Source organism: Nyctereutes procyonoides, unplaced genomic scaffold, assembly GCF_905146905.1.
Source record: "Nyctereutes procyonoides isolate TBG_1078 unplaced genomic scaffold, NYPRO_anot_genome, whole genome shotgun sequence".
In the NCBI taxonomy this organism is placed as follows: domain Eukaryota; kingdom Metazoa; phylum Chordata; class Mammalia; order Carnivora; family Canidae; genus Nyctereutes; species Nyctereutes procyonoides.
In genome coordinates, this window is record NW_026575043.1 from 27674763 (window position 1) to 27797853 (window position 123091).

The following is a 123091-nucleotide window of genomic DNA, read 5'->3' on the forward strand; positions in this document are numbered from 1 at the left end:
GTGACTATCATAAATAAATAAACATTTAAAAAATAAAGAAAAAAAACTCTTTTTTTTAAACTCTCAATTCTACTATAAAAAAATAAAAAAAAAACAAAAAAGAAATTCTCAATTTTAGTCTGTTGATCTGCATGTCCCAGGATTTGTTTTTTGTTTTTATAAAATCTTTATTTATTTATCCATGAGAGACACACACACACAGAGAGAGGCAGAGACACAGGCAGAGGGAGAAGCAGGCTCCATGCAGGGAGCCCGATGCGGGACTCGATCCCGGGCCTCCAGGATCACGCCCTGGGTTGAAGGCGGCACTAAACAACTGAGCCATCCGGGGTGCCCCCCCCCCATATTTGGTTTTTAATGTATATCACAGCTGAAAAGATAGCTCACAGAAATTCTTAGATCAAATGGAAAAAAAATGCATCACTGGCTCCATTTACTGCACATTTCCTAGCACATCCACCAATTATACAAACCTCTGGTTAAAGATCTGACTACTGAGTTTCCATCTTTTCCGACATCTGTGAATTGATCTTGCAAACCAATAGTACAGTGTTGCTTTTTTTTTTTCCTTTTTAACACATAGACACAACACTAACTAATACTCTTCATTTTAGAGCTATGTTGATCCATAAGCTATTTACTAGTGTGGTTTTAAAATTCCCAATATATGGGAGGGGAAGAGTCTTTATTTTTTGTGTTCATGCAAAACTTCCAATTGTCTTCTCTTATAGGGTCAGGACACATTAGCCCCCTGGCAGTGATTTGTGGCCGTGTGCACAGAGTACAGCCAAACACAGAAGTTCACCTGGGACTCAGTAGTCCAGGATTTCACTGGGCCTTCATTACGTACGCAAGACTGACTGCTTGACGGATGGCCCAATGGCTGAAGCCAGTCTCCTACACCGTGTGACCCAAAGCCTCCGCTCGACATCACATGGTTGGTCTTTCTGGCATGACTAGCCCCTCACCCAAGACCAGGGGGTGCGGCCAGCCACGTCTACCCCAGACAAAGACCCCTCCATGACGTATGACACAGGCTACCCCTCAGAAGTCAGGGAGGAAAACCAGACCTCTCTTTGGCAAGGTCAAATTCTTTATTGCACGGTGCTCCTGCATTTGAGAAAACTGCATTTCCTCCAGGTGCTGAGTCAAAGGTTCCGCATATGTCTAGTAGGCAGAGCTTGCTGATGGTGCTGGGCAGTCCTTCCATCGCCTTAGACGTTTCCATCTGATCTTAGCAACTGTTGAGAAGAGTAGGTATTAAGATTTCTCACAATAATGGTAGATATAGCTACTCCTCCTTTTAATTTTGCTTTTACCTCATATACTTTGAAGCGATATTTATGTTATTAGGTACAATACACTTAGAATTATTATATTCTTCCGGTGAATAAGGCTTTTATCATTCAGTAATGACTTCCTGGCAACATTTTAAAATTCTAGAGGCACCTGGGTGGCTCAGTTGGTTAAGTGTCTGCCTTTGGCTCAGGTCATGACCCTGGGGTCCTGGGATCGAGCCCTACATTGGGCTCCCTGCTCAGCAGGGAGTCTGCCGCTCCGTCTCCCACTATCCCTTCCCAATTGCTTGTGCTCTCACTTTAGCAAATAAATAACTAAAATCTTTAAAAAAAATGTTTTAAAATTCTAGCCTGTTTTGACTGTGATGTCATGGCTATATCAGCTTTCTCTTGGCTAGTATTTACCTGGTTGGCTTTGGTTTTCATTTTACATTTTTATTTAAGTTCCATGACCGTATGTAGTTAACATACAGTGTAATGTTAGTGTCAGGTGTACAATATAGTGATGCCTACATCACCGCACGCTCATCCCAACAGTGCACTCTGGAATCCCCATCACCTGTTTAATTCATCTCCCTCCCATTTCCTTTCTTTACCTGCTTATTTTTTATCCAGTCTTTTACTTTCTACCTTCCTTATTCTGCTGTTTCTGTTACGTCTTTTGAAAACAACACATATCTAGATTTAATCTTTTATACAGCCTAACAGTCCATGACATTTAACTGAAAAGTTCACACCATTGACCTTTTTTTATAATTACTGATTTATTCGGATTTATTTTTGCCCTCTTCTTATTTGCGTTTATTATATGGCTTTCTGCTTGTATTGCTTTTTTATTTTTCCTATTGTCCTTTTCTTGTCTTCTTTTGGATTGATGAAAGTGTTTTTCTTGTTCCATTTTTCTGTCCTTTATCAGTTTGGGGCACACTCATTCAATTTCTATTATTTGGGTGATTACTCCTAGAATTTAACCTACATACTTAGAGTAAATGTAATCAATGTATCTCTCTTTAAAAAGTGCCTTAGGATCCCTGACTCAAAAGAGCCACCTCCAGCTATCTAAAGTCTCCGCGGGGTTGCTTCCGTTGTTCCTGCTGCCTCTCATTCCCCGGTGGCTTATTTTCTTGAACATTCTTTGTGGGTTTTTGTTTTTGTTTTTGTATTGAGCCCAAATTTGTTGTGCTCTCTGTTGAGAATTGTGAGAGGCCTGACTTTGAGGGCACATTCCCTAGGAAATCCTTTGCATTTGCTTCTCCTGGGGACCAGGGAGCACTCCATCCAAAGTTACCCTTGCGTCTTCTCAGCCCTTGATAGTGATGTTCCTGCCTAGAAATACCTGAGGCCCTCAGCAGGACCATGTTTACTCACAGCGAGCCCTACAAAAGTCTTCCCCCATCACCACTGGGGCCAAAGGTATGTATGGCCAGACTGGCCCTGTGGTCCTTTATCGGGAGCCTTCCATGAAGGCGCACACACGGGTCGAATCTTTCTACAATGTCAGCTTTATTCAATCATAAAGCAAAATTAAATCACAATTATTAAGCAGGTTCTGGATTCTGAACTCAAATGACATTTCACTGATTACCCTTGGCTTCTCACATGGCACGCGGAGTGGGACAGAAGACAAACTGCACAACAAACAAGATAACAGGAGGATGTAGGAAGGAATGAACCAATGCGAAGTCCGTCTGTGGGTGTGGGGTAAGATAAGGCTTCGGCGGGTCCGAGTCAGCTCTTGGCACTCGCCGGTTCCTAGGTTCAAGCAGGGAAGGATCTCGGTTCTGTTCAGAGATCGATCGGGCAAAGCCTTTGGTGGCAGTTGCCTTTTTTATGTGGTCAGACACAGAGAGGTCAGGTCTGAAGAGTCCGATCTTTTCCTGCCAAAATCCTCCCCTTTCCACAGGGATTTAGTTGGTTCGGGGCCCCCGCAGACCTTCTCTGGTTCTGCTCATTGTCGGTATTCGGGTGTCAGCAGATCCTGGTCCCGGCGACCTCTCCTAGCTGCAGGCCTGGAGCTGCTCACACCATTGTTCAAGCAGGCCCCTGCTGGACATGAGAGACTCCATCTTGCTCTCTACGCTCTTACTGCGATTGGAGGACACAGCTCAGCAAAACCATCAAGGAACCCCGAAGAACAGGATTTATTACTCACAGGGCTTGAGGGGTGCATGGCATGAATACTCAGAGGCCATGCAGCAAGGTCACAGATTCAGAAAGAGGAAGGGATCATACACCTGGAGCTGTTTTTGTTTTTTGTTTTTTAAGATTTTATTTATGTATTTAAGACAGAGAGAGAGAGCATGAGAGAGAGAGCATGAGCATGAGTGGGTTGTGGAAAGGAGCAGAGGGAGAAGCAGACTCCAAACTCAGTGTGGACCCTGACATGGGGCTCAATCCCAGGACCTGAGGCAGATGTGTAACCAACTGAGCCACCCAAGTCCCCTACCTGGGGTTCTTTTTAACAGGATTTGAGAATGAGATGAGTAAAACTTCCCAAGGTCACCCTCTTGGCTAATTTCAAGCAGAAGAGCAGAAATTAGGGTGCAGGAAGGGAGAAGTGGGTCACTCAGGTGGCCAGCTAGCTAGGTGCCCAGGGACATCCTAAAAGGGGAATTTCATGGGTGGGGTGATATGCTTCCTTATCTAAGTGTTTGACTCGCAGCTGCATCTTACTGCTTGCCGTGGATTCCTTTGAAATAAATGCCTTTCCAATAAAAAGCTTAAAGTCAGGCGCTTACAGTACAGAAGTTCTTGGGTGTTTTTCTATCCACTCTGGGGCACCAGCAGCCATCTCCCTTTAGAGAACACTGTATGCAAGTGAATTCCCATGTCACTGTCATCATGCAAATTTAAGAATCAAACATATTAGTAATAATGATATGTTCAGACTGAATATGTAGTCAGACACTATTTAATCAGTGCATCCTAAATTCCTAAACAGGGGGCACCTGGGTGGCTCAGTCGGTTGGGCGTCTGACTCTTGTTTGCAGCTCAGGTCATGCTCTCATGGGTCGTGGGATCGAGCCCCGCATGGAGCCTGGTGCAGGGATTCTGTTTAATTAAAGATTCTGTCTCTGCCCCTCCCCTGGCTCTTGCTCTCTTTCTTTCTCTAAAATGGATAGATACATCTTTAAACATAAATAAATAAATTCCTAAACAAGAAGTAAAAAACCACTACCCCTTAGTATCTCTAAGTAGTAATTATAAGGAAAGTATGTTTTTAATAAACAGAACTTAGTGTCCCCTTCTGTCAAATGGAAAGCAGGTTTAAATGAGTCTTTACATGAGTCTATATTTTTTTCTAGCTATGTTTTTAAAAAGAGACATGGATTGGGGTGTGTGGGTGGCTCAGTCAGTCGGGCATCTGCCTTCAGCTCGGATCATGATCCCGGGGTCCTGGGATGGAGCCTCACATCTGGCTCCCTGCTCAGCAGGGAGTCTGCTTCTCCCTGTCCCTCTGCCTCTCCCCTGTTCATGCTCTCTCTCTTTCTATCTAACAATCAAAATCTTTCAAAAAAAGACATGGATTGCAGAAACTATGATTGAGCCTCAAGAATGTGCACAATCCATTGGCTGCCTCTACATTGTAAACTGTGTCACACACTTAAAGATAATCTCCCTGTGGTATTTTTGAGCCTAAATTCTTCCTTTAAATTCTTTTTAAATTTCTTTCATTCTTTCTTTCTTTTTTTAAGATTTTATTTTTAAGTAATGTCTACACTCAACCTGGGGCTTGAACTCGCAGCCCTGAGCTCAAGAGTCCCATGCTCCACTGACTGAGTCAGCCAGGTGCCCCAAGCCTAAATTCTTATGGAAACACCAGCGATTGGGTCTAGATGAAATCCGTACCCAATGTGTCTTTACTTGCTCCTGCCAGTCTTCTGTATTTCAAAGCTCCAGTCCACTCAAGACGGTAGTTACTACTCTGTGTTGGGCTGTACCGGGGATAGAAAGGTGAACAAGGTAGAAACCCACAGTCTAGTAAGGAGTAAATAATCAGTAATCACGAGGAGAAACAGTCTGTAATAAGTGCTCTCACCCAGCAGCTAAGTTTTATGAAACAGAAAGGGAGGAGGGACTCAATCAAATGGAGGGTCAGGGAATGGGCTGCAGGAGAAGCTCGCTGAGAAGAACTAGACAGGAATTGGCTTTCCTGACAAAGATCCAGTTCCCTTATTGATCAGGCCCACGAAAGAGAGTGCTGCCCTCCAATCGAGAGTAGTTAAGAATTCAGGAGACCTTTTACCCACTGGGGAAAATGGGACCCGAGCCAGGGAAACTTTGGCTGGATTCAGTTGGCTAAACAGAGGTTTTCAGAAATGAGAAAATTGCAAGACTTAACTCCTGAGCTTTACTCCTGCCGTTTCACGGAACCCGTAGAATGGGGGCTTTGGGCCACAGGGGATCTGTCCAGCTGAGTATCGCCTTTAACCAGGTGGGCAATTATCTATCAATCAATCATGTTCCCACAGAGGAGCCTCAGTAAGAATTCTGAACAATTACAAAGTCCAACTCATTCCTTTGGCTGATTTTAATCTGTCTCCTTCCCTTGTAAAAAAACCAAAACAAAACCAAAAACAAACAAACAAACAAAATCCATAACCATAGAGCTTTCAGTAGGTTCTGGAAGTCCTTCTGGCAAATCAGTAACCTGAGGCTGGTTTGGGGGACCCCATGAAGGCATAGTTGGTGTCAGAAATGAGGGCGAATTTGGAGACTATTCCTTTTTTTTTTTTTTGAGACTATTCCTTTTAATGTCATAGTTGGCTGACACTCGTTATATAATTCCTGGTGTCAGACGTTTGTTTGGCTAACTCTGCACAAACATTCACAAAACTCCAAGTACCAAGCTATAGAATCTGTGTCAGTGAAGTTCAAGAATCAGTAGTGTGCAGGGCCGCCCGGGTGGCTCAGTTGGTGGAGCATCTGCCTTCGGCTCAGGCCGTGATCTCAGGGTCCTGCTCAGTGGGGAGCCTGCTTCTCTCTCTGCCGCTCCTGCTCCCCTGGCTCATGTGCCCTCTCTCTCTTTCAAATAAATAAATAAAATCTTAGAAAAAAAAAAAAGAATCAGCAGTATGCAGATCACTTTTTCTGACAACAATGCAACTGACTAAAAAAAATCAACTGAAAAAAAAGGAAGGCCCTCCAATATATGGCAATTTTAAAATCACAATAAATAGCTTACAGATCAAAACAGGAATCACATGGATATTTGAAAATATTTGAAGACAAATGGTAGTAAAAATAATACCCAAACATAGAGGTGCAGCTAACGCAGCTCTTAGAAGCAAATTTAAACACATTAGGGGAAAAAAAGCTAAAAAACGAACATCATCCAACTTAGGAGTAGAAAGAAAGGTAGAAGAAGTAACAAGTGACATAAAAAAAAATCAACAGATTATATTATTAAGTCTTAATTAACATACTCTGCCAATATGGATGTGTAGCTTACAAATATTTGCTGCAAAGAAACATATGTAGGTAGAAGAGGATACTAGTAATGTAATCACAAGTGAATAACAATAGAATCAAAGAGCTGACTTGTCTCACACTTCCTAGTACAGCTTTTAAGAAAGAAATTAAATCCTCCTTAACCAAGGAAACAAACATGAGCTATGGAAAGATCATTTTGTAAACAAATCTTTCAAAATGTTTTTATTATTCTGCAGTTTTTGTTGCTAAAATTACAAGAGTGCAATAGTACCTTCTAAAAATCCTCATCTTTGCACTTTTGAACACATGGAACAAAAATTTGCTAACCTGTTTTAAAAATATTCCGAATTAAGAGTTTTAATGAGTTTTGTATCTATGTGTTAAAAGGAGAAAAACCCGCAATACCTCACTATTGGTTTGCAAAATCATTTCACAGACATTGGAAAAAATGGAAGCTCACCAGCCGGATCTTTAACCAAACACTTGGGTAATTGGTGGATGTGATAGGAAATGCTTAGTAAAAGGAGCCAGTGATGCTTTTTTTTTTTTCCATTTGATCTAAGAATCTCTGTGAGCTATCTTTTTAGCTGTGAAATACATTAAAAACCAAGCACTGGGGGGCACCTCAGTGGCTCATTCCATTAAGAGTCCAATTATTGATTCTGACTCAGGTCATGATCTCAGGGGCATGAGATCGAGCCCTACAGTGGGCTCCGTGCTGGGTGTGGAGCCTGTTTGGGATTCTCTCTCCCTCTGCCCCTTCCCCCACCTTGCGCTTTCTCTCTCTCTCTCTCTCTCTCTCTTTCTCTCTCTCTCTCTCTCTCAAAACAAAAACAAAGTACTGGATGTATAGATCCAGAACAGAACAGAACTGAGAAAGTACCATCATAATTCTACAGGGACAAGAATATTTCCCACAAATATGCTAGAATAATGCACTGTCCACATGAAAGAATGAAGTTGAACCCCTATAACAGGCCATGTACAAAAGTTAACACAAAATGGATCAAAGACTGAAACATAAGAACTAAAATTACAAAACTCTTTGAAGAAAACACAGATGTAAAGCTTCATGACCTTGGCTTAGGCAGTGGTTGTTTAGATATGACACCTAAAGTACAAGCAACCTGCAAAAAATAATAGATAAATTGACTTCCTCAAAATAATACCTTTTGTGTTTCAGAGACCACTATCAGAAAGTGGAAAGGATAACCCACAGGATGAAAAAAATTTTTTTTCTGTAAATCATATATCTGATAAGGGTCTAGTATTCAGAATATATGAAGAATACTTATTACTCAGCAATAAAAAGATAAATAACTCATTGTAAACAGGGACAAATAATTTGAAGGATGTTTCCCCAAAGAAGATATGCAAAAGACCAGCAAGACCATGAAGAGAGGGACACCTGGGTGGCTCAGGGGTTGAGTGTCTGCCTTTGGCCCAGGCCGTGGCCCCGGGGTCCTGGGATCGAGTCCCACGTCGGGCTTCCTGCAGGGAGCCTGCTTCTTCGTCTGCCTGTGTCTCTGCCTTTCTCTCTGTGTCTCTCAGGAATAAATAAATAAAATCTTTAAAAAAAACATGAAAGAACATGAAAAGATGGTCAACAACATTAGCAATCAGGGAAATGTAAGTCAAAACTACAGTGAGATACCGTTCACACCCACTGAGAGGGCTATAATAAAAGATGGACAGTGGCCAGTGTTGTTGGGGCTACAGAGAAATGGGAACCCCTGTAACATGCTGGCAGGATTGTAAAATGGTGCAGCCACTTCCGAAAACAGTCTTTGAATGATTAAACACAAGGTCAGCGTATGACTCAGCAGTCCCCAGGTTAGGCGTATGCTGTACAGGACAAGTGAAAACAAATCTCCTAGGACATTGTCCGTGACACCCAAGTAGTGGCAACAACTCAAAAGGCCAGTGACTAAAGAAGAGATAAAGAAAAGATAGGATATCCATGCAATAGAGTATTATTTGGGCATGAAAAAGAACATGGTACTGATAACGTGATACGACATGGACGGACCTTGAAAACACTGTGCCAAGTGGAAGAAGCCAGGCGCAAAAAGCCACATGTCGCATGATTCCATTTGCATGAAATATCCAGAACAGGCAAATCCATTGAGATGGAAAAATAGATTAGTGGTTGCCAGGGGCTGGGGAAGGAGGGTCTGGGGAGTGACTGCTAATAAGTGTGAGGTTTTTCAGAAGCACCAAAAATAACCTCAGATTACTTGGCGCTGATGGTTGCCTCACTTTGTGAATATCCTAAAAACAACAAAACTGTATACTTTTAAGTGGGGCAAATATTTACAGCACATAAATTACACCTCTCTCTCTCTCTCTTTTTAAAGATTTTATTTATTTATTCACTAGAGATACCCAGAGAGAGGCAGAGACACAGGCAGAAGGAGAAGCAAGCTCCCTGCCGGGGGAGGGGACTCGATCCCGGGATCCTGGGATCATGCCCTCAGCAGAAGGCGGATGCTCCATGGCTGAGCCCCCCAGGCGCCCCTGAATTATATCTCAATGGAAAGAATGGTTAGAAGAAGACAAGTGTGGGGCCACTTGGCTGGGAAAAAAAAAAAAAGACAAGTGTCATAATAAACTGAACTAGCCCCAAATTCCATACTATAAGATCATAGTCACAAGCCCTGTTCTCTTAAAGAGAAAGAAGTCTATTTAAATAACCATATTGTTGTCTCTAGCAAAAGCAACGGTTTTCATACTTTTACTAAATAGAACACAATTTAAAAGTGCTCTTAAAATAGTTTAATCTGGGAGCTCCTTTCCGCTTGCTAGATGGGGTGCTGCCCCATTCACGAGTCATTGCATAAAGCCAGTGAGATCTTCAAATTCTCATGGTTGAATTTGTTTTTTAGCACATCTGGCGGTATTGGGATCCGAAGCGAGCTCCCGACGGCACGCGGGGCCGAGGAGAGACACAGGCCCGGGCCGGGACCCCGTCTTGGAGTGCTCTATCTTCCTCCGTGTTTCTGTGGGTCCAGGACAGGCCTCCCTGCACTCTTCTCTCTGCCCGGAGCTCCTGCTGTAATGGCTTTCCAGCGAAGGGCAGGGCAGGCTGTCGCAATCAGCTGTAATCCAGGCCCAGCTGAGCCCCTAGGTGGCTTGGCCCAGAGCCACGCCCCCTCGCCTTGCAGACCACAATTCCCAGGTGTTGGAAAACCCCCAAGCCCGTAATCCTGCCCGAAGATCCACCCTTGCGGAACTGTGGGTGGCAGTGCCCAGTTCCTGACCATCAGCAGGGAGTCCTCAGTCTGCAATCCCAGTTGTCGATGTCAGCTGCTTCAGTCCTTTCCCCAGGCCAAGGCGAAGGGGAACTTTGGTTGCAGGCTCTACGCAAAACAAACAAACAACAACAATAATAATAATAATAAAAAAAACCCAGGACACATGGCAAGAACGGGACAAAACTGCCTGTGTGGTCTACGGACTTTGCATATTTTACTGGCCTCCGTGGCATCACTTTTCCAGTCTTGAGCTATAGAGTCACTTGGGAATTAGCAAGAGGCGTTCACCATTCAGGATTCACTCCCTACCTCCCTGATTAGGACTAAGTGTGAAATAATCAGGGACCTCTCCTTGACATCTCTTAAAAATACCACAGAATCTGTTGCTAAAACAATAGTTGCTCAACAAAAATCCTTAGGCTCTCTGGCCGAAGTCGTTCCTGATAATAAGATAGCAGTTATCTTTAGGTCGAGCAAGGAGGTGTCAATGCTGTGTCCAACCACTTGCTACGCCTGGACAAACCCTCCTGGGGGTGCTGGAAGTCAATCAGCTAAGATCCCTGAGCAAGCTATTTGGCTTAAAAGGATGATTCCTTCGGTGGGGTCTTCGACTTGTTTAATTTTGACTGGTTTATGTCTGGGGGATGGTGGTCCCAAGGGACACTCTGGACATTGGGAATTATCCTGTTTATTTTATTATTTTTTAAAGATTTTATTTATTTATTCATGAGAGACACAGAGAGGCAGAGACACAGGCAGAGGGAGAAGCAGGCCCCATGCAGGGAGCCCGATGTGGGACTTGATCCCGGGTCTCCAGGATCATGCCCTGGGCCAAAGGCAGGCGCTAAACTGCTGAGCCACCCAGGGATCCCCCTCAAAAACCTTAAATACACATTTGCAGCCACTAAGCACCACGCAGATGATCTCCCTAAGGCCGCGATGCCACAGGAGGACCAAAGAGCACGACTGGTTTAGGGCTGGGAATCTGAAGTCGGGGCCTGTGTCTAGCACAGAGATCAAGCACAAAGTGTCATGACCTGAGCAAAGAGGCTGAGAGAACCGCAGGGCGGTGGCGGAGAGTGGCGCTAGGGAGGACAGGCCCAAAGTGGAGCCCTTCTTGGCAAGCCCACAGGGGCAAAGCAGGCCTTACTACCTAATGCGATGACCCTTTCAGTGAGGTCCCGGGACAGTGACTCGTAAGGAGCCAGCCCAGAGCTCTCTGATCCCTGCTAGCCAGGTGGTCTGCAGGGTGGACCCTGCCTTGCCCCCTTTGTTAAGAGGCCCCCTTTCCTGCCCCCTTCTTCCCAGGAAACTCTGCACTTTGTATAGCCCCCTGAGCTCTCTCTACTGGCTAGTGGGACGTGAATTCGGAAAAAAGCCAATTAGGTCTTCAAATTAAGAAAAAAATGTTAATCTTTATTTTATCCTTTCAAATTTAATTCTGGCCTATTTTATATTGTGTAGAAAATATTAGTGCAGTAGTAAAGGGATAGAATTCCTAAATATGTAAATATACGTATCCTGGAGATTGGTGCACCAGGTGTGTGTGTGACGACAGGCAGAAATCAACAGAGGTCGGCCCCGACGTCTTGTTAGATGGACAGTCAGGGGCAAAAAGAAAAAACCCCACAGGGAAAACTCATGTAAGGAAACCAGAAAGACCAACGGACAGACCGAAGCTTGGCTCATTTTAAACCCCCCTCATCATCCGTGGGTCTGATTAGAATAAAAACAAATGTGAGGGGCTCTGCTGGAAAATTCTCTCAAGTCATAGACCCAATTTATGCGTTTTGAACTCCCCTTCAGTTCTTCTCCAGGCGGGGGCAACTTGGCGTTGAGCAGGCTTCCGTTCCGTGTCGTCCGCAGAGGCGGGTCGCATCTTGGGGCCCGAGTCCTGGTGATGTGTCCTTGCACAGCACCGGCCTTCCAGGCGTCCCCTGGGCTGCGTCCCCGCGAGCCTGGCACTGGGCTGCTCGGCCGCTGTCCCCAGGACAGTCCACCCGCGCTGAGCCGCCAGGCAGGATGCGCCCTCGGAGGGGACAGGGCCACGCGGGATGCCATGTCCAGGTCGACCTGGGGCCAGCGCGGGGACAGCCAGCCTGCTGGGGCCAGAGGGCCGCGGGGCCCGCCGGGCCTGTTGTCGGGGCTGGCGCTGCCAACAACAGCAATCCGCCTTGGGAACATCGCCCGAGGGTCAGGTCCTTGGTGGCAGCACGGGGACAGCCGCTGCGGGTGGTGGCCGCGGGCCTGAAGTCAGGGGACAGCAGAAAACAGCCCAAGCTTGGGCCAGCGGGCACCTGTCCAGGGGAGGGGGACCAGAGCCTGCCGCTCGGCCCTCGGCCTCAGCTGCAGGCAGTTCCAGGGAAACTCTGGGAAGAGGCTGAAACAGACGACTGCTTAGAGCCCATGCATGACAAGGGGCTCTGCTAGATTCAGGGACAACTAGGTTTGGGGGCACTCGGGGGGCTCCGCGGTGGGGCGTCTGCAGTCAGCCCAGGCTGTGACCCCGGGGTCCCGAGATGGAGTCCCACGTTGAGTCCCTGCAGGGAGCCTGCTGCTCCCTCTGCCTGGGTCTCTGCCTCGCTCTGTGTGTCTCTCATGAATAAATACATAAAATCTTAAAAAATAAATAAATAAAATAAAGATTTAAAAATCAGTATGCGAGATAAAATAAAGATTTAAAAATCAGTATGCTGAGTGAAAGGAGCCAGACACGAAACAGTATAAAATAAATAAAATCTTTAAAGAAAGAAATAGAAACAACTAGTTTTTAATGAAGCAATTCATTTCACAGAGTAGAAGCAGAGATTTGGGGAATGAGTAGATCTGAGGTTCTCAGGTTTCAAGGTAAGTTTTTGAAAAGCTGTGCTCTAACCTGGTATGTAAAAGTTTTGTGCGGCACAATGGTTCACTTAAATAGATGAGAAGTATATATGTATTTAACATAGGCCTGTCATTTTTACTGTCATTTTGGAATAGCATTAACAACTTTACTTTGTGGGGCTAACAAGATCTAGAAAACGTTTTTGTTGATTCATTTGGCCACTAAAGGTTTCACCAGCACACAATGAAAATCTACTTGTAAAACAGGTTTTCCAGTGAACAGATTTTGAACATGATTCTGCTTATGACACAAAGGAAGCTCTGGGTTTCCTGATAAGTTTATTTGCACCATGACATCTTGATAGAACAATTCCTCCAGAGGACACACACGAAAACAAACTACCTAAGACTTATTTATTGCCTGCCAATTGATTGTTAGCAAGACGCATGACTCCTTAAAGTGCTGCGGGAGGGAAGCTCCTCAAACGGTATGTAAACTGTGAGACTCTAAGCACAAGGAACAGGTTGGTGGCTTTGCATTCGCTCCGTGGGATTATCGAGTTGCCAAAGTTCCAATTTATCAATGATCATTTCAGAACATCTGCTTCTGAAAGAAGGAACAAATCAAACCCTAAGAAAAACAAACTTTACAGGGTAAAATATCATTTGGGGGCATACAGAGAAATGGAAAAATACAATCAGCAATGATGAAATTATCAAAGCAACAGTTTGTCTTATTTTTTTGTGAAATTGGCCCATAATGGGATGCGTCCAAGGTAGTAGGCCTAAATGTCCGCCCTACCTCAGAACCAGCAGTTTCTTTTTTAATTTTTTTTTTATTTATGATAGTCACACACACACACACACACACACAGAGAGAGAGAGAGAGGCAGAGACACAGGCAGAGGGAGAAGCAGGCTCCATGCACCGGGAGCCCGACGTGGGATTCGATCCCGGGTCTCCAGGACCACGCCCTGGGCCAAAGGCAGGCGCCAAACCGCTGCGCCACCCAGGGATCCCAGAACCAGCAGTTTCATATTTAGTTTTGTTCCATACTGAACAACAATCAAGCAAAACTCAAGGCTTCTCCGTGTGGCCTAAAGAAACTCAAATTATTCATCCTCAGCCCTCCCAGCAAAGCTCAGGTTTCAGACTAGAATTATTAAGAGGGAGAGAAAAGCTCCATTTCCTCTAAATCCAAATGACAACTTTAACCCAATTCACATTGAAATCTCAGATTTCAAAAGTTGAAGACAGAGTTTACTCTCATTTCTTGTTACTGGTTTGTGCCACTGTTTAATTAAGCTTCAGATCGTTTGCCTGCAGATGCCAAGAGTCCTGGCCACTGTGATTCTGTAGGTATATAGTCTGGGTCTGCCTTGTGAAAAGATTTCTCCATGAACCTTTCATCAAGACCAACAGTTCATGGTTGATGCACCCTCTGGGCTTTCTACACTAAAGCTTGAAGAGGAGGAAAAAGGGAAGTGACTTCCCAGCACCTCTCTAGAGGAATACACTTTCTTGTAACTATTTCTGAGTGTGTAAAATGCACTTTAGAAACCTCTCCATTTCCTTCCCATATACCGTCCTTTGAGAAGATGGAAAGTAGAGAGAGGAGTGTTCTTGGTTCTCCTTCCCTGAGAAGCTTCTAGCTCTTAGGACATTTATTTCAGTTTGATCCATTCATACACAAATGCTTATTGTTCACTACCTATGAGTGCTGGGGTGGAGAGTAAACTCCCCAAGGATGGATGATATTCTCAAACTCCTCAAGGAAATAAATATTTTTAAAAGATTTTATTTATTTATTTATTTATTTATTTATTTATTTATTTATTATTTATTTATTATTTATTTATTTATTTATTTATTTATTTATTTATTTATTTATTTATTCATGAGACACACAGAGAGAGGCAGAGACACAGGCAGAGGGAGAAGCAGGCTCCATGTAGGGATCCCAACATGGGACTTGATCCCAGGACCCCAGGGTCATGCCCTGAGCCAAAGGCAGACACTCAACCACTGAGCCACCCAGGCATTCCAAGGAAATAAATTTAAGTGAAAATTTAAAAAGCCATAAGATGTGAAAGTTTGAAACAAGAACATGCTACAATTAGAATCAACTAGAAACATTAAAATGAAAGACACAGTTGTGGAAAGGAAGTATCCAATAGATGAGCTTCCCTGCAGGCTCTTCCCTGCTAAAGAGTGAAGGGTGAACCAAAAGGTCAAAGTTTATCTACCGGAATGCAGCTCAAGGGGATAAAGAGAGTGAAACTATTAAGGAAAAGTTCAAGGAGAACAGGACAACACATCCAGACCCTTCAATATATATTTAAGAAGAGTGTCAGAAGCAGAGTAGAAGGAAGAGTGAAGAGATGGTGTCAAAGAGAGACATACGAGTGAGAACATCCCAACCCTGAACAGAATAAAATGAGTCCTCGAATGGAATATTTCCATGAAGTGTGTAGCAGAATAAATAAAGAACACATTCTTGAATATATCACATAAAATTCCAGACGATTAGAGATAAGGTGAACATTCTAAAAGCTATCAGAGGGAAAAGACATAACATCTAGAGGAAGTGAGAATGAGATTATCAGCAAGACTGAAGGCCAGGACCCAAAGTAATTTGGGACTCAAAGTCTCTATCTAGTCAAATTATCATCCATGGGCAAAGGCAAAATAAAGACATTTGCAGATCCACAAATACCTAAAAAGTTTACTATCCAAAGATTGTCTCTGAAAGAACTACACGAGGGTGTACTCCTGCAAGAAAAAAAGTGAATCTAAAGGAAGGATGCAAAAAGTCACTGCAGACAAATAAATCATTAAAAATATTGGTGAAAATCAAAATTAACTATAACTTTTTTAAATTCTGTGTTTAAAAACAAAGTGGAACCGAAATTTTATTTTATTTTTATTTTTTAATTTTTTTAAAAGATCTATTTATTTATTTATTCATGATAGACAAAGAGAGAGAGACAGAGGCAGAGACACAGGCAGATGGAGAAGCAGGCTGCATGCCGGGAACCTGACGTGGGACTTGATCCCGGGACTCCAGGATCGCACCCTGGTCCAAAGGCAGGCGCTAAACTGCCAAGCCACCCAGGGATCCCCAAAATTTTATTTTATTTTTTAAGATTTTATTTATTTATTCATGAGAGACACGGAGAGAGAGGCAGAGACACAGGCAGAGGAAGAAGCAGGCTCCCTGCGGGGACCCTGGTGTGGGACTTGATCCTGGAACTCCAGGATCATACCCTGAGCCGAAGACAGACACTCAACCGCTGAGCCCCCCAGGTGTCCCTGGAACCATTTTTTAGAGAGTAGTAACATGCAAGTTGGGAGAAGTGTGGAGAAAAGTAAAAGAAGCTAAGTGTCTTATTCTTTTTGTTTGGAGATACACTAGTTATATTTAGACTTTCAACAATTCTGCATAATATGCTGCATAACACGACTCCAAATGTTAGCAACTTAAAATTTAAAAAAAAAAAAACACCTTTTACTTTCTCATTACTTCCCGTGCATCATGAATGCCTCTGGCTCAGGCTGCTGTCACGGTGTCTGATAGAGCTGTGTGCCTGCTGGGAGTACTATTTCTCAGCTCACTCATGTGCTTGATGGCAAGCCTCAGTCCTATTGGCTGTTGGCCAGAGATATTGCTGTGGGCCTCTCTACAAGGCCACATGCCACATGGAAGCTGGCTTTCCCCAGGGTGAGAAATCCAAGAGAGAGAGAGAGAAAGAGAGAGTGTGCCCAAGACTGAAGTCATGGTCTTTCTATAACCTGATCTCAGGTGTAACACCCCATTATTTCCACCATATTCTTTTTGGAGGTAAGTCACTAGGTCTGGAGCACACTCCAAGGGAAGACATGAAAAGCAGCACGTTGGGCCATGCTCCGACAAGCCTACTTATTACTGAAGAGTGATTGAGTAAACTGGTGCCATCTTAGGGGCCACCTAACAGGCCAGGCAAACCTAAACATGTCTGGATCCCAGCGATGGGCACAGTGTAGCGACCCCTGCTACAGGCTGGTTGTAGATTAAATAAGGAAACACCTGTGCACCTCCCTACTTTTAAGTCTTTGCTGATACCCTTCCCTATACTTGGAGCACTAACCTTGTATCCTCTCATCCAAAACCAATTTATCTTACCCTTTCAAAGTCTTCCTTTTCCATGAAGCTTTTTTTTAACAGACTTTTAAAAAAGATTTTATTTATTTATTCACAAGAGACACACAGAGAGAGAGAGAGAGAGAGAGAGAGAGAGAGGCAGAGACAAGGCAGAGGGAGAAGCAGGCTCCATGCAGGGAGCCCGACGTGGGACTTCCCGGGTCTCCAGGATCAGGCCCTGGGCTGAAGGCGGCGCTAAACTGCTGAGCCACCCAGGCTGCCCAAAACAGATTTTATTTTTTAAGTAATCTCCACACCTGATGTGGGGCTCGAACTCACAACCCTGAGATCAATAGTCACATGCTCGACTGACTGAGCCAGGCAGGCACCCCTTCCATGAAGCCTTTTGTAAACCCTTTAACCATATGTAAGTATTTCCTTGTACTTGTGTCATGTTCATAGTATTAATCATTTTCTGTCTTGTGCTTTACTTTCTGAATATTTGTTTCTCATTCATAACCTGAATTCCATTTAGAACACTGCCTAACACATTGACGCTCAGTGCCTTCATTTTAATTAGGAGCCAAATCCTATGGGTAACAAAGCAGAGTATGCAGGACTCCTCCCTTCTCTGTTCCTCAGGATATCTGGGAAGATGTACAGAAAGAAAGACCAAATGGTCTTTTGGTAGCAAAAGGACTCCCCCTAACCCTTATATCCCCCCAACAGTAATAAGCAGAACAGTACAGGGGCACCAAGGAATGAAAATACATGCCCTTACCTTAGAGGTAAGTACTAAAGTTCCAACCTGATGAAATGAGTGAGCTCAGCGACCAGCAGAGAAAGGAGATGTTCAAGGGAGCTGCCCTGCAGGCAGATCAACCGCAGACTTTTCAGTCATATAGAACTACTAATGGAAGAGAACTAAGAGGGTGCCAGGAAGACTCAGGGCTGGATGCTTCCGTAGCATGACAAGAGTATTCAGAGCTCCCCTTTATTGAGTTCCTACTACATGCCAGGTACACTAAATGCTTTCTTTATATTATCTCACTGAATCGTTACAAGGCGAAGAAACTGCAGTTCATTCAGACAGACTAGCTACCTCCTCCCAGGTCTGCAGCTGGTAAGTGGCTGATCTGAGATTCTAGCACAGGTCTGTTGCTCTGGGAAGGGTGATACTTATTTCGGGTATGCATGCATTCATCTACCTCCCACCGTTTGTTTCCATTTTATTCCCATGATCTCTTCCTTGCATTTTTCTTCGTTCTCAATTACAACTTCCTCTTTCCATGTAAGAACTGGAGATGTGGGGATCCCTGGGTGGCGCAGCGGTTTGGCGCTTGCCTTTGGCCCAGGGTGCGATCCTGGAGACCCGGGATCGAATCCCACGTCAGGCTCCCGGTGCATGGAGCCTGCTTCTCCCTCTGCCTGTGTCTCTGCCTCTCTCTCTCTCTCTCTCTCTCTCTCTCTCTGTGACTATCATAAATAAATAATATATATATATATATATGTATATATATATATATATATATATATATAAAGAACTGGAGATGTTACAGACCTACGCTGGGTGTAGAAATTGCTTAAAAAATAATAATAAAACCTTAAAAAAAGAACTGAAGATATTGCTCATAAAACAGGCTACATTATCAAGAGAGTGAAAAGACGGCCCATGGAACGGGAGAAAATATTTGCAGGTCACATATCTGATAAAGATTTAATATCTAGAATTCAACAAAGACAAACGATCCAATTAAAAAATGGACAAAGGACGCAAATAGGCATTTTTCGAAAGAAAACAAACAAATGATCCAAGTCGCATGAAAAGATGCCCCATCATTTGTCATTAGTGAAATGCACATTGAAGTCACAATGAGAAAACATTTCCAACAACTGGGATATAATCCAAACATGGAAAATAACAAGAGTTGGTGAGGATGTGGAGAGACGGAAGCCCTTACACGTGGCTGGTCGGAATGTGAAATTGGGGCAGCCATTGCAGAAAACAGGTAGTTCTTCCAAGAGCTGAACACAAAATTGCCATATAATCCATCAATTCCACTCCTAGGTATATACCCCAAAGAACTGAAAACACTTGCATGCCAATGTTCACAGGAGCCTTATTTACAATAGTCAAAAGTTGGAAGCAACCCAAGTGTCCATCGACAGATAAATGGAAAAACAAAATGCAGCATATACATGCAATGGGGTGTTGTCAAGCCATAAAAGGGAAGAAACTTCTCATACATGCTACAACACGAATGGACCTTGACAGCATTATGCAAAGTGAAACAAGGCACAAAAGGAAAGATATTGTATGACACCACTTACATGAAATATCTAGAATAGACACATTCATAGAGAGAGAAGGTAGATTAGAGGTGACCAAGGTGCTGTCGGGAGAAGGGAATGAGGAATTATCACTTAATGGTACAGAGTTTCTGCTTGAGTCAATAAACAATTTTGGAACAATTAATGGTGACGGGTGCATGCATCATGAATGTAATTAATGTCACCGAATTGCACACTTACAAATGACTACAATGGCAAATCTTACATTTTGTATGTATTTTACCTAAAACATAGCTTACAAAATCCCCAGAGACGATATTGCTGCACAACGAAGACCGGATTAAAAGAATACTAACAAAACAGACTTGAGGGTATCAGAGAAGACAGTCTGGTCTCATTGGTTCGGTCTCTGGAGGACGTAAGGGGGCTGCCTCCTTCCCTCCTGGTGGTTGCTACAGGGTCCTGGCGATGTCAGATCCTCTGGCCTCTCCCACTTCCTGGGGGATGAGAACCAGCGGACAGGAGGGCCCCCGGCTTCTCTCAACGACTCGAGCACACGGTATGCGCATTCTGACTAGTGGCCTTCTCCATCCTGTGATGGCGTCACTCGTGTTATAACACGAAGATGGGACCTCAGGCTGGATTGGAGGCCTCTTGCTCATCTTTAGAAGAGGCTTCAAGATGTAAGATGGAACTTGCAGTTGGCTGAAGTTGGCCCAGAAGACTAACAATCTGACCTCAAATCAACTTCACTTGTTTGATCATTCGACCATGATCTGGGATGGGGTCCCCTAAACATCCAGTTGATTTGAATCCTCTACATTAACATGACTCAATATTATAAAGCAACTTTTCCAGAAGAAAAAAGTAGTACAGATCTAGGCTGGTGACGGATGTGCTTGAGGCTTCATATTTGGAGAGGAAGACTCACAATTGCGTTGACCTCTGAGCAGCCGCCTCTCCCCACATCCACACAGTAAGATTACACAGAAGCCCCACTAATTCCCCACCACTAAATAACTCAGGAGTCTCTGAGAATAAACTGGAGTCCGATTTAACTGCTCTGTACCACGCGAGTGTGAAATCCTGTGTCCTCTCTCGTCTTTCACGGGAGCGAGAGGAAATTCTCTGACATTTGACTCGGAGGGCACAAAACTAAAGCAGAAGTGAAGCCTGCAGTGTGCTGTCTATACAGTGTTTTCACACCCGGTTTGATCCGAGATGACAGCTTGAGGACAACTAAGTAGCTACCACATGGAGAGCATCGGAACATACCGCATCGGAGAGCCTATGTTCCCGTCTAACGTCCGTGGTATCTCCATGCAGGGAACTTCCAGATCTGTTGTGTTTGCGGAGGAGAAGCACTTCCAGGGCTGTTTTCTTCTGTGGCACTCGGCGGCCAGGACTGTCTCCCCGGCATCTGGACCCTAGAACGCGTTCCCTACACGAGTCGCTCTTTCTCTGTCTGGGGGAAACCTAGAGACTGTGAAACATTCCGCGCCAGCACCTGCCTCGTGGAGCTGCTGGTCTCCCCTCTATTAGATGCCTGGCCCTTGGGGCCGGAGGCCGTATCCTGGCGCTATTTCAGTCCCATGCTCAGCTCAGGACCCGGCCTCGGGGTGGCTCAGTGAACATGTGACGCGTGGATGAACTGGGCCACATGCGTTTCCCCAAATCTGCCCCAACGTGTCCACTTCCTCATGCGGCCCTTCCTTTAGCACCTCTTCCGGCCCCTCACGGTCCTCCTCGCTCTCGGTGTCTATCTACTCTTTCTTCGAGGCCATTTCCACCCTCACGTTTTTCAGGAAGGCTTCCCTAACTGTCCCACCCCTGGGTGAACCGGCACCCTTCTGCTTCAGTGTGTGTCGCCTCTTGTCTATCTACAGATTTTCTCTATCGAGGGCTGTCACTAGGCTCCTTTGTGCAGATTAGAGAAAGGTGTCCTTCTGGACAGAAGCACTGGGGTACATGGATTTGGGGACAAAGAACAGACAGGTTTCCGCCCTGTTTCAGCCCCTAGCCCTGGGCCTTGGTGGGTGAACCATGTGCCCAGTGGGCGAGGATGCTCTGCCACAGAGGCTCCTTCCAGAACCAGACCACTGCTGGAGCAGCACTGCGTTGAACACCCCCTCCCACCTTATAAATCTTTTTTGTCTTGTTTTGAACCCCTTTTTATATGGCCAGACTTTTGCTCACCACAGCCTCCACTCTCTGTGATGAGCGTTGTTATAGCTGCCGGTAGTCGGTACATTAATTTGTTGAGTCTCATTAGGTACTATGTTTCTGACTCGATAGGACAGTTAAATGAAATGCTGACAGTATCTGAAAAACAGAGACAAAATTATGTGAACCAGTACACCTCAGTACCTTCTACAACAGCTTTATTGAGACATAATTTGCATCGCATAAAACTCATACCCTTTTATTTTTTTTTAAATTTATTTGAGAGAGAGAGAGAGAGAGAGAGAGAGAGAGAGAGAGAGAAAGCAGGGCAGAGAGGGAGAGAGAGAATCCTAAAGCAGACTCAGTACTGAGCACAGGGCCTGATGTGGGACTCGATCGCATGACCCTAGATCATGACCTGAGTCCAAACCAAGAGTCAGATGCTTAAGTGACTACACCACCCAGATACCCCAAAATTCACCCTTTGAAAGTATATAATTCAGTGATTTTTTTTTTTTAGCAAATTCATAGTTATGGAAGCATTTCCACCATATAGCTTCAGAATAAGAGTTGTATTTAAAAGAAGAAACCCCATATCCATTAATATCCAGTCTCCTTTCCCCTCTCCTTCCAGCCCTGAAAACCACTAATCTTCTTTCTGGATCTTTCTCTATGGATTTGTCTATTCTGGACACTTCATACACATGAAATCACATGAAATGTGATCTTTTGTGCCTGGGTCCTTTTCATCCAGCACAATGATCTCAAGGTCAATAAATACTGTACCACGTCTAAGTACTTCATTTCTTCTAAGGCTGAATAATAGTCCATTGTATGAATCTACCACATTTTATTTGTCCATTTACCAGTTGACAGATATTTGGGTTGTTTCCATTTTGGGGCTGTCATGAATAATGCTGCTATGAATAGTCAAGTACAAGTTTTGTGTGGACAGGTGTTTCTAATTTTCTTGGGTATATACCTAGGAGTGGAATTGCTGGGTCATATGGTAACTCCATGTTTGACTTTTTCAGCAACTTCCAAACTTTTTTCCGAAGTGGCTGCCACATTTTGCAAACCCACCAGCAATGAGGGTTTTTATTTCAGCACACGTTCCCCTATCCTTGCTATTGTCTATCTTTTTAATTATAACTTTATCGGTGTTCGCAAAGTGGTTTTGATTTGTAGTTCCCTACAAATGCTGTTGGTCTTCATAAATACTCAGTACGAGGAGCGAGGCCTCAGAAACGACTAGACTCAGGGTCGCAGATGCGGCCAACACTCCCTCTCCCTCCTACCACTTGCTCTGCTTCCCTCTGCGGGTGAGCAAAGCAGACCACCTACTTGCACACGGCTGCTTCCAGCTCCTGCCACCAGAGAAGGCTTGTCCCTGTCCTCAGGAAGCTCTAACTCATCTGCCTTGGGTCAGGCGCTCAGGATCAGATGAAGAGTGAACAGGAAATCCACGTAAGAGGAAAACGCAGCAGCTCCCAGTGGAACCACATTTCTGGAATGGGGAAGAGGGAGACCAGTTCCCAAGAACAGGGAGGTATTCCCAGTAGAAAGAGGAGTCACTAATAAAAAGCAGTATGTGTCCATGTCACTATTAACTTTGAAGAGCAAATGGTATTAGATCTTTGACCTCTTAACCTTATATAACGGCCTTTGGGTCAAAAGTCTTAGAGTTCTTTACTGACCTGGATTATTGCCAAATATAAAGGACGGTATAGTTATCATCTTAATAATGCACATTAGTGATAGCGCTGGGGTTGGCTACTTCAATAATAATATCTTGGTGCAATTTAAGGTGATAACAGTTTTTCAAGGAAGCACTGTTATACTAAACTACAGCATCATTCTGTTTGTACGTTAATTCTCATTAACTTTACTGAAAAGGATTCTGAGGAAGGACTTAACTCAGGAGTCACACTGGCAGCTCATAGGTCTGATGTCATCTTGATAACATTTATTCTTTGACCTACAGAGTGTTGTTGTTTTCTTATTAAGTTTGAGTTAGTTTCCGATACTGAAAAATCTGGAAATTTCACATAGAAGTCTAGTTTTCTAGCCTCTCACAAAAATCGCACAGTCTGGCGGCATTGGGCCCAAATCCCGCACAGAGATGGTGAGGAGCTGATGGTAGGAGAGATGACTACCTTAATCCAGAGCGTGCACATCCCAGCTCACGGGCACTGCCATTCCGCTCCTGCTCCTCTGCAGGCCCGGGAGGTCGTAACCCCCATTGGAGTTACTGCCTCACTAGGCACTAATGGGCTCTGAGGGACAGGACACACGCGAGGGATTCGCTTCACACTTGAATGAGACAGAAATCTCCTCTATAGGCCCTTAAACTTTGTGATCATTCTACTTTCAAGCTCTTGGGTAACATGTAGGGAGACACCAGAGTCACATAAATTCTCTGTGAGGATCCAGGAATCTCTGCATTAATTCTCCTTGCCACCTCTCAGAGCAGGCAAAACTTGGAACTTAGCAGAACTCAGTAGTTCTGACCTCTTAGCCCTGGACGATTGTAGGCATGTAATGCCAATCTCTGTTTCCTCGCCGGTTGCCAACGATGGCTAATAATATAAATACAGTTCCGATAATAGAAATGTGGTTAATAATACCACACCGCATATGTGAAAATTGCTAAGAGAGTAGATCTTTAAAGTCCTCATCACAAGGAAAACAACTTCTTTTTTGGTAGCTGTGTAAGGCGATGCGTGTTAACTAGAAGTACTGTGGTGATCATCTCACAGTGCACTCGAATCCGGCATCACGATGATGTACTCCTGACGCTCACATGTTATATGTCAGCGTCAGTTATATCTTAATAAAAAATAAATTTAAAAAACATGTTTTTAGCTTGAAGAACTCTACGTGATCTAAGGCCATCTGGTTATTATCTTTCTCTAATCGACTGCAAGAAGTTTATAATCTCTCCCTTATAGCCGAGTCAACCCAATGAAGCTGGCACTCTGTATATTCCAACATAGTTCCTTAAAATTTGAGAGGTCAAAGTCCTGGGCTGTAGTGTCCAAGGACTGCCCGGGGTAGACACTGCTATTCCCCCCAGATTCGCCTTCAGGAATGAAGGATTTGCTCCCACAGAGGCTGGAGTGCTGCTGGGACAGGTCTTCACCATCAGCCCTAATCAAACTGCCTTACCCAAGGTCATGCCTCCTTCCAGGGCAGCCCACATCCAAAGTATGATCCGTGGCCCCCTTATCCCAACACGGGATATCTAAAGGGCCACCCCAGCCCAGGGCTCCTTGCGGAGTTGTCTGAGGCCCTTGTTGGGACTGTGTCTCAAGTCCCCTTCCGCTTCCTCTTGCTGCCCTGCGACCCTTGCACAGGGGTGGATGGCGGTCTCTCCCTCTCGACGTCCTGTGCCTTACCGCTGTCTCAGCGTCAGCTGTGCGGGAGCCCAGCCTGTGGAGCTACTCTGGAAATGGTGGCCTTGGAGTGCCACTGCTGCTTCAGAAAGGAGGGAAAGAAGCCAGGAGAGCCGTAGCCCGGGTTTGTATTTGGGAGTACGCAAATCGGAAAGCGCAGAAGGTTTCTGAAAGCCCAGCGGAGAAATCTCCACGGATTCTTTTTTTTTTTTTACAGGTCCCCCTGTAGTTTTCTTTTTCTTTTTTTATTTATTTATGATAGTCACAGAGAGAGAGAGAGAGAGAGAGAGAGAGGCGCAGAGACACAGGCAGAGGGAGAAGCAGGCTCCATGCACCGGGAGCCCGATGTGGGATTCGATCCCGGGCCTCCAGGACCGCACCCCGGGCCAAAGGCAGGCGCTAAACCGCTGCGCCACCCAGGGATCCCCTCTCCACGGATTCTTGACCACAACTTCCAGGGAGCAGAAGCCAGGCAACCCTGATTACCCTTCTCCTACATCCTATTAAAATACTCATGAAGCAAAGAGAGCAGATAAAGACGCTGCAGTGGCCTTCGAAACGGGAAGTGCCGCGGGGTTGTGTGCCAGACGCCCATGTACCAAAGCCTGGAGTGAGGCTCCAGAGAACAGAGGGGCTGCAAGTGGGGGAAGGCGGGCAGGGCATGTGTGGGCAGAACTTCTCCTCTGGGTGGTGGGGAGGATCAATGGTGAAGGCCAGGAGCTCTCTCTCTGGGAAGGGCCCAGGGTCTATCCCTTAAAGCGGATAGATTCGGAATAAAAAGAAATCACAAGCTCACAGAAAGAGGGACTAGGAGGTGTCAGTATCCACTCTCCGGTCTAAGATGCAAATGGAAGGATTCTGACGCTGACCATTTCCCCATGGTTACAGGCATTGGCCTGAGCTGACTACAGCTCTCCTTTTTCAAGGATAATATTGAAAAAGGGATGAGGGGGGATCCCTGGGTGGCGCAGCGGTTTAGCGCCCACCTTTGGCTCAGGGCGCAATCCTGGAGACCCGGGATCGAATCCCACGTCGGGCTCCCGGTGCATGGAGCCTGCTTCTCCCTCTGCCTTTGTCTCTGCCTCTTCTCTCTCTCTCTCTGTGTGACTATCGTAAATTAAAAAAAAATTAAAAAAAAAAGAAAGAAAAGAAAAAGTGATGAGGGAAACCGAGGAGTCATTACCTAACGTACAGAAGAGAGGCTGAGGCACTTGAGGTTTTCAGAATGACACGTGTTTGAAGAATATTTCTACAGGAAACCGAATTAATTTTGGGAAACACCAGGATCGAATTTTCCATAAGGTTTAGGAAGACGTGGATCTTATGAAATGGAAGATCAAATTCGGATAAGACAACAAACAGATGAAAAAGGAGCCGGTTGAGAGAGAATCAGAAATCAAAAGCTGTATGTGATAATGGGACCATGGGGGGAAAAAAAGTTAGAAATACTGTCACACCATTAGCCACACATCGACAGGAAACGGAACTGGGGAAGCAATTTGGAGAAGGAGTTGAGAAGGGGAAAGCATAACAAAAAAGATGACCTATTTTCTTGCAAACAGTGTGTTTTTCCTCTGCTTGTTTTGTTGTTGTTGGCAGCCTCAACTCTCCTACACGCGCTCACCCGTCAAGCTTCCCCGGGGCTTTGGCTTTCCTGCCCAGGTGCAAGCGTGAACCTTGTGCTGCTGCCTTTGGGATGACCCAGCTGTCCCCTGGAATATCTGTTCTCCTCAATCTGTGGCCCTGGGGACCGGGGGACAGTGTACCCAACGAGGCTGACTCACAGGAGAGAAAGAAGGGAAAAAGTGAGAGGTGGAACTGTGAGAAACCCTAGGGCAGGGCCTGGCGATCCAGGACGGAGATAACAGCGCTCCCTGAGATACAAGCCAGGATTCGCTGGAAGCAGGGGATTAACGAGAGGGGACAACTTTGCTGGCAACAGGGGATAGAAAGAAAGTGTAGTACGTGGACTCCAAGAGCTCAGCCTATCACCGCAAATGAAAAAAAAAAAAAGAAAAGAAAAGAAAAAGAAAAAGAAAAAATTAACACCTAGACATAACCTGTTTGATTTTTTCTTTTTTAGTTTCAATTTTTTTTCTTTTTTCTTTTCTTTTCTTTTCTTTTTTTAGAGGTGTTCTACGTGCGGGAGCATCGACTGATACATGAAGGGGAAGCGCAGCCCCGGGGAGAGAAGTGTGCTGCTTACGTCTCCCACGGACATGGAGGCGCTGAGAGCAAGGAGGCCTCTGGAGGGAAGACCGGGTCGAGCTGGAGGCACTGCGAGGCCTCCTTGCCAAAGCACGTCCCGGCGCTGGGGCTCAGGCTACGGCTGGTGTCCTTCCAGAACTTCTTAGATTCCTTTGACCTGTTCAGCACCCCCTCAGGGCTCTGCGAGCAAGGCCTCCCACCAGGGCCGCTGTTAGCTCGGGCGCCCGCCGCCCGCATGTCGGAGGGTCAGTCTGGGCCCGACATGGGCACATGCATCTGCTATTGCTGCTACGACGTGTAAGCTCACACTTGGGGGCGTGTAACAACTCCGATTTATTATCTTACAGGCCTGGAGGCCCAAAGTCTGAACCAGGTCTCACCGGGCTGCAGGCAAGGTGTGCGGTGGCACCGTCTCCCAGGGGCCCAAGGCGGGGACCTGGTCCCCTTCCCTCGGCACCCCGAGGCCTGCACTTGGCCCCCACCTACCTGCCAAGCTGGCTGAGCCCCGCCACAGCACATCACCCCACCTTCCCCTCTGGGTGCCCGTCCTGGACAGAGGGCACTGCGGTGCCTGCCATCGGGCCTACCCTGGGCCCTGGGAGGCAGCCGATGGGCCTCCACTCAGCCCGCCACCTGCGCTGCCCCTCACCGTCCAGCCCGCAGCTTTGTGACCAGAACCAGGGGGCCTGCGGCTCACGGATACGTGTCAGCAGCAGACCTCGGGGGTGGCGCTTGGGGCCACCTTGAGCCCTCCCTGGTCCCTCGGGGAGGGGGGCTAAACCCGAAAAGCTGACATGCCTTCAAAACTGGCAACAGTTCGACGACGGAAGGCAATCAGCCAAAATAGAGACCTGGGGTTACAGGAGTGCTGATTACATCAGGTAAGGGGGGCGCCTGGGGTTCCCCGCTGGTGGAGCACCTGCCTTGGCCCAGGGCATGACCCTGGGTCCCGGGATCGAGTCCCACACCGGGCTCCTGCAGGGAGCCTGCTTCTCCCTTGGCCTGGGTCTCTGCCTGTCTCTCTCTCTCTCTCTCTCTCTCTCTCTCTCTCTCTGTCTCATAAATAAATAAATAAAATCTTAAAACAAAATAAGATAAATCTCTCTCACACACTCTCTCTCTCAAATAAATACATCTTAAAAAAAGAAATCCCCCAAACCGGCAGTTCAGGTGTGTGTGGCAACTCCACAGAGAAGTCTGTACAAGGCAAGGCAAATTTTAATTCTTTCCTTTTAATGACCAATTTTCAAAGTAAGGTGTTACTGTGTGGGCTGCGCTCGGTGGTGAATGGTTTGGGTCGTACTCTTCTTTTTTAAAGTGTCGTGATGCACTCCGTTTTCTATATTCGATATGTTTGGATCGATGCCAGCCGTTGTGTCTGATGCTCCCATGGTCTCCTCTCTGGCCAGTGAGGCGCTTCTTCAGGTGGCTCTGGTCCTGTTGGCAGGACCCCGTCAGGCTGAGATGCCTGAGACCTGTCCAGGGGCGCCTGGGGACCCAGTCGGAGAAGTGCCCGCCTTGGGCTCAGGCCAGGATCTCAGGGTCCTGGGATCGAGCCCCACGTCGGGCTCCCTGCTCAGTGCGGAGCTTGCTTCTCCCTCACCCTCTGCCCCCTGTGCATGCTCTCTCTCAAATAAATAATAAAATCTTTAAAAAAGAAAGAGAGAGAGAGAGAGAGAGAAAGGCAAAAAAATATCCCAGGCTGGTCTTGCACGTTCCTCCCCAGACCAGGACTGAGCCACTTCTCTGACTTCTCTGACATGCCCAGTCCCAGTTCCTTCCAGGGGGAAGTGGCACTTGGAGAACACAGCCTGGTCCTGGCTACTCTGCGGCTGTTGTTCTTACGCCTCACTACACAGAGCTATTAACTTGTGTGTTTTTGAGAAAAGTAGATCAAGGTCACACAGTAATTTCAGTTCAAATCTAAGATTGCAAAGATTTTACTTAACATCTTTTATATATATATATCTGCGGCTTTCTTAGGCTATAAGATTTGATTCCTAACAACATGATAAATCATATAAATAAATAATAATATCAAACATTTAAAAAACCAACATAACCATTAACAATAAGACTACTGGCTATGTGTTAAGTTTCTTTAAAGTTATTTTTGCCCTTAGAATATTTCCTGGGGTGACTGGGTAATGTGCATTAAGGAGACATGTGATGCGATGAGCACTGGGTGTTATATGCACCTGATGAATTATTGGAAACCACATCTGAAACTAATGATGTATTTATGTTGGCTAATTGAATTTGAATTTTAAAAATTTTTAAAAAGAATATTTCCTAAGATATTGTGGGATTTTTTTCTGTTCTTTTCTCTTTTTTTTTAATGTAAGCTCTACACTCAACATGGGGCTTGAACTCACGACCTGAGATCGAGAGTCACACACTCCACAGACTGAGCCAGCCAGGTGCCCCAAAACACTGTGTTCTAAATTAGTGTGAAATAATTCTGCTCAGTGTAAATATGTCACCGCCTTAATACCCAATTAGGTTTTCTTGTGTGTTTGCTTTTAAATTTTAGAGATCACATATTTTTCTTTTTGACTTAATTTACCTCATCACAAATGAAGTTTTAAATGAGGTATATTTAGAAAAGGCTACTTTCCTTTCCTCATAGCTAATTATTTTTATAAGTTTTAGGTTTATCTTTCCATTCTTTCTTTTTTTTTTTTTAAAGATTTTATGTATTCATTCATCCCTCCCCACGCACAAGGTGAGGAGGAGGGGCAGAGAAAGAGACGTAGACTCCCCATTGAGTAGGGAGCCAGATGTAGGGCACCATCCTAGGATCCTGAGATCACGACTTGAGCCAGAGTCAGATGCTTAACCCACGGAGCCACCCAGGTACCTCTATGTTTCCATTATTTTAGAAAACATGAACAGATGCCTATAGACAGTCATATTTCCCTCCCCTTGTCACACAGAAAATATCACACTATAAAGATCTGCACTGTGATTTTTTTCACTTAAAATAATATCCTGGCGATTACTGCATACCAGTACATAGACGGCTTCCCCACTTTTTTTTTAATGGTTGCATAGATGGTCGTTGAGTACAACCAACCCCCTACTGCCAGATATTGGTGTTAGTCCTTCTCCTTTGCTATTATAAATGATGCTGCAATGAAAATCTTAAGTGTGTGTCATTATATTTTACCAGTGGACCTTTGGGACAGATTCCTGGAACTGGCATGCGGGGACAAACAGTACGCGCAGACACAATACTGCAGACGCTGACAGCTGCCCTCTAAGTTAGTTTGCGTCCCACCAGGAATATATCAGAGGGGCTGCCCCCCTGTCGCCTTGCCACTAAAATGCACTGTCAAACTTTTGCATTTTTGCCATCTGACGGATGAGAAGTGATACCAGTAGTTACCATTTCAACGTCTCTTACTGGCTGAGCATCTCTTCGTGTTTAGAGGTCATGGAAAATGCATTTTAATTCAAATCTATCTGTTGCTTATGGTGGTATTTTCTCACTTTGACTGCTGGAAAGAACAAGAGCAAAGGAAAAAGACCGAGAGAGGGAAACCAAGAAACAGTCTTAAGTACAGAGAACACGCTGATGGTCGCCAGGGGGAGGTGGAGGCGGGGGAAACTTGGGACGGGGATGAAGAGAACATTAGCATGGGGAGCACTGAGTCAGGTACGGAATTGCTGAATCACTCTGCTGTGCACCCGCACCAACCAAAACACTGTATGTTAACTAGACTGGAATTAAAATGAAGTTGGAGAGAACATGATGGGTGATTAGAAACACCTAATAGAAACAAGTTTATACTGAGCAAAGGCCCTGGTCATCGTGTTTCTTAGAGAAGGTTCTAGAAAGCTTTATTTGAAAGACTGCACAGAGGAGATTTCATCTGGGAGATCTTAGCACGATGGGTCCACCTCCATTCCTTACAGGGACATGCCCTCTATGACATCCTCATCGTTGGCTATGCAGTAGATTCATATACAGAATTTTTTTTAAAAAAAAGAAAAACATGTGTGGGCTCACCACTGGATGTTTGGATCTGGGAGCTCTGGGGCAAGACCTTGTCAGCTATGTTTTTTTTTTGTTTTTAGGTGTTTTTTGTTGTTGTTTGGTTGGGGTTTTTGGTTTTTTTGGCTGAGGAGATAATTCTGTGCAGACAGTATTTCCTGAGTGTCTCTACTAAGTGCCAGGGAATGAGCTGGCTGGTGGGTGCTGGGAGCACAGCAGTGATATCCCTGCCCTCATGAATTGTAGAGGACAGACCAAAAATAATGAATAAATTCACATTCAGTTGTCATAAAAGCTATGAAGGAAGAGGGGGCTGAGAGAGAGACTAACAAGAAGGAATGCTTTCTGATAGGACGGTCAGGGAAGGTCTCTATGCACGAGAAAAATGGACTTTTGGGCCGTATGGACCTAAGCTTTTAAGGGCACTGCAAACGTCTGAGCAGAGTTTACATAAACTACTTTGCTCAGTGCCTGGTGCACAGTACATGGCAGCTGCAGCGATGGTGACGAAGACAATCCCGGCTCAGCAAGATCTTCTAGGGGCCCATTTCAGACTCAACTACTATTCCCTAAGACCGTCCTTGGTGAGTCTGGCCCACACCAACTCATTTACCCACCAAACGGTTATGAGGCCTCCAGTTTGTCCGGGACCGGCTAGGCTCTGAGGATACTGAGGCCGACGTGGTCTGCACACCACCGATGTCACAGCAAGTGACTCAATTTAACAATGATCTTTCTTTCCTTTTCCAGACTCAAGAGCATCATCATAAACCCTTTCCCTTCTTGAACTCTTAGAGTTCCTGGCACAAGTGAAGTCTTCTGTAAAGTGCTAGACTCTGATCTTGCCCCTGGCCTGACGACCACCGTCCTCTCATTAGCCAAGGACACCATGACCCGGCCATGCGATTAGGAGAGGAGGGCGGCAGACGTAGAGTCTGACTTAGTAAAGGCCAAGAGCTATCTTTATGGCTTGAAAACAGGTCAACAGCGATAGCATTCCAGTTTCTGAAGAAGTTTGAAGTTACAAAGTGCAGGGAGGCAACCCTGTTGACGTAGACTCTAAACTGGACTTTTGACTGGATTTCAGACTTTAAACAGTTCTGTTGAACTTGTCGATTTTGTTGTTGTTGTTTTGTCTTCTTAAATATTTTATTTATTTATTCACGAGAGACCCAGAGAGAGAGAGACAGAGACAGAGACACAGGCAGACAGAGAAGCAGGCTCCACGTGAGGAACCCGATGTGGGACTCAATCCCAGGACCCCGGGGTCATGCCCTGAGCCGAAGGCAGATGCTCCACCGTTGAGCCACCCAGGCGTCCCTGTTGCTGTTGTTAACCAACATGAAAAAGAATTCTTAGTATATTCATAAATCCCGGAGAAGCTTTTGAATTCCTTACATTAACTAATAGTTTTCCCACCCCTGTGTACTTCGTACATCCACATCCACATATTATGTAGAGTCCATACTTCCACTTCAAAACTCTTGCTTATTCCAGGTCAGTACTTCCTGGGATTAAAAAAGTACTCATTATGCCAATACGTTTTTTTTTTAATGATTTTATATATTTATTCATGAGAGACAGAGAGAGAGAGAGAGAGAGAGAGAGAGGCAGAGACACAGGCAGAGGGAGAAGCAGGCTCCATGCAGGGAGCCTGACGTGGGACTCGATCCCAGGACTCCAGGATCATGCCCTGGGCCGAAGGCAGGCACTAAACCGCTGAGCCACCAGGGATCCCTTATGCCAATAAGTTAACTGAGTTATAGCTCATTTATAATCAGAGATCATATTAGATGAAACAACACAGGATGCCCAGTTAAGTCTGAATTTCAGATAAACAACAAATAATTGTTGAGCATCAGTACATCCCATGCTGTATTTGGGATATACATACGTTCAACAATTATTTGTTGTTTTATGAAATTCTAATTTAACTGGGCATCCTGTATTTTTATCTGCCAAACCCTACTCGCCATAGGTCTGTACATATGCCATCTCTTGTAACCCCCAAAAAACCTGCTCCCAAAGCATGCTAATCTTACAAATAAGGAAACTGAGGCTCAGACAGAGACAGTATACAGGAACCTCTGGATTGTAGTGGGTACATGACAGTATCAGGATGTGAAGCTAGATCTGCGTAAACCCAAAGGTTCTGCCTTCGTGCTTCTTGAGAAAGCCAATAATTGCTACAACTGTTTTGTTCAGACTTACATCCAGAGTAGCAGAGTTTTATGACTGTGATGTGCTCTCAGTTCCCTAAAGGTAGCTCTCCGCCACGCTGAGCCCCACCACCTGCCCCTCCTCACCAGGTGGGTGCTAATGGCCCTCACAGCTCAGCGCAGAGGTCACCCCCTTGAGGGAGCTTCTCCGGCCATCCCGGCGAGAGCTGCGCACTCTGTGCCTCCGTCTCAGCACTTGTACAACAAGGACCTTCTGCAGAGTCTGTCTCCCTCAGAAGACCAGGAGGTCTTGAGACAGGGGCTGTGCCATTTTTCCAGTGCCCGGCATGGGGGTAGAGCCTCAGGAAAGGCTCAGGAAGTGCCTAGCTTCCAGGCATCACTTTTTTTTTAAAAGATTTATTTATTTGAGAGAGAGAGAGAGAGCAAGAGAGAGGAGGGGCAGAGAGAGACGGAGAGAGAATCTCAAGCAGACTCCCCGTTGAGCATGGGGCCAGATGTGGGCTTCATCTCATGCCCTTGAGATCACGACTGTAGCTGAAACCAAGAGTTGGACACTCAATCAGCTGAGCCACCCAGGCACCCCTGGGCATCCGATTTAGACGACCTCTGCTAAAACATGTCTAGGATTACCGGCTGGGGATCAGTGGGTGTCCTGGCTCTCCTTGAAAAGCGTGATCAGAGAACGACACTGGCAACTACAGCAAGAAAGCCATAATCTCTTACCACTGAACTTGGGAACAACTCTACTCATTAATTTCTTTTCATGATCCCATTTTACTATGACCTTTGACACTCATGTGACTTGTTACTGCACAACTACCTTGAAGAATGAATCAGCGTTAGTTAATGTCCATAAATCTATAGAAGGGAGGGAGGGAGAAGAAGGTGTGAGCCTCACCTTTCTAGCTCGGCAAAGTCCAAGCCAGTGATTTTAAAAGGTGGATTTTTTCCTAGAGGGGAACACAGGCAACACCCTTTTTGAACTTGGCCACAGTAACTTCTTGCAAGAGAAACAAAAGCAAAAATGAACTATTGGAACTTCATCAAGATAAAAAGCTTCTGCACAGCAAAAGATACAGTCAACAAAACTTAAAGACAACCTACAGAATGGGAGAAGAGATTTGCAAATGACGTATCAGATAAAGGGCTAGTATCCAAGATCTATAAAGGACTTATTAAACTCAACAGCAAAGAAACAAACAATCCCATCATGAAATGGGCAAAAGACATGAAGAGAAATCTCACAGAGGAAGACATAGACATGGCCAACATGCACATGAGAAAATGCTCTGCATCACTTGCCATCAGGGAAATACACATCAAAACCACAATGAGATATCACCTCACACCAGTGAGAATGGGGAACATTAACAAGGCAGGAAACCACAAATGTTGGAGAGGATGTGGAGAAAGGGGAACCCTCCTGCACTGTTGGTGGGACTGTGAACTGGTGCAGCCACTCTGGAAAACTGTGTGGAGGTTCCTCAAAGAGTTAAAAACAGACCTGCCCTACGACCCAGCAATTGCACTGCTGGGGATTTACCCCAAAGATACAGATGCAGTGAAATGCCGGGACACTTGCGTTTCATTGCATCTTGTATCTTTGGGGTACAGATACGATGCATGGGGTACATGCTGCGATGTTTCTAGCAGCAATGTCCACAATAGCCACGCTGTGGAAGGAGCCTCGGTGTCCATGACAAATGATGGATAAAGAAGCTGTGGTCTATGTATACAATGGAGTATTACTGAGCCATTAGAAAAGACAAATACCCACCATTGGCTTCGACGTGAATGGACCTGGAGGGTATTATGCTGAGTGAAGTAAGTCAATCGGAGAAGGACAAACATTGTATGGTCTCATTCATTTGGGGAATATAATAAATAGTGAAAGGGAATAAAGGGGAAAGGAGAAAAAAATAAGTGGGAAATATCAGAAAGGGAGACAGAACATGAAGACTCCTAACTCTGGGAAACAAACTAGAGGTGGTGGAAGGGGAGGAGGGCGGGGGGTGGGTGTGACTGGGTGACGGGCACTGAGGGGGGCACTTGGCGGGATGAGCACTGGGTGTTATTCTATATGTTGACAAACTGAACACCAATAAAAAATAAATTTATTTTAAAAAAAGGTGGATTTTTTTGTGAAAAATGAAGTGATTTTATATGCTAAAGATACATGCACTTGGCATAGAAGGATGTTATTCCTAGAGGTAGCTCCTTGAATACATTCCAAAGACCTTTTTGTTTTTTTTAATCATCTAAAAGTGGATGGTAATTCTCGCGAATACAGGGCTTCTCTATGTCTTTCCTCCTCTGTGCACAGGCCTGGTGGTTTCCGAGGGCACCCAATTAGATTAGTGAAAAGAAATATGGTCCTCTTGTACCTTGGCTGACCTGCTCGCCATCCTGAACTGACTTCACTTTTAGTGCCAAAAAGCATTATTTCCCTGAGAGCAGAAATACCCCATTCCCTCTGGCCTTCTGTCGTCCTACCACATCCAGGTCCTGTAGCTCTTTTGCTCAAATATTCCCGATAAGAATAATTATGGGCCAATGTCCTTTCCAAAAATGGCATGGAAATGCTACAAAAAGGAGCTTTTTACACTACTCAGTGCCTTAGGGAATGATCGGCAAAGTCAGATTTTGATAGTTTCTCTTTATTGTATTTTATTTATTTATTTGAGAGACAGAGAGAGAGCAGGAGCAGGGCGGGAGGACCCGAGGGAGGAGCAGACTCCCCGCTGAGCAGGGGGCCCGACGCAGGCCTCGATCCCAGGACCCCAGGGCCGCGACCTGAGCCGAAGGCAGATGCTCGGCCAGCCAAGCCCCCAGGCACCCCAGATTTTGATGACTTCTATGAAGACGAATAGACCTACATGGCAACTCTTCTTTGGCAGGAGCACGAATGTATGAATGAGCCGCTCAGAAACACAGCGAATTCATTCTTTTGTTCTGGGGAGACGATGACCGATGTGGTGTGGTGTGTCACCCGTGTCCTGCACAAAGCTGCAGGCCACAGGAAGGCTGTCGGGTGGACAGTGTGCTGGGACCCCGGCGCCAGGCCTTGCTGGTGGCCGCCTGCTGCTGGCACCCCGCTGTGCTGAGGGGGGCACCGGGGGCAGAGCACGGGCTCCCTGTCCCGACCTTGGGCCGGGCCCCTCGCCCCGAGCTCACTGTCCTCATCCGTAAGGTACAGACGACAGCGGCGCCCAGCTCGCGGTTACCCGCGGGTCGGTGACTCGGGTGAGCGAATGCCCAGGGCCGCGCAGCACACGCTCGGCCAGTAGCTCCCCAGCTCCTGTCCGCCACTGCCGCTTGCCTGGAAGTGGGGCCCGGGAAGCCGGCCTGCGGGGGCACGACGCGTCGGCTTCATAGCACAGCTTCCTCCAGACACAGTCTCATGAACAATGGAGGTCATATTAAGAGGCGCAGGATGGGGGCACCTGGGGGGCTCAGGGGGGAGCGTCTGCCTTCGGCCCAGGCCGTGACCCCAGGGTCCCGGGATCAAGTCCCCTGTTGGGTCCCCGCGGGGAGCCTGCTTCTCCCTCTGCCTGGGTCTCTGCCTCTCTGTGTGTCTCATGAATAAATAAATAAAATCTTATAAATAAATACATACATACATACATACAAGCAAGATTTACAGAGGGGGAGATGAAGGGACTCGGGATTTCAGATGCTTCTCTCCTTCCCCTTCATCCTTGGCCTCCTTCCCACCTTAGCTTCTGGAGGGAAACAGAAACCAAACACAACAAACAGGGCCAGGCAAATGCATGTGCTGGGACTCCCCCCCCCCGCCCGGAGGCTGCGGTGAGCGGGGCTGGTCCTGGGCGAGATCCCGTCCTCGTGGCCTCGGAGCAGAGGTTCCGCATCCCTTCCTCTCCCAAAGTCCAAAGTCGGGGTTCCCCGGACCTGAGCACGGTACCAGCACAGAAGCATCACATGTGCCCCCCACCGCTGGCGCTCGGCGCCCCAGGCTGCCTCCTTTCCGGGGTGAGTGTGGGCCCCGGGACTGCGGTCTGCACACGCCCTGAGAGGAGGAGGAAGGCCAGCAGAGTCCAGAGCAACCACCTCCCTGCTCAGACTAACTCGCTCGCTTCACTCAACATGTGCTTTACCGAGTCCCTGTGAGGCAGGGACCTTGGAGGATGCTGAAGTGCCCCCCCACCCCTCCCCGCCCCATTTATAAGTCATTTGGTTAGGGAGACACGGAGGGCACATGCAAGACCTTGACCTCATGCTCATGCACTGCAAACCTGCCCTCCCCTCTCAGAGCCTCCCTCCCCCCTGGCCTATGGCTTTGCCCTTTACCCTGGGCTCCCTGAGCACACGGTGTGACAGAGTGGAGGAGCAGGAGGAGGAAGAGGGGCAGGAGGAGGAGGAGAAGGAAGAGGAGGAGGAGGGGCAGGAGGAGGAGGAGGAAGAGGAAGACGGGAAGGAAGAGGAGGAGGAGAAAGAGAGGCAGGAGGAGGAGGAGGCAGGGCAGGAGGCGGCTTAAGCCCCAGGGGAGGTGGCAGGAGGCAGCCACGCCAGCGTTGGGGCGCGGAGGTCGGCTGTCCCAGGGCCCCCCAAGCCGGGGCGACCGCACCAAGCCCAGCATCTGGAGCCTCAGGCCCGCCTCGAGCCACCGCGGCCTCTGCAGCTTGGCCTCGACTCGATTCCCACATGCTCACTGTTACCGTCGTGGAAAGTCCCAGCCACTTCTAGGGACGCCTCCTTGGAGTTGTCACCCAGGGTTTTGAAATGAACGAACTGAACTGATCGGGCCCCTGTGCTTAAGGAGCACAAACCAGAACCGCCGAGAAAGGACCGAAGTGGCCGGGGGAGGGGCCCCTGAGCTGGGCCGACGTGGCCCGGGCTGAGGAGCGGTCTCCCGAGCCCCCGAGCCCCCGAGCCCCTGAGCCCCTCCTCTCCAGAGAACGGTGGGCGGCTGAGGCAGCCGTGGGGCTCAGGCTGCTCGGGGCTGCGGGCATCACCTGGGGCCCCAGGGCTCAGCTTCAGGCCAGGCGCGGTCTTGTCCCCAGACGTGGCCACCAGCAGCCGTGGGCCGTGGCGGAGCCGGAGAGCCTGCAGTTCCCTAACTGGCTGAAAGACGTCATCAGTGTCTGGAAGTGTGACGTTTGGGGGCTTTTCCATCCATCTGGGGGTCCAGTAGGTGCTGGTGGCAGGCCCCAGGCACTCTGTCCCTGAGGTGTGGGGACCGGCGGGCGTCAAGGCCTGGCCACGCCCTGTCACCTGTCCCTGGGCCCCCCACATCCTCCCAGCCACCCCGGAAAGCCTCTTCCTCAGTTGCTACCCTTGGCTCCTGGCAGGAAAATCACGCTGCCCATCAGGAAGGTCCTGCCCGGGGAAGCTGATCTGGTTGCTGGGGCTGCGACAGCGGCAGTGGCGGCTGAGGGCACAGGCCAGGCCCCCTGCACCCTTGCCCAGCGGCCCAAGGTAGCGCCAAGTAGGCGACCTGGAAGCAGAAGAGACTGTATGGGCCTCGGCCCGAAGCCTGGTCTTGCAGAGGCGCCACCCGAGCTCCAGAGGCCTTGGCAAGTCCTCTCCACATTTGCAAATAGGCACCGAGATCAACAATCTACACGGTAATAGGATTTCTGGTCAGGACGGTGAGTAGGTCCTACTTTCACATACTCCTTCTGCCCAAAGGATACGGCGTAAAAAACCCCAGGACCGGGAGGCCTCACCCACTGGCTACGTAGCCTGGGAACCCGAGCAGACGAGCCACGGGATCAGTGAGGGGGCTGCTGCTGGACCAGGAAGCGGCCCAGGCAATGGGCCCGTAACTTCCCAAATGTAACGGGAACTAAAAAGGTCCCAACTGAGATGAGAGATGAATGATTTGCTGCCTGAAACCAGGGTCTGGGGTTTGAAAAGATAAACTAAACTGCTGCACACCCACTCCCAGGAGACGTGTAGGCTCGGGCAACACGGGGTCGGGGCAATGCCCCTTGGGAAGCAGGAGGACAAGGCCGAGGACCAAGAGAGCTCGGTGACACAGCATCCCCCCCCCCAGCATGGTCATAAGACGTGGTGGTCTGAGACAGGGAATTTCCATTGCAGCAACCCGAGGTGAGGGCAGAAAGCTTGAAAGAGGAGGAGAAAATGCAGGCATAAACACACACAACATCTATGCCAAACAGGGGTGCCAGACACACTTCCAAAACAAAATCGGATGCTAGGACAAGGAAAATAAACAAAATCAACAATGCAACCATGAATCCATTCGGGATAAAAGGAAAACTGATTTTACACTATAGGCTGACAAAGACTTAATCAATGTCCAGAATGACCAAGGAGATAAACTGAAGATTAACCTTCACTTTAAGAAAACAAAACAAAAAAGATAAAACCAAAGAAATCAAACAGGTGAATATGAAAAAGAACCAATTCAAAGTATTGGAAATTATGTTTAAGTAATCACTGAAGTTTTTATTTTTATTTATTTTTATTTTTTAAAGATTTATTTATTCATTCATTCATTCATTCATGAGAGACAGAGAGAGGCAGAGACACAGGCAGAGGGAGAAGCAGGCTCCATGCGGGGAGCCCAACATGGGACTCGAGCCCAGGTCTCCAGGATCAGGCCCTGGCCCCAAGGCAGGCGCTAAACTGCTGAGCCACCCAGGGATCCCATGACTGAAGTCTTTAAAGAGTAGACATGAATAAAAAAAAGAAGAAAGAAAGAAAGAAAGAAAGAAAGAAGAAAGAAAGAAAGAAAGAAAGAAAGAAAGAAAGAAAGAAAGAAAGAAAGAAAGAAAGAAAGAAAGAAAGAAAAGAAACCCACCTTCCCGGATTGGAATAGTAAGAATATTACTCAGAAAGCAGCACTGAGAGGGGCACCTGGATGGCTCAGTCGGGTAAGCATCAGGCTCTTGATTTCAGCTCAGGTCATGAACTCAGAGTTGTGAGACCGAGCTCTGCTGGGCGTGGTGCCTGCTTAAAGTTCTCCCTCTCCCCCTCCCAGAGCCCCTTCCCATGTTTCCCTCTCTAAAAGATTAAATGAATAATTTTTAAAAAGGAGTATTAAGAGATAAAGGGTTAAAAAAGCATAGAAAGCACTGAGGAAGCTTGTGGGATCAACTGACAGGTGAAGAGATGGAAAGATCCCACCTACAACTAACAGGAGTTCCAGTAGACGGAAACAGAAGAAATGGCAGAGAGATAATAACAGAAAGAAAAATCAAGATGTTTCCAGAACTGGGAAAAGACATGAGTTTTGAAGTCTTTCATGTCATACGACACAAAGACAATTCCACACTTATGCTTCAGAATATCAAGGATAAAGAGAAAAATCCTAAATCCTCTGCCAGAGCCTACAGATCAACACAAAAAAAAGGGCGGACAATCCAATAGAAAAGGGGGGGGGAAAACTCAAACATGCATGTTATGAAAGAAGCTGTGTGACGGCCATCCGACAAGGCGCTCAATTTCACTAATTATCTGAGAAATTAAAAATTAAAACCACAATGAGGTAACACACTACGAAAATGGTTAAAGTGAAAAAGAAAGATAAAAGATAAAACCCAACCCCCCCCCCAAAAAAAAAAACAAAAAAAAAAAGATAAAACCAAGTAGAATGTTGGCCAGACAGCACTTCCATATACTGTCATGGAGAGTGTGAATTGGTACGATTTCTTTGGGAAAAGGTTTAGCAGTAAGTAGCAAAGCTGAACATGTGCCTACCCTATGCCCAGCAATTCCGCTCCTAATGGAATTGTATACAGATCTGCTAGAAATGCACAGGTATGTTTATCAAAATCATGAGAATGGGGCAGCCCGGGTGGCTCAGTGGTTTAGTGCCGCCTTCGGCCCAGGGTGTGACCCTGGAGACCCAGGATCGAGTCTCACGTCGGGCTCCCTGCAGGGAGTCTGCTTCTCCCTCTGCCTCTCTCTCTCTCTCTCTGTGTGTCTCATGAATAAATAAATAAAATCTTTTTAAAAAAGAAAAAGGCACGAGAATGCTAATAACAGCACCATGCTATAGCCAGAAACCTGAAGGTGCCCTAATGTCCATCAAGAGATGAGTGGGTAAGGTATGGTTTATTCATAAATAATAGACAGTGAGAGTGACTGAACTTCATGAAACACCAGTGAATCTCACCACTTACTGTTGACAGAAAGAAGCCACAGACTGGAAGAAAATATTTGCAAAACATTCATCTGGTAAAGAATCTATATCCGGAATGTGTCAAGGACCCTTACACATCTCAGTAAACGGAAGACAATCCACTTTGGGCAAAGTATGCGAATGAGTACCTCAGAAAATAAGAGCTAGGAATGGTGGTGACCCTCCAAGGGACTTGGAAAGAATCTGGGAAGGTGGCAAATGACGGCACAATTCTTTAACTGTCTCTGACCCATCGCCTCCCATAAAAACAGAGCAGCAAAAATTTTAAGACCGACATCCCACAGACAACATCTACAACACAAGCTCAAGTATCCCCAAGACTTCCCCAAAGTGGCAAGTAGGACAAGCCACCCATGGCCCGTCGCACGTAAGCGTCACCTCTATGGGAAGCAACGGGGTGGCTGACGGGCTCGGCCACGGCCCCTCACGGGAAAGCAGCAGCGACTGTGGCCGGGTTATCTTCTGCTCTGCAAGGCGCTGCGCGGGGCCCTGGGAGCCCTCGGACCTCTGTTGCTGACGCTCCCTGCTGGGGCTGGCCTACTTCGAGGAGAATCTCCTGGGAATAAAAATCCGTACAATTCTTCTATTTCAGGCATATCCTAAATGAGAATAATAGCACCAGAATAATAACACAATCTCTAGTATCAGCAAAAGATGGACCATACTTACCCTCCATCTTGAAATACTATCAAGATGATTATATGGTCCTATCTTAAAATAAAATTAAATAACTCCTATAAAACTTTCATAGTCTAGAAGTTTGTGAATCAAAAATTATTTAATTAGTGTTCAGACACCGAGTAAATTTAAGGTCTTTTGAGATAACCCCCTTGAAAGAACTAGGTCCATTCAATTTTGTACACCTATAGTCTTAGTCTAGTGTTTGTACATAAAAAGTACTCAACAAGTATTGATGAACTGACAATATTAATTTGCGACAAATAATCTGGATCAAGAAAAGTCTTGAAAAAGAACACAGCAATTAAAAATAAATCCCTCATTCAAGAATGGTATGACATTCAAGAATGGTATTTTATAGAAAATTTTAAAATCCCCACAACAATACTGTAAGTTTCCAGTGTTGAGCATGCAACGAACGGTGAATACCGAGTTTTCTGTTGTTGGTTATCTCTAGGCGGGGAACACAAAAAAGCTCTCCAAGTTCTTACCTGGATCTAAGCTACAAGTTACAATGTTATTTTGGTGAAACAGGGTGATGGCCATAAATGTTTGTTATATTATTCTCTTCTTCTCTGCCCAGTTACAAATTAAAAAGAAAAAGAAAAAGGTAACAGCAGCCCATTGCAGGAACAACCAGCAGTATATAGTGTATCAGCCATGTGCACCAGCTAATCCCGTTTTATGGACATAATTCATTTGAAGATCATGATCAACAGATTACCTATGCATCTTCTTTTATAATTTCAATATGTAGTTGTGATATTTCTTATTTAGATTTTTAAAGAAAATATATTTCCATTTTTCTTAAAGAAGTGGAAATTTACTTGAGGAAATTTCTATTAGAAGAAAATTGCCTTATGTTGCCTGATTTAGTCAAAGCTGCTTGAAGTGTCAACCTTTTACCATCAATTACTGATTGTATATCAACACAACAGAAAAGACCTGGTAGTGAGGTCACACAAGAATTCTGTTTATTATGATAGCAAACACTTTCATGGCATTTGACAAAACTCAGAAGTATCCCTGTGAGATGGTTTCAGATCTATGAAACTAACCCAGCCAGGATGAAATTTTTACTTAGGGAAAAAAAAGAAAGAAAGAAAGAACGGAAAAGTAATAAACAACCAAAAGATACACTTCACATAATAGCAAAATATAAAAACAGAAGCAAAATGACAGAATGAAAAACACCGCAAAGCAATGGATTTAAGAAACTCTGATTCACCTCCCCCATTGAGAATGGTCCTCTTTGTCCTCTCATAGTTGTAAATGTAAAACAGGTGGGAAAATAATTAAAGAAAGGCCTTGCAAGACTTCTAGGAGGTTAAAAGGAATTACTGAAAAAGTGTTCAAATACTTTATAAATAGTATTAACAAAAATATCTACTTTATTAGACTTTTTGTCTTCCTTCAGTGAAGGTGTCCTTTGAAAATCACACTGATTCTTAATACTGTTCCAGATTCTTAGCTAGAGAGATGTTAGCTTTCCTCCAGAGCAACAGTCCTGGGGCACCCGATAACTCTGCTGAAGAAGGATGACATCAGAACTGTGCCACATGATGGAGACACGGAGAAGGGAGGGTGTCACAACTGTCAAGGTTCTACACTTGGTCCCATCAAGTTACAGATCACCCGAATGACGTATTTTGTGAGTACAGCACTTTCAAGTATCACTGTGAAATCATATTCTCAGTGTGAGATTTCTCATACAAATAGGAAGAATCTAATTTCTGTAAATGTCTGCAGGCCCAGCTATTTCTTTAAATAGATTTCTTTTCCCCTTAAGAGAGCTGCTCCAGTGAAGAATAGTTGCTCAAAGGTCCATGTCCAGATTCAAAAAGAAACTAAACATTTTTCTGTGAAAAGACAGAAATACTCAAGTACTGTGAAAGCTTTCTGTAACCGCGGATTGCCCACCTATTCCAAGCGCGTAATCAATCACTCCCTATGAATCACTCCCTGATGAATGAAACGTGTTCTGCAGCTACTCATAGCTCATCAGACGTGTTGTTCACCTTTGCTAACTCACACTCCTTGCTGGAATGACAGTTCTGAAGGATGTCCTTGTAGTGGGCCTTTAGATCCTCGTATAAGGAGGCGGTTTCTTGTGAGTGAGCCAATGGCAAGACCTTCTCATTCAACAGCATCTGCACTCGGAATTCCTCCTTCGGAGTCTTGGCATTTTTACAGTGGTAAAGCACGAATATCAGGTTGGAGGCGTAGGGCACAATGTGGCCGCTTCGGAACTTGCGATGTAATTGTTCCTTGTAATTGTGAGCCGTGAGGGGCTCCTTGTCTTTGAAGTAGCCCATGAGAGCGAGCAGTGGAAGAAGGGTCTCTGCATGACCAAACTGAAGGATGACCGGAGAGGAAACTGGCTGAGACCTTAAAGAACAAATGGAGAAAAAATATGTACATATGTTCATGTCATATAAGATAACATCCACAGTAGTGAGAAGAAGCAGTGTACAATGTTCTCATCCTATGTAGTCTTTACATACACAACTCAAGAATATGGCGAAAAATTCTGTGTGGCCGAGAACTGAACTGTTTACGCTCAAAGCTAAGTCCAAATTCAGGATCACTGTGGTATTGCAGATCCATCTAAAACACTGTGCACACTTGCTAATCTTTCAGTTCCCAGAGAGAAGACAGTCTTCATTAGGAGATCAACGAACTTGGGCAAATACGTATTTCAAAATTGTACTGCCTTTCCATGAATGAAACTACACAAACTGGCCCTTAGGATCAGTTACTCCAGGGAGGGCTTTTAATTGAACTTCAAATGCTGTTTTATCTGTATCTAGGAAATAAGGACAAGCTGTATTCAGTAAAGTTCCGGGTGAGAATCAAGACTGAACAGTGAATGCTAATTCATGTGATCCTTCAGGGTTTTATGAGACCTGATCTGGGCACTGAATTTGGAAGAGAGCCACAAAAGGGTAGAGATGCAATCCATTCTAGCTGATTTACTGTGTTTGTGGAGTGGGAGTGGAATTTACACAAGCCAGAAATACAACGGCTTTCAACACCGTAAGCTAAGTCACCTTTCTTTAATTGCAAGTTTCCTATGTCTCTACGGAGGGAGGGTAAAGGCTTCTTTTTTTTTTTTTTTTTTTAAATCAGCAGCAGATGACTGTTTAGTTTTTCCCTAACTTTAATAGAAAGAATATGAGCTGGTTCTAACACATAATTTGTAAATCTATTCAAAACAAGTTAGCATCTGATTTCTTGCTGCCACCCCACACATGAGATTACAAACTTCATGCACCTGGGTTTTGTGGGAGGCCAGCACAATCTGCAGCAGATTCCCCATAAGGAAACAGATGCAACTAGAGAGCAGGTCCAAAACCCAAGGGAAACATTTATGAATAACCATCTGGAAAAGTTTTCTCATGGAATCACCAATAGCCTCGAGACCTGAATATATGATCAGTGTCCGTGTGGAACGTGCAGAGGGAAGCCACAGAGCATGCCAAGACCTAGGATTTGATGAGTGTAAGAGAGGTCCACCACAGGCCCCTCCGGAGCTGCAGAAATCTCGCCCCTCCAAGGGTCCGTTCCAGACAGAGGCCACAAATGCTAGAAACTCCTGGGAGCAGGGGAAGACTGAGCGGACGGGGACAGCAAAGACAAAGTCAGGCAACGGGACCAAAGCCAGGAAAGCTCAGAAAGGAACCCACCAGGTTTCTGACCAGCACACATACCACACCAGAAAAGGGAACTCCATGAGGTTAGAAAAGCAATCTGACAGGAGCCTTCTTCTAAATGTTCAGGGAAACCAAAGTCACATTAAAATGAGCAACCAAAAAGTAAATAGAAGAATACTGGACAGAAAAATATCCCTACAAAAAATAAAAGGATACAGTACTAGAAATACATACTCAAAAAATACAGAGAAACTATAACATACTGTTACACAATCATCTGCTATTCTGAGATTAATGTTCTCTAAAAAAGGAAATTTTAAAGCCATTCATCAACAGGTGACTATAAGCTCCTCTTTTTAACTGATATATTCTGATTAGGTCATTTAATGTACCTAAAACCTGTATTTATTTCTAAGAAGCGTCCCCATGGGCCAAAGTTACAAAGCAGTATCATTCAGAACACAATTATATTTGGTTTGACTTGCATAACTATTTTTAAATTTTGCATTACTTGTCAGTATATAAAGATAGAGTGATTTCAGATTCTTAAAAATCCAGATTTTTTGCTCCTCTTGAAAACCTGAAAGACCTGACAACATATACGCCCTTAAGGGAATAATGAGCTGAACAGGAATAAGGGTCACTCCGGAGAGGACATATACCCACTGCCCAGGACATATGTCACTGCACATTGTCTAACCAAGGACGGATCCATTCATTACTTGCCTGGTGCCTTTATGCATTGAGTACACGCAAGTCAAAGCTGACAACATTGTCATAATGTGAATATAATGGAATTTAATAGTAATTCAAGAAAGTATGTAAAATACAGTTGACCCTTGAACAATGCTGGTGTTAGGGGCGCCTGGGTGGCTCAGTGGTTGAGCGTCGGCCTTTGGCTCAGGTCATGATCCTGGGGTCCTAGGGCTAAGTCCTGCATCAGGCTCCCAAAGGGAGCCTGCTTCTCCCTCTGCCTAGGTCTCTCTTTCTATGTGTCTCTGAAGAATAAATAAATAAATCTTAAAAAAAAAAATTGTTAAGAGAAAGAAAATACATTCACAGTACTGTGAATTTATTTTTTTTTAAAGCAAACAACAACAACAAAAAAAACCCAAAACAACCCTAAAAAAAATGCACATGTAAGTGAACCCGCAGTTAAAAGCTGGTTGTTCGAGGATCAACTATACTGGTTTACATTTTAAGTCAAGCCAGGAACAACCCTCGCCAATTACTTCCGTCTACAAGATCCACCAGGATGGGCAAGAGGTAGGGAAGGACAGCGCAGCACCCCATGGTCTCACAGAAAGACCTGACTGTCAGCAACATTCCTCTTTTCTGGACAGAGGAATCCCAACAAGCTGAGAACAGGATGTAAGACAATATACAATACAGAATTTTCTAGTTTCAACAAATTACATCAAAATTATTAATGAACTACTTTACATTCATTTTTTTCTAACGAGTCTTCAAAATGCAGTGTTTACACTTCCAACACATCTCCATTCAGACCAACCACATTTTCAAGTGCTGAATAAACCACATGTGGCTGGTAGCCACTGTGCTGATAGTACAGGATACACAGCGGTGCAGAGAGCCGTACATACTGAGATTCAATAGTCAATCAAATAAAAAGAGAAAAAAAGATACAAGACAAATAACATACATATTTTTAAAATATACACTGGAAAAGAGAAGAAATCTACAAGCCTATGTATGTCTTATGTATCATAAGACTCCAAAGTTCTAGTAATCACATCCAAGCTACAGAATAAATTAAATTTAGGTTGTGACCCGGTGAGGGTTGCTGGAGGGGAGGGGGGGGGTGGGGAGACAGGGTAACTGGGTGACAGGCATGAAGGAGGGCACATGGTGTGATGAGCATTGGGTGTTCTGTAAGACTGATAAATCACTGACCTCAACCTCTGACACCAATAATACATTATGTTAATAAACTGAATGTAAATACATTTTTAAAAAAGAAATGTAATTAACAACAAAAAAGTTTAGGTTGTGATCCACATTTAAGTTTTAAACCTGAAGATTGTTCAGGTTTATATATAAAAAGCAATAAACTTCATTTTCTCTTTTGACTTGCTTTACTATTAAAATCAGCTATTTTCAAGAAGGAAGTTGAGGAAAACTATGCTTTAAAAATGCATAATAGGGATCCCTGGGTGGCGCAGCGGTTTGGCGCCTGCCTTTGGCCCAGGGCGCAATCCTGGAGACCCGGGATCGAATCCCACATCGGGCTCCCGGTGCATGGAGCCTGCTTCTCCCTCTGCCTGTGTCTCTGCCTCTCTCTCTCTCTATCGTAAATAAATGAAAATTTAAAAAAATAAATAAAAAAAATAAAAATGCATAATAAGAATTTTATGGGAAATCAAATAAGTTTATATATTAGATTCACATAGAGAGCTGTATCAACACAAATAAGTGTCTCTCTGCCATTTGATACATTTAAATTTTTTTTATTTTACATTTATCACAGCATTATTTACAAAAGCCAAGAGATGGAAGCAGCCCAGTGTCCATCCATAGATGAATGGATAAAAGTGTGTTATACACACATGATGTATACATAAAATGGAATATTATTTAGCCATTAGAAAAGGACAAGATCTTGCCATTTGTGACAATATGAATGGGCCTAGAGGGTATTATGCTCAGTGAAATAAACCAGACAAAGACAGACCATATGATTTCACTCATATGTGAAATTTAAGAAACAAATGAACAAACAGAAAAAAAAAAAAGATAAAAAACCAGACTCTTGAATACAGAGAACTGGTGTTTGCCAGGGGGGAAGTAACTGGGGGAATAGGTATGATAGATAAAGCAGATTAGGAGGTACAGACTTCCAGTTACAAAATAAATAAGCCACGGAGATGAAAAGTACAATGGAATACAGTCAATGAAATATAGGAATTTACAAAGGAATATAGTCAATGAAACAGTAATAATGTTGTTTGGTGATAGTGACTACACTTATCATAGTGAGCACCAAATAATGTACAGAAATGTTGAATTAGTATGCTGTACATACTAACGTGTAACACTGCACGTTAATTATACTTCAATAAAAAATTTTCATTTTAGAATTCCAGGCAAATAGTAGGAAAAAGTCCAATTTTAAAATATATGCCATAACTACTATCTTCCTATAACAGATCAATCTTTATTACAGAAGCTAGCAACACACACAAAAAAAATTGTATTTCTAAAGTTCTGGTTAAATTCACCAATAATAATAAGACAAGGATAAACTACAGATTACAGGGTGAAATCTAGTATCTGTCTTCCCCAAAACAGTCTTAAAAACTAAAAACACTAATTTGCTTAAAAATCCAAAAGTGCCTGCAGGAAATAAGGAACTTAAAATTATTTGTAGGTTGGATTTTCTACAATAACTACATAAAAATATTTTAAGTTGATGAGATAATACCAAATACAAAGGAGAAATGAGCACAATTTCACTTGTGATCATTTTTGTCTACATTTCCCTCTGTGCCTTAGAGTGCCTTGCACACAGAGCAGGCGCTGTTACAACTCCAGAGAAAGAAGCGGGCTGGCATTGCCTGTGTTCACACAGAAAGGCCCTGCACAAAACAGCTGTACCCAATTCTCCAAAACATAACAAAGAGGAGACTTTTTCAAAGTCCACTTGGTTCTCTTGCTTAGATGCCACAGGTTGAATCATTCCCTCCCATGTGCCAGGTACCATGCTGGTTTGTTTTGTTTTTAGAAGGAAGGGAGGAAAAATAAGAAAGGTGATAAGAACAAAGAAACCAAATAGAACTTATTCTTGGCTCTTGCAGACTAGCACCTGGGTAACTGTTAGGGGAACCCAGAGAGGAGAGCAAGCCCTTCTGTCCGGGGAGGACCTGGCTGCACTCTGCTGAGGAGGTGGGGTCTGAGCTGGGTGATGAATGCATTCCCAGAATAGTCTTACTGCAGAAACACTGCCCACCGTGGCCTCAGGGAAGTGTAACAGCTGCTTAACTCAAGGATCTGGACATTCCCAACTCCTGGTCACAGATGAAAACACTGGGGTTAACTTACCTGAGCTAGCTAGCTCTGAACTACTGATGAAAGTCACTACAAAAATAACCATTCATTGATTTGCTTCATCCACACCCGAAAAAAAGGATCACTTCATGGACTGTATGTAAATAAATCATAAATGTGTGTGTACAAATCTTATCGAGTATACAGTAAGGAGACACTGAATGGTTTGGCTTATGGCTTTTCAAAAGTGTCAAGAAAGCAGACTATTAAAAATCTGGCTGAGAGAAATTTTATTTCATAAAAAGCTTATAAAATAGAAAAGAATGCCTCACTATATTTTATAAAATATTCTATCAATATGACCATAAAATTGAAACCTTAAAGTTGTCTTTAAAAACTAAGCACTTTCATATTCTTTAGAGTTTTAAAAATCTTTCTTCTTGATTTCTGCATTTCAGAAAGAAAATTCAGGGCATACTAAATGTCTAGGTTGCAGTAAGGGCAAAAAAGAATTTAGCACACTCTTAAATAAGTTAAGAAATTTAAAAGAATGTTCAGTATTTTTTGCACTAACTCACAAGTATTTCCATTAAATTATAGGTCAGAATATAAATCCCTTCAGTCTCAAACATAACTGTTTTATTATTTCATTTTTTCTAGCCAAACTCAACTTAGTAATCCTTAATGGTTCTGGTGTTAAAACTGAATAAAGCAATCTTCTACAAGGCTCCCCAATAAAGTAGAAGTAAAAAATCTAACTCATAATTACGAAGTATAAAAGTGAAAAGCACTTAGCCCATAATTTTTCAGCCTTTTTACACTCTAGTTCAACACAGAGATCCACTTAGAGCTACGAATATTAAAATGCTTTTCTCATAAATAATGACTAAACGATATGTAAACTGATTTTTACTTTAATGTTGGAAACTCAACTGCCAAAATATCAAAATCTGGATATCTATATATGTTAAAAAAAAAAAAAAAAACAAAACCACCCCAACTAGAACTTTACTGTTTCCACTCAGCGAGGAGCTTAGAAACTACCACTCCACAGTAACAAAGATCTGAACAAACTGAAAAATCCACAGGTCTTCTTAGGTATATCAGAGAAGCTCATAAGGCATTCTCTCCCCCACAAAAGAATCACGATGTACAAGAGCAGAAAATTCCGTGGAAGCCAGGGTGGGCCAGGAAAACCTCAACTGTAACTGACAAATTGCTAAAGGTTTGGTGTGGACAAGTCGGGGTTAAACACTCTGGGGGACCCCAGGCAGTACCCACACTTAGTGAGTTTTACCCAGAGGAACCATTCTGAAAGAAGCCAAAGCCTTCTGTCCCTCCTAACAAGGCCAGCCCTCAGGGGGCCAGAGGTTAGGTTAGGTTTTCCTAGAGCCTAACCTGCCTCATGGCAGGGCAACACCCAGCTCCAGCCACCTCCAGCTATCCTGTGCCATCTGAGGTTGGAAGATCCAGAAGCACTGGTGCAGTTCACAGCCTGGGCCATAGGCTCAGCAGGAGGCTGAGGCCTCATCACAGGACTCTAGTCTGGGCCCCTCAGCGCCCACATCACTGAAGCCTGTCTGCAATAGTTCCTTTCTCCCAGTACATCACGTCTACTGTAGACAAAACACTGACACGGCACACTAAAGGGCACTGAAAAGGATCAGAGCCAGGATCAGATAGGGCAGATGTGGGGGAATGATCAGGCCAGGAATTTTTTTTTAAAATATGATTAGTATGTAAGGGCTTTAAAAGAACAGCTAAATAACATGCAAAAATAGATGGATAGTGTAAGTAGAAAGGTGGAAATTCTAAGAAAGAATTTAAAAAGCACTAGATATTAAAAACATGGTACAGAAGTGAGGACTACATCTGTAAGCTGGACAGGGCTCGGGAAACAATCTCTGAGCTTGAGCACAGAACAATGGAAACTTCCCGAACTGAAAAGCAGAGAATGACTGAAAAAAGCAGAATGGAATATCCAAGAACTGGGGACAACTGCCAAAGGTCTGATTGACATGTGTAATGGGAAGACCAGAAGGAGAAGGCAGAGACAGAAAACAATGCAATCTTTAAAGCAATAATGACTGAGCTCTTCCCCCAAATTAATATTAGAATCCAAACCACTGATCCAGAAAGCTTAAACACCAAGCAAATGAATTAAAACAAGAATACTTAGGCATACCATATTCAAACTTCATAAAATCAAAGACAAAGAAAAAAATCTTGAAAGAGGCCATGCATGCAAGACGGTGAAGTGAAATATTTATGTGTTGAGAGAAAAAAGCTGACCAACCTAGTATTTTGTATCATGCAAAATTATCCCTCAGAAGTGACAAACAGAAACAGGGAGTCTGTTGCCAGTGGACAGGCCTCACAAGAAATGTTAAAAGAAGTTCTTTCAGAGAGAAGGAAAATGCTGTAGGTCAGAAACTCAGAGCTACATAAAGAACAGTGGAGATGAGTAAGTGAAGGTAAAATAAAAACGTTTACATTTTTAATTCTTAACTGACCTAACAGATAAAAATTTGTTCAAAATAATAGCAATAATGCACTTGATTATGTATGCGTATACATGTGTGTGTACACACACTTGTATGTTTAATGTGCAAGTAAAATGAATGACGGCAATGATAAACAAGGGACAGGAAGGATTAGAAATATTTTGTTATTATGAGGTACTTGCACTACCCATGAAGTGTTATGGTGTTATCTGAAAGTAGACTTAGGTTAGTTGTAAAGACATACTGCAAATTCTAGGGCAATCACCAAAAAAAGAGAAATGTATCTGATATCCTAAGAAACGACAGGAAATGGGAAGATATAAAATGCTCAAGTGAAAACACAAAAGGCAAGAGTTTTTCAAGTGTGGAAGACAAAAACAGGCATAAAGATCAAGGCAACAAATAGATAATAGTAACAAACATGGCAGAAATTAATCCAATCATATCAATAAACACTATCAGAGTCAATGGACAAACTATACCAATTAAAAGATAGAGATTGTCAGAGTGGATCAAATCTAAGATGCAATGATATGTTGCCTATAAGAAGCCCCTTTCAACGTAAAGATGTGCCCCAATTAAAAGTAAAGTAACGGAGAAAGAACATCCTAATTAACACTAATCACAAGAAAGCAGGACTAGCTTATAAATTTCAGACATGACCAACTGCAGAGCAAGGTAAGTTATTAGGGATAAAGGGGTCAATACCCAAGAAGAAATAATACTCCTTAATGTATATTTTCTTTCAGAAATGGTCAGATCCAGCAGGCAAAAAATCAGTAAGGATACAGTTAAACTCAACAAGACCATTAATCAACTGGATATAATTGACATCTATTGACTTCACAATAGCAGATTACACATTCTTTTCAAGCTCATATGGAACATTCACCAAGAGACCACATTCTGTGACATAAATCACATCTCAAAAAATTTAAAAGAATAGAAATCATGCAACATCTGCTCAGTTGATAAATCAGTAACAGAAAGATAACTGGAAAATCCCCAAATACTTGGAGATTACGCAACATACTTCTAAATAACACATGGGTCAAAGAAGAAATCTCAAAAGAAAAACATTTTGAACTAAATGAAAATGAAAACACAACTTATCAAAAATTTGTGGGATGCAGTGATAGCAGTGCTTATAGGAAATTTCATAGCACCTAATGTATATATTAGAAAAGAGGAAAGACCTAAAATCAACTATCTAAGCTTCCATTTTAGGAATGTAGAAAAAGAAAAGCAGATCAAACCCAAAGTAAGCAGAAGAAAATAAATTTAATAAAAGCAGAAAACCATGAAATTTAAAACAAAAAAGCAACAGAGAAAAATCAATAATATCAAAAACCAGTTCTTTGAAAAGATCAATAAAATCAATAAGCCTCTAGCCAGGTTAAGAAAAAGGAGAGAAGGCACAAATTACTCGTATCAGAAAAGAGATCACCACAGATTCTATGAACATTAAAAAGATAATAAAGGAATATTACGAACAACTCTGTGCCCACACGTTTGATAACCTAGATGAAATGGACCAATTCCTTGAAAGACACAATTGCCAAAACTAACACTAAAATGGATGATCTAAATAAGCCAGTATCTATTAAGAAATTGAATCAGTAGGGCAGCCCTGGTGGCGCAGCGGTTTAGCACCACCTGCAGCCCAGGGCGTGATCCTGGAGACCCTGGATCGAGTCCCACGTCAGGCTCTCTGTATGGTGCCTGCTTCTCCCTCTGCCTGTGTCTCTACCTCTCTCTCTGTCTCTATGAATAAATAAATAAAATCTTTAAAAAAAAAAAAGAAATTGAATCAGTAATTAATAACCTTCCAAAATAGCACTGGCTGAGAAGGATTCACCAGTGAACCCTACCAATTCCAAGGAAGAAATGCTACCAGTTTTCTACAAACTCTTCCAGAAAACAGAAGCAAAGGGAATACTTTTAACTAATTCTATGAGACCAATATTATCCTAATACAAAAGCCAAGCAAAGACACTACTAAAAAACTATATATACACAACCAATATACATGAAGATAGATGCACACAAAAATTCTAAGCAAAATATTAACAAATGGAATTCAACAGTGTATAAGAAGAATTATACACCCCAACCAAGTAGGATTTATCTCAGGTGTCAAGGCTGGCTCAACATTCAAACATCAATTAATGTAAACAATCACATCAACAGGCTTTAAGAAAAATTGTATTATCAATAGATTCAGAAAAAGCACCAGACAAAATTCAACATTTATTCATGATAAAATTCTCAGCAAACTAGGAATAGAGGAACTTCTTCCACTGGATAAAGGACATATACAAAAAGCTATAGCTGGGGCACATGGGGGGCTCAGTGGTTGTGTATCTGCCTTCGGCCCAGGGCATGAACCCGGGGGGCCTGGGATCGAGTCCTACATCGGGCTCCCCGCAGGAAGCATGCTTCTCCCTCTGCCTGTGTCTCTGCCTCTCTCTGTGTCTCCATGAATAAATAAATAAAATCTTTAAAAAATCAAAAAAGCTATAGTTAATGACATCATACTTAGTGGTAAAAAATGCAAAGCTTTCCTGCTGAGATCAGGTACAAGGTAAGGATGTCTCCTCTCACCACTGAAAGTCCTAGGTAACACAATGAGACCCCTCCCAAAAAAGGTATACTTATTGGGAAGGAAGAAATAAAACTTTGGCTTTGCTGATGACATGTTTGTCTATGTAGAAAATCTAAATAATCAACAACAACAACAAAAAACTCTCCTGGAACAAATAAGTACATATAGCCAAGTGCAGGATACAAGGTTCATATATAAAAGTCAATTGCTTTTCTATATACCAACAATAAACAACTAGAAATCTGAAATTAAAAACATATTTTTTATTAGTCCCTCCAAAATTAAATACTTAGGTATAAAATAACAAAATATGTACAAGATCTATATGAGAAAACTACACAACTCTTACGGAAGAAATCAAAGAACTGAATTAATGGAGAGATATTCCATGTTTATGGATAGGAGGGCTCATACTGTCCAAGTGTCAGTTCTTCCCACCTTGATCTATGGATTCAATACAATCAAAAAAAAAAAAAATCCCAGTAAGTGATTCTGTAGATTTCAACAAATGGACTTCTAAAGTTTATATGGAGAAGCAAGAGACCCATATAAGCCAACACAATATTGAAAGAGAAGAACATAGCTGAAGGACTATCACTTTTCAAAACCTACTGCAAAGTTACAGTGATCAAGATACTGTGGTCTTGGTGAAAATACAGATAGGCAGACCAACAGAACAGAAAAGAGAGCCCAGAATAGACCCCCATATATATATAGAGTCAACTAATGTCTGACAAAGCAAAGATGATACAATAGAGCAAAAACAATCCTTTCAATACATGGTGCTAGAGCACGGGACATCCACATGGAAAAAAAAAAAAAGCATCTAGACACAGACTTTACACCCTTCACAAAAAAGGATCATAGACCCAAATGTAAACCTTAAACTATATAAAACTCCTCGGAGATAACCTGGGGGAAAACCTTGGTGACTGACTCCGGCTATGGCAAGGACTGTTTAGATGCAACACCAAAGGCATGACCAAGGAAAGATAAAATTAATAAGCTGGACTTCATTAAAATTAAAAACTTCTGCTCTACTAAAGACAATGTCTAGAGAATAAAAAGACAAGTCAGAGGCTGTGAGAAAAGTATTTGCAAAAGACGTATCTTAGGGATCCCTGGGTGGCGCAGCAGTTTGGTGCCTGCCTTTGGCCCAGGGAGACCCAGGATCGAATCCCACGTCGGGCTCCTGGTGCATGGAGCCTGCTTCTCCCTCTGCCTGTGTCTCTGCCTCTCTTTCTCTCTCTCTCTCTCTCTCTCTCTCTCTCTCTCTGTGTGTGTGTGTGTGACTATCATAACTAAATAAAAAAAAATTTTAAAAAAGACGTATCTTATAAAGGACTGTTATCTAAAATATACAAAGAACTTTTATGGGTCAACAATAGGAAAACATCCAACCCTAAATTAAAAAGTGAGTAAAAGGCCTGAACACACACCTCACCAAAAAAGACAAACGGATGTTAAGTATATGAAAGGTATTCAACATCATACATCATTATGTATTGCAAATTAAAACGAGACACCACTACACTCCTATTAGAAGAGTGAAAAATCCAGAACATTGACAATACCAAATGCTGTCAACAGAAACTCTCATTCACTGCTGGTGGGAAAGCAAAATGATACAGCCACTGTGGAAGTCAGTTTGGAAGTTTCTTACAAAACTAAACATATTTTTACCATATAACATTTCTGCTTCTTGGTATTTATGCAAATGAATTAAAAACAATGAAAAAATTTATGTTCACACAAAACCTAAACATGGATGTTAACAGCAGCTCTATTCCTAACTGTCAGAACTTGAAACCAACCAAGATCCCCTTTAATAGGTAAAAATGGGGAAATAAACTATGGCATATCCAGACAATGAAGTATCAGTGCTAAACTATCAGACCATCAGAAGACGTGGAGGAAACTTAAATGCATATTACGAAGTAAAGGAAGCTAATCTGAAAAGGCTACATGTTATAGGATTCCAATACATGGCATTCTGGGAAAGACAAAACTCTAAAGACAGTATAATGTGTCCAAACCCAGAGAATGTGCAACACCAAGAGTGAACCCTAACGTCAAGCGCAGACTCTGGTGATGATGCTGTGTCAGTGTAAGTCTTTAGTTATAATAAAGGTACCACTGTGGTGTGGGGTGGCAACAGTAAGAAAGGTTGCGCTGGGGCAGCAGAGGGAGTTTATGGGAACTCTGCTTTCTGCTCAGTTTTGCTGTGAACCTAACACTGCTCCAAAAAATAAAGTTCATTACAAAGAAACAAACTATGCTGCCATGGGAATATACGTGACCAGAAAGAGTACACTCTCCCTCCTAAGAGTTAATATAATCCCTCTTAAGCAGCTGTTCAAGCTTATACCTGTTTGTCCTCTTTTAAGACTCACTCACATTTCAATTTTCTTTGACGGAGTTAAGTAGCATTAGATTAAGTGGAAAAACATATTGTATTTCTGTCCTACCTCACATCTGCATGCTAAGAGTGGGGACTTGGAGATCTTCAATTAGAGGAGGCTAAGGAGTTGTGGAGTGTGTGTGTATACACATAAAAAAGGCTTTTTGTCTGTTTTTCTAACTCTAACGATGTCAAAGCAAATACATAAGGAGGATTTATTTATGGTCCATATTTCATCAGAAGCCATTAAAGGTATGTGCCAGGTTCTATACAGTCAACCAGTAGTTTCTCTGAAGTAAGCTGGTTTTATTTCAAAAACACACTGCCCTTTGCTCTATCTTGTAACAATAAATCTTACAAGTGTCCTAGGCCATCTGCTAGGAAGTGATTTACTCTAATCAGTACAGGCCCAATTGATATTTGAAACAATCAAATCAGCTTCTCCTTGAACATACCTTAAGTCCTATGGGTGGCGTAAGAACGTTTCTGGGTTTCATTCCCAAGCTTCAAAGCAAAGCTGCTCTATGATTAAGCCCAAAATACTGGCAACAGAACACAGGTAGGAACGTGTGTGTGTCTGACTGAGGAAGGGAGCGTGTGTGTTGGCGTAGAGGGCCAGAATAACAGAGAATATAATGTATGGGAGGATAAAAGGAGAAAGAATGTGGAAAAAAAAAAATCACTCCTCAGTTTATTCAACTCCTAATGTAAGATCACTGCACATAATTTTTTTTCAGAAGATTGCTGAAAGCATAAAGATGGCCACATTCCACTCTATGACCCCATCCCTGTAGCTCTCTCTATAAACAAAGTCGGGAAGTCCGGAATGTCAGGACAGAAAGAACCAAGTTTTTATCTTTAACAAAAGAATGCTTTTGACGGAAAGATGTAAACGTTTTTTAGGAGGAGCTGCCAAGACAACCAGAGGTGAGCAGGTTCAAGACCTACCACACCGGGCAGCCCCTGTGGCACAGCGGTTTAGCGCCGCCTGCAGCCTGGGGTGTGATCCTGGAGACCCGGGATTGAGTCCCATGTCGGGCTTCCTGCATGGAGCCTGCTTCTCCCTCTGCCTGGGTCTCTGCCTCTCTCTTCGCTCTCTCTGAATGAATGAATAAATAAATCTTTAAACAACAACAACAAAAAAAAGACCTACCACACCTGTAGCTTTTAACTTTTGGGGACATAAAACCCTTGAGACTCTGCCTAAAGGAATGGGACTTCTCCCCAGAGAAATGCACGTGCCCATAAAAATACGAACACAGCTGTGGGAGTTCAGACTCTAGCATCCCCAGGATCTCTGTGCACCGTATCACAGCCTGCTGTCCTGGGAACAGCCGGCGAAACTTCCATCCCACATCTGTATCTCCTGCAAATCCCATGCACGGAAGTCTAATAATTTTACCCCTATATTTAAAATGTCTAAACAAATAGATGTTTAATATTTACATACTTAATTTCAAGTTAATAATTCAGATGTTTTTAAATTTGCTTTGAACTTACCTATTTTCCTGCATTCTGACTGTATATTCTGATCCATCAGCGAACACAGATTTCTAACAGTCACATTGCTCAAATTCACTCATATCCCCAGACTTGTAAGGACAATTTTTTCTTTAGAACTCTTAGCAGAACAGTCTCCCAAAGAACAAGGAATACAAGGACATGAAATAGGACACTTTTAACTCTGCTCTCTCCTTCTGATAAAATGCATTAAACTTGGAATGTCACATTTTCCAAATGTGACAAAACCACTTTAAGAGATAGGCACATTAGCTTTAAAAAAAAAAACCTGGAAAATGTAAACCATTAATACAAATATAAGAACACAAATGAGTAATCTGTGCTAATATATTTCAGAAATACACAATTGGGACCCTAACGTTTGAGGGTTGAGATGTGGTCAAGCCCTCTCATTTTAAAAATTAGAAAAAGACATGTGTGTTACTGAAAGCTATCTAGCAGGATAGGAATGTAGGTCTCCAAACAGCCCCTTTTGCTTATGTAAGTCGTTAAGAAGATTTTATCAAATCTTCAATAAAAAACGAAATTTGATTTGAAGTCTACAATTATGTTGTTAAATGAGGACTGATGACTATGTATGTGTTCCATTTAGGTAAAATATCTTAAGAAGGTACTTAGAGTCATTCAAAAAGCTCACCCAGAAAAACAACTAATAATTGCATGTTTTTGCTCTAAATGTACTCAGCTTAGATCTTTCTATGCTCTTAATTCACATTTCACATTTAACTAATATTACACAAAGTGTGTTTTTAAACACGATCCAGGAATATCAAATCAAACTTTAGACGACTCAGACAATTCCCATACTTAACGTAACAAATAAATGTGAAGTGAGAGAGACAGGAGATGCTCTGGGAAGAAAATTACCAGGAAAAAAAATATATTTCTTAAGTTTTCTTACACATCTGACTGAAGCATCAGCTCCAATGAGGAATTCGGAGAAGCATCAGTTGGACAGCTTAGGACAAATGTAGAACTACAATGTCTTAAGCATAAAGTTTTTTCTCCAGCAAAAATATAATACAAATAACTTCTTCCAGCCACAGGGACTGGGTTTACCTTCCTGCCTTCAATTCCTCTAAAGCCAGAAAGAACAAAGGAGGCAGCAGTTCTGAGGGAGGGAAGGTAAACCCTAAGGACTCTCGCAGCTCATCACCTAGCTTCCAGGCAGCAGCACAGCGGAGGGGAGCCCGGACGAACAGAGCCTGATGTCCTTCCTGAGCAGAGACGGGACTGAGAACCTAGAGAGGCCACACTGGCCGGAGTTCACAGGGCAGAGTTCCAGAGAAGAGAGATGTTCAGAGACTCCCCTCGACTTTCGGCTGGTTCCGATCCACACATGCTTGGGAGAAACTATCCAAATCCAGGGAAAACACCAGAAGAGGACAGGTGAGAAAACTTCCCAAAGTTAACACAGGGCCAGGAAGAGTCTACATCCCATAAGTCAGACCAGGAAAACCTCAAACTGTACGGGGTATCAAACAGATGTTCAGGAGAAACTGCCTCCATTGGGGGGGGTGGGGCAAAATCGGCCCCCAAAAGACACGATCACAGAAACAAAAAGGTGAACCCAAACTAGAAGAATATATTTGTAAGGCATAAGCCTGAAAAGGACTTGTACCTAGAATATATACAAAGAAGTCTTCCAAAAATAAAAGATGATAACCCGATTACAAAATGGCAAAAGATGGGAACAGACCCTTCACCCAAGGAAACACAGGGACGGTAAATGAGTTCACGGAAACCTGCCCAACATCAGGAATGTTTAGGGAAATGCAAACTAAAACTACAGTGAGGAGCTACTATACACCCACCAGAACTGCGCAAGCCAAAAAGCCCTCCCCTATCAAGTGTGGCCAGGACGGAGAATAACTGAACTCTCGCATGTGGATGTGTCTTAAGAATGTGAACAGTCACCTACACATGACGCAGCTGGCCTACCTCCAGGTGCTACCCAAGAGAAACGAAAGCAGAGGTCCCACCAAGACAACCAAAAGTCACCGCAGCCTCATGTGTAACAGCCTTAAACTGCAACCAACCTAAATGTCTATCGCAAGCAGAATGGATGAACCAACTGTGGTGTATCTGTATTGTGGAAGACTATTCGGCTTTTTAAAAAAATTTTTAAAGGTTTATTTATTTATTAATGGGGGTGGGGGCAGAGACACAGGCAAAGAGAAAAGCAGGCTCCACGGAGGGAGCCCGACATGGGACTCGATCCCAGGACTCCAGGATCACGCCCCGGGCTGAAGGCAGCACTAAACCGCTGAGCCACCTGGGCTGCCCACTATTCGGCTTTAAAAAGGAGTGACTATGGACACCCACAACAACGTGGATCAATCTCATAACCATTACGCTGAGTGAAAGAAGCCAAACCAAGAACTGTACACAGCATACGGTCCCATATTCTGTAAGAGCCCAGGAAGAATCATCTGTAGGGAGAGGAAGCAGATCAGGACTGTGTTCCAGGGAGCAGGAGCCACAAAGAAATCTTCACACGTGATGCATAGTCTGTTATCTTGCGATAGCTTCGTGCATACATATACACGCAAAAACTCAGCAAACTGCACACTTGAAATGGTGCCATTTACTTTACATCAATGCTACGTCAGTAAAACTGCTTTTAAGAAACTGAAACAAGAGTGGACATGCTAAGGTTAGTGAAAGTCTTCTGTGACCAACCTCAAGGATTCCTCCCATCAAGCCTTTACCAAACTCCACAGTTCAAATTAATTTTCTCCTTTAGTACTTTTTTTTTTTAACAACCATGTTTTAGTGCTATCACATAAATATATCCTCCAAACTAGGACATGGGATCCTTGAGACAGTAATTAAATGTTTACCCTCAACTGCCTGCCTAAGACACTGGAGTAGAGTCTGAGTACACAGATCAGGGAAGCACACAGGAGGCAGTTGTTGCAATCCAGGACGAAGGTATTAGCCTGAATCCTGTTCCCTGCAGTTGGGGGTGGAGGGGGGTAAAGAAAAGTGGAAGGACCAGACAGAAAACTGGAAGCAAAAGCAAACCAGAACACACGGGGTGACGGGATGTAGGTGACGGAGGCAGAGTCCAGCACGATACAGCTTGTGGGAGGACGATGGTAGCGAGGGCGAGCACAGGGACACGGGAGAACAGGGAGCAGTTCAGATGTTCCTTTAATGCTTCCCGACCACCAACTGCAGTTCTCAGCACCGCCGGTGCTCAGCACCGAGGAGGGAACGCTGAAAGACAGTACCAGGCATCACAGGCCTGAGGTCCCCTGACAGTCAGAAAGTCTTTCCAGAAGTCAGCTGGACATTTCAAGCTGGACTCAGAGCACAGCCAGGTAGCCCCAGTTTTAACCTTTACTTAGACTGTTTCTTCTGACAGGCAGCACCAGCAGAGCTCTCCAGGATACCTCCTGAGGCTCCGTGGAACCCTGACGTCAGAAAGGGAAAAAAAGACCAGCAAAAAGGTTCTGAGGACTTGAGATCTGCACACATTTCTAAGAACATTAAAAGAAAGAATGGCCCCATTCCTATGGTCTAAGTAATTGACCAAAAAGCTATTTAAAAAACCAAAAACCACTTGTTGCCAACACAGGTGTATTTCAATGCTGCCATCTAATGTTAAAATGTGGAACTACACAACATCAAAAAACCATACTCCTTCAACAATGAGATCTCAAAATATCAGATTTGAGAGTCAATGAAAAGATAAGACAAAAAAATTAATGAGACTTTAATGGCAGTAACAAGTATTTACAGCAGTTGGTTTTGGTGTCTGAGAGTACCCATGATGAAATGAAAGCCCTCATGAGGCTAGCAATTTCAGTTCAGAATGTAAACCTTACTTTAAAAAAAGCAGGACACTTCCTGCGGATTGAATTCCTTACTGAATTCCCCCAATCTAGAAAGGAGAGAAAGCTGAGTGGGAAATATCAGAGAGGGAGCCAGAACATGAGAGACTCCTAACTCTGGGAAACGAACAAGGGGTAGTGGAAGGGGACGGGGTGACTGGGTGATGGGCACTGAGCGGGGCACTTGACAGGATGGGCACTGGGTGTTATGCTGTATGTTGGCATACAGAACTCCAATAAAAAAATATTCAAAAAAAATTTCCCCAATCTAGAAATATAAAAATACATCAACAGAGATAATGGGGAAGGGAAGAGTAGAATGAAATATGATAGGTCTTATCTCTTCTGTAAATCCAATCTGCTTTTCTTTCTTAAAAGATTTTATTTATTTCTTTGAGTGAGAGACCACAAGCAGGGGGAAGGGCAGAAGGAAAAGCAGACCCCTAGCTGAGCAGGGAGCCCCCATGTGGGACTCAATCTCAGGATCCTGGGATCGTGACCTGAGCCTAAGGCAGATGCTTCACTGAAGGAGCCACCCAGACGCCCTCCAATCTGTTTTTCTAATCACAGCCGCCTAATTGCAAAAGCTGCTTAAATCTGCTTAAATAGTAGATGCACTGGTTTAAACTTTAATCCCATCACTGTAGTGATGGTTCAAGAGGGAAAATAAAATTCAAGGTCCTAATAAGAGTCGAGGACCATGAACTCAAAGCACAGTTACACTCAGCCAAAATGCTGCCAATCAACATTTCTGTGAAAAGTAAAACCAAGCTCTTAAAACTATGCTGAAGAAATATTCAGAAACACTGAAGAGCATCTCTGTTTTAACATCAATATAACAAGGCAGACAGTAGCACATCAGTGTGGAGTGGAGGAAGGACGGGAGCGCAAGGGTAACCTGAGGACTCTGGAATTAGGTGAAGACATTTCACTCAAACAGCAATGACAAAATATTGCTCATATATAAACACACTCACAGACTCTAAATCCAAACACAAGAAATATTTTAAGAGTCACAGGAAAAAAAGGTTAATGTTTTGATAGAACAGATCAGAGAAAGTACAAAGATAAAAGACTATTACAATCTTACTCTACCACACTGGCATGTGGTATTACTGTTGAGGGAGGCTGTGTAGGTAGAGGAGGGAATGGTACATGGGAACTCGAGAATTTTGGTGTGTACTTAAAACTGCTTTGAAAAACAAAGTCTATTAATTTTTAAAAATTATACTATATTCTCTTTGCTGAGTCTATGTCAGTTTTTTTTAGAAGTACTCTTAAATTGAGCACTGCTCATAAAATCCGTATCAATCTGTTTTTGGACAGAAATCTAATAGAAGTCTCTAAAAACGCTTTCTTCCTTTATCTATTTAAGATGATTTAATCTTGAATCAGCTACACAAATATTTGTTAAAATCTCATCCGTCTTTTAGTACAGAGATAACCCGTCCCTGAAAAGCACCTGCTACTGTCTTAACAATTACGGATTCTCTTTCCACCAGTAGAAAACAAGATGACTTCCTGTCGTACAAGGTCAAACCATCCTTCCTTTAACGTTTTACACTGTTTCACAATCTCACACAGTTATACAATTACCTGGAGCTTTTATATGCATTTCTGTTTTCTCTAGATAATAAAGGTCACAAGTGCAATGAGTCTGGTCTTACTCATCACCATTTCCAGGTCCTATAACATTGCCTGACATATATCAGCAGGTGTTTTAAAATACTGTCGAATGAATCTTTTCAATTCACAAAGTTGAAATCATCCAAAAGGAGTAGACTTTCCTCATCTTACCGATGAAAGCAACTCAATATATAAGTGCTTTAAAGATATCATCTCATTTCATTATCACAACCATCCTGTATGTCAGGAGATGCAACTCCTTTCGCAAGGTTGGAGTCTGCAGCATCAATAAATCAGAACCCGGACCCAAACTAAAGTCCAATTATCTGCCTACAGCATCACACTGCCTCTGTATTACTGCATCTGATTCCACAAGCCATGCACAAAAATTAGCTTCATTAGCTTCTAAGTATAGAGAGTCAGCTGCTACCTAATATAATGAAGCAATCAATTAGTTGCATTTTTCCCTGTGTTTCATCTGTGAGATAAGCAAATTATAAGAAGATAAGCTAAGTGGGCGGCTCAGTCAGATAAGCATCTGACTTCAGCTCAGCTCATGATCTCAGGGTCCTGCGATCAAGCCCCACATCAACTCCCTGCTCAGCAGGGGAGTCTGCTTCTCCCTCCTTTTACACCCCTCTCCCCCACTCATGCTTGAGCACACTCTCTCTCTCTCTCAAATAAATAAATAAAATCTTAAAAAAAAAAAAAAGCTAAAAACTACAATTTCACTTTAAGATAAAAACAAATAAAACTTCCTAGAGAGGGGAGCCTGGGTGGTTCAGTCAGTTAAGCGACTGACTCTTTGATTTTTGGCTCAAGGCGTGATCTTAGGGTGGTGCAACAGAGCCCTACATCAGGCTCCACGCTGAGCGGGAAGACTGCTTGAGATTCTCTCTCTCTGCCCCCCACCCATCAGCTCACACATGCTCTAAATCAATCAATCAATCCTTCAAAAAATAGTGGTGATGGTTGCACCACTCTGAATGTACTAAAAAGCCACAGAATCATACAGTTTAGAAGGGTGAACTAGGGATCCCTGGGTGGCGCAGCGGTTTAGTGCCTGCCTTTGGCCCAGGGCGCGATCCTGGAGACCCGGGATCGAATCCCACGTCGGGCTCCCGGTGCATGGAGCCTGCTTCTCCCTCTGCCTGTGTCTCTGCCTCTCTCTCTCTCTCTCTCTCTCTCTCTCTCTCTCTCTGTGACTATCATAAATAAATAAAAATTAAAAAAAATTAAAAAGAAAAAGAAGGGTGAACTGTATGATGTATGAACTATTTCTCAAAACTGTTTTTAAAAAGGAACTCTGGCATGAGACCATGGTAGTGGGGAAGGCTGTGCACATGTGGAGGCAAGGAGTATGTGGGCAATTTCTGTACCTTCTACTCAATTTGCTGTGAACCAGAAAGTGCTCTAAAAAATAAACTCTGTTTAAAAAATAAAATGAAGTTGTCCTGTTTATAGGAATCATGATCACCTCCACGTAACTGCAAGAACCCTAATTTTTAAAAAATATTCAATTATTTTACAATGTATTTAAGGCAGAGAAGTGAACTAATAATTTTAAAACACATTTTTCGTAATCACGTCATAAACATTTTAGAGTCATCTTGTAAAAAAATTTCTAATGAAAGACTCTATTTTTCTGAATTAGTAAACTCTTTAAAAATTACTTACACTTTTGCCAAAAGATTATTTCATTTCCACCCCCTTTTTTCCTTTTACTAAATACCTATATTGTTTGACTAGAAACAGCTATGTGTGCAATCCTCACAATCCAGTTTGGGACACTTCTATGCCCTAAAAACTTCCTAGTACCCATCTGGAGTCAATCTCTGCTTCCACATCCAGATCCAGGCAGCCATTAAAAAACTTTCAACTGTAAAGTTTGGCTTTTTCTAGAAATTTCAAACAAACAGAACCATTCAATGTATAATGCAACCAACTTCTTTCAGTTAGAATAATGTTTGTGAAGTCATTCATTTTGTTGTACCTGTCAGTAGTTCATCCTTTTTCATCGTCGAGTGAGTAGTATCCTATCATACGGACATACCACATTGTGTTTATCCGTTTATCAGCTGGTGGACATTTGAATTGTTTTCAGTCTTTAGCTATTACAAATAATAGTGCAGTAAGCAGTCACATAAAAGTCTGTGTAGACATGTATTTCATTTTTGTAAGGGACTTAGAACTAAATTTGCTAAGTCATATGGTAGATGTTTGACTTTTTAAGAAGCTGCCAAACTTTTCCAAAATGACTGTATAAATTTTACATTCCCACCAGCAATGTATATATAAGGTTTCCAATTTCTATACATCTTGCCAACAATTAGGACGATCTATTTTTTTTTTTTTTGCTTTAATTTAAATTTTAGCCAGTGAATAAGAAGAACATCCAGCCTTTTCCTCCTGTGTTTCTGCTGTACTCTCCCACTCTATCACACTCATACCACTTCTGGTCACCAAACATGGGGCATCTTTCCTGCACCAAGCAATTCACTGAGATACCAGTGAGGTATCCGGCCATTTAACTCACCTCTGACACTGTGTACCTGTAGACAGCGTCACAGTCCAGGAAGGGCTCAGTCCCAGGAGATTGTCCACCACTCACCCTCCTCTAGGAGGAGGTCCCAGGCTATCCACTTCTGTTCAACTTGGCTACAAATCAAAGGTTCCCTCGACCTCCCCCTCAGTTTATTAACTTGCCAGAGCAGATCACAAAACTAAGGGAAACACATTTACCAGTTTATTATAAAAGGATATGAAGGACACAGAAGAATGTCCACATGGAAGAGATGGGAAGGGCCAGGTACATGGAATGGGGCACAGAGCTTCCACGCCCTCTTCAGGCCAAGTCACTCTCGGCACCACTACTTGTTTATCTACATCAACCCAGAAATGCCATAAACCTCAAACTTTTTTGGAATTTTATGACATCTTCATCACAAAGGCAGGACTGATCATTAGCTCCATTTCCAGTCCTCCTCCCTTCTCAAAAAATTGGGACTCAGGTCTGAAAATTCCAAGCTTCTATCATGGCTTGGTCTCTCTCAGTGACAAGCTCTCATCCTGGAGCTCTCGAGGGTCCCACCCAGAGCTGCCTCATTAGAACAAAAGACATTCGGATCACCCAAGAAATTACATGGTTTCAGGAGCCCTACGTCAAGAATCTGGGGCAGAGATCAATATATTTTTTTCCTATTACTTCACACCCAGTTTAGGGGGCATACTGGTGGCATTTCACTGTGATTATTAATACCTAACGATGGGGAGTGTCTTTTCACGTGCTTATTTGCCAGAGTTATTTTAACTGTCTGTTAAAATTTCAGGCCCTTCTTAAAAACTGGGTTGGTCTCTTTATTGAGATGTAATGTCTCTATACATTCTGGATTCAAATCCTTAATCAAATATGTATATTTTGCAAATATTTTCTCCACATCTATGGCTTATATTCTCATTTTCCAGATAGTGTTTTTAGAACTGCAAAATGTTTTGTTTTGATGAAGTCCATTGTATCAAATTTTTTGATGGATCAAGCTTTTGAGTGTTTTAGCTACAAAATCTTGACCTAATCCAAGATCATTAAGATTTATTCCCACGTTTTCTTCTAAGAGTTTCATAGTTTTATCTCTTATATTTAGGTCACTGATCCTACATTTTCTTCCAAAATATTTCCAATTTTACATTTAAATCTATGACCCATTTTTGTGTGTAGCAGGAAGTAAGCGTTTAAGTGTCATTTTTTAACATACGGATATCCAATTGTTCCAGCACCATCTGTTGAAGACTATCCTTTTTTCCAATGCATTACCCCCTGGCATCTTTGTCGAAAATTGACTATATATGAGTCTATTACTGACTTGGTTATTGACACTGATTTATTTCTCTATGGCTATAGTTTTATAGTAAGTTTTGAAGTGAGATATTTATGAGTTTTTATTGCTTTGTTCTTTTTCAAAATTGTTTCAGCTCTTCAAGGTACTTTGCATTTCTGTATAAATTTTAGAATAAACCTCTCATTTTCTATAAAGAGACCTATTGAGACTGTAATAGGGATTGCATTCAGTCTATAGATGATCGACTTGTTTTCCAATTCATAAAGATAGTATATCTCTCCATTTATTTGGGTCATCTTTAACTTCTCTCTGTAATGTTTCATAGCTTCCAGTGTACATAAATACTCATTTTGAAACACCAATAATAAACATCTTACTTAAACTTTAAACCTGGTATCAAATTATAATAGTAAATACTAATTATATTACTAATAGTAATACTGTTTACTAAGTTTTTACAAAAATTATTTAAGAACCTTTCCAACACAATTTTCAGTTTGCCATTCAACAATGGCATAAATAACAATGAACAGATAGAGCAAGAATCTGTTACCTTATGAAATCTACAGGTTATAAACCACTCATAAATCTAAATAGGAAAGAAGTTAATACCTACCTCAAAGATGGAAACTGCTTTCACTATTCTACCCACAAAGTGTCTGGTAGCAGAAACTAAACACTCAGTATAATTTTCTTCCCTAACTCCCATCAAACCCAACAAAATTCCATAAACTAGAGTCTCTCTCTCTCTCTCTCTCTCACACACACACACACAAACACAAATTCTCTCTACATGTATGAGAAACATAATACTGAAAACACAATCAAATAGACAATCTTCAGTCTCTCTCTTAATCTTTATAGCATTTTTGTCTCTAATTTTGAATGTATAAGCTTTCACAGAAGCATATTTGTCAAATAATATAGGGCTCAGGTTCTATCACAGGTTTAAATTATAAAAAGTTTTTTTTATTTTAAACCTTGAAAAGTATGTTAACAAAGGCTTTTCCATGAGAAACCCTCATTCCAAATAAAAACATTCTGCAATTCCTACGAGAAGCCATGTATAATTATGTTATTTATAATAGAAAAAAAAAAACTACCCAAATGTCCACTGACCAGATACTATAAACTGTGGTACTTCTTTACTGAGTATCATATATTACTGAATATTGTATTATAGTAAAAATGTCTATTTTTTGACTTTATAGTATATACAGCATGATGAAAATGTTAACTGTAACACTGAAGGAAGAAAAAAAGAAAATCCAGTCCCAGAAGACAATGAGCATCTGACTCTGAGCAAAACTAAACATACTTTTTGCACACATACATTTATAATAAAAATAATCTTTAAAGAGGCAAAGCAATGATATCCACCAACTTGAGAGGAACAAATTATATGGGATGAGGAGCAGAGGGGGCAAGAGGAGACAGGAATAGGAACCACTGCACATAGGAATTAGTAATGCTCTAGTTCCTGGGTTGCACGAAGGATTTAAACATCTTATAACTCACATTATGTCATCAAATTCGTTCATAAGCCTAGTGATTATATTAAAATATTTTAAAAATTACAAGCAATACTTATTTTTTTAAAATCACCCATTATAAAACATCTTCCAGAAGCTTAACTAGGCACTCAAGAGAATACACATCAAAAACAACTTTTTTAAGTTTTTACCTTTGTTTCTGTTCAATTGCTTTGTCCAAGTGCTGGAAGATATCCTGAAACAGGGTGCAGCTGGATCGACTATTAATAGTATACCCATAGCCTCTTTTCCAATATTGCTTCAGGTCATTTAAATATTCTAATACCTAAAAATAAAGATTTCAAGAATCATTAGTATTACATTTCTTTATGTTGAGGTTCCTAATTTAATAATGATTCTAGGAAAGTTTACATTGTTTAATTATCGTTCTACACAAAGTACAGTAGAATCTTAGCATTCATCAAGTTTGTATTTGCCATTTCAAGCTTTTAAGAGTGCCCCAAAGGTCCATGACACAGAGAGATTTAGGATAAGACACAAATCTGAACTGTGGGAATGTAGAGGCTGGCATGCAAGAGCAAGTTAGTAGTACTCATGGCCAATAATCCAGCATCCGTGACAGTTCAGGACTGTCAGAGGTTTAAAGACATGTGCTCACTTCCTCTTTCTGCCAAAATTATATTGAAGTGATAGCAAAAAAATATACAGAAAAAAAGATACAAATAAAAGAATATTCACTATAGCGTGGAAAGACACTAGCAATGGATAGGGAACTGTTAAGAATTTTATGAAGCTAGAAACTAGACAGAAAACAAGTCGCTTTGATTCATGTACCAGTTTTGCAAAAATAGTAATAATTTAGATCAAGGATATAGAAAAGGAATGTATATTGCTACAGATGTTCTAATGGGCAAATTGGCGAGATCCATAAAAACACACATTTCTATGGCCCATTTCTTATGAAGTCATAGTCACAGATGAACCTAAGAGAGAATGTCTAAGAATGTCTTACAGCAGCACTGCTTATAGATAGAGCAGAAAAAAGAGATTCCTGGAAATATTGAAATTTGGTTTCAATGGTTGACTAAACTATGGTATACACATACTATGGAATACTATGTCGTTATTTAAAACTTCTATATCATAGATCTACGTGTACTAATGTGGAAAGATCTCCAAGACATACTGCATGAGAAGGGCAGGTTAAGAATAATAAATACAGTATAAAACCATTTATCACCAAGACATGCATACCCACAACACACACTATACTGTTTATAGTTCTAAGAATGATATAGATTATAAATAGCACAGAAAAATGTTGAAAGAGACACATCACAGGGACTGATCTCTATGGAGAGGTCTTGAATTGGAATTGGTGATTAGGGTAGACTTTCTTTGAATGTTAAACTTCATACTCATGTATCACATGGTCAAACACCCAAACTAGAGGACTAAAACACCAATGAAAAGAGGTACAGCAGGCGCCTGGCTGGCTCAGTTGGTAGATCAAGAGAACTCTTGATCTTGGGATTGTTGAGTTCAAGCCCAACGTTGGGTACAGAGCTTACATAAAAATAAAAATAAACATAAAAATAGGTACAAGGCTCTGCAGTAATTACGAGTTATTCTTCCCCGAAGAAGCCCCTAGAGAAACTAAGCACAAGCCATAAGTTTAAATGCAGGAGCAAGGGCACCTGAGCAAGGGCTCAGTGGCCAAGCGTCTGCTTTGGGTTCAGGTTGTGATCTCAGGATCCCGGGACTGAGCCCCGCACTGGGTTCCCTGCTCCATGGGGAATCTGCTTCTCTCTCTCCCTCTGCCCCTGTCCACCAAATCGCGTTCTCTCCTCCTCGTTCTGCTCTCTCTCAAATAAATTAATTAAATAAGTAAATAAAAATTAAAAAAAAATTTAAATCTTGAAGATTTTTTAAAAATCACACATGCACTATTGAAACTTTATCTTAAAAGAATTTGAAAATGTAAATAAGAAGCTTTTCTAGGAAAATCTAAAATTACCCAAATTGATGCAGAAAAATCTGACTATACCAAATAACCAGAGACAAAGATCTACCTGAAAGACACCACGCATACTCAGTTTTAAGTAGGAGCTCTACCCAACCTTCAAGAAGAGTTAGTTCCTAATATTTAAACCATTCCAGGGCACAGGAGAGGATGGAGAGCTTCTTAACTCACTTTAGGGGGATGATGGAAGCCTGTACCCAAAACCCAACAGAGAAAGCACATAGGAAAGGGGCGAGGAGCGAAACTGCAGCCCACTGCACTGCAATTCCTGTCCTCTCAACTGTGGCTCACAAACATCCCCCCTACCTTCTAACCCCTCTTCCAGGAAAAGGAATAGCGTCAGGCCAGTAGTACCATCGCAGATGAGCCCGGGCCCTAAGCCAACCTCACTGTAAACATAATTTACTGAATGTGAAATACATCGCTGCCCCCTCCCCAAATTCAGCAGTATACTGAAAGAATGCACCGTCTGCCAGGATGGAGAGACTGACATTAGGCATGCCCTCCAGACATACACAAGTAGAAAACAAGACAAAATATGTACAATAAATGTTTTCAGTCACTGAGTAATGAGCACTGAACTGAGATCACGGAGACAAGGGAAACAAAACAAACCCTACAACTGCCCCAGGTTTCTCCCTGGAGGCAACTGCAAAACTGTGGCACAAGAGGGGGGTGGCGATCAGGGTAAGGGTGGGGGGTGGGGGAAGGGGATGTTGTGCAGAATCCTGCAGTCTTGCTGAGTTGAGGAATCAGAAAGCAGTCTTAAGGGGCTGGAATTAGCAGGGCAGTGTGCCGGGAAGGAGGAAGCTACACAGGAAAACCGCTCCAGAAACCTGGGGTCCTCTTGATTTTGCTGCTAATGTTGTGAATAAGTTGAATCCCAGACCTATCACAAAGCTGGGAGATATTCAAGTTCCAAGCAACTGAGGTAGGAGAATTTCAGTAGACACCCAGACATCCACAATTTCAATACAGACCCCAGAAGGGTCACACTTGAATAGTAAAGGCATTTTTACGAATAAAGGATTAGGGTTTTGTGGGTCAGAATTGGATTATGAAACTCAGAAATAAACCTCAAAAGGATCAAGCTGACCCACAAAAGTAAACTAACTGCAAAATGAAACAAAATTTGAAACTCTTTAAAGGAAGGCAACAGAGGTGTCTGGGTGGCTCAGATGGTTAAGTGTCTGCCTTCAGCTCAGGTCTGATCTCAGGGTCCTGGATGGGGCCCCATGTGGGGTTCCCTGCTCAGTGGGGCGTTTGCTTCCCTCTCCCTCTGCTCCTCCCACCTGCTTGTGCGCTCTTCTCTCTCTCTCTCTCTCTCTCTCTCACACACACACACACAATGAGTAAAAAAGAAATCTTTAAAAAATATAAACTAAAGGAATGCAAAAAAATTTAGGCATTCAACAACATAATATTCACAATGTCCAGCAGTTAATAAAAAATTGCTAGAAACACATGAACAGGAAATGTAAGCTCTAACTAGGAGAAAAAGCAGTCTGTAAAAGAATTTATCTTAAGAAAGAAAATATGCAAGCATGATTCAATACTAGAAAATGTACTATCATAATTTACTATGTTGGAAGATTAAAGAAGAAAAAAACACAATCATCTTCCTAGATGACAAAATTCAACACACATTCCTGATTTTAAAAACACTAAATAAATAGAAGGCTTCAGTAAGCAAGAAATAAATTTCCTTAATTGGTAATGATAACTGATGTAGGAAACAAAGGCAGAAGGAAATACAAATAAAATTAAATATCCTTAGTAACCTGCAGCCCACTGATGAACACCTGAGATGGGGAGAGTGTAATGTCCTCCAGAAAGCTCCCAACTTAATGTCTTAGCAGTAATGCCTTGTTAGAGGGAAAAACCACCTGAGCTTGACAAAGGCAAGGCCTCTGGTATCTAGCAGGTCCTCTTTACATATGAAAGTTCTCTGAAAACCTCCCCCAAATTCCAAGTCTACCATTAGCTACCCCTCACAACCCTGTTCTGTCCCAGAGCTTTAATAAAACCACCTTTTTGTACCAAAGATGTCTCAAGAATTCTTTCTTGGTCGTCAACTCCAGACCTTACCCCACCAAACATCACCTATATTCCAAAACTGTATCACAGGGTACACTTGGAGGAGCAAAATCAACAATTTTTGTTTGAAACCAAGACCTTCAGAATGAAGCCAGAGGGGAGCCTCTCCAGACTGTACGGGATACACTAGCAGGTGACAGACAGGTATTCCATTTTGCAAGGATCTCAGAGGACAGCAGCTCTAAAATGGAAGAAACGCTACTCATCCCTGAATAGCAGCTCATCCGACTGGCTGGCTAGGGAGCAAGAAAAGCTAAACTCCAAAGATAAGTAATAATTAGAAAAGGGGACTAGCAGAGCATCCCAAAAAGCAAAGGAAAAAGATAAGAAACATAAGCTCGGGGCAGCCCGGGTGGCTCAGCGATTTAGCGCTGCCTTCAGCCCAGAGTGTGATCCTGGAGACCAGGGATCAAGTCCCACATTGGGCTCCCTGCATGGAGCCTGCTTCTCCCTCTGCCTCTGCCTCTCTCTCTCTCTATGTCTCTCATGAATAAATAAAATCTTAAAAAGAAAGAAAGAAAGAAACAAACAAACAAACAAACAAACATAAGCTGGTATAACATCAAAAACAGTAAAATTTGAAGTTCTACATAACCTGTGATCCAGCAACTCTACCACAGACACAGACCGCCAGAAATGTCTGTGTGTCCCCCCAAGAGACCTACATGATAAGGTTAATACCCCCAAACTGCAAACAGCCCAAATGTCTACCAAAAAGATAATGGACTAAAGAAAAAAATCCTGATAATTCATAAAATAAAATGCTATGCAGCAATGAAAATACATTAACTACTGTGACATGCAGCATCATAGGTGAATCTTAAAAACATGATGTTGAAGAGAGACATCTGGGTGACTTAGTTCAGTTAAGTCCCTGAGCAGGGAGCCTGCTTCTCCCTCTCCGTCTGCCCCTCACCCTGCTCGTGCTCCCTTTGTCTTTCTCAAATAAATAAATATATTTTTAAAAAAACATAATGCTGAAAACTAGGTACAAAAAAAAGTGTGTTGGAACACTTGGGTGGTTCAGTGGCTGAGTGTCTGCCTTCGGCTCAGGGCGTGATCCCAGGGTCCTGGGATGGAGTCCCGTATCAGGTTCCCTGCAGGCAGCCTGTGTCTCTGCCTCTCTCTCTGGGTCTCTCATGAAAAAATAAAATCTTAAAAAAAAAGGGGGGCATGATTTCATTAAAGTTAAGGTAAATCATTACTTGTGAAAAAATTAAAAATCAGTAAACACTAAATTAGTGTAATGAAGAAAACCATGAAAATACAAATACAGGGGCACGTGGGTGGCTCAGTCAGTTAAGCATCTGCCTTCAGCTCAGGTCATGATCTCAGGGTCCTAGGGTAGAGCCCTGCATCCAACTCTGCTCAGGAGGGAGCGCCTGCTTCTCCCTCCTCCTCTGCTCCCACCCCCACTTGTGTTACCACATGCTCTCTCTAATAAATAATCTTTAAGAAAAAGAAAAAAAAGAAAATACAAATACACAAGTAATAATAATGGGGAAATAATCTCCTATACAGAGAGAAAATATTTTGTTTAAAAAATTGCAAGATAGGAGCCCCTGGGTAGCTCAGTCTGCCTTCAGTTCAGGCCGTAGGTCTTGATCTCAGGGTCCTGAGATCCAGCCCAGAGTCAGGCCCCACACAGGGCATGGAGTCAGCTAGCAATTCTCCTCCCCCTCCTCTCCATCCCCCTGCCACTCGTGCACACATTCTCTCTAAAATAAATATATCTTTTTTAAAAAATGTTGAGATAAATCTACTAAACTCTATAAATAAATCTGAAAACCTGAATTTTTTTTTTTTTTTTTTTTTAGAGAGAGAAAAAGAGAGTGAGCACATGCGTGAGAGACAGCGTGCAACTGGATGGGGGCAGAGGGAGAGAGAAATCTTAAGCAGGCTCCACATCCAGCTCAGAGCTCACAATCCTAAGATCAAGACCTGAGTGGAAATCAAGTCAGACTTTTAACCCACTGAGTCACCCAGGTACTTCAAACCTGAATGGTTTTTATAAGAAAATATTAAATACCAAAACTGACTCCAAAAGAGACAAAATCAAGATACACTCATTACAGTATAAAATATATACAAAGTTGCAAAAAACTATCCAGCATAAAAGTACTAGTTCATGTGTCATTTCTTTTCTAAAAGTTGACTGTCATCAACTTTCTCCTTTATATATCCCTATACCTTATTCATATTTCTTATAGCCACTGTCTTACTGCGGGTTATCTGTGTCTTTCACTCCCTAGAAGACAATGCCTATATTATGTTAGAATCTTTAGTTCCAACCAAGTGCCTAGCACCAAGCAGGCCCCAAACAATATTTGCTTAATGAAGGCACATATGGTCCAGCATTTCACAAGGTTTTGGGTATCTAATAATCTCTGTGATTCTCAGAATTTCATAAATGTCTATTCATTTTCAATTTTTTAAAAATATCCTGATAAACAATTTCAAACGTGAAAAATAGTGAACAGTAATATAATGAATCCCTGTGTACCCATCATCCAACTTCAATAATAATCAATATTTGGCCAATCCCATTTTAGTTATCCTCCACTATCACCACTGGATTATTTTAAAGCAAATCCCAGACATTTTGTTTCATCTGTAAATTTTTCAGTATATAAACCTATTTCACAGTGTAAAGTTCTAAGCATATTTTCTGTCAAATCTTTAAAAAAGAAAATCACAGAAAACATAAATAAATCAAAAGAGAACTTTGTATTTTTAAATAAAAATTATTTGCTCTCTGTATATATAAAGAAAGCTCTTATTCAATTAATTTAATAAACATGTATTTCAAATTTTCAGATCATAAGAAGTTCTTTATTTACAAAGGAAAAAAAGTATCTCCACAATGGAGAAATCTGCCAGGTATCCCTTTAATCAAATGATCACACAAGTCATCATCAATAATGTGACAAAAAAAAAAACACGCACTGGAGGACACATCACTTACAGAGCATTCTTATCAAAAATGCTGAAACCTTGGGATCCCTGGGTGGCGCAGCGGTTTAGCGCCTGCCTTTGGCCCAGGGCGCGATCCTGGAGACCCGGGATCGAATCCCACGTCAGGCTCCCGGTGCATGGAGCCTGCTTCTCCCTCTGCCTGTGTCTCTGCCTCTCTCTCTCTCACTGTGTGCCTATCATAAATAAATAAAAATTAAAAAAAAAAATTAAAAAAAAAATTTCTTTAAAAAAAAAAATGCTGAAACCTTAATCTAATCAAAAGTTGAAAATCAAACACAAAGGCATTCTGGCAGAAAAAAGGGCAGGGGGTGGTGGCGCTGGACGTCTGCAAAAGGCCAATGTATAAAAGAGAAAAGAAAGGCTGGGGTACTTTTCTAGATTAAAGGAAACTAAAAAGACATGTGACAAGAAAATACAATGAGTGATCCTTCAATAGACCTTGAATTTAAAGGGAAAAAAAAACCTCTAAATAAGACAAATGTGAAAGCTTCAGTAGTGGCTATATACTAGACAATTATTGTACTGTTACATATATATATAATTATATTTTATCTATGTAGCAGAATGTTATTTTTTAGTACAAGGGTGAAGTGCTTTCATGTCTGCAAAGAAAAAAAGATTACATACATGAGGTAGACAGAATAAATGGCCCCCCAAAGATGTCTACATCCTTATCTCTAGAACCTATGAATATGTTATCTTTCATGACAAAAGGGAATTTGCCAGTGTGATTAAGGATAGTAAAATGAGAAAAATTATTCTGGGCTACTTAGGTGTGCTAATGTAACCAAAAAGATCCTTATAAGAAGGAGTTAGGAAGGACAGTCAGAGTAGGAGCTATAACCATAGAAGCAGAGGTCAGAGTGATTTAAAAAAAAGAGGACGAGCAAGGGGAAGTTGGCTTGGATGTGAGGGGTGAGTCCTCAGCACAGGGAAAGCAGCTTGCGCTTGAATCAGAAGCTGTCGGTACTTGCAAGAGACCACCTGGCCAGAGCTGCTCCAAACAGAGGGGCAGAGAGCAGAGGCCAGGGGAGCATGGGCCAGACATTCCACCAACAGCAGGAACCTGGGCAAACAAAGTTGTTGTTCTGCTAAGACGTGAATTTCCCTTGCCAGCACACATCAGCAAGGTACTCAAAGTTGCTTCTCTATCAACTTTTTTCGCTAATCTGGGTGGGGAGACAAGGGAGGTGAGTAATTTGACCCATGTGGATGGTGACCCCAAGTTTCAGTCTACACCTATTCTGGCATAATTACTAATTCTGTGGTCAGGAGGTTTCTAAGTGATGGGCTGGGGCAGTCAGAGGGGAGCAGCAGACAGAGGAAATACCACGCACCGTTACCCCTCGGGCTCAGTGACTGAGAGAGGTCGTCCACTGAGGGTCCTGTTCTCTTCTTCCAGCTTACCTGCTGAGTCCCGTTCCCACATGAGCACAGGAACATACAAAACCACCTTTGGCCAAACCACCTGGTTGTGGTCACTTTGGTCTTTGAGCAACGAAATAAAGCACTCGCTTACCCTCAAATAGTACATTAGCCCTCGGCCTGCAAGCCTGACTGTATCTGGCAAACAGGAAGTACACTTCTTTTAAGAACTTGACGTTAAGTTTTGAAGTTAATCATTGATTTTCATGTGGAATACTGAACGTTTCATATGTATGCAAGAGATGACTGAAGTTTCAAAAGTCCACATTCCTGAATGCTCCCTACAGACACCAGGATTCTATTCAATGTTGCTATCCTCGGTGCTCAGGAAGACAACGGATGCTCCCCGACCCTACCTCTCTGGCTCTCCACATCCCGGAAATGACCAGAATTTGCCTGCCTTAAGGTCATCTGGGGCCAGTCTGGCCTTCTCTGTCTAGACTCTAAAAGAAGTAATATGGCTGAAGAGGGAAAAAAGGAAATATGAGGCAGGCAGATAAACTGTAGAGGAATGATGGCCACCGCCAGGTAGAACACGGGGCTCATTTTATCACGAAAACTATTTAAAAAAAACAAGTTAGGTATCTGAGAAACCATTCGTCCTCTCTGAGCTCTGGCTTCCTATAAAAAGAAGAATTTGGATTTTAAGAGCTCTACAATCCTTTCCAGCAATAAAATCTGATGGGTAAAATAGGGTTTTGACTGGGTGGACCTAGAAATCAAATCGCCATGGAAAAATGTTTTCCAGAATTTTCTGAACCCAAACTATTTAGAAGCACCCCATCTAACCGCATCTCAACAATTTACCCCTATGCAAGGAGAGTTACATATTAGTCAAAGACAGTCCATGTTCTCTGCTCTGGTTATTTTTTTAAAAAACTGCTTCAAATAACAACAACAAAAATCATGCCCCCCCCCCAAAAAAAAACCCACAAAAACAACCAAAGAAACTGCAATAGCAATACTTACCTTTGCGTCATCTATGTCAAAAACATCACACCAAGGAGATTTAACACCTTTAATTGCCAGGTCAAATGAACAGGTGAAAAAAGCTACCTGAATTAAATCTGGGAGGGAAAAGAGAAAGGTAAAGTTTGTGAGTCACTATTCTCTGTAATCCTCCAAAGGCTAAATACCCACAGATGGCACATGCAGCACAGTCCAAGGACCCGGGCAGGTTGAGCACCGAGAAAAGATGATTCAGCTTTTTCCTACCAAAGAATGAAGACACGCTGTGTACAGCCTGAACAGGAGGATCTAGGACGGCCAGGAAGAAACCATGCGGAGGCACAGATTTCAGTCCAATGAAACTAAGTTAACTGGTAACTACCATTGTTCTGGCTTCAAAAGTAATGTGTTTGTTAAGAGCACAGTTGCCTACCAATTCCAACGAAAAGTTCAACCGAAGAACTCGTTAAACGTAACCTGAATTTCTCCCTTTTGGAGGGCTGGAGGAGGGAAGAGAAAGGTAGGGAAGCTTTCAGTCCCCATCTCGAAAATGAGCAGTAACCAACAGCTCTCTCAACCACACAGCACTTTGTGTTCTAACTGTGCGGAAGGAGGAGAGAGGGGACACAGAAACGCGAGAAGACTGCAGCCAGTGGCAGGAAGAATCAAGCTGGGACAGGAAGACAGAGAAACCAAGGGTCAAGAGGGAGAGAAACAAAGAGGGAAAAACCCCACTGGGGAAAGTGCGTGCTAACAGCATCCATTTTTCAAACTTGTTGCTCAGCCAGCCAGGCAGCAGATTTCAGAAGTTCCCTGGGATTTTCACACTGCGAATGAGCTGATTATAGTGCTTTTAGCTAACCCGGGGTTGCAGAGACGGGCGGGGCCCCAGGAGCCTGGGCTAGGGGAGCTGGCTGGGCAGTGGCGCACGGCCGCGCTCTCTGGACAGAACGGACAGAATGGTCGCGGTCGCTGCGGGGCTGCCTCCTGTGCTTTGCTTTCTCCTTAACGTCAGTGTCTTGCCTCGCTCCCAAGGAACCAGGCTTGAGTTTAAAGAACTCCCCTAAGCAGTATATAGTACAAAAGGAATACTTGAGGATACAAGTAAAAGCCATTTAAAAACTTAGTTCGTATAAACAAAAGGGTGGATAATCCTAATACCTAATAGGATATAGTGACTTCCAAGCCCCAGGGATGTATGTTTGCGAAAGAACCTGACTCATTCACACGCCAAGTTCTAGTTCTGAAACTATGAACGCCAAGCCTAATGGTCTATTCTTTAACTGGATGGGAGTTGACAGAAAAATTTCACCAAAAACACGTAAGGACTACAGGCGATGAGACCTATCTCTGCCACTAATCATCCTGAGCAACTGACTCCAGCCTCTCGGGTCTCAATCCTCCCATCTACAAAATAGGAAGGACAGACGGTCTCTCACGAGGAGTTACCGCCCTGACCCGTCTATTATGATCATGCTGACTTTCTGGGCAGTTTTTTAGAACCTCTGGTTATTTTAGTTATTTCAGAGATTTAAGTGTAAAAAAACTAAAATAAAATAAAGGAGGACATGGGAAAATATAAAAATCTTGGGTAAGAGGATTCCTAGGCAGAATACAGCATTGAACAGCCACGATGATGACAGACTTGGCCATATAAACACGCAACGGGTACAATCAACAGCACCAGAAACAGACTTAAAAAGTGAGCAACAAATTAAGAGAAAAATGTTAGCAACATACAATAAGCAAAGGATTTATACTTTGTCAAGCAAAATTAAAGGTTATATAATTAATATATCTATAACACATAAAGAGTCCCTAAGAACAGTAAGAAAAACATAAAAATAATCTAAGAAATGGACAAGAAAGAGGCAAACCGAAGAAGGAATGCAAGTAGCTAGCACACATGAAGAGACATGCTTATCTTCACAAGTAACCAAAGAAATGCAAACAAAAGCTAGATATCATTTTTCATTAATCAAATTGGCAAAAATCAAAACGACTAACAATCACTGTTGGATAAGAGAAGGGGAAAACGGGTATTTATATTAATTCCTACACTTTCAGAGAAGAATTTGGAAGTACATGTCAAGGTGTAAAATATTCATTGTCCTTAGCCCAACAATTCCACCCACAGTTATTCACCTTATAAATTCTTGAGAGCAAAAATCAAGACTATAAAAATGTTCACTGCACCATCATTTGAAAGGGTGAAAATCTAAGAAAATCCTCAGTAGGAAAATGATTTGCTACAAAAAAAATTTGCACTGTGTTGGCTCCAGCCCCCCCCCCCAGTAAAATCTGATGGGTTCAGTAAGTTTTTAACTATCATTGACTTAGAAACCGAATCACATATCCTATGAAATCACAAAGAATTCAAAAGAACGAGACAGAGCTATGTAAGACAGATATACTACTGAGTAAAAATGAGTTATAGAAAATACATACATCATCATCCCTCCATATTTAAAAAAAAAAGTATTTAAATAGCTACAATAGTTTTGAGAAATTCCTCCGCCAGGCATTGTGCTAACACTTTGCATGAATTAATCTCATATAATCCTTGCAATAATCCTAAAAGAAAGGTACTATTCCTATACCCATTTTACAGGAAAAAAAAAAAAAAACTATGGCCTATGGATAGTACTGAACTTGTAAAGACCACAGAGTTAGTAGTACAACAGTGTCAAGATTCAAACACAAACAGTCCAATTGCAAAACATGATTATAACCACGATGCTTATTTTGCCTCCAAAAAGAAGCCACTCTCAGCTACCCCATCAGTAAAACACAAATAATCAATGACTAAAAATTATGTCTTAAAAAATTTTCAACATCTAACCAGTCACTAACCAAATAATAGCCAGATACTAATATAGTTATATAATGGAATTCTGTAAATAAAGTTTAAAATGTAGCACTAGAATCACACACATTAAATAAAAAAATAAAAAGCTAAATTAAAATCAAATTTCAGACTGATATCATAGTTTGACATCTTTCATAAAAGTTTTAAAACCTGCAAAACAATAACCCAATTATGTGTAGAAACATAAATATTAAAGCTGGTGTGGGATGACTTAAATGCCCAATTCATGACAAAGACTACTACTGGGAAGAAAAGATGAGGAATAAGTCCCAGAGAGGGACCAAGGGACTTCAACTCATTTAAACCAACTAACTGCTAGCTTTTATTATTATCTACAGGCTTAAATTACTTCACATTAAAATAAACAACTTTTTTAAAAGAATTATTTTTAAGTCATCTCCACACCCAATGTGGACTCACAACCCTGATATCAAGAGTCACAGGCCTTACCAAATGAGCAGCCAGGTGCCCCTAAAATAAATAGTTTTTAAAGCTCTGTTGGTAAAAAAAAATAAAAATAATAAAAATAAAGCTCTGTAGGTGACCACAATGTTTAGCCATTTTGGGGAAAGAAAAAAATTCAATTTTATTTATTTATTTTTTTTAAAGATTTTTAGATTTATTTATTCATGAGAGACACACAGAGAGAGAGGCAGAGACACAGGCAGAGGGAGAAGCAGGCTCCATGCAGGGAGCCCAATGTGGGACTGAATCCGGGGACCCCAGGATCACACCCTGAGCCAAAGACAGACGCTCAACTGCTGAGCCACCCAGACGTCCTCAATTTTAGAGGCTAGTCCAGGTATCTTCACTCTTTTGATGTTTATAAAGCATTCAAAATCCATGATTCTAGTCTATTGTTTTCCTTACATCTCCTACTTCTAGACTTTTGGAAATTTACTCTCAATATAAGAAATCCAAAATTTGTATGTATGTTTGTCAACATTTGCTGTACAAATTATAAATTCTTAGATATCAGAGAAAAATCTCATTTTTTTAAAAAGATTTTATTTATTTATTCATGAGAGATACACAGAGAAAGAGAGAGAGGCAGAGACACAGGCAGAGGGAGAAGCAGGCTCCATGCAGGGAGCCTGACGTGGGACTTGATCCCGGGACCCAGGATTGTGCCCTGGGCTGCAGGCGGCACTAAACCGCTGCGCCACCAGGGCTGCCCTCATTATTTTTTCTTAATTTCCTATTGGTAGGTGAGCATATGCCCTGGCTTTCCACCTGATATCCCAGCATAATTATAACAATGCCCCCTTTCACTCTCCAGTGTACGGGGTTGATTGACAAATTCAACAGGTAGCCTGTCCATCACAATACCTTTTGACAGACACAAATGCTAATTTTTTTTAGTATCTCTAGGCTTAAAAGCCTCAAATAAATGAAATACACTACTTTGCTTTTCACTTTCTAATACCCCATCTCAAAACATTAACAGGTTCACATTTCTGATCAGCTTCAAAGCTAAAGAATTTTATGTAATTTCCCACTTTTATCATTTTATGGGGTAATAATTCAAAAAAATGTCTTTTATATAAATATTGATTAGAGTTGAAGATTTATATACCTCTCCCCTCAAAAAAAATTCCATGATATATATAGAAGGAATCTTGTACCTTAATTTACATAAGGTCAAAGAATATGAATCTAAAAACAGTAAGCATGAGATACACAATTTTCTCAAACCGAGAATATATTCTTAACATAAAATCAACTGTGAACCTTTAAAAAGAATTATTTTATGCTTCCATATTTTTTTTCTCCAGAGTTCGAGAACCATTTAAATTATTTCAAAGTTCAAATGAAAAACAAATGCACATTACCTGCATTTAAACTGTGGACTGGCACTTGCAAAGTAGTGGCAACCTTTTTTAAAATGTTCTGCATTTCTGGTCCAGTTTTGAAGGCTTCTACATGATAAAGAGCCGTAGCATTCTTTTCCACTTCAGTTAAAAACTTCTCACAATGATCAAAGAACCTCATTAGTTTATCATTAATTCTTGGAGGTCCACATTCCATGTCTGAAAGAGAACAATATTTTGTTTATATATACATATATATAAACAGATATATATATATATTATATATATCATCAATACAAGCGATAATTTCAGATTATTGAAAATTTTGCTTCAAGTGTGAAAAGGAACACAAAATCTGTTTATTGGTGTGTCTGAAATAAGCACACGCTGATCACAAAAGACAAGGCAAAGCTATTCCCCATTTGTAATGACTAATTCATGGGTTTATATCCTAGAAAAAACTAGAAGGAAGAAACAGAGAATCGGAGATAATACGTTACTGCTATACTACACAGTGAAAAAAAGGTGGTTGAAATAGTTTCTTAAAGCAAAAATAATTAGCATGAAAATCCTAAGAAGTGCAGAAATGTGTTGTAAGTACTGTTTCTGTCGTGTACAAAAAACTAGCAAAGCTCCTCATTACACCTGAAAGACTAATTCAGCAGATCAAATGTTTTTCTACTCTAAGCAAAGTCTACACAGTGTGTTTTATTTTCTCTTTAACTTTTCCAATGCTGTGTTACTTTACAAAAGACTCTGCTTTGGATAAAAACTACTGACAACAGCACAAACACATCGACGCTTCAGGTCTCCTGTATTTGGTGCTGGTTGGTGCTTCTGTTTTTGATTTATAACTAAAGCTCCCAGACACTTTCTATTTAGAATTACTAAATCCTATTATTTCCACAACTTGGCAGCAAATATATGTATTATAAAAGTATCCACAATCATGCCTCAACTACCAGGGGGCCTTTTTAAGTTTCTTCAGTGATGTTCAAAACTCATCGGTTCCAATAATTTCTCTGATAATTTACCACGAAAAGAACACCAAGAACACTACTTCTATATACAAAATGAGAAAATCAAGTCAGTTACACCATTTTGCTTTGGATGTGGGGGTGAAAAAACACATTTATATTTACGTATGTGTGTCTCCATTTCAGGATCTCCTGAAACGGAGAACTCTGCCCACAGTCACTGCCAACTGGATTATAGTTTGTAAAACATCTTGACTTGGAAAATAAGTGACTTTTATCATCTTTCTCTGTGGTCTCAAAAAACAATTTCCCAGGTGGATCTGGATTTTTCATCCTTGCTGTGAACTCATTACTGCTGCTCTTCAAACAGAAACAAAGGTACTGTCCTGAGTTGCTGGAAGAATACAAAATCTAATTCAGTGGCCTCCCGTGAAAGCCAGGGGTGCACAAGAGGCAAAACGACGGTTTATAGATAATAAAGTAGCCAGGCAAAGGGCTCAACCTCTATGACCTCATCCCAGGAGGGCCAGTAGCCCCTTTCTGGCCTACACTATACATACTGTACTATAGTGAAATGCATTTTGCTTTGAACGGTCACGTAACTTAACTCGTGGGGGATTTTCACTTCTATTAATCACTACAAAGCACAACAAGTGACTAAACAGAAGTCAGCCAAGAGAATGACGCACGTAGTGGGAACATGACACACATTCAGCGGAAAGGCCTCCTGGAGCCGCTGCACTGGATACGCGAGGATGCTACGGGAGAAAGGACAACCCAGTCTACTTCTAATTCACTCTTCACTTGGGTTTAAGGCTCAATGTCTCACTCCATCTCTGACCTTAGAAATGGGCAAGAAAATAGTAACACTTGCTCTTCTCTCTGGAACAAACATGTTACATGTTTTTATCCTTATTCCTGAATTACAGGAGAATGGAAGCTGTAGTTAAGGGTTGGGTCCAAGCGCTAAGTCATTTCCTGGGTCCATCCCTAGCCATAGGAAATTGGGAGGATCATCCAGTGTTTCTGTGGCTCAATCCCCTCTGCTGGGCAGGGAGAAAACACGACCAACGTCAGAGGGCTTTGGCAAGGATTTAGGGAAACAAATGTCAGGCATGCCTGGCACAAAGCCACATAGCCGGCGTTAAGTGTCTGTTAGTATTAGTATCCGTGGCTACGACACATTTTCTGTGCGGTGGGGAGGGCGCACCATGGGGTGGGAGGAAGACATGGATTCCAGGCTGACTCTGCTCCTCAAAGTAACCAGGGACAGTCAAGAGGGTATATACTCTTGGGCTGTTTCTCCACCTGTGGCACACGAGCCCCCCTCCCCCCCACTAGATGATCTCTCCCATTCTGCAAAAGTAACGGAATAAATCAAAGTCGTGTGACCGTGAGCCACAGCTGGGGGGGGGGGGGGAGGTAAGTTCACAGCACACACAACAGCAACACAGAGGGAAAACAGCAAAACAGCCCAGTAGTGGAGAAAGCTTGAGAGCAGCTTCCTAAAACAGGATGTGGCTCCAGAACCAACATGTTATAAAAAAAAAAAAAAAAAAAGTTGGTAAGCGAAAAAAACCCAAACAGCATGAGAAGCAAAGCCTGCAGAAAAAAAGTCCTGGAAGCAGCTGCCAGGGCGGAAGGAAAGGCAGGGCTGGCACCTGCCTGGGGTCGGGAGGCGGACCACCGCGCTCCCGCCCCGTCCTGCCCCCCCCCCCCCGAGCGGCCTGCGCACACCTGGGTTAGGCATGAGCGCGCCCCAGAGCGGCCCGGAGCACACCTGGGGAAGGGAAGAGCGCGCACCCTCGGGGCACACCTGGGTTAGGGCCAAGCGCGCACCCCCGGGGCACACCTGGGTTAGGGCCGAGCGCACACCCTCGGGGCACACCTGGGGAAGGAAAGAGCGCGCACCCCCGGGGCACATCTGGGGAAGGGAAGAGCGCGCACGCCCCGGGGCACACCTGGGTTAGGGCCGAGCGCGCACCCTCGGGGCACACCTGGGGAAGGGAAGAGCGCGCACGCCCCGGGGCACACCTGGGTTAGGGCCGAGCGCGCACCCTCGGGGCACACCTGGGGAAGAGCGCGCACCCCCGGGGCACACCTGGGGAAGGGAAGAGCGCGCACGCCCCGGGGCACACCTGGGTTAGGGCCGAGCGCGCACCCCCGGGGCACACCTGGGTTAGGGCCGAGCGCGCACCCCCGGGGGGCTCGGGGCAGGGCGGGGGCGCCGAGGCCCCGGCGTCAGGCGTCACCTGCGACGTCGGGCGGCGGCAGGCCGGGGTGCAGGTGCTGCCACAGCCCCTGCAGGAAGGCGGCGCCGCTGTCCACGCAGCGGTGCTTGGAGCTGGTGACCAGCTGCAGGCGGCCGTAGTTCTCGCGGCTGAAGAGAGCCGGGAAGAGGGCGGCCAGACGCAGCGCCAGCCGCCGCATGTCCTGCCGGCCCTTGTCCACCAGCTGCCCGTCCATCCAGTCCGCGTACCACAGCGGCCAGTCGGCCAGCGCGGCGCCCAAGTCGCGGCCGCCCGCCGAGGCCGAGCCCGCGCCCCCGCCCCGCCGGGCCTGCAGCAGCCCGTGCAGCTGCCGCAGCCTGCGGATCTGCTTGGCCGTCGGGTAGCGGGTGCCGTGGCGGATGAGGGCCACCAGCTGCACCGGGGTGCAGGCGTCCTGCAGCAGCTCGGGGTCCCGCCGCGGCGCCTCGGGGTCCCGCAGCAGCCCGGGGTTGGCATCCTCGTAGCGCGTCTTGGTGCCGAAGTAGGGGCTGAGCGCCGAGGCCGCGGGGTCGTCGGGCTCCAGGAGGGAGCAGCGCGACAGCGACGACAGCAGCGCCACCGCCAGGGCCGCGACCGGCGCCACGGACACCGGGGGCAGGCGCGGGCGGCCGCGGAGCATGATGCGGCGCGGCCCGCGGAGGGCGACGGGCGGCCTGGGCGCGACTTCCGGCTCCGGCGGGCGGGGGCGGGCCCGAGGGCGCTTCCGGCCTGCGCCCGAGCCCCCAGGAGGCGCTGCGCCGCGCGTGCGCTCTGGCGGCGGGGCGGGCAGGCCTCAGGGCGCGCGCCTGCGGCTCCGGCGGCGCCCGACTCCGCCAAGCCGCGCCGGCTGTTGGGGACGCTCCGGGGCCCGGACCCGCTGCACCCGGCGGGGCGGAAACCCGCCGCCCGCGGCGCCCCAGAGGCCGCGTTCTGAGCGTGGGCGGCCGGGCCCCGCACCCCAGCGGGCCTCCCCGAGGCCGAGCCTGCGCCCGGCTCGCAGGAAGCGTGCATCCGCCGGGCCGAGCCGAGCCGAGCCGAGCCGAGGGGCCCTGCCCTCCTCCAGGGAAGCCCGTTCCGCGCCCCGGCGGTCCCTGGAGCTGCGCCCCCGCACAGCAGCACCCCGAAGGGCGAGCGCCTGGCCGTGCAGGGAGCCCGCGCACCGTGAGCGGCGTGGAGCACGAGCCGATCTGCTGCAGGGAGCGCTCGTGCCCCTTAGCGCCCCCCAAGCTGGAGCGGCCCCAGCGCAATCCGCACTCCCGTCGGCTCGTGTGTTTGTGCTCATGGCTCAGCATCCTTGGCCCCAGGGACAAGAAGGACCCGTCATAAACCCGAACGATACCTCCCGTCTCCCCTCGAACACCGTTCTGTAGGCTCGTTGGGAAAAGAGTAGAGATGAGAGGAGTCCCCTGGTGACCCGGACTCAGGGGAGTTTGGGTCCAGTTTTACGTGATGGAGCTTCTCCTTCAAGGACCCTACTCGGTTGCTCTGGGTCAGCCCGTCTCCGTCTTGACCACCTTCCTCCTTGCTTAGGCGGCTCGGGCTCAGAGAGGCGTCTCTGTATGTGAACCCCTCAACAAGACGGTGAAAAACCAAGACCGCGTCCCCCACTTGGACGCCGCGAACTTTAAGACGTTCTGTAGCGGGAAGCCAGCTTTCCGTGACGTGCTCTTTTCCCGATAGGCCGTCTTGCAGAATGGATATCTGGGGCCCGTGATAGTTTTACAGAACCTTGCTCAAAGCGATGTTTGGTGAAATCTACCTTTTCTTCATGAGCTTCCTAACCCTTACATTTTATAGGCTGAAATGCTGGATGATATTTCTAAGTGTATTCGGCAAGCATTTGTGCCAGTTGCATGTTTCTTGCTTAATATGTGTGCCTGATAATGATCACCTCTCATGCCTGATCTTTTGCAAGCTCAGGAGGCACCAAATCTTCCCAAAGGCATCAACTTTCCTAATGGAAGTGACCTTTAGAGACCCTGTCTACCTACTTACAAAGTCAATGGCATACATTCTTATACACTAAATTTACCCTTAGCTTGATTTTTTTTCCCTTTCTTTCATTCCCCATCTCTCTCTTTTTTTTTTTTTTAAGATTTTTTTTTATTTATTCATGACAGACACACAGGCAGAGGGAGAAGCAGGCTCCTTGCAGGGAGCCCAATGCAGGACTCGATCCCAGGTTTCCAGGATCACACCCTGGGCTGAAGGCAGCACTAAATCGCTGAGCCACCGGGGCTGCCGCCATCTCTTAATGTTATACCGTTTTATATATTTATTAAACACACTCCAATCTTTCTGTTGTTATGGTGAAGATAACATAAAATTAAGCAATGTCTTCGTGTTTTTCTCTTTTTTTTTTTTAAGATTTTATTTACTTATTGATGAGAGACAGAGACACAGGCAGAGGGAGAAGCAGGCTCCATGCAGGGAGCCCGATGTGGGACTGGATCCTGGGACTCTAGGATTACGCCCTGGACCAAAGGCAGGTGCTAAACCACTGAGCCACCCAGGGATCCCCCCTTCATGTTTTTCATTAGGAAAAAGCCAGATGTAGTTAGAAGAGGGCAAAGAGGAAATAAGTCTTGGATCCTGACACCAACCTCTTCCAGTCATTCACTGAGTGTCCTTGGGAGGTAACTCAAGTTCTCGGAGACAACTAAGTCTCCTTATTTGAAAATTAGGAATATTAGAACTGACATTGTGGAATTATTGTGAGAATTACAGATGACATTTGAAATTCATAGGACAGGCTACCACGAATGGTATTTTTATCAATAAAGTTCAGTAATATTATGTGCTATTCCTGTGCTTAGACACATAGCTCTCTAGCAGCTATACTAGGTATAAACCTCCACTGGCCATTCAAAGGACTGACTTTCACAAGCCAGACATGCATCAAAGATCATTTCATGACTTTGTTTAAAGATTTTATTTATTAGCAAGTGAGAGAGAGAACGAGTGGCAGAGAGGGGCAGAGGGAAAGGGAGAAGCAGACTCCCCACTGAGCAGGGAACCCAACACGGGACTCGATCCCAGGATCCTGAGATCATGACCTGAACCACAGGCAGATGCTTAACCAACTGAGCCCCCCTCCCAGGAATCCCATAATTTTTCTAATAATAACAATCCACTCATCCTACTTAAATTGAGTTTCTCATTCTTAAAGCGGTGAGTACTTTTGAGAAGTTTTAAATAGACAACAGGCCCTGCTCATCTTTTCATGTCAGGCCATGTCTTAATCCTCTGGCCAGTCAGTAAGTTGGGTGCCCTTTGAGATGATTGCCCACCTTGTCCAATCAGCTAGTACCCAGGAGTCTGTGTGGTATAAGACATGGTTGCCTCTTGGTAAAGACCATGGATAGATTGCCTTCCCTCTTGTGAGGTTCTGAGCATGATAGCAGTGTATTCGACAAATCTACCATAACACAAGAGGCAGGATGGAAAATTAATGGTTCAGATTCCTTGAAGAGATGAGAGCATGGAACCAAGACCACAGAGAATTTGATCTGGACCAGAACCAGAGGAGACCTTATTTTCTGAGAGAAGACTGGCAGGGTGGATTCACATGTAGATACATTTGTTGGTCTAGCAGGACGGAATTCATGGAATCTAAGCCTGATGGCCTCAGTTTCTTCAGTGACAGGAGGCAAGATTGTCTGAAGAGATAGTAGAATTGGATTTTGGTCGTTGGAATGTAAAAATGGCTTGGATTTAGAACTGAGAGAAATGGGAAAGTAGTGGGAAAGGATCTGCAACCAAACGTAATAGGAAAAAAGAAAAAAGTTGGATGACCAGCTCTGGGGAAGGAGTTGAATTGCTAATTGTTATGCAATTTTATCCAGAAGTGAACATTATCTGTTGTGTCTTTCAGAGTGGAAAAGGAAAAAATTGAATTCTATCGTTTTACATTATTCTAATTTGTCTTAAGTAGAACTTTTCTATTCAATCCACTATATTAAAGAATACGCTATTTTTGCCAGATAATTTATTCATAGGACTTCTAAAATAGTTGTTCCACTCTTAAGATTGCATGGTGTCAAATATAATATTTTAAGTTACAGACATCTATAATACTTTTCTGATGGTTACTAAAGAAGAGGCTTTCTGGTGAGGAAATAATAAAGGAAAAGGTGAAATTCTTTGGGATAAAGGGTAGGCTGTCCATGTGAGCATAGAAAATACTGATTAAAAACATGGTTTCGGAAGTTAGACTTTCTGGTTATCAAATTCCAGCTTCATCACGTAATATATGTGAGATTTTGAGCCAGTTAAACTGTTGCCTCCGGACGCCTGGGTGGCTCAGCGGTTGAGTGTCTCTGCCTTTGGTTCAGGGCCTGATCCCAGATTCCCAGGATCAAGTCCCACATCGAGCTCCTTGCGTGGAGCCTGCTTCTCCCTCTGCCTGTGTCTCTGCCTCTCTTTCTGTGTCTCTTATGAATAAATAAATAAAATCTTTAAAAAATTTTTAAAAATAAACTGTTGCCTCAATTTGTTTTCTTCTGTGAATTGGGGATAATACCTATGCTATATGGCTGTTGATAGGATTAAAGGAGGCAGTTTATGTAGAGACTCTCTATAGTTCTGGCCCCAAATCACTTTGTAAGTTTTATTGAGCATAATTAAAATGTTTCTTGTTAACACTTTTCCTTTAACGGAGTAAACAGACAATGGCTAGTTTGTCATAGATACTTGTTATCTTACAACTACATTAAGCAACTAACCTTGTACCTATTTCAAGAAAGTTTTAACTCTAGTATCTTATTGCCCTGCTGTTTCATCTTTCCATTCCTACTTATAGATTTAGTGCTTATTTGTTTTTTATTGCAGTAGAAACAGCCAACAGAAGAAGGGCCCACGTGTGTGGACAGGGCAGGGGTGACCCATGCTTCAACAGAAGTCCCTTCAACCTCACTTGAATGTGGAGATTGCATAGATCACCAGACTCCACTGATAAGATATACCTTTGCTCAAAAGAAACAATCACTGATAGCAAACCCCTACATTGTTCCCCAGCATCTACAAACCAAGCTGAACTGTTTAAAGTTGTGTTTCAGTTGATGAAAAGAACTTTGCTGAACTGCGCACAGTGATGGAGGGGACTTGCTATTTTTACATTCTCTATGATGCCTTGCTAAGGGGGTTATTTTGTGGTGAATAAGGTTCTTTTCTAGTGTCTTGACACGCCTAGGACTTTGATGGGAGTTCTTCCTTCCCATCACATGTGGGTTTTAAAGCCACTGAACTGTTTCAGAAACTAGATACAATGTTTTTTTTTAATTTTTTTAAAATTTTTATTTATTTGTGAGAGAGAGAGAGAGAGAGAGGCAGAGACACAGGCAGAGGGAGAAGCAGGCTCCATGCCGGGAGCCCTATGCGGGACTCAATCCCGGGTCTCCAGGGTCACGCCCTGGGCCAAAGGCAGGCGCTAAACCGCTGCACCACCCAGGGATCCCTAGATACAATGTTTAAATTGGCAGGATTCTTACTTCCACTTAATAGGAGGAAACTGGAGCTACTCACTTTCTAGTCATGTTCTGTAATGATTTTCCTGTACATGCCAGTACTGTTGCTCAGAGACAAAATTTCCTCCAGAAGTCCCCTCCAAAATATCTTGTTATCCATCACAAAGATGAATAATATGTTCTAAATTTGGGGGAAAAATTTCTCTTCTTCCCTGTATTTTTCAAGAAAAAGCATGGATAATCACAGTTGTTTAAACATCTTGTTTTTTTTTCTGAAATGTTGGTTTTCCAAAATTGGAAAATCTCTTTGAGCGATTAGACCTTTAAGACAAGTGGTTAGTTGACTTTAAAGCCATCATTATTTCCTTATTCCCAAGAACAGAGAACTTTCAGAGAAGTTATTCATCATTTCTTTATCAGGAAGAGTGTTTGTTACTTAGTACATTAATGTTCATTTCATGTTTTCTCACTAGCCCACATATGAACCAATCTTTCAGTTTTTGTTCACTATTTTCTTGTAACATGAATCTATATTTCTTGGGTTGAGTTGCTTTGCCTATATCGTATATCAGTAAGTATTAAAATCCAACGATACCTAAGCTAGAAAAGCAATGTTGGCATCTATGGACTCACACACTGAGCAGCAACTTTAGTAAACAGGACAGTTCACATTCCATAAACAACACCCTGCATTACCCCACCTTTCTTGTCTTATATCCTCTACTGCCTCGACTGATTCTGTACTCCAAGGGACAAAGCAGCCACTGCTAAATCATTCACTAGTTAATACCTTAGACATAAGAGCCATGATGAAAACTTTTTGATACTCAAATATTCAGCCCTTACATCAAGTAGACTGTCAGCAATTATTTGTTAAAAGGGTGTATGTATGAATGAATAAATGAGATAGAACAAACAGTGTAGGAAGATAAAAGGTGGAAATAATATTGCTTCGTATTTAAGCAATGTAATTATTTTACCTTCCCAGGTATCCCATGACCTGTGAGGAACGGTATGTATATCACGTTGTGGAGGTGGAAATCAAAACAGAGAGGTTAGATGCCCTTGCCAAAAGTCATCTCCTCTAACAAGTACTTAGTAGAAGCAGTTCTAGAATATGATTAGTAAAAAGTGAGCTATCTTTGTATTTTTTTTCCCTGATACCTCCCTATTCTTGACAAATGAACAGTGACCTCAAAAAGTGACATTTATGGGTGAGACTAAAACAATAAATGTTGCACATGATACTATAGCAACATTGAGTGGTTATTGGGTAACCACTCAACATTTATTCTCCCTTGTTTCTGGGAATCAGGGTGTACGCATGCATCTTTTAGGAAGATCATTCTGTCCCCACTTAAAGAAAAAGGCTGTTTTAAAACAATCCTGGTAACTCTATTTTTCTTCCCAGTTTTGGTTTAGGAAAGAGCATGTAACTCAATTCTAGTCACTGAGATAGAAGGGGAAGTCTACTTAGCAGTTTCTGAGAAAGTTTTTTGGTTCTAAAAAAGACAAACGGTGGGGTAAGAAGCAGTCAAAACTTCATAGGATCAGTGGATCAGAGATCCTGATGACGCAAAGAAATATTGCAGTTGGCACAGTTAAATATTTTGGAAGGAAAGGAGATGATATTCAGTAAATGAAATGCCTAAAATGGATATTTCAAAGATGGTAGACTACTTGTTATTGATTAAATGAGAGAGTTTAGAATATAAGAGTAAGAAAATTTAGCCAAGGCAAGTTATAGAATACAATTCTTTTAGAATTAAGAAGGTATAAACAAACAAAAAATAGAGAGGCCAAGAAGTCCTAGGTGAAAACTTTTTCTCCTGGTTCTAAACCTCTGTTCCTACAGGGTTTAAGCCCCACTAGATTCTCACCTTCTAGTCTATGTACCTCTTTATCCAACTCTTAAAAATCCCCAGCTCACTCGGCATCTATTCCATGAAATTTATTTTAAAAATTTTATTGTACACATTTTGTTTTTAATAGATATGATTGATGGTTTGTAGAGATGAAAGAGATTGACAGCACAGAGATGCTGATAATTTTAAATATAATCTTAAAAAAAACTTCATTCTTAAAATGAGAGAGAATGATACATATAAGGAAGAGGCAACTGCCCTGGACATTAATATGTCCAAATGTGATGACTAGACCTGCTGCAGTCATCTTGCAACCAGTGAGGGGCCAGCATGAAAACAAAGCCAACACAGTGAGATGACACAGCCAAATGTGGAAAGAACCTGAGTCCTTCATGATACCAATGCCTGATGAATTAAACTGGGAGTGTGCCTCCTGTGGGCTTCCTGTCACCTAAGGTAATAACTGTCTTTACTGTTTGAACTAGTGTTTCATTATTTTCCATAGAAAGTCTCCTTATTGGTATAAGTAATTATTAGCTTCATTTAACCCTTTTGGTTAAACCTGTCATGCCTCTCTTGATTTTGCTGGAGTCACCTGATCCCATATCCTCAGACCTGACCTTGAGTCTCTCAGAATGATCATGGTTTATGAAGCATGGGAAACATAGGGAAGAGTAGGAGGTAGATGGGCAGGATGAGATATCTGGTGATGGTGATCTGGGTCAGACAAGGTAAAGTGTGAAAGCTATGCAAGAAATGCAAATGAAAATCAGAAAGAAGGCAACTCTTCCAAGCACAACCATAAAAAGCTAGTCTTACAGACTCAGGAGCACATCTATGGGGAGAGTTGTAGTCATCATTATAGTAATGATGTCAATTAGATCTGTGTTTTTTTCCCAAGGGAAGAAATAATTGTTCATAGGCTATCAGAGGATTCTTGTCATGCCTGTTTTCTACAGAAACATACCAAGTTCTGATGTGTTTCATGATGACGCCATAGTCTAAAAATGAGAGGCTTGATTTCAGATTTTCCTGTAGGTGCCAGAGAGGCTCATGGTAGTGCTCCCTTCCAGGCTGACACAATTCTTGAAAACTAGAGGATGGCCTTAACATTCAGTTTAGGATAGATCTCCCTCATAACCTCAAGCTTTTTGTGAACATCTTTGTAAAGATATATGAATACTCTGTTATTACATGAGATCAGTTCATGTGGATTTAAACAGTAAATCTAACAAGTAGACTATTCTTTGCCTGATGGCACAGAGGTACTTATTTATTTTTACATTTTAGGAAATTGAGGAAAAAAAAACTATTTCTCAGTTATAATAAATTGAATTTGAAGCCATAAAAAGGAAGAAAATAATAAGGATTAGAGCAGAAATAAATAGAGAATACAAAAGCAATAAAATCAATGAAACCAAAACTGGTTCTTTGGAAAGATCAACATATTGATAACCTTTAGTTACATTAATAAAAAAGAGAATACTTATACTACTAAAATCAGAAGGTAAAGAGGGGATGTTACTACTGAATACAGGAATAAAAAGCATTATAAGAGAATACTATACCAAACAAATTAGGATATTCTGGAGGAAATGGACAAATCCTTAGAAACAAAACTACCAAAAACCTGACTCAGGAAGACATAGAAAATCTGAATAGACCCATAACAAGTAAGAAGACTGGATCAGTAATCAAAAATCTCCCAACAACTTCCATTCTGTAATTAGGGTAAGGTGATAGACTAGTATAAGATTTGAAGGCAAAGTCCCATTCTGGAAGCAACTACTGATGTGGGTAGAACAGAAATCAAAAAGCTAACCAAAGGCATTAGTGGTGAAGGTGCTAATCCTTTCTATTATTATGTGAATGAAAAGGCTTTCTGTGGCCCTCTTGAATTATTGCCTCTCATTATTCACTATAACAAATGAAATTATGTGGTTTCTATTTGCGAAAAAAATAACACATTAATTTTAAAAAATATCTCCCAACAAAGAAAAGCTTTCTATTTAATAAAAAGAAGAAAATACTTCTCAACTCGTATGAGGCCAGCATTACCTTGAAACCAAAGCCTGACAAGACACTACAAGAAAACTAGAGACTAATATCCTTTCTGAATCTAGAAACAATAATCTCCAACAGATGCTAGCAAATAGAATTCAGCAGCATATGGAAAAGATCATATACCATGACCAAGAGGAATTTATCCCAGAAATGGAATAGTGGTTCAGCATAAAAAATCAATCAATGTACACACCATGTGAATAGAATGAAGGTGGGGGAGAACCACGTGGTCCTTTCAAATGATGTTGAAAAAGCACTTGACAACATCCGACATCCCTTCATACTCAATAAACTAGAAATGGAAGGGAACCTTCTCAGCATGATAAAGGCTATATATAAAAAACCCACAGCTAACATCATACTCAATGGGGAAGAATAGAAAACTTTTCCCCTAATCCCAGGAACAAGACAAGGATGCCTGTTTTTGCCATGTCACATAGTATTGGCAGTTCCAGAGCAATTAGACAAGAAAAAAGAAATAAAGTGCAGCAAATTGGAAAAGAGAAGTAAAACTATAACAGATTACATAAATGTAGAAAACATTAAGATACATGTAAATATGCATACATACACCACCACCCCCCCGACAAACACACACATTCCTTTTAGAGCTAATTAACGAATTTAGTAAACTTACAGGATACACAAAAATCAGTTTAATTTTGCACTTGCAGTGAAAAATCTGAAAAGGAAATTAAGCACCCAAAAGATGCTTTTTGCGATAGCATCCAAAAGAATAAAATACTTAGGAATAAATTTAACCAATGAGGCACAAAACTTTTACACTGAAAATTACAAAATATTGCGGAAAGAATTAGAGAAAACCTAAATAAATGGAAAGTCATCCTATGTTCATAGATTGGAAGACTTAATATTGTTAAGAGGACAACATCACCCAGAGTGATATGCACATTCAGTGTAATCACTATCAAAGTCCCAACAGTACTTTTTATACTTCCTCTGTATTTTCACCACCACTAGTTATGGAAAAGCCCATCTTAAAATTCATATGAAATTTCAAGGGACCCAGAATAACCAAAACAATCTGAAAAAGAACAAAGGTATGGGGCTCGTGTTTCCCAATGTCAAAACTTGCTATGCAGCTACAATACTCCAAACAGTGTGGTACTGGCATAAGAAAGACATATAAACCAAGGGACTTGAGAGAATTGAGAACTCAGAAATAACCTTCACATCTATGACCAATTGATTTTCAACAAAGTTGTCAAGACCATTCAGTGAGGAAAGGATAGTCTTTTAACAAGGGGTGCTGGGATATCCACATTCAAAAGTATGAAATTGGACCCTTACTTTATACCGTATATAAATATCAACTCAAAATGAATCAAAGACCTAAATTTAAAAGCTATAAAAGATAAAAATTAAACACTATAAACTCTGGGGAAAAATAAGAAAACTTGGGTTTGGCAATGGTTTCTTAAATATGACATCAAAAGCACAAGTGACAAAAGAAACAATTAGGTTGGACTTTAAGAGAGTATAAAAGCAACCCATAGAATGGGAAAAAATATTAGCAAATCATATACCTGATAAGTGACAAACATCCAAACTATATAGAGAATCATGTAACTCAACCACAAGAACAAAACCTAATTTTTTAAATAGGCAAAGGACATGAATAGACATTTCTCCCAAAAAAGATCGCTTGCTCTTCAGTGAGCACATGAAGAGATGCAAATCAAAACCACAGGAAATGTCACATCACACCTACCAGGATGGCTAAAATTAAAAGCAAAATAATAACTAGTGGTGGTGAAAATACAGAGAAAGTATAACTGTAGTACATTGCTTGTGGGAATGTAAAATGGAACAACTAGTGTGGAAAATAGTTTGGCAATTCCTCAAAAAGTGACACATAGAATGCCTTATCATCCAGCGATTCCACTCCCAGACATAAACCCCAAACATGGGCTCAAACCAATACTCCTACACCAGTAGTCATAGCAGCATTAGTCAAAACAGCCAGAATGTGGGAACAACCCAAGTGTCCTCAACAGATCAGTGGGTAAACAAATGTGTTATTATGTGCATAATGGAATATCATTCAGCCATAAAAAAGAACGAAGCACTGGGGCACCTGGGTGACTCCATCAGTTAAGTGACCAACTCTTGATTTCGGCTCAGGTCATGATCTCAGGGCCATGCGATGAAGCCCCACATCAGGCTCCAGTCAGCTTGGAGTCTGCTTGAGATTCTCTCTCCCCCTCTTCCTCTCCCTCTGCCTCCCCCCACTTACATGTGTGCTCTGTCCTTCACATAAATAAATAAATTTTTTTTTTAAAAAGGGGACTTTTGTTCCTTAGATGTACTTACACATCCTACAACATGGTTGAACCTTGAAAAATATTATGGCCAGTAAAATAAACTAGACAGAAAAGGACAAATATCATAATGCACCACTTAAATAAAATATCTAAAGTGGGCAAATTTATGGAGACGAAAAGTAGGTTTGAGATTCGCAGAGGCTGGGAGGAGGAAATGGGAGTTATTCCTCTGTGGGTACAGGATTTTGTTTGGGGTGACAAGAGAACTTTGGAAATGGTTGTGATGGTTGCACAATGTTAGCAACACTAGATTGCTCAACTGCAGTTAAAATAGAAGTTAAAATAGTCATACATGTTTTAGCACAATAAAAAAAATAGTTTATCTTGCATGCTGGCAAGTACATTGTTTGGGACTATGAAATAATTCACCCAGAAGATAAATGTCATGATAGCTGTTTGTGTCTCAATTTATCCCATGTACACAGAATACACATTTGTAGCACACTAGTCTACCAAAACATTGATGATTAGCCAAATTAGAAAAACATATTGAATCAGAAATAGCATTATTTTTATCCACTGGTTACACCAAAAAAAAAAAAAGCCTGATTTTATTCGTGAAAAATGAGAGAATAGAAAGTTTTCTATAGATTTTGGCAAAATTTCAGGGCAGTTTCCAGAAGGTTAAATGGCCTGATAATTTTAAATGACTCCGGTAGGCTAAATAATCGCCCCAGTGATGTCCACGTCCAAATCCCTGGGACCTGTGACTTGCACTATAAAAAGGGCTTTGTGGATGCAGTTAAGGATCTTGAGATGAGAAGATTATCCTGAAGGATCTGATGTAAGCAAGTAATCAGGATCCCTCTCGGGAGGCAGGAGGGTCACCGAGAGGAGAGGCGATGTGAGTCTGCGGCTGTGGGACAGGAGGCACTGTGATGACAGGCCCAGAGGTCCGAGCAATGCGGGGCCACTCACCAGGGAGAGCGGGAAGCCTCTGGAACGCGCCAGAAACCCGCAAGGCCGTGGGTTCTCCCTCAGGAGCCTCCACCAGGAAAGCTGCCCTGCGGCCCCATGTTGAAGTTCCAATCTCCAGACCTTACGGCAATCAACTTGTATCATTTTAAGCCACCAAGTTCATCACAATTTGTTCCAGCAGCAACACAATTCATGCAATGACAAATTTTACTTCCTAAGTCATTGTTACTTTTTTGAGAGACCATTTTATCCCAAGCACTATTTTTATATCACACAGTTAAGATTATGGGTTTGAGGACTGTCCTCCTCGCTGAAGAGCGTGATGCAGACGGTACCTTTGCCAACAAAGCATCGCACTAAGAGCTCTGCGTGCTTTACTTCGAAAATCCTCACCACCTTTTCAGGGAAGTACTTTATCTCCTTTTATAGGTGAGGAAATGGGCTCTATAAGGTCAACCTACTTAAGGTCACATAGTAGTAGTGTCACCGGGCATGTGCTGATAGAGAATAGACAGGAGCCAAGCTATTTCTGTTTCTCGTGATAGATTAAAGGCAGTGGTTACCAGCAAGAGAATGCAGAGTCTGAGAGAAAAGAAAGAAGAGAGAGATGTTGGGAGGGGCAGCTGTGGGTATTCAGGAAAGTGTAGTTCAGGTTAGCTTGCCCCTGGGTCACATGGGGAGTTTAGGAAGCAGGAAGCAACTGGCCATTTCTGTGTGGGCTTTTGAAAGGCAAATATTCACACCTTAGATGTTCACAAAACAAAGATCCATTTTCTTACGGCTTCTGGAAAAAAATTCTCTGTATTATAAGAACTTACAGGGCACCTGGGTGGCTCAGTGGCTGAGCATCTGCCTTGGGCTCAGGTTGTGACCCCGGGGTCCTGGGGTCGAGTCCCCCATCTGGCCCTCCACAGGGAGCCTGCTTCTCCCTCTGCCTGTGTCTCTGCCTCTCTCTGTGTCTCTCATGAATAAATAAATACAATCTTTTAAAAAAAAAAACACTTCATAATGAACGTTGCTGCGTGGTCTATTAGGCACAAGGATTGTTTTTTGAAGCTTTTCATAATTGTTGCTCCTATATTTAATGTAGATTTTACTTATTTGTTTTGCAAACAATAGCAAATCTAGACATTCTTTTTTTTAATTTTTTTAAATTTATTTATGATAGTCACACACACAGAGAGAGAGAGAGAGGCAGAGACATAGGCAGAGGGAGAAGCAGGCTCCATGTACCAGGAGCCTGATGTGGGATTCGATCCCAGGTCTCCAGGATTGCGCCCTGGGCCAAAGGCAGGCGCTAAATCGCTGCGCCACCCAGGGATCCCTAGACATTCTTTGAAGTAAGAAGCAGTGATGTTTAATACTGGGCCACTTTTACTTATTATGTTTTACATATAAATACAATAAAACCTTTTTTAAGAAGTTGAAAATTTTCCAAGGGAGTGGATAAAAATATTTGATGATGTGGGATGCAGATGAGGGATGGCTGGCATATATATTTTTTAAAAAGAATAAAAGCTTTGCTTGACTCTTAACGTTTGGGCTCTTGACTGCAGAGGGGTTTCTGCCCTCGGGTCAAATCCCAGTGATAAGGTATCTGCCTGTGACATGAGCAGTAACTGAAGTATTTAGGATTAAACAAACTATTTCATGTCACAGAATAGAGGAGGTGAGGAAAATGTGAAGTGATAAGGTGCTAGTTGGCGCAGGGTGCTGGTTTCAGATAGGAAGGGGGCCGGGCAGAGACGAGTGTGTGCCCATGCCGGCCCATGTCACAAGCTGAAAACACTATTTTGAATTTTTATCCTGAAGATGGAAATAGCATTCTTAGGAAAAATCGAATGTTAGGTAGAAATGTGTTAAACCGATTTGGCTTATTGACACATCTGTCCATTCGTTTGTGAGACAGTCACTGGGCAGCTGCTTGGTTGTGTTTAGACCTCAGAATGAACTCAGGGCAGTAGGAAGTTTTATTTTTCAGTCTCCCTGCCACGCTTGTTCTCAAGCCTTCAGCCCTCCGGCTCCCTGCTCAGGTTGGGAGCTCAGAAATGAGGCCCCGGGTGGCTCCGGAGACAGGGATGCTTGTTGTGGAGGATACGGGTGGTAGGGTGTGTTCAGAGGAAGACGCAAATGTGGGTTTAGGAAAGAAGTAGCACCAAGCTGTGAAATTCTGTTCCCTGTGGGTCAGTAGAACTATGATGTCCTTTGCGTTCTTTTTCTAATTCTTTTTACTTTTTTCTGGGAATTATATGCCTTGCTTTCAGAGTAAGAAAAAAACAAAGTATATATAAGACAAGAAACGATAAAAAGAAAGTATTAAAATTTTTTCCTACTATGTCAGTGTTTTTCTTTCTGATTCATTTGCAGTTTATCAGGCCTGCTTGGCTTATTTGGCTATGCCGTTTAAATTGTTTAAAAACTTTTTTCCCCCAAATTGGTCAAAACAATGTTTCCAATTGCTACAGATTTTTACAACTTCTTTTTTTAAGATTTTATTTATTTATTCATGAGAGACACACAGAGAGAGGCAGAGACACAGGTAGAGGGAGAAGCAGGCTCCCTGCTGGGTGCCAGATAGAGGACTCAATCCTAGGACCCCAGGGTCACACCCTGAGCCTAAGGTAAACGCTCAACCACTGAGCCACCCAGGTGCCCAACTTTGTAGTTTCTAAGGAAACAGGATGCCAGTCCTGCTCAGACCTGACGTTGACCTCTGATTTGCTTTAAGTCTATCCAATCACTGCTCCATTTATATTTCACTCAAATTCTACTCTTACCCCAAATCGTATAATAATTTTATCTTTTCTTGGTTTGGCAAGATGCCTCACAATCTTCTGTGTGTGATCTCCCTCACTGCAATGAGTCAATAAAGCTGATGAGTACAGGATGGTCCCTTGTAGGCTGTTAGGCCAAATGACACCTCTTCAGAGAGGCCTGCTCTGATGTTTTATCTCAGGATAAAGTGGCGTTCCTACTGTGCTCCACAATAAACACATTCTGCTTTTCTTTTTTTTTAAATATTTTATTTATTTATTCATGAGATAGAGAGAGAGAGAGGCAGAGATACAGGCAGAAGGGGGAGCAGGCTCCATGCAGGGAGCCCGACGTGGGACTCAATCCCGGGTCTCTAGGATCACGCCCTGGATTGAAGGCGGCACTAAACCACTGAGACACCCAGGCTGCCCAACATTCTGCTTTTTTTTCATGGTTTACTAGGTCCTTTAAGACTCCAAAGTGATGCAGTGATTTAGTCAAAATATCTGATTAGAAACACTAACTAGTTACATTGTTCTACTCTACTGGTAACTGTATAAAGTATAGAGCAGGGCACCGGAGTGGCTCAGTCGGTTAGGCTCAGTCAGTGAAGCGGCTGCCTTCAGTTCAGGTCATGACTTCAGGGTCCTGGGATTGAGCCCCACGTTGGGCTCCCTGCTTAGTGGGGAATCTGCTTCTCTCCTCCCTTCTCATCCTCTCTCCCTCAAATAAATAAATAAAATTTATTTTTTTATTTTTTATTTTTTAAAGATTTTTTTTAAAGATTTATTTATTTATTCATGAGAGTACAGAGAGGAGACAGAGAGAGAGAGAGAGAGAGAGAGAGAGAGAGAGGCAGAGACACAGGCAGAGGGAGAAGCAGGCTCCATGCAGCGAGTCCGACGTGGGACTCGATCCCGGGTCTCCAGGATCAGGCCCTGGGCTGAAGGCAGGTGCTACACCGCTGAGCCACTGGGGCTGCCCCATAAATAAAATTTAAAAAAATAAAATACAATCTTTTAAAAAGTAAATAAAATAGAGAGCAACCTAAATGTTCACAACTTAAAGTCTGAAGCAATTTAAAATATTCATTGCCTCATACCATACCTCAGGATGTTTGCATGGTGCATTAAAGTTGTAAAGACCAGGACACCTGAGTGGGTCAGTGGTTGAAAGAAAGAAACTAAAAATTAAGATAGATGCAGAGTGTTGTATCCAGAACCCCTTTATCTTACATGGGTTGGAAATCAAGACTGACTATCAGTGTCAAATTGTCTTAGAATCTCCAGACAAGAGTGAGATATTTTATTCTCAACATATAGTTTCAAGCAACAAAGCTTCTTACAGTCTGTGGTTTTAGAGACCAAAGCTTTTCGGCAAGTAATCACTCAATGAGTTTGTTATGACCCTTGTCCTTGGGAGAAATCGCATGTTCTTGGGAGAAGTAGTTTCCCGTAAACTTTGTGACTGGCTTTACCCATGTTTAGTATTCCAGCCTGATAAGTGGATGGAGCTGATTTTCACTGTGTACACTTAAGCTAAAGCTTAGCCTAAAAGAGGCAACCAGCCAAGAGAGCGGAAAAGATCATCCCAGCCAGGAAAGACAAGTGTGAATGTTATGAACTGGAAAGACGTAACACCAGTAACCTAGCAAATGATTAGAAATGAGACGGGAGAGATGCAGAAAACTGCTAGTTTTATTAAGGACTTTGCATGCTATCAAAAGCAAAGAAGAACCATGAAAGGGACTTAATCAGAGGAATTACCCAATCTTGTCATTCTCGGGTGGAGAATGCATAGCGGGGGCAATCGTGGAAGCTGATGAAGATGGTGGTTTTTATGCAGGTGACACAGTAAAGGATGGGATTTGGGGACAACCAGAAGGTCTTAGTGAGAATTTGAATATGTAGGGAAGGAAGGGGAGGAGTAAGGAATCGATTTCAAGTTCTGGGGTGAACTGTCCAGAGGACAGGGTGGTGTGATTAAGGAAGATGTGGAAGACTAGAGGCAAGGCAGGGTTGAGGTGGAAACACAGGAGTCCAGCTGTGTGTGTCTTGCATTAGTGTGACATTCAAGTCAGGATGGCATGAAAGCACTCGGATATATAAGTCTACGGTTTAGAAGAGACGTCTAAGTTGTTGATAAATATAATCTTTAGTGTTTATTTCAGGCCATATGGACAAAGAAACTAACATGATTTTTTTTTAAAGAAACTGATTCAGAACAAAGCCCAGAAAAACTACCAAATCCAGAGGCAGACAGAAAAAGAACTAGTGAGGAAGTTCTACCATCATGAAAATAACCAAATTCATTCACCAAACCTTGGTTTGATGCTTTGGTGTTATCTAAATCACATCTGTCAACGGTTTCTTAGATGAAAAGATTGAGACATATCCCAATCCAGTTTCTGTTTCTATCTACTGCTCTTCTCCATTCTCTGTATTCCTTTCCTGAAATGCCAGTGACCAAAATGAACAACTATTTATTTGTGAAGAGCTTGAAAAATATAAGCATCCATGTGACATGTTATCACAGTAATAAAGAGTTGTTTTAAAATTTTTTTTGAAGATTTTATTTATTAATTTGACAGAGAGTGCACAAGCAGGGGGGAGGGGCAGAGGGCGAGGGAGAAGCAGACTCCCTGCTGAGCAGGGCGACCAATGTGAGGCTGAATCCCAGGACCCAGAGATCATGATCTGAGCCAAAGGCAAATTCATAACTGACTGCGCCACCCAAGCATCCCTTAAATTTTATTTTATTTTTTTTAAAGATTTTATTTATTTATTCACGAGAAACAGAGAGAGAGAGAGAGAGAGAGAGAGAGGCAGAGACCCAGGGAGAGGGAAAAGCAGGCACCATGCAGGAAGCCCGACGCAGGACTTGATCCCAGGTCTCCAAGATCACACCCTGAGCGAAAGGCAGACGCTCAATTGCTGAGCCACCCAGGGATCCCAAATTTTATTTTTATTTTTTAAAAATAATTTTTATTTATTTATTCATGAGAGGCACACAGAGAGAAGCAGAGACACAGGCAGAGAGAGAAGCACACGGGGAGCCCCATGTGGGATTCGATCCCCGGATTGGGATCACACCCTGAGCCAAAGGCAGACGCTCAACCGCCGAGCCACCCAGGAATCCCCCACATTTTATTTTAATTGAATGTTCGAACTACATCATTTACCTGTGAATCCCCAGACGTAATACATACTTTCATGCTGAGTGCTGAGTAATACATACTTTCATGCTGAGTGATGCTCATGCTGTTCCCTCTGGTTTGAATGCCTTATCTTCTCTGTTTTTGACTAACCAAGTCCTACTTAACTTTTAAAACCTAGCTCCAGGGATGCCTGCGGGGCTCAGTGGTTGAGCATCTGCCTTCGGCTCAGGTCATGACCCCTGGGTCCTGGGATCGAGTCCTACATCGGGCTTCCTGCAAGGAGCCTGCTTCTCCCTCTATCTGTGTCTCCACCTCTCTGTGTGTGTCTCTCATGAATAAATAAATAAAATCTTAAAAAAAAAAAAAAAAAACCTCAGCCCCAGTGGCATGCTCTTCTCTGAGCCGTTTGCTGGTCTAATAGGCCTTCTCTATATCCTTACAATCTTCACTTTATTCCATTAGTAGATATCTTGTCCCATTTGGTTTTGATAAGGTTTATGGACAGGTATAGATATATCTGAACCTGTGAAGAGAGAACCTCCTGTGAGGTTCTAACAGGAAGCAGCCATGTATTATTTGACTTTACATCTGTGATACTGAGAACAAAGCTCACTGAATTTAGTCGCATGTAATTGGAGATAACGTGGTAAAAGATAATGTGAATATACTTATTTTAAGTTCAGATAAATGTGACTTTTGCAAAGAAAAGATTCAGCTGACTTTTTAACTTCACATCCCCTTATCATGGCATTTAGATATTTTCCTGTTATACACCAGCTCAGGCTGGTGCTATGGTGGTCTACATACTGTGTATGAATTTATATACATAAGATACATAAGATAAATTCCTAAAAATGGAATTTCTAGGCTGAAGAATATTTTACTGTCAATAGATGTTGCCAAGTTGTTCTCTGAAAATGTTATACCAGTTTACACTACCACCAACGGTTGATGAGAGTGTCTTATCTCCCTTCCCTCTGGGCAACACTGAGCATCATCAGTCTTCCTAATCTTTGCCTGTTTGAAAGATGAAAAATGATATCCCACTGCTGGCTTTTATTTCGTTTTGTTTACAAGTGTCAACATGGGAAAGTCTTAGTGACTGATGGAACCATATACCAACAAGCATGGTACAAGAATAGAATGTATTAAATTAGAACTACCAGTCTGAATCATGAAAAGAAATCTTTATCCTGGCAGTCCTGCGAGGCCCAGAAGCAGCCCTTTTGCTCACCACCACTGCTTGTATTACACACCGCTGAGCCCATATTTCAATTTTCATCATTCTCTACTAGAGGAAACCAAGGATCCTGAGGATAGTTTAATGTCCTGGAGCAGAAAACCATCAAGAGGCATCTGGAAATTCCTATTTTTTTCTAGGAAGTCAGGGTGTTCTCAAGATCTTTGGAGGCAATTCTAAAAAGCCAAAGAGGCCATTTTTAGGGGGTTCCCTATCACCACATTGAGCCAACTTGATCACAAAACAATTATATATATTTTTTTTAATAAATTAATTTTTATTGGTGTTCAATTTACCAACATACAGAATAACACCCAGGGCTCATCCCGTCAAGTGTCCCCCTCCGTGCCCGTCACCCATTCACCCCCACCCCCCGCCCTCCTCCCCTTCCACCACCCCTAGTTCATTTCCCAGAGTTAGAAGTCTTTATGTTCTGTGTCCCTTTCTGATATCTCCCACGCATTTCTTCTCCCTTCCCTTATATTCCCCTTCACTATTATTCATATTCCCCAAATGAGTGAGAACATACACTGTTTGTCCTTCTCTGATTGACTTACTTCACTCAGCATAATACCCTCCAGTTCCATCCACGTTGAAGCAAATGGTGGGTATTTGTCGTTTCTAATGGCTGAGGAATATTCCATTGTATACATAAACCACATCTTCTTTATCCATTCATCTTTCGATGGGCACCGAGGCTCCTTCCACAGTTTGGCTATTGTGGACATGGCTGCTAGAAACATCGGGGTGCAGGTGCCCCGGCGTTTCATTGCATCTGAATCTTCGGGGTAAATCCCTAACAGTGCAATTGCTGGGTCGTAGGGCAGGTCTATTTTTAATTCTTTGAGGAACCTCCACACAGTTTTCCAGAGTGGCTGCACCAGTTCACATTCCCACCAACAGTGTAAGAGGGTTCCCTTTTCTCCACATCCTCTCCAACATTTGTTGTTTCCTGCCTTATTAATTTTCCCCATTCTCACTGGTGTGAGGTGGTATCTCATTGTGGTTTTGATTTGTATTTCCCTGATGGCAAGTGATGCAGAGCATTTTCTCATGTGCATGTTGGCCATGTCTATGTCTTCCTCTGTGAGATTTCTCTTCATGTCTTTTGCCCATTTCATGATTGGATTGTTTGTTTCTTTGGTGTTGAGTTTAAGAAGTTCTTTATAGATTTTGGAAACTAGCCCTTTATCTGATATGTTATTTGCAAATATCTTCTCCCATTCTGTAGGTTGTCTTTGAGTTTTGTTGACTGTATCCTTTGCTGTGCAAAAGCTTCTTATCTTGATGAAGTCCCAATAGTTCATTTTTGCTTTTGTTTCTTTTGTTTTCGTGGATGTATCTTGCAAGAAGTTACTGTGGCCAAGTTCAAAAAGGGTGTTGCCTGTGTTCTCCTCTAGGATTTTGATGGAGTCTTGTCTCACATTTAAATCTCTCATCCATTTGATCACAAAACAATTATAATCATTATATTAAATTAGAACTCATTGAATTTTTAAAAGATTTAAAGTTTATGATGATATACAAAAGGAAACTTTATATGAGGTATAAAAATGATACCTGTAAATACATAAAAAGGTGAATACATTACATTTAGCTTTTGTTAATTTTAGTAAATAGGATAATGTATAATATAGAATATATAACTTATTAAAATTTATAATATTATATCTATTTCTATTAAGCACATCCATTCATAAAGAAGTTAAGTTCTTTTTTTTTTCCTGTGGTTGTCACATGCGTGATGATTTCTTTTTTTTTAATTTATTTTTTACTGGTGTTCAATTTGCCAACATATAGAATAACACCCAGTGCTCATCCCGTCAAGTTCTTGTTTCTATTTGTATGGACAGAGTGAAGCAATGTTCATGATTTTTTTTTTTTTTACAGCAGTCTGGAAAAAAAAAAAAGACTATCAAGGATCAAGGAAGGGATCTCCCTGGAGGACAGGAGGTAATAGCTGATTAGCACCTCTAGTCACACACAGTAACCATTTAAATGAGAGTCCAATGGTGTGTTTGAAGATGTGCTTCAAGATGAAAAATTGGATAAATGTCCCCCCAAAAGAAACTTAACTGCATACACTCATTTTCTCATCTTCCAGGTAATATAACATTTAGATGACTCTATAATGATAATGAAGTGCTGATAAGACATACTTAAGTTTCCAATTATACCGACAGACTATGTCAATGTATCATTATGAAAGGATAAAAATTAAGTGCAGCCAGCCCACGGAACACCTCAATTCTAGTAAGAGCACCAAGTTTTTTAAAATTCAAGCTATACATATGACATGTATTAAGGATACTGTGGTAAGCTGAATAATGATTTCTCAAGATGTCCATGTCCTAATCCTGCAGAATCTGTGAATTTTACCTTCTACGGCAAAAGGGATTTTGCAGATGGATTAAGAACCTTAATATGGGAGACTATTCTGAATTATCTGGGTGGGCTGGTGTCATCACAACACTCTTTGGGTGGTCAGAGGAGGAGTCCATGTCAGGGAGGAGGTGTTGGGATGTTTGAAGAGAAGATGGGAGCATTGTGCTTTGAAGACAGAGGTAGAGGCTACAAGCAAAGGGATACAGGAGGCCACCAGACACTGAAAAAGTCAAGGAAATGGATTCTCTTTTCAGCATCTCCAGAAAGAATCAGCCCTGACAACATGGTGATGTTAGCTTGGTGAAAGTGATTTCAGACTTAACTCCAGAACTGTACCTAGTCCATGGTACTTTTTTATGGCAATCCTGGCAAATGAATATAAATATATATCAAAAATTAGCATTTATTATATTGTGAAACAAGCAACATTACTCTAAATATCTCTACTTATATAAGTAAATCGTAAGGATTAAGAAGTATTTTGTGTTGCAAACTTAACGTTTTAAAACATTTAAAGTCACAAACACAATGTATTAGTTTCCACTTTAAGAAGCAAAGAAGAGGAATATGAAAAATTACAAACTTGGAAGCAAAACTTATTTTCAAGAATGATTACATCATAGAATTAATCTTTTTCTTCTTATTGCTCATATTCCCATTCTTAGTAACTTCCCAGGATCAAAGTTTGGCTCGTCTTGGCTCCCTTCCTCCACCGTCAAGTGTGTGTGGTTGTCTGCCCCTCACAAGACTCTCAGGATCAAGCAATTCCTGGCCAAGAAGCAAACACAGAATCGTCCCATTCTGTAGTGGATTCAGATGAAAACTGTTAAGGTACAGCTCCAGGAGGAGGTATTGGAGAAGATCCTAGCTGTGTCTGCAAGAGATGGATCACACATGAGATGGCACATGTGTCACCTGCTCACATCACATCGCTCTGTAAACTACATCACTATGGCCTGAACCATAGACATGTTTTATCGGCAGAGTGATTTTTCTCTTATGTACGTAATGCTTCTGCATCAGTAGGTTGGTTCAGAAACAAACACAGGAGAACTTTTTTTTAAAATAAAGATGTTTTTACTCATCTTGGATTCTAGTAATGTTATGAAAGTCCATGTACATAAGGTCTTCTGAATCTATCCTTCATTTTTTTGTTAACTTTTCATTCATTACTTTTAGTTTGGCTTTGTCTTATATTTCCTTCATCATTCTTCCATATAATTTTTTTCCAGTAGTTCTTTTCCCCCAGGTTTTCTATTAAATTTTAAGTTTGAAATCATGTATTAAGTTTCAGGAACTATTTTGTGCTCTCTTATTCTATCTGCCTGAGAGTTCTCATTATGTTACAGGAGAGCTCTTCTGCCCCTTCTGTTGTGTCTGTATCAGTGTGAGTCATCTGTTCTAGTCGTTTACTCAGTATCCTTTCTTATGTTCTGTTAAGTTCTCTTAAAATGGGCAAAAGTTCCTTTAACATCAGAAAACTCAGTGAAAAATCATGTAGGGGTGTTCTTCTCTCTTAGACTAGTGGCAGATTGGTTTATAAGCTAAGAGCTCTCTTGTGAGGCAGGATAAGGATGGATGTTCTGTTCTCAAGTTTCTCCAGAGCTTTTCTCTCTTTCATGTCTCACTCCTTCCACTCCCTTACTCCTAATTCCTAAGATCACCTTCAAATAAAACGTGTGGTTGCAAGTCCTTGTTGAACGGTCTGCTTTAGGGCAAACCCAAACGAAGACACCTATCTTGTATTCAGTTGGATTCTGGGCAAGAAGAAGCGGTGAGAACAATTTTTGGTTAAAAACAATCTTCTCCAGCTTCCCTCAAACCATCCCCAAGGCAGCTGCATATTCCATGCAGAGGTGGGTGTGCTGTTACCTTCTGATGAACCTTTATAGTGAAATGAGCTGGGCTGGAGATGACCCTGTTCCCTGGCCCCAGCAGTGTACGGTCATAGGATGTAATGCCGAATCTAGGGAGCTTCTAAAAGTTCTCTTATAATTTTCATCATCACCTTTCAAATTGCACCTAAAGCCAGATGATATGTTTGTTAAATCTACGTTAAGCTGTGCATCTGCTAAATGTTCCAGGTTTAGATGGTTGGAAAGGTCAGGCACAGATAGCATTGTAAGAGTTAATTGTAAGCGTAAAGGACACAGAAGGAAGTCAACACAATTAAAATATGTAGACAACTTGCTGGAACAAACCAAGATGTGCAGCTTCCTGGTCCCGGATGCCTCCCAGGAGGATGTACTCAGATGATAATGCCTGTGTAGCAAGGGTCCTGTCAGATGCTCTAGAAGTAGAGAAATCTCAAGTATAGTCATACATATATACATATGTACAGTGCTGGAACTTTCCTGCCTGTAGCCCCGTGTAGGTATTCAGAAGAGAATAGCTGACCCAAGAGCACCTCATCAACCTGGCGGTTACCATGCTGCATAAAATGCAGTTGCAAGATACAGGGTCTTTGGCATAAACAAAATCCCCCTCTGTCACTCTCATGCTCGCTGGTCTAGTAGAGCCTGAACCCATCCCTGAGGAAACACTGCAAGGGTGAGTTTCCCAGCCCCTTCCAGGAGGCGTTTAAGCAAGTATTCAGACCAACTGTAGGGCTTGGACTGACTGTATTCCACAACCTGCATTTACCTCTGTAGCTCTTACCACAAGGAGAAGGTAAGCTTCATGAGGACAGCAGTTTTTATGTTTTGTGCATTGCTGTGACTCAGTGCTTTAGAACAATGCCTGACACATGATAGGGCTCAATAAATATTTCTCAATAACTAAATGAACGAATTCAAGATTCCATGTCCAATGCCTCTCTCCTTCCCTAGATCATGAACTCCACAAAATGAGGGATCTTTTACTTGGGTCACTGGTCTCTAACACTGTACCTGCTTCATAAAAGATGTTGCATAGATTTTTGTTAAGTTAGTGAATGTCTGCATGAATGACATTTGGTAAAATCCATTTAGCTAAAATTGAAGTAAAAAATCATATAATTATTGTTTATAATAAGTATAAACAATATATATAAAATATAATATTGTTTATTAACAATAAACATATTATTATTTTAAGACTTCCTTGAAGATAAACCTCTTAGGCTAAATAATCATTCAGTAAAACATCCTCTCAGCCTCTAGAACCAAACATTTTGCTTATCTCAACAATATAATTTCAAAATACCCAATTCAGTCTCACCTTCCCAGAGAAAATTATTTTCTCTTTTGGATTATTCCAAACTCTGTAAGAATACACAGATTTCCGTTCTGCCTCTTTTTTTTTTTATAAATTGGTGTTGACTTTTAAATTTTTATTGTTAGTTTGAAATTCATAATGAAAATGAAAATACCAATAAGGTCTTTGGCTCTAGTAATAAGTATTATAGATAACTCAAAACATAAAGCTTTCCTACATTACATCAAAATTTATCTCTTGGAAAATGATACAATATAGTTGACTGGAAATAAAAGTAATTTATCAATTCATTTGGTCGATTCATATTTCACAATCATAACTTTTCTAAAATTAAATCTCAATACGTAACAACTTGGAGCACCTTAATGCCAAGCCTTTTCACTTGGGTGAGCCCCTTTTTATCAAGCTGGAACTGAGAAAGTCCTTAACATGATCTACTCCAATGACATGACACATCAGTGGCTTACTTTGTATCATTTATTTTCATAGTTCATCCTTTGTGAAAAATATTACCAAAACTGAGTGAGTGAAACTTAAAGACAAAGAAAAGCAATAAAATTAAAATTGAAGAGAAAATACTCAGAGGTTGGGAGCCACTGATTCAAAAGGAAGAAATGAGAGATTTATAGAAGTATCTTATAATGTTCATTCATTGAGTCTTGGTAAAAACTCATTCTGCAGGTGTAAAGAAGTGGTTGAATTATTCACATAGAAATAGTCTGAGATATGAGCAAAGTTGGAAGTCACTCTGGAGGAAGATGGGCATTCCAGGGTGAGAGGATTAGAGTCATCCAGAGTAGAAATGCTGCAGTGGCTTCATAGACAAGAGATAGAGTAGATTTCAGTTGTTGTCGATGACTTCTTGGGACTAGATTGCATTGCAGATCCTAGGTTTTTAATCACAGATAATAGAATTAGGGAAAACCTCCAGTGGTTATGCAATTCACCCCAGTGGTTATGTGTTTCTCTCACCTCTGAGACATACTGTAGACACAGGTGCATATATCATGAGTATAAATTTCAAAAGAGAAGGATGCTACAACCCCTCCCTTAGTAACCTGTAGGTTTATCCAACCTTTCTCTCATCTTCATTCTCATTCCCAGAGGATTACACTTCTGGAATGTCTTTTGAATTCCTGCTCTCCTTATCTTTCCATTGCCACAGACCTCATCACCCTCTGCAGAGACTATTCAGGTGCCGTCCTGAATGGGACCCCTGTATCCGGGTCTTCCTCTCTTCAATATGTCTTCCATCTTCCTGCTATTTACATTTCTCAGTGAACAGCAAATCTCACGACCCCTTACTCACAAGTATTTCACTGCACACCACTGATTTATATTTTTTTAAAGTCCTAGAATGCTTCATTCAGCTTTTGATCTGACCCATTCCAGTCTTCCAGCTTCACCCAGTAACCAGTTCCCACTCCTCACCATGCTGAAGCAGATGGTATTCCTTCAACACATGGCACTTATGTTTTCAAGGCATTACCACTGCTTCTACCAGAAATGCTCCCTTCCCAACCCCTTCCTCTCTTCTTTGCTTGCAGAAATCTGACCGTTCTATTACAGCATCTTAAATGTCATCTCGTGTGTGAAGCTTAAAAGGGACTGTTACTTCTTGACAGTGATGTCTCTTAATTTAACTTCTATCAGACCACTTAGCAGTGTGAATTTAAATGAGACAAAGACTCTCAAACTCTTGGTTTGAATGGGGAATGCAACAAAAAATAGGTTAATTGCCTATTTTTTAAAATTTTATTTATTTACTTGACATAGAGAGAGAGAAAGAAAGCAAGAGAGCATGATCAGGAGGAGTGGCAGAGGGAAAGCTGAGCAGGGAGCCTGATGCGGGGCTCGATCTCAGGACCGTGGGACCATGACCTGAGGCGAAGGCAGGCACTTAACCAACTGAGCCACCCAGATGCTCCGGTTTATTACATTTTTATATATGAAGGGAGAAGGATATTACGAATCTCTTCATGGTTAGCGAAGAAATCTAGCAAGTGTTTATACTTCTCAGAAAAGAGAGATCTAAACATTATTCCTCAAGCAAGAAATTATTACATAAGTTAACTAATCAGAATTATAGAATTCTAGCAATGATGAGTCTCTCTTTTCACAGGGTATACATATGTCCTCAGAAGTCCAGGTGTCTTTAAAAGACCTTTCTGTTGGCCACCTGGGTGGGTTAATGGGTTGGGCATCCAACCCCTGCTTTCCACTCAGGCCATGATCTCAGGGTGGTGAGATCAAGCCCCACATCAGACTCTGCTTTGGGCATGGAGCCTGCTTAAGATTCTCTCTCTCCTTCTCCTTCTATCCCTCCTGCCCCTCGACTCATGTTCTCTCTCTCTCTCTCTCTCAAAAAAAAAAAAAAAAAAAAAAAGATTAGAAGATTTTTCTGTTAAACCAAAGAAGATTAGAATACAATTACATAGTTTTTACACATTTTCATATTTGATTAGGGAATAAGAGCAATAATTTAGTGAATGGCCTGAATTCTCTACTTTAACAGAACTGGCTTTACAGTCTGGGATGATATATGCTCTTCTGCAGGTCTATGGGAATATTGTCTTCTCTTTCTGAGAGTCTTACCATGAGATACATTCTCAAAGCTATTTGATTAGTTAGTAAATAGAATGTGCTTGAGAATCCTAAAGAGGTTCCACACCCAGGGCGAGCCCAATTGAGATCATGACCTGAGCCAAAATCAGGAGTCGGATGTCCAACCAGCTGAGCCATCCTGGTGCCCCCTAAGCTCTCTCTTTTTATTTATCAGAACTTACTGATTCTTTCCAATTTTCCTGGGGTTCTGTAAGCTGACTAGTTAACATGATAAATTGAGTAAGTGCTGCTATTTATCTTGGGTACCATTTGCACTTGTACTGAGGTCCATTAAATGATTAATGTGGGGCCTATAGGGACCAATAGAGACATTTATATTGGAAAAAGAAAAAAAAAGCTGTCCTGGGATCCTTAAAATCTCAGCTTCTTAGTCTCCCCTTTGTCTGGACTTGCTTGAAACTGCATCAACTCAAGACCTGAAGAAGAAACTTCTATTCACTTAGAATGTCTTTTCAGAGGCGCTAGTAGCAGTGACGGAGCCCCCGTAATGTTTTTTCATCAACCGCACATAGGTGGACTCTGCAGTGTAAACACTCCCGTATCAGGCCGTGAGGGGCCAGGTCACCATCAACACCTAGCGACCTTATGAGTCCTCAGACCTGAGTTCAAACGGAAACAATTTACGGGTGACAAACAGCAGAGAAAGTGAGTCCGTTTGGAACTTTTCTGTTTTCCTTGTCAAAACAACCCTGGAAACTAGGGCGGCAATACCACGCAGATAGAGGACGGCCAGCTGGGTGTGAAACTCGGTTATCTCAGCTGGTCACACGTGAACCATGTAGAAGGAGCCACAGTCCTTTAAGCTGAGTTGGGTCCTATCTTCCAAACCATACACATCCCCAGGGAACCCGGGTGGAGCCTGCTGCCTCGCCCCGTTCGTTCACCCTGTCCTGTAGGCCACATGGTGCCTTCCTACCTTCCCATCATCCCCCCACTCTGCTTCACAGCCCTGAGTCCCTTTAAGCTAGTGATGCTCAGTGTGAGCCACACAGGGCTTCTCCTAAGGAGTTTTTCAAATATGCTAATGCTAATACCTCCCAGAGGGTCTGGTCCATCTGGTCTGGGATAAGACCTGGGGCATGCTTTCTCTTCTTTTTCTTTTTCTCCTAAAATTACCCAAGGGCAGTGCCCGGTCCAGCTGACAACAGCTGCCTCCTGGGCTCCGCTCAGCCAGGGTCTCTTTGTCCAGTTGGCCCTGCCAGTCACTCGATTCCATCAGCTTCATCTCTGGGTGGAGTGACAGTCACCAGAAACTCAGAATGGCTTTCTCATTTTGACTAGACACTATGCCTCTTGCCATTTCTTCTTCTCACTTCTGTGCTGAAACAGCCCCCCCCACCCCACCCCCCCGTCTCCTCCGCCACCTCGAGTATGTGACCACACGCACCCTGTCATCACTCTTGCTCAGTGTGTGTAGGCAACAGCCCTTGAGTCTGATCCTGCACTAACTTGACAAGTATATTTCTGGGCCAAGAAAATCTGCCTTCATTTCTTCCCTTGTGATTATCCCAGGGATTCCGAGCTGGTAACATTGATTTCCTACTCTGTAATTAAGAAATTGAAGGGCCGGCAACAATACGAAGTTTGCTTGTTTGTTTGTTTATACATGCCTGAATTTTAATTACTATATTTGTAGCCTTTGGACTGGCCCTGGAAATAAGGAGTTTAAATTGTAAATTCTGGTGCTCTCCAGATGTCCCCAGGAAGTGTCCAGGAGCTCCCTTCAGAATATAAACAACTGAGGAGTTTCTTCAGCTATAATCTTACCGTGTTTTTGTTGTTATTACTGATTAGTTCCTGGTCCTTTCATTGGCTGAATTTAACTTAAAGCGAGCTGGGTCTTGTTTTAGCTCTGCCCTCCAAATCAAACCTGGGCTGATGTGTTGACATACCACGTCCTGTTGGCTTCCAAAGAGAATTGCTAGATGTAGGCTAGAAAAACAGAACACTGGTGTTCACTGTACCTGTCGAGGAGAGGCTCTTTTCCCTTTGTTTTCTATCCTAATGTAATAATATACTATATTTCGGGCCAAAGCTTGACATTAAAGATAACAAAAAGCGCTTAGAGTTTTACATTTGGAAACTCACGCCCGAGTCGCTGGGGTAGGTTTTGGGGGCAGGGAAGTGGAAGAAATGCTGTGGCCGCTACTTTGCTTCTCTAAACCCTGGTTTTGTCATCTGTAAAATGGGGTAATGTTCGCTGTCTTGCAGGATTGCTGGGACAGTTCAATGAGATTATTTGTAAAGTAACTTGGCATGTAGTGGGATTTAAAAAATGGAAACTGTTATTGTTTACATCCCCAAATAACAATGTGTGAGTCCGTAGCCAAAACTACCAGGTAGGTGCCTATCCTGTACATCAGAGGCACTTTTGCCTAGAAGTGCAAAGCTCCAAATATTAAGTAGAGTTCTAAAGCCCAAGCAGCAAAACAACAGCAAGGGAGCATGGATGTTGCTGTGACTTTTTATCAGCTTCTGGAAGACACCTGATCTCCTTCTCACCTCAGGATCTTTGTTTCCTTTCCCTCCAGCCTGGAAAGCTCTTACTCAAGCTGCTCCCGTGGCGGGCTCCTTATCCGTCGGTTATCAGCTTAGTATCACCTCTGGAGAGGGGCCCTCCATGGCACGGTGGCTGAACAAGGCGCTCCCTTCCCTAGGCCCTGTTGCAGCGCCTGGCTGTTTCCTTCCAAGGTGTGTTTGCACCCCGAACGGCTCTACTTTTGTGCTTACTGGCCTGCCAACCGCCCCTGTGAGGTGCTGCGGGGCCAAGGATCGCGTCTGTACCTGGAGCACCGAGGGCCTGCTGCCTCGTACCTATCTGGTGGCCAATAAACACTCATGGAAACCCTCAATTAGTAAACAAGGTTCTGAATGTCACAGACGGAGGAGGAAAGCCAGCCTCCTAAGAGTCGCTCCAGGGCCCTTGCCAGCGTGTTCACTCACACTCCACCCACTTGATCCAGTCCCAGTGGGCTCCACTCCAGACTCATTCTCTGGGCTCCTGCAGCTCCTTTGCCATGTATTCCTCTCTTCCCTTGGCCAACCCTGCACTTTCCCACTTGAATCATACTAAAATTTGATCCTAGAACTGGCTGGTGGTCAGGAGAGAAGTGGAGGCAAATTCTGAGTGGGGTCAGCATTGTTTTGTAAGATAACCCGGCTCATTTGAAGCTTCTGTATAGTTTACAAGCAAGAGAAGTTCTTCTCTCTTCCGGAGGTCCAGAGCGTTTAGGGGAACCTAGGTGAGTCAGGCTGTTAAGTGTCTAGCAGGTGTCTGTGCTCCAAGTCACCCAGCCTCTCTCATGGCTACGAGGGCCCTGATGCTGCTGGGCTGAGAATTCACCTCCTCCAAGTCCTGCCACTCTTAACTAAGGCTCATGTCTGCCCTTTAGTTCCGTCATCCCTGTGGTCACCAGTGACGAGGGTCTCTTTAAAAGCTGCCCATGAGGCCCTGACTCTCATGTTTGGGTTTCAGTTGGAGCATAATAGCTGTGTTCCTGTCTTCTGCACTGCTCAGTACATCAGTGGTGCCTTCAGTTTCACAGTCTTTGAAGTGGCTCTTTCTCCAGTACTCACAGGTGCCGGCCACCGTGCAAGGGTTCATGCATTCCCTTTGACCTGTGTCCTGCCTTGGTTCAGGACAAGCCCGGGGAGGAGCCAGCTGCCGAGTGAGCAGCTGCAGGCTCTCATCCTTGCCCTCAGATTCACAGGACTACTGCTATCAACTGTCCTAGTTACGCTTGTAGGAAATTTGATGGAGGGGGCCCCTGGGGGCTCAGTTGGTGAAGTGTCTGCCTTCGGCTCAGGTCATGATCTCAGGGTCCTGGGTTTAGGTTCAATCCCCACATCAGGCTCCCTGCTCAGCGGGGAGTCTGCTTCTCCCTCTCCCTCTGCCCCTCCCCATACTCGTTTTCTCTCTCTCTCTCAATAAATAAATAAAACCTTAAAAAAAATGACAAAGTTCACTAGTACAGAAGGTAAGTTAAAAAAGAAATCAAATTTTGGTGCCCCCCCAAACCCAATTAAAATGACTGAATTTTTACAATTTTTATTTTTTTAGGTGGGGGGAGAGGGAGAGAGAGTGAATCTTAAGCAGGCTCCATACCCAGGCTGGACACAGGGCTCCATTTCACAACCCTGCGATCATGACCTGAACCAAAAACAATGACTGAACTTTTAAAAGGCTTCAAAGAGGGGAAGAGGGGAGGAGAAACAACAGGAACCAGACTGGAAACTTGAGAGATGGTGGATGGGTTGTAAAAGACTTAGCAGGTCTCCCTCAACCAAATCCCTTTGCTGGAAGCAGCAAAGCCAAGGGGTAACTTGTTTGATGCTGAAAATCCTCAAAGTCTCAGGAATTGGCAGCCAACGTCCCACCAAGCTTTATGAAGGTGCAATACCGCCACCCTCCATTCCAGCAGTAGAGTGTTACCTAAGGGGTGAGAGCGGCTTGAGCTACTATGCCAGGGGATTATCATCGCCAAGGGATTATCATCAGTGTCTTTATTTCATCATATCCCCAGGGAAGGATATCATGGGCACCAGCCTTTGCCCAGGGCGCTAGGAAATGGCTTTGTGGGCGGCCTGGACACCGGACTCCCTGATGAGGAAAGTCAAGATCTCAGGGTGTGTTGTCAGTCTAGACAGCTCTGAAAGGGCGAGTGCAAGAAGTCGCACATTCTGCTCAGCAAACCCTAGAATAATGAGATGAAGGGGAAAAAAAATGAGATGAAGGGGCATGCCTATGCATTTGAAATAAATTTTTGAGTAAATAAAATGAGAGAGCAGTAAATTTGGGAAACTCCTGACTCCAAGCAGCAGTATAGGAGGAAAGTAGGTACAAGTCTATATTTATTTAGTGCAGACTATGTAATAAATGCTGGGAATAAAGTCAGTCCCTCCTCTCATGAGGCTTATTGTCTAAATGGGAAGATAAAGGTGAAATAATCCCCAGAGTAATTAGCTCTGTTGTGGGAAATTAGAAAACAAAATTAAAAGAACATGATAATATGAAAAAAAGTCCTTTAAAAATGTAACAACAGGGGAGAGCCCTGGTGGCTCAGCAGTTTAGCGCCGCCTTCAGGCCAGGGTGTGATCCTGGAACCCCGGGATCCAGTCCCACGTCGGGCTCCCTGCATGGAGCCTGCTTCTCCCTCTGCCCCACCCCCGGCATGCACATGTGTCTCCCACCTATGAGCCCCTCCCATCTGACCCTGCTTTCAAGCAGACCTCAAGCCCCACAAGGCAAGGCCTCTGTCCCCCCAGGGTCCTCATGCATAAAAGAGCAATGGTGATAACTACAGAAAGGGGTTATCTGTACCCCCAGGTGGGCCTGGACTCGTGGCCACAAGAATTAGAGCTCCGTATCCACGCTCCCTTCTCAGGTCTCCTACCCCAGAGAAACAGTTGGGTTGCATCCTCTGGGCCAGATGGGGGGTGGAGGGGGGAGTGGGAGTGTATGAAGGTCCTTGGGCCGTCTCTAGGGGGCGCTGATAGGCAGCCAGCACGTGCCTGCACCTGTCAGTGGACTACATGGGCAAAAGACAGGGCAGGCCAGGGCGTGAGGAGCTGTGAGAATGCCGCACAGAAGTTCAGTGGGGGACGGGGAGGGGGTGTGTCTGTCTGTGGGATGTGTGACTTCCGTCACCCACTGGCAGTAGGAAGAGCACTGGGGTGCCTCTGAGAATTCAAGATCTAGGCTCACAAGGACCGAGCTCTTGGGAGGGGGCAGCTGGGTTGTCCCTGGGTGCTTGATTAAGTCCTGCTCTAATTTAAAAATTAGAGACAGAGAGCAGGTGTGAGCAGAGCAGCTGGGGGGGGGGGGCAAAGAGAACCTTAGGTAGGCCCCAGGCCCAGCTGAGAGCCTGACCTCCGGACCCGAGATAATGACCTGAGCTGAAATCAAGAGTCAACCACGTAAACAACTGAGCCCCCAGGCACCCCTCCTTATTAGAGATTTTAATGTCTCCAGTTTTCTCTCTCCATTTTTTTCCAGGTTTGCTAGAAGTCAGATGGGTATGAACTTTTCCGATTAAAAAAATATTTCAATATAGATTGATCACGTATTATGGCTCCTTCTTCCCTGAAAATGGTGATTATCAAGCAGGGAATTTAGGTCAAAGGAGTTAAAAAACATGCATTACATTCAGGAACAAAACTGTTTTTCCAATTTCAAGGTTTCGTTGTAAGCATTTAAATACAGTTAATGACAAGTCAACACCATCTGTAAAACCAAAGATGCTGCTTACTTGGCTAGGCGCAATCAATATTTGTTTACTGTTGTTAGCCTCTCTGCATGTACCCGGGTGCTTCATTTCTTACAAGAAATCTATGTCTGTAACGAAAAAAATGACTGTGAAATGGTTTTATTTAAATCAGCCTTTTCTAATTATTGAACATTTCACATGAATAAATTCATCTTTATGCACATGATGGCCTATCTGAAATAGCTTCCCAATTCTTTAAAATGTCACAGGCACTTCATAGCATAAAAATACTAAAGGCGTTTTACTCTCACATGGTTTATTAGCAGAATAGGAAAATTAATCTTATCCTAACCAAAAGCAGAAATATAATTAGCTGAATCAAGGAAAGTGTGACATTTTCCCGTGAACTCTTTCTTCCAATAATATATCTATTTTGGGAAATCATAAGACAGGAGTAAGACAAAAATATGAGAACATGTTAGGCATCTCTAACTAGTTATTGTCAAGTATTAGGAAATGAATGTGGTTCTTATCTGTGACTTTTTTCCAAGTCTCTATGAAGAGAAATAAATTAAATAAAAAGCTCAGCTATTAATAGCAACTGTCTGGGGGTGTCACTCATGGTGGGTAGTCAGGTGAGAGACTGAGTGTACCTTGTTCTCCCTCGGGCTCTCACACTGAGAATATTTACCGAGTTAATCATGTTGGAAAGCCTGACTCTGTTGAACACTGACCTGCTTTCAGACTGAGCTAAAGACATTCTCCACCATGGAGGGAGCTGTTGCACAAGATTTCATAAAGTGTGGAGGGGACAGTGTTGAGCGTCTGACATTTATCTTGTGTTCAGCTATGTGTGTGTGCCTGGGTGCATGCAGAACATGGAAAATCTGGGTTCAAGGAAAAGGTACTGATGCTGTCTACAGTGCTTATTTCTGCGGACTCAGATGATCTTCAATATGCTCCTCATCATTTTCTGGATTTTTTTTTGCAGTCAGCATACCTTACTTCATAATTAGGGGAAGAAAAGTACTTTCCCCCAAAATGATTGAGCATTTCGTATGAGCACAGTACTGCACTAAGTAATTTGTGAAAATAAAAAGAACAGACTTCCTTCCATTTGAAGCCTTCAATATGATGTCAATCAAGTGATATCCTATGTGATAATCTTTTTATTGCCTGTTATGTGTCAGATAACTCAATTTCCTTCATGGACTCTAGCTCCTTTAATGCAATCACACAGAAAATGTGTCCGTTCACTTGATGGTATATTATTCGGTAATTTCAAATGGTGTTTTTGAGGGACATAGGGATACAGATTTTCTGATAGTAAAACATAAACAGGCAGAAAAAAATGCATGCGTAAAGAGTACACGGGAGACAGTCTAGATTGTGATAATTCCTTCCTGCCATTAACTTTTAATGATTTTGATATATTTGACAGCCAAAGAACAATTTTGTCCTGACTTTGGGGGTACCAGTATGCAGGATGACAGACATTCTGTGAAAACAGAGGCCAGCGTGAGATGGGCAGCTGGAGGAGGGTCCAAGAAGCAGCCACACAGGGCTCCCTGAGTACTTCAGAGGAAGGGGGACAGACGATATTCGAGGAAGAGAAGGGGCTTGTGCAACAGCAGTTAGAACTGGGTCGCTTGTGAGACAGGGCAGCACCAGCTTGCTTATACGGTGGGTGCAGAGATCAAGTGAAATGGTCCACCCGGTGTCTTGTCTGGGAGGGAGATGCATAGGAAATATTAGCCATCGTGATGATGGTGACAGTGAGAAGAGGGAAGAGAGGGACTCAGGATAGAGTCCAAAACAGCGGGCAGCAAACCTGGTTAACGGTCTGCTTCCTTGGGCAGCCCCGGTGGCTCAGCAGTTTGGCACCACCTTCAGTCCAGGGTGTGATCCTGGAGACCCGGGATCGAGTCCCGCGTCAGGCTCCCTGTGTGGAGCCTGCTTCTCCCCCTGTCTGTGTCTCTGCCTCTCTCTCTTTCTCTCTCTCTCTCCCTCTCTATGAATAAATAAATAAATAATCTTAAAAA

General features: G+C 42.7%; 1 protein-coding gene across 2 annotated transcripts; it reads right to left on the bottom strand.

Moving 5' to 3' along the window:
* Positions 1 to 42924: 42924 nt before the first annotated feature.
* On the bottom strand, positions 42925 to 87519 carry MINPP1 (multiple inositol-polyphosphate phosphatase 1). Of its 2 annotated transcripts, none has more exons than XM_055323234.1 (5): positions 86834 to 87519; positions 83626 to 83823; positions 78946 to 79043; positions 69647 to 69780; positions 42925 to 44360 (listed from the first exon to the last, which is right to left on the bottom strand). In XM_055323234.1, exons 1-5 carry the CDS (start codon positions 87468 to 87470, stop codon positions 43964 to 43966), a joined length of 1464 nt encoding a protein of 487 aa, XP_055179209.1. In that variant the 5' UTR covers positions 87471 to 87519; the 3' UTR covers positions 42925 to 43963. The 2 variants fall into 2 exon arrangements, with proteins under 2 accessions (XP_055179209.1, XP_055179210.1); XM_055323235.1 differs by lacking the exon at positions 86834 to 87519 and adding an exon at positions 86756 to 86777.
* Between the last annotated feature and the right edge of the window lie 35572 nt (positions 87520 to 123091).

Excerpts from the sequence above, each read along its gene's own strand:
- MINPP1 (XM_055323234.1), bottom strand. The coding sequence starts at position 87,470 with ATGCTCCGCGGCCGCCCGCGCCTGCCCCCGGTGTCCGTGGCGCCGGTC. Across the intron at positions 79,044-83,625 it reads AGTCCACAGTTTAAATGCAG|ATTTAATTCAGGTAGCTTTT; the intron begins GTAATGTGCATT and ends TTTCCCTCCCAG. Across the intron at positions 69,781-78,945 it reads TTGACATAGATGACGCAAAG|GTATTAGAATATTTAAATGA; the intron begins GTAAGTATTGCT and ends CTTTATTTTTAG.